Source organism: Aphelocoma coerulescens, chromosome 1 (assembly GCF_041296385.1).
Source record: "Aphelocoma coerulescens isolate FSJ_1873_10779 chromosome 1, UR_Acoe_1.0, whole genome shotgun sequence".
Taxonomy (NCBI): domain Eukaryota; kingdom Metazoa; phylum Chordata; class Aves; order Passeriformes; family Corvidae; genus Aphelocoma; species Aphelocoma coerulescens.
In genome coordinates this window covers 26,690,217-26,827,130 of record NC_091013.1, presented here as the reverse complement: position 1 = coordinate 26,827,130, position 136,914 = coordinate 26,690,217, and the positions used below count along the sequence as shown (strand labels likewise).

General features: G+C 39.2%; 4 protein-coding genes across 13 annotated transcripts; 2 read left to right on the top strand and 2 right to left on the bottom strand.

The window, feature by feature from the left end:
- The first annotated feature begins 11,635 nt into the window (after window positions 1–11,635).
- ATP4B (ATPase H+/K+ transporting subunit beta) lies at window positions 11,636–17,950 on the top strand. Of its 2 annotated transcripts, none has more exons than XM_069028927.1 (7): window positions 11,636–11,747; window positions 13,179–13,307; window positions 14,474–14,587; window positions 15,392–15,591; window positions 16,918–16,974; window positions 17,528–17,620; window positions 17,789–17,950. In XM_069028927.1, exons 1-7 carry the CDS (start codon window positions 11,636–11,638, stop codon window positions 17,948–17,950), a joined length of 867 nt encoding a protein of 288 aa, XP_068885028.1. The 2 variants fall into 2 exon arrangements, with proteins under 2 accessions (XP_068885028.1, XP_068885021.1); XM_069028920.1 differs by having other exon boundaries at window positions 16,918–16,980.
- A 9,396-nt stretch (window positions 17,951–27,346) lies between these two features.
- Window positions 27,347–68,779, bottom strand: TFDP1 (transcription factor Dp-1). Of its 5 annotated transcripts, none has more exons than XM_069004677.1 (12): window positions 68,678–68,779; window positions 67,185–67,266; window positions 53,917–53,983; window positions 43,399–43,505; window positions 40,237–40,358; window positions 38,649–38,814; window positions 38,308–38,454; window positions 33,694–33,762; window positions 32,211–32,362; window positions 31,495–31,661; window positions 30,851–30,932; window positions 27,347–28,682 (listed from the first exon to the last, which is right to left on the bottom strand). In XM_069004677.1, exons 2-12 carry the CDS (start codon window positions 67,194–67,196, stop codon window positions 28,535–28,537), a joined length of 1,239 nt encoding a protein of 412 aa, XP_068860778.1. In that variant the 5' UTR covers window positions 67,197–67,266; window positions 68,678–68,779; the 3' UTR covers window positions 27,347–28,534. The 5 variants fall into 5 exon arrangements, with proteins under 5 accessions (XP_068860778.1, XP_068860787.1, XP_068860769.1 ...); XM_069004686.1 differs by lacking the exon at window positions 68,678–68,779 and adding an exon at window positions 68,060–68,197 and having other exon boundaries at window positions 67,185–67,293; XM_069004668.1 differs by lacking the exon at window positions 68,678–68,779 and adding an exon at window positions 68,060–68,197.
- A 4,870-nt stretch (window positions 68,780–73,649) lies between these two features.
- Window positions 73,650–107,730, bottom strand: TMCO3 (transmembrane and coiled-coil domains 3). 2 transcript variants are annotated; one of them, XM_069004612.1, is made up of 13 exons: window positions 107,551–107,720; window positions 104,411–104,953; window positions 99,665–99,844; window positions 97,794–97,985; window positions 96,866–96,994; window positions 93,794–93,886; window positions 92,425–92,611; window positions 91,369–91,486; window positions 90,574–90,769; window positions 84,302–84,452; window positions 77,882–77,961; window positions 77,218–77,367; window positions 73,650–75,555 (listed from the first exon to the last, which is right to left on the bottom strand). In XM_069004612.1, the coding sequence occupies exons 2-13, from the start codon at window positions 104,855–104,857 to the stop codon at window positions 75,442–75,444; spliced, it is 2,037 nt and encodes a 678-aa protein (XP_068860713.1). In that variant the 5' UTR covers window positions 104,858–104,953; window positions 107,551–107,720; the 3' UTR covers window positions 73,650–75,441. The 2 variants fall into 2 exon arrangements, 1 of the variants encoding a protein (XP_068860713.1); XR_011148365.1 differs by lacking the exons at window positions 73,650–75,555; window positions 84,302–84,452 and having other exon boundaries at window positions 77,280–77,367; window positions 107,551–107,730.
- A 202-nt stretch (window positions 107,731–107,932) lies between these two features.
- On the top strand, window positions 107,933–133,479 carry DCUN1D2 (defective in cullin neddylation 1 domain containing 2). Of its 4 annotated transcripts, none has more exons than XM_069004628.1 (7): window positions 107,933–108,018; window positions 110,451–110,667; window positions 113,826–113,994; window positions 116,514–116,644; window positions 128,186–128,268; window positions 129,270–129,366; window positions 130,024–133,479. In XM_069004628.1, exons 1-7 carry the CDS (start codon window positions 108,016–108,018, stop codon window positions 130,101–130,103), a joined length of 780 nt encoding a protein of 259 aa, XP_068860729.1. In that variant the 5' UTR covers window positions 107,933–108,015; the 3' UTR covers window positions 130,104–133,479. The 4 variants fall into 4 exon arrangements, with proteins under 4 accessions (XP_068860729.1, XP_068860757.1, XP_068860739.1 ...); XM_069004656.1 differs by lacking the exon at window positions 107,933–108,018 and adding an exon at window positions 108,313–108,477; XM_069004638.1 differs by lacking the exon at window positions 107,933–108,018 and adding an exon at window positions 108,409–108,477 and having other exon boundaries at window positions 110,271–110,667.
- The last annotated feature ends 3,435 nt before the right edge of the window (window positions 133,480–136,914 follow it).

Below are 136,914 nucleotides of genomic sequence, written 5' to 3'. Positions count from 1 at the left end.
CTGTGCGCACAATATGCAGGTCATTTGTGGGCTGACTTGGCAGAGACCTTTTGTTCATAGGCTCCAAGGTCACCTGGGCTCAGAAAGCACCCAGACCAGTTGAAAAGAGAGTCATCACCATCACCAGGTTTAGATGGGAAATGTTTCCCTCTGTCCACTTACCCCTTGGAGTCATTTGGGTCCACATCTTATGCCCAGATACGCTGCCTCTCACCCCCAGCCCAGCCTGTGGTGGCTGCTTGAGCAGGGCTTCCAACACTGTGGCACAGAGTGGGGCTAGATGAGGCCAGAGGGGTCCCCTCTTGTTTCTTGCTGGGAGAGGGCTCTCAGGATGCAGAGCATCTCCCTGTCTTGTGGCTGTTGGATCGAGAGTCCCCACAGGGCTCAGCCACTAGAGCTGGGGAAAAATCCACATTGCAGCTGATGAGATTTCCTGCAAACCATTTGTACAAAAAACCCCAAAACGTAATTTGTATGCAAAGTATGTGTGCTGGGGAGACTGTCCCTTCATGCCAGCCTCCAAGCCTCGCTCCTGGGACCCAAATGACACGTGATCGTGTTCAGCTCATTTGGCACCCCATACATGTGCACTGGTGACACCTTATATGCCCTGCTCAGGTTGCTCCTCAAATAGCCAGATTGACATTATTTACTGATTGTATTGGTTTGGTTTGGCAACAGGAAACTCTGTTCAAGATCAGCTCTGAGCCAAAAGGGAGGGATGCTGAGAGGCTGTGCTATCAGTACTGTCCCTGAAAGACTCTGCCTCACCCTTTCCATATGGCTTCATTCTGCTGTTGGAGGATAGAGAAGCCACCCTGGTTGCCCCTACTCCTTGCAGTACAACACACGCCGAGAAACTCTACCCAGTCTTTGTACAGTGATCTCATAGCTTAGGGCTCAGAATCCATTTACAACTGAATGGGAAAACTGTGGATAAAGTTCCTAAGGACGGCATAAGCATATAAAATGTTGATACTCAGTAGTTCACACCTGGCTCCAGAGAAATTTAATTTCCCCTATCCTTAAAACATTAAAGCCCCCTAAGTAGCAGTAAAAGCAGCTTCAACGTAAAAAGGACTTTACAATTTTTAGTAAGTAAGGATCTAGTTAATAAGCAGATTTTTTTCTATTAATCATGTCCTTTCTGTGAGGTGACTAATAATTAGGGTCAAACACACCAGTACCAAAAAGCTCTGTTTCTGCTCCCTGCTCAGGTCACCTGTACAGGCACATCCTCACCTCCAGAAGCAGGTCAGATTTTGCTGGTGGGCCCTCCCACAGCAGCTATTACTCCCGTGTTGACAAAAATTACCTGACAGGTTTGTCCATCTGCTGTTCTTCACCCTGAACCTTCTCACTGATGCTGTTGGTCTGGAAGTACAGTGCCAGATAACACATGTGACAGTAGATTACAACCTGCTATCTCATCCATTCTCACTGTCTAGGAGGAAGGTATATATTCACCAAATTATTCCTTAATCCTTCAGATCAGTGGAATTGCACATGTGCACCCTTAAAACATATCACTTGAAAGGCAACTTCTAACAGCTACCACACATGCTCAGCTTTTACTCCCTATTGTGCAGGTATGAGGGTGATCAGTGCTGGTCAGGATACTGAGTGATAGTGAATATTGATCCTCTTGTCTGTCTGTCTGGAATGACATTGGTTTATAAATGTATTTGCGGAAATGTTTAGGAAGGCCCAGATACATGTACATGCATTCCTTGTGGGCATAAATAGAGAAGTGCTGTCAGCCTAAATCCATAATCCCCCTCCCATACCTCCAGCAATACAGGATCCAAACAACTAGACTTTTGGCATTTCAATGGAATGACACCACACAGGAATCAGCAGTGGGTGTGTACGTATGCACACAGCTACCCTGCTTCTGTCCAGTATGCCTGGGGCATGTGGCAGCTCTGGATGGGTGTTGGTAGCTGTAACTGGGCCCTGCGGTGCACTGTTGGGGATATAAATAGACATTCCACTAGGAACATTCTGGATACTTCCAAAAATTATTTTATATTACCTTCTAAATAAGACAAAGTTTTAGTGAGCCCACATTGCTCAGGCACTTAGACAGCAAACACTTTCCATCATAAGCCTTGCCAGCAAGCATTTTCTCACTTGCTTAGCACAAGCGCATCCTCTTTGCAGGGCTTTTGGGTGGCAGCTCATGGGGAACACTGCCACTGAGCACAGGTAATGCACTTTGCCTTGTGGTCTGGGCTCTGACTGCCCCGGAACAGTTAATAAGACTGACATGGAAATCCCCAAACCCAGAAACCAACAATAACCTGTGATGTGAAGATGGATGCTGTGTCCAGGAACAAGGCCAGTTACCCCTATCAGAAGCACCCCATTGGCAGCAGCACAAGACACAGCTGGAGACAGGCAAAGAGCAGTGGGATATGTGGTGGGAGAGAACACTGGATGAGCAAAGGATCTCTGAGCAGCTGTAAAAGCAGCAGCGAGAGGCAACGAAGTAGAAGGCGAAACAAAGGAGAGAAACAGAGCAACAGAAAGGTAAATGAGGAGAAAGCATAAGCGACCTCATCAGGGAGCAAAACTGCATTCTTTGCTATCCTCAAGGTGCATTGAAAGCTTTCCTTTCTCTTTCAAAACTCATCAGCTTCATCCAGGTCTCAGTGCCAGAGCTCTGGGTCCCTGAGGATGTGTGTGAAATCAGAAATAACCCACATTTCCCCAATTATCTGGCCACATGTGTGGAACGTGATCATTGTAATCAGGGTGCCTCTTGCTGTGAGGGGGCCCTGGGGAAGTGCCCCTGTGGCTCTGCACGCACTGCCTGAAGTACAAGGCGATGTGAGGAAATGCTGCAGCCCCCAGCGCTGCCACTACAGCTCCAGTCAGGGCTGCAGGCCAGGTTGCTCTCCCAAAGGTCAGGGGAACTCTCTCTCTACCCACTCAGCAATGGCCAGATACTGCCTCCCCCAGTCCAGCAGCAGAAACACCTTGATGGAAATAAAAGGTTAGAAAAAAGTGGCAGTTAAGTGCATTGAGGTAAACGGAGTCACTGGGACGTAAGAGGGCTTGGAAACAGTCCCAGGTGCAGTAGTTCTGGGTGACAGGAGGGGAGGAGCAAAACATGGTGGAGCTTCAGACCCCAGCCATCCTTTGCAGGAGTAGCTGACAGCCTTTGCACCTGCCCAGCTGCATCCCATGCCCAGCTTTGGGGCCCAGCAGGCAACCACAGAGACCACAATGCTACGCATCCCCAAGAGCACCCTGGCCTCAGCTCAGGTCTTGTGACCTCTTACTGAAAGTCTCCATATCATGTTACCCATCCTCAGAGCCTCCTGCTAATGATTCATATATCAATAACTGCATTGTGCAGTATTGGCATTTATAGTGACATTACTGAGTCAAGAAAAAGCAGCTGTTTACAGGGGCAAAGAAATGAAAGATCATCAGTGAGAGCTTCTGCCGTGTACCTCCCCACTTAAGAGGGTGCTGCTGTCTTGGGGCCGTGGTCAGGAATAGCCTGCTCAGCTCTGTTGTACTGGTGCACTCAATGATGATATTGTTCTCACAGCTGCAGAAGAGAGATTGGAATTGAATTTTAGGACATTAGGAAAATCTGGCCAGGAGGAAAATAAAAATACTAGATAAAATCTATTTCTGGGCATGTGTTTTTCAGGGCTGGAAAAAGTCTTTCTAGAATCATCAGGCATGGCCGTGTCCAAAATAAGTTTTTGACGATTCTCATGAATGCCTGCTGTGTCTGTGTCCCCCCAATAAACCTACCTAAGGATGCTGGCCCCTCTTTGAGAATGCTTTAGAGTGCTGGCTAAGTGGATGTCTGCTGCTGTGCATGAGGCAGGCCTGTTATTCATTAAGAGTACACAGCATTGGACTAGGAAACTTCATTAATCAAGGAGGCCAAATCGTGCTCCACAGATTTATGAGGGTAATGGGGGGCTTTGCCCTGGGACCAAAAGCAGATGGCTGGCATGGTGTGAACCCCGCTCATAAGGGCACCCTTTATCTAACAGTTGTGAAATGCAAGCTCAGCCCCCTCCCCTGAGCACAGACAATCCCTGCTTTGGGCAAAGAAAGCCATGGGTGCTGTGCAAGCGTTCCTGTGTAGGAGGCAGACCAGACCCCCGAGCTGCCCTCCTGAGGCCACCAAAAAACCTGACTTGCAGGAGATCCCAGCAGGAGATCCCAGTGCAGACTTCTCACCTTTGGGTGCTGCCGGTGCCTGCCTGGCATAGCCAGAGGTGGGAGCACAGCCCACGAGGCCCGGATGGAGAGAGACAGGCTGGAGAGGGTCAGCACAGAGCACACCTGGCTTGTGGAAAGGTGCTGTGTGACCCTGGCATGGATCACATCTCTGTGTGCCTCTGGTTGATTTACAGTTTGTATAAACTACTTAAAAAGATAAACTTAGCTCCTTTATTTAAAAGACTCCAGTGAACAATTCTGTGGTCTCTCACGTTCCTGCCCTTTGTTGGGTTTTTTTCCCCTGATAACAGCAGTTTTCTGAGGACTGTCATTATACAGATGTCTCTCACTTCACTGAATACCCTTGGCAAGAAGAGTCCTACCCAGCAGTAGTGGAGGATGAGTGGTGGGGGGAGTGGGATTTTTATTGAACTCTCTCTCATGAGTCTCAAACAGGGTTTTTGAAGTCATTGGGGTAGATTGAAGGCTGACTCAGTTGTTTTCTCTCTTCATTTGAGGGTTTCATGTTCAAGTTTGGCTTTCTGGCAATGCTGTATGTGTCCAATCAGAAGCAGGTTCATTGTTTTCTGAGGTGGTCGGTGATCTGTGCAAGAGATCCTGCCAAATTCACCAATCTTAATATTTATTTCTAGGAAATCTAGTTACACATTCACAGCAACTGTGATAAATGCAACCAGTACCTTTGTGCCAGTATTATAGCTTATGAACAGAAGACGTTCTTTATAACAGCTGGAATATATTTTGAGACCCAGGCTTGGTATTCACAAGTATCTCTACAACTTCTGCTTATAGCAATAGTAAATTCTAAATAGTGGTATTTCATAAGGGTGCCTTGGGATCACAGGCTTCATTATCCATTATGGTTGCTGATCCCAGGCGCTCAGATCAATATAAAGATGTACTGATACTGAAATTCTAATGCATAGCCATATTCTGAAATGTTCCAATCCCAGTAGGATGACAGCTAAACATAACAGTGTCATAAATGCTCCTAACCTGTTCTAGTGAAACATTCAGTTCTACAGTAATTTTTCTCAGTCTGGTCTTCCTTTGAAATGTTGACTCAGACAGCATTTGAATTAATAGTATCTCCATTAAAAGTGTTCACTTTTTTTCTCTGAAGACTCAGTTAAGTCCTGTAGCTAAGTAGCCAAAAGTAGAACACTTTCATCTTTAGCCATGTACCTTTTTAATGCCAGGTTGCTAAAGATAAGATTTTCTCAGAAGACAGTGTAGCTTATGCTGGTGGTTTAATGTCTCTACAAGAGGTACAACACAGAGATAATTTGATACTGAAACCTGCTTGTTCTCAGCCCTTGTCCTCAGATTTCTCTCACCTCCTTTTTTGTTGAGAATCAGCAAAAGATTCTCAACAAAAATCACTCTATCAGGAAAAGTCTTGTCTTTTCCCACTTACCAACATTTCCTGGAACAAGAGAAATATTTCTGCCTCTGGATGAAGACTGAATGCATTATTTTTGCTGTTTCCTGAATCATTTAGACACCATTTAAAAATGCCCTTTAGCATGACCCATTCTGGAGATGTGCAAAGTGAGATTGGCCATGGTTTCTAGAGCTGTGCAGTGATGTGCAGGTCACCACGGAGGACCCTGGGGCTGATCCCCCTGCACTCCATCCTCATGGGCAGTCCCAGAGGGATGCTGTGGTGGCTGCTCATGCCAGCACCCTGCTGCTGCTACTTGTATGGGTGCAGGACAGTACCACACAGCCCCACGGTCAGCCCTGCTGTAGTGAGGCAGTGAGAGTTGTGTCTTTGGGAAAAACCAGAATTTTGAGTCCTTTATATCATAGCACCATTCCGTATGCTTTTTGATAGCTCAGAATACTTTATTCAACCAAGTCTCTTTTTATCCAGCAACAGGAGCCACATCAATAAAAAGAACATTGGTTTGTTGTTGTAACAAAACCAGCTCCAGAGAGACAAGGACTGTAGAAGAATGTGTGCATGTTAAATTGAGCTTATTAACAGCTGAACAGCCACTATGATTGTACTGGAAGATAATTCTACATTTTCTAGCTGGCCTTGCTTCCTGATATCAGCCTGGAAAAAAAAAATATATATATATATAATTTCTGTTAAATATATATATAAATGATTGTTATTAGTATGAGAAATAAGGCCTATAGGGATTTAGCTCTTAACAAATATAGTATTAATCAGACTGACATCAGTGGAGGAATCAGCCATGCATATTTGAGGGAAATTTTCAATGAGGAAGAGGGGTATCTGTAAAAGTAGATTTTCCCAGCGGCATTTTAACACCCACAGCTTGACACGACACTTTCCACTGGTATTGATTTCTCACCTGGTTGGAGCTGACCTTTCACTGCACAGTCTGATGCAGAGTAAGGTCCAAACCAACACTGCCAAAGGCTTTGCAAACCTGCTGTGTGCAGGAAAATCCTGATGGCTCCAGCCTCCCTTACCTTAGTTGGGTTCCCTGTGGTGTTGAGCGGGGCAGGAGCTTTCAGTGCCTGCTGGGGACCAGGTTCTGAAGATGTGACAAAGAAAACAGTCATCTTCTCACCAGGGTCTGGCAAGGCTCCTCCAAGGTCAGGGAGTGTCCACTTTGGCTGACACCAGTTACATCCTCTAAACACATGTGAATTTGCAATTTAATAGGGCTGTGTTAAAAAAAAAAATCCATATGAAATTTTGAGTGGCTCATGCTGAGACATCATGTTACCAAGCTGACAAAGCAGCATTCCTCTCTTTAGGCCAGATCCCAAAGCAAACTTAAGCCAGTGGGCACATTGCCATGGATTTTAGAGGAATTGAGGTTGGTGAGGCCACATCTTGACCACCATGCAATTTTGGACACCTTATTACCCCCAAGTCACTGACAAGCTGGGAGGAGTTCAAAACAAAATGGCAGTAACATAGTTTAAGATAACTGGCTCAGGAAGTAAGACTGAGGAGTTACTAAATTATTAGTACCTTGGCTAAGCAGTATCTCAACAGTCTTTGAAGTAAGGAGGCATAAAGGAAGGAGGAGCAAAAGGTAGAGGGGAGCAATATCTCACAAGGTGACAGTGCCACAACAGCCTTGGTGAGGTCAGGCTGGGAGAAGCCCAGGTTTGAAGGCTGAGTCAGTTGAGGGATGCCTCTGGATGTCCCTGCCTCTGGCTGTCCCTGCCACCCACAATGCCCCACCATCTTCCCAGGAGTGGAAGGGGAAATGCAACATCAAGAAAAAAGTGCGGAGGCTGAAAAGTGTGTGTATGGTTTTAACAGCGTTATTCTTTCCTGTTACAGCTAGATTTGGAGTAATAATGATTAAACTCTTAAAATTTCGGCTGTGTTATCAGTAAATTCTTGGCTTTACTTGGTGAGCATCCCTTTTGTCCACAAACAAGATTTTGAGTGTAATGAGAACCAGGGTGCAGCTTTGCAGGTGGGCATTCAGCTGGGCATGTGGCCTCTTTTCTTGCAACACCACATGAAACTCCATGGCCTGTGATAGCCTGTGCAGACAGAGATACCTTCCCTTCTGTGGAAGGTGATGAGGTCAGAACTGCTGGAGGTGTTTCACGGGACATTTAATGTTTCCAAGGACTCCGTTATTTGCCATCATCTGGAAGACACCACAAGCAGTAGTAAGTTGCCCCAAACCAGCAGGCTTTGGTATTCAACCATGTCTGAAAGAAACACCATTGGGCTTTGCTAGGCTTATTTTTGAGTTCAATTTAGCAGTTTTTCATAGCAGTAATTTCCTTTGGATTCTCAGAAGGCAGAGGGGGAGTAGAGGCATCTGGCTAGGCTCATGGTGGGGTCAACAGCCCTTGGACAAAACAAGAGCAGGACAGAAAAGCGGAGACCAGCCAAGCCCTGAAGAAGGGCTGCTTTGCCTTTTCCACTGCCTGATCATGCTGTGCTATCATAAACCCAGCACAGCACTATTGCCAATACCCTCCCTTGCTCTTACTGCTTTCCCTGAAGCTGAAAACAGTGGGAACATCAGTTCAAGATGTTTTCACTGTTTTGCTTCCCTGAATTGCTCAGGCTGCAGATCAGATGTCTTTATTTCAAGCACAGAATAACTGTTCTCCCCAAACTTGAAAAAATGCTGGTATATTTCCTTTTTTCAAACTGCAAAATACAGGAGAGAGGCGAGTGAGAGGGATTGTTAGTGAAACACAATGCAGCAAAGAAAAAACAACAAAAAAATCACACCTCAAACTCTGAAACTGGAGTTTCAGAAAGCTGGATGCAAAGAGTGTTCTTTCACTGTGCTACACCATCTGAGGGATTGGGATTCTCTTACATTCTAAATTCTTTATTTCAGAAAATTTTCAGGAAAAATTTTTGTGCTCTCCATGAGAAAGGCAGAGAAAGCCTGACATGTCCAGTCACCTTCTGACTTTTTAATACAGAAGACAGACATGGTCCAAAGGCAAAGACATAAACCTCACTTCTACCATGGAAGGAAGATGAACTTCCAATGCCAGCCTAGCATACAAGCCTCAGGTACATGAGGGAGGGAGCCCATGGGATCCTTCCCCACACTGTGCTACACCAGGATGGATTCTCCTGCCAGCTGATGCAGTCCATGCTCCACACTGGGGAGTCAGTCACTAAGGCATCAAGGGATGAACACCTCCTTCAGGAGACAGGCTGAAATCATGGTGCTTGGAGAGGCAGCATCATGGAATCACCCAGAATGGTGCTGGCAATGCTCCAGTAAGGCTGCAGGCAGTGACCAGTCCCTCCTGGTATTCCCCACCACCACCACCTCCTGCACAGCCTCCGCAAGAGGGAGGAATCGGTGCCCTTATCACAAGTAAACAAAGTTAATGTTTTATTAACATTGACACCGAGTTCCCAGTCAGTGCCAGGTGAACTTAGAGCAGTTCAAGCTGGTATGGCATGGAAGGAGCCTGGGATAAAGCCAAGCCTGGTGTGCCAAGGATTGCTGGCACACAGGTCTGCTCAGGACAACATCTCCAAGGGGTAACATCTCAGCCTGGATCTAACCTTTTAGGCACAGTGCTCCAAAAGTGGCCTTCAAACTTATTACTCAAATTCCTAATTGTGCAAACCACAGAAAGAGGAAAGGGCTTCACCTCCCTGTTTGTACATATAATTCAGCTACCTCTGGTCGCAGGAGTGTGACCCTTGCAAGCACATTTTCCATTGGTTTCTTTTGGAGCATCTTGGTCTCCCTGAGCCTAGGTTTTGTCTTGCTGGTGCCTTGGTCAGCAAGAGAAAAAGTGCAATGGGTCCTGCCTAGCCCTGCCCACCACCATGCCTGGGCTGTGCAGGAGGGGATCCCAGGCCACGGCCTCATCTCCAGCTTTGTGTCACTCCAGATTCCTGAGGAACCTTCCCTCTTTCCTGCATGACCTTCCCTCTCAGCTGTCCTTCCCTTTGGTGGCCAGCCCAAGGTCAGTGGCGCAGGCATTAAAAACCAGCCAAGAAAAGCAAACATTAGTCCTCTTTGAGCAGCTCTGGGTACATTAAACTCAACAAAAGGCTCTGGGTCAAGGGATTGGCACTGCAGTGGGACCAGGGCTGGCTGCAATGGCCAAATGCCAGGGCACTGTGGCAGAGATGGGCGCTGATGGGCAGCCCTGCAGGGGCAGGTGAGGAAAGGGGGCACTGGATGAATCCTGATGGACTATAAAGCAACAGGGAGCTTAGACCAGCCCTCCTGTGGGGCCATGAAGAGTTGCCCACTGGTCAGTAACAAGTGTCCTGACAAATTACTGTAGTGTCCAGGAGTCCATAATACAGCAATTGTTCCATCCTACCTTGATAAACCACTTCAGACAGGCAGCACTCATTTCACTCATGCACAAACTTTCCAGGAGAATCACAGATTTGTCACAGCTGCACATGGAGGCTGCCCATGGCTCAGCCATGCCAAGCATCCAGCAATTCACCAGGTTCCAGGTCAGCCTGTTTGGAAGGTGGTGGAAAATCCCCAGGCTCCTAATGGGAACCTTCTACACTCAGAACACTTGCTCTTAAGAAGGTGCTGCTCTTGATGGCCCTTCTCTCTCCATGGTCTCTGCTGCTGCAGAATAGAGGAGGGACAGGGGCCAAGTCCATGAAGGTGACATGGCTTGGGAGCATATACACAGCATGCAGCACGTGACCCAGTGTCCCCTCTGGCCCCCTCATGCTGCCACTTGGATCTCACCAAAGACATAATTAATATTTTTGCATGTGTTCCCAGGTCTGGGTTTTGGAAGAGGGGAGGGCAGCTCAGCAGGGGGTTTCTGTGATATGAAACAGGGGAGACCTATTGCATGCTCAGGGACGAGGGGTAATGGTCTTAAGCTGAAGGAGAGCAGGTATAGATCAGATACTAGGAAGAAATTATTTGCTGTGAAGGTGATGAGACGATGAAACTGATTGCCCAAAGAAGCTGTGGGTGCCCCATCCCTGGAAGTGTTCAAGGCCGGGTTGGATGGAGCTCTGAGCAAGCTGGCCTAGTGGAAAGTGTCCCTGTCCATGGCAGGGTGGGGGATGGAACTAGGTAATCTTGAAGGTCCCTTCCCACCCAAACCATTCTATGATTTTGATTCTGGCTTGACTGCGTTGAGCTCTGTCCCAGTATCAGTACTGGCCCCTCAGGAACACTGCTCCATACTGGTTGCAGTTGGATGTCCACGTGCTGGGTGCTGCACTGTGGTCCCAGCTGTCATCCAGCTGCCATCCGTCGCCCCAGCCCTTTCCAAGCCAGTGCACAGTTCCCCACCTGGCTGCTGTGCCACCAGCTCTGCTGATGTCAGACTGGCTGATGTGGAATTGGAAAGCCTCCATGTTTGCTCACCAGTCCACTTGTCTCACACAGTGGTGGATGTGGTGCACCCTTAGTCAATCCCAACCCCCTTCTTGTCTTCCATCTGCTTGCTAATAGCTTCCAAAAGTAGTTGCATACTTAACATGTAATTACTTATTTTCTAACTGTCCCCCTGCAATACCCTATGTTCCAACACATGGCTACACATTGTAGTGGAAGAACTATATCTACTACTTTCAGGTTAATTGGAAAAAAAGAGAAAAAAAGAAAACCAGAGAGAAACAAGTTCTCCTTTGCTTTATCTGTTCAGATAACAGCTATCACGCAGAGTCTATCGCAAACCCTACAGGCACTTGGCAAAATGCGTAACTCTGCTGACCCACTAAGGCAGTCAAGAGAAAGGAGAAGGGCATTTGATAGGAACAAACTTTCCCTTGCCAGCATTATCAACACCCTTTATAAAGGACTGTATCTGCAGCAGGTTGATAGTGGTGAGCAGGGGCTTTCATTGGCACAGGAAGCAATCTCAGTGACCTTCAGTGGAAAAGAAGGTATAAAACCCAAAGTCTTTTTCTTGGTCAACTGCCTGGGCACCAGCTGAATTTCTTAGTTTCCAAGCAGGACACATTTTTGGGAGCTTTTTTGAGAAAATGGCAACTTTAAATGAAAAGAAGACCTGCAGTGAACGGATGGCAGATTTCCGGCGTTTTGTCTGGAATCCAGAAACAAAGCTCTTCATGGGAAGGTCCTTAATTAACTGGGGTAGGTTTTCATGTGCAAGATTCTTCTCTTCCTTCTGGCATATTTAAAAACTGGGGGGGGGGGGGGGGGGGGGAGGTGACATCCTAATCAGTGGGACACAATGTAGATAGGTTGAAGACAGCAGTTCTCATGTGCTTCTAAACCACTTTTTGGGTGGCCCTATGAGCTGGATCAAGTAGATCAAAACATTGATCCATGTAGTTGCTGCAAATGTTTGACTTCAAAGTGGTTTTGAACCAAGCACTTCAAAATGAGAAAAATTAACATGTTAACAGGTACCTTACTAATAGCTAGGGTGATGGTTACAGTGTGGTTTTCACATTGCTAATTAAAAGGGGGTTCAGGTACATGGAGAAATTTGCTTACTTGGTGAGTTTGTCCAATTCTTTGGAAATAAGTTTTGTTTTTCTGAAATTCATTTCTGAATTATTGTCTGATCAGTAGATCTTGTTTCTTATCACTGCATGCTAGCATGTATTTCGTATTAGCAGGTATTTCATACCAGCATCTATTTTATACTCGCAAGTATTCCAGCTGAGCCTCCCTTCCTGCAGCCAAACTTGTATCTACAATGATGATCTGTATCATGATCTACATTCTGGGAAGGGCAGCCTGGACCATTGTAAGGAAGATCCATACTGTTCCCACAGACTATAAGAGTAGCTGCAAGTTCCCAGGTGATTTTTTTCTGCCACGAAGCCTGTGCGTGTAGCTTATTGGCTACTCCTAAAACCAGAATTTTACAGACAATGCAACTGAAATGTGAGCCTTTCCAGTTGGTAGAGAAGAACGTGCTACAAGGCACCTATGATTAAAAGGACAGGTTTCTAATAGCAGCCCCCCAAAACAACCACTGGCTGCTTGTACAGCACCAGCCATGTGTAAGACACTTTATGCACATATAGACAGAAACACAACATTACTCTCACATTACCTCACAGCAGAATAAAGTAGCAAGATGGCACATTTTGCTGTTGGTGATTTCAGCTGTATAAGGCAGTGCAGTGATATGGGTCTAAAACCAACACACATTAAGTACTGACATCTGTCATCCAAATAACAGAAGGAGAAACTTGGGTTTGTCAAAGAAATACCTCATCATCTGTGTCGCTTAGTCTATGTGTAGTAAGTAGATAAATGGTCTTAATATGTGGAATTACCTCAAGATGCCACATAACCTTTAAAATTTAAATAATCTAAGCTCAGCACCAACTTCTTCAAAAATCCTTGTAGAACTATACAATTTTTTTCTAGAAGAATATTCCTTTGAGTGTAGAGAAAATATTCCAAAGCACCTATACAGGTAAAACTTCCCTGCGGACAAAGGGTGCAAAGGAGACGGCTGCTGCTGCTGGGATCATCCTGGCTGCAGAAAGAGCACTGCAGGGCCTTGCTCAAAACATGAAATTCTGCCCTTATTCTTTTTTACAGTGTGGATCAGCCTCTACTACCTGGCTTTCTATGTGGTCATGTCGGGGCTGTTTGCACTCTCCATTTATTCTTTAATGAGGACGATTAATCCATACGAGCCGGATTACCAAGACCAGCTGAAATCCCCAGGTACTGCCAGGGTCCTGCAGCAGCTGTGTAGGACTGGGCTGGGCTGAGAGGCATTTGGGCAGAGCCCAGGGCTGAGGGTGGACCAACGTGGAATAAATCAGGTTACTTCTGCCCAAACAATCCCTGCAAAGTTTAACCTCTGCCTGAAAACACTTTCAGGCTTTAAAATAAATCTGGCACATTTATTTACATATTGATATATATTAATATATTTATGAATATATAATATTCATAAATATATAATATGAAAAATTAATATATATCTATTCATTTATTTCATCTTGCTATTGGGATGATCAGTGCCTGCCTGTAGCAGGTCACCTTCACTCTGCATAGGCAGGGGTCAGTCCCTGGGGAAGTCCTAGGTTCTGCTCCAACCCCCCAAGCACCACAGAGGGTTTTGGGGTGCCCAACAAGATGTAGGGTGATGGGGTGAGCAGCCTGGAGTGGGTATTTCCACACTTGCCAGCACCATGGAAAGTCCCTGGGAGAGCAGGAATACCTTGCCCAGCAGGATGTGCTGTGCCAGTGGTCAAGGAAGTAAAAACAAGACAAAGATGCAGGATTAGAAACACAGATCTGTGGGACATGAAAAGAGATAGGGGAGATGATCAGAGACCATCGGTGCACACTGCTAAAACTTCACACCCCAATGGCTTGTTTTCACAATGGGAGGGGAAAAAATAGCCCTAAAAATTATTCTGTCAGATGCTTTTGTATTTTGAAGTCTCCACTCCCAGTATTCAGCAAGTTTGGTGTTTGTTGGGAAAATAATTCCTGTGACAAACTATATGTGGCTTTTTCAAAAGCTGTTTCTCATGCTGCCTATGATCTGTTTCTTTAACCTGATGTGACTGTTATTGCTAACAAGTCCTGGGAAATCCAGTGCAATTGCTGGAATGATTTTACAAGCTGTTCTTGTAACAGCATGGATATATGTGAAAAGAAAATAATTCAGCAGCAGCACAAGGCTTTAGGGTTTTGGTTGAACAACTCACAGCTGAGGTGGTTTCTGTACATTGTTAAATCCTACCCAAAAAGCCTGGGTGATCTTCTACATTCACAATGAGTCTTGATGCAGCATAATTGCTACTGTCAATTTAAATAAACAAATCTGTGCATGGCACCTCTCCTCTGCTTTGTCTTCCCTTTTCTTCCTCATGAAGGTGTAACCTTACGACCCGATGTTTATGGGGATAGAGGACTACAAATTTATTACAATGTATCCGACAACAAAACCTGGGAAGGTTTAGTGACAACTCTTCACACTTTTCTGACAGGTAAAAATAAAGTTTCTTGCATGAAAGTGAAAAAAGTTGCTGCCTTATCTCCCATACTAGGTCTGAGCACCTTAAGTCAGTGCTTCCACTTTACATTTGTCCTTCTCGAATCACAGATTTTGAGTGGAAAGTGCATCTTCAGAAAGGGATGAGCAAATCACCTCATGAATCTATAAATCAAACATATGTACACATCTATTAAAATCTAGGCTCTGCTTCAGGGCTTTTACTTTGTTTAATCCTAAACAGACTTAATAAAATAGACCAATAGAAAGTCTGAAGGAAGAGGGAGGACAAAAAGTCTTCAAAACTAGTCTCATCTAAATTAATCTAATTTATTTGTTTGTGACTAGAAACATCAAAATGCCACAATATATCTCATAAAGCTGTTGCATGGTGTCGTGAGGGAATACAGTCAAAGTAGGTTATGTGCTCCATTTGCCTGTCCATGTCTTAGCACATTTATATTACTATTGAGTCTTAATATTGTAATTCTTCATGTTTCTCATGCACATATTGAGAAAAATTATATTTGAAATTGACTTTATATGGAGCTATCAACACAAACCACCAGTATTAATTCAATTAGATCCCTTTTCTTTTGCTTTGCTTGGATATTCTAAAAAAACACAACAAAACTGAACCAAACCCCTAAACAGTTTAAACTTTCCTTGTTCTATCTAATCCCAACTTCGCTTGAAGTACAGTCTCCCAAGATAGAATCTCCAGCCTGATGTTGGGATGTATAATTTGCATATGAAAAGCTTCAGAGGGGATTCTTTCTTTCTTCCTTCACACATCTAGCATATACACCAGCTGCTCAGCATCTGAACATCAACTGCACCAATAACACATACTTCATCCAGGACACCTTTGATGGCCCGAATAAAACAAAACTATCCTGCAAATTTACCTCAGATATGCTTCAAAACTGCTCCGGCATCACAGATCCAACTTTTGGATTTCCAGAAGGAAAACCCTGTTTTATTATAAAAATGAACAGGGTAAGTACAAGTTAAAGGTGCTGAGCAGAAAAATTTAAGAGTAGCTTGAGTCTCCACTGGGGAGTTGCTGTGTCTCTGCTGCCATGGGTTCTAAACTCTGCTTTGTACTGGGAATCAAAAATCGTGCTTTTCCCTGGCAGACCTCTTGGAGTAACCAGGGAAATCCTGAGACTTTTTCATCATCTCTAGGAAAGTAACATAGGGCAGTGATCTCTGAACTGACTCTCTACAGCTTTGGGCTTAGTTTAGTTTAGTTTAGTTTAGTTTAGTTTAGTGTCTCTGTAAGGCTCTCATCCCACAGACTAGCACCAGAAGAGTTTCCTCCTGCAATACCACAGCCCTGTGCCTTCTGCTGAGGCATCAGGATGTGACAGTAACTGATGCGGTTTCAGAGAGGAGATATCTTATTTCTCCAGGTGGCAAAGAAAATCTTTAGAAGAACCTATACAACCAAAATTCAAACATGGCAGATATTTTTCTCAGGGAAAACCACCAACAGGTTTTTTTGAGAGGAATAAAGGGAATTTTCAATGATTTTTTTCAGGACACAGACAGAGGCATAAGCACTTTGTTTCTGGGTAAAATTCTGAGCCTTCTGATTCAATTTCAGTAGAAAGTGAAGAGCTCAAATTCTCCACCAGTTTCTGAAAGACAAAATCATTGCAGTTTTTGTTTGGCTTGCACCTTAGGCATTTTCAAGAATCTGTGCAAGCCCTAACTGAGAGGGGAACTGTGCCCCTCATTTGGGCAGGTGAAACAGGCTTTTTCCAAAAATGCCTTCTTCAGCAAGACTGAGTGCCAGCCCCAGCAGGGAAAAGACACGTGGATAGTGACCAGGGCACTTCACCTCCTTTCACCTTTGCTGTTACAGGATGCAACCCCACTAGCTTTATAGGATCAAACCAGCCCAAGGGTTTTTCTGCCATAACCAAGGTTTTCTAAGAAGGATAAGATCAAAAGCATGGAGATTCAGCTTTTCCTTTAGTGACACACAATTAACTGCTTTTAGAGACCCCCTGGCTGCCTGGGCATCAGCAAGGGCAAGTGGTATGGGTGGGTAAATGAGCTGGACTCGGAGGAGGTGCAGTGCTACTTGCTCTGGCCAGGCTAGAGCCCATCTGCAGTGCCCATCCCAGGTAATGCTGAGTCCTGCTTCCTAAGTATCTAGCCACAACAGTTTTTCACCTACATAAATGAGATTATCTGTTTGACAGAGTCTTACATAAGAACATATTAAGCATCTTTTGAAGCTCAGTTCTCAAATAATTGCTTGCTTTTATCTCAAAACAATTTCCAAGTTGACGAAATATGTGTTTTCTTTTTCAGATTATCAAGTTTTTCCCTGGCAATGGCACTGCACCAAGGGTGAACTGCACATATGTGGTAAGGGTATGAGGTCTGAGTCCCACACATTTCAGGCACTGCAGCTCAGAGAGCAAGAAAGTGCAGTGGGGACCAGAAAAAATACACTTGAAAATCAGAAAACTTGAAAACTCTGAAAATCAGATCCCAAATACTTTGAATATTCTCAGTCCTGTGCAAGTTCTTGCACCAGCAGACATGCTAAGGAAAAATTCTCCAAGTTTGCTTTATTTTAAATCATCTGAAAATGTGTATTTTCATGCTGCAGAGAACATTTGCTGTTTGCTTTCAGCTCCCTGTAGTGACGTCCACGCCTCAGCGCAGCTCCCTCAGGCTCTCAGCAGGTCCAACTCACTGAATTCCCTCCCAACTGCTATCAAAGGACACTTGCCGGCTTTTCTTGGCAATACTTGCAGTGGGAGATTCCCACTTTTATTTGAAAAAGAATACTGGTGCTAAACAGCCTGCTGAACTTGAGCTTGAACACACACTTAGCAGCCCTAAAACACTTGCCTCGGGCTGGCCAATGGTGTTCTCGCCAACAGAGCTTCTTCCTCTCTCCTTTTACAAACAGGGTGAGGAGTCTCGCCCGCTGGAGGTGGATTACTACCCCATGAATGGCACCTTCAACCTGCACTACTTCCCCTACTATGGAAAAAAGGCTCAGGTGGGTACTTCTGTATTTAACTTTTCTTCTTTCTCTTTATGTAAGGTGAAACATGGAGCATCTCTGCAATCCTGTGAGAACTGGAGAGGCTATTTTTAAGACTTCATTTTTAAACCGGTAGCATAAAATTAAAGTATTTTCTTCCTATTTTTTTATTTCTCCTCCTAGCCCAGTTACAGCAATCCTTTGGTAGCTGTGAAATTCCTGAACATTACAAGGAACGTAGAACTTAAAATAGTGTGCAAAATCATTGGAGCTGGAATTACCTTTGATAACGTTCATGATCCATATGAAGGAAAAGTGGAATTTAAACTGAAAATAGAAGACTGAGCAGCAACAGAGACATTTCTGAAAAATGTATGAAGAGTGAACTTAACTATTATCACATCCATCTATATTTATTTTCTCACTATGGTTCCCATATAATTTACAGTGCAAAGAGACATTTTCTACTGTAAGATGACCCATAGAGCTAAAAATCAAGATCCTACTCTCAATGTGTAAAGATTATCTCAATGTACATAGCTTAATATTTCATGGCTACAGTATGCTGCTGCCTTCATGCAAATATTTGTACAAAACAAGTTTTCCCCAAAGGGTGCAGCTGTGCCTTCAAGGAACATAAGTATAGACTCAAACCATCATTTTCAACCACTTTTCAAACCATAACAAATAATTGATGTATGATACTAAAATTTGGTTATTGAGAAATAACTAGATAGCTTGAAAAGGAAATCAATACTCTGAAATACTAGCAAGTAATTCAATTTTTAATCTCTCTTGTATAGGATGTATAAAAGTGCATTAAAATTATCTGTATCCCAATGCATTGGCTTTTTGCCCTAGTCAGCTGAGTCAATTTTTTAGCTGACAAATCGAACGACTGCAAAAGAAGCAAACTTGAAATCTGTCCTCTAGCTTACAGATTTCACTGTACCACTTACCTCTATGTATATAACCTAATAAAAATGACTGGTAAGACTGTAACACCCAGTTACATCCAGGACTGTTAATTTAACTAGAGGTTGTAATTTGCTGGGGCTTTTTTTTGTTTGGCATTTTGCTGTTGTTTTGTATTTGTTGCTTTTGTGATGGTTTTGTTTTAACCAGTAGAATAACCCTGTATTGCAATGATGAGTTTTGGGTTACTTGGAGTAATCTGGAAGATGCTGAAATAACACCAAATCTTTAAGTGAATCCAAAATTTGAGAAGTCTGACTATCACATATGATACAAAGAGACAGGATTGTTGTGTCTGTATAGTATGTTTATGTTACCTGAAGTCCAGCATGCTCCAGTGAGAGAATAAACACTGCACACAAAAATAAAAGATCTTCAAGAGCAGAAATCATTTTATACCTTCACTGTCTGGACATTTCAGAAAGCAAGAAGATGTAACAGATCACCTCCTGTATCACAGTGACATTCAGCCAGCCAGCTTGTAGACAGAATCCAGATGGAGAGGAGTACTTCCTCTTTAAAACCACAGATGATATTTGAGCCTTTCTTAGAAAAACTCTGCATTACAAAACCAGTAAGAAAATGCTTCCTCATATAAAAACTTTTTTTTCCCCTGGCCTTTCCTATTTCAATTTTTACAGTGGGGCTTTGCCTTTCTTCTAAGAAACAATGAAAATCAAATCAATTTTATATCCTTTTTGGAACACAGGTTTCCCCTTGTGCATGTTTCCAAAATAACACGGAAAACAATAAAATACTCTTGCTAATAAATAGTAACTCATGCTCAAGGTTAGTTCTATGTGGTCTATAAGCAGAATATTTAAGAATTGCCAAGAAAACCAAGAACTCTTCCCTTGGTGCTCTAACACAGGCAGACTCTCTTGACTGTATTTAGTATTTACAGCTTGCACTGAGCTGGGCAAAGCAGTGGCACAAGCTCACATTCCAGTCAGCCCTACAACCACAGCACAGGAATACGCTGAATGAACTCCCCATGGATTGTGTGCCTGCAAAGCTACAGCTTCAGAGCAACAGCCTAGAGCAGCTTCACGGGAAGACTGTGATGGGATAAATAGGGAAAGGAAAGACTGAAGCATCCCTGTGTTGACCAAACGATGACGCATTCTGACATCAAAAAAAAGACCCACCAGATCTGGTTCTCTACGTACAAAGACTGTCATCCTGAAGTTAAATGGTTCTTGAACTTTTAGCCATCTGAGATTATTCCCTTTCTTTACAGAAATCAGAAATAATAACAACAAAGAGCAAGGTTTGTGACTAGTGTAGCTGAAGTATAAAAGTGTAGTTAATATTAGCCTGGCAAGTGTATTAATCTGTGTGCAGTTAGTTATGAGCTTGCCCAAAGCCCAAATGCAAGCACACTTAAGTAGCAGAATGCCCATCATGCAAATACTTTGTAATACCAATTACTGCATGACACAGCCCAATACTACATATAAGCATGTTATCTAGTGAGCACAGCTGCACTTTGGAGACATAAAAATGACAGAAGTTACAAGATACAGACCAAAATAAGCACATGGGAAAGAAAACAGGCAGGGCATCGTGCCCAAGGCACAAGAAGCATGACTGGCAAAAGCTAAACAAGCTAAAAAGCAGCTGAACCCAGGGGAAGGAGGGCAAGAAGCAGAAAACACCTGCAATGAAAGGAAAGAAATGAAGACAGGCATTTCCTCTAAGAGCTCTCCAGCCTCATCACCTTCACCCTGCAGACTGAGAGGACCTCAGCCACCAGTGCCAGCTGTACAGCAGCAGCTGCAAGTTACTGTGTAGTCACAGTTAATTTAGTGTTAGAGACTAACAAGCATTACAGACTAACAGTTGTATACACATAGCAATAATAATTATTACTATGCAGGAGCTAACATTAGCACAAAGTGTGTCAAGGAATTAATTCAACAGCTTTGTTTTCAAATTTGAAACCAGACATATTTATCAGTCTTTTAACCACTTTCACTGCAAGAGTCCAATTCCTTGAGAGAGATACACATGCATTCAAGAACATATATAGATCTATACATATGTATATCTAGATACAATCATATACACTGATTATACATAAATTCAGCTGCAACATTAGCAGTATTTGATTAGACCAAACAATATTAATGGGGAAAAAACCCCGTCAGACTACATGGGAAACTGAAACAGCAGATTTAAGAATTAATTGCAAGCAAATGCAAATTCCTGAGTTTAGTTAGATGCAGATCAACCAGGATGGGGATGGGTGATTAGCCCATGCCTCTGGAGCAGTGAAGGGGCCAGGCAGGCAGTATCGGAGACCACACAGCAGCTCTCAGTGCCAGTCTCTCTGCCCTTTTTTTCCTACCAGCTGTGCAACAGCAAGGTTAGCCAGGAGAAAAGGCACGGGGAAGGCATAATAGGCCATGAAACTAATACATTAACACCATGAATTTTTATATCAAATAAATTTTAGTTTCCAAACTTATCTGCTAAAGGTGTTAAACAAAACTCTTGGAGCTCAGTGTGAAGAGAACAGAAACACAGCAGTTGCTTTGAGATGCCCTTTCCTCTCCACACCTCCTTCTTATGAATATTCATAGCAGTGGTAAATTATTGAAGTGTAAAGTCTTAATGTCTGTTTCTAAAAACCATGAATAAAAATTACTAGAGTGGAGAAAAACACTGAATACAAGCACCTTGATGCTTAAAGGACTTCGTGCTATGGCTATGAGACTACAGCGAGTTCAAAGCCTCCTTTGCCTTTCAGAATTGCCAAGTACTAGACATTAATAATTGAGTCTTTGCTTAATGGTCTCATATGATGTCATTGCTATTGCACTTGGGAATTCCTCCCACCATTTCACAGAGCTGTTTTTAATCTCTTACCTGTAATAAAAGTCAAACAGAGATTGATTCTGCAACAAATAAAGCTGTCTAACCATGTGCTACTTTCAGTAATTGGATGTAGAGTAACAGCTACATCAATAGTGCTTAAAGTATTTTCTGCTGTGCACCTAAGCTCCCTTCAGAAGCTTCATTTCTTTCGGGCACAAAGGCTCGAGCTCAAACAAGATTATTTTGTTTAAATCGTGAATGAAAGAACAGGTGCCCTTTCTTCAATTTAATTTGAAAGACTCTTCTCACTGGGGATGAAGACTGTTCACTTTTCTTCCCATTTTTTTCTTACCAGAGTGATAACAATGGATGCTCTGAACTTCTCATTATTTTAAGAGCAGAAATTGGGCTGAAAATTCCCCTTTTAGGATCCTGCTACACCTCTGAGAAAGAACTAAATTCCAGAGAGACACTTGGGATAATACCCTTCATTCATTAATGTGTGTATTTATGTATAGTCCTACTATTACCAGTCTGGGAATGTCACTATTTCAATAAAAATTCTAATAAAATGTTCCAGGGGTTTATTACCATCATCAAGCAGGTAACTCATTTTAATTACTCTGATTCCAAGTTCCAGTTCTTAAATCTTTTGTCACTTTCTCCCAGATATTGATGAGCCTGTTGAAATGGTATCTTTTTGTGTGACCTGACACAAATCCACTAATTTCTCCCTTCTTCCCCACTTTTTATTAAAGCCAAAATATGACTTAACTCTCATAGTAATAGATCTTGACCTTAGGAATCAAATAATTGGGGGGAGGGCTTTTTTTTCTGAATCTTTCCTGATTTTTCCAACATCCTTTTGAAATGATAATGCTAACAAGTATGTGGCTGCTCACTACTGGTCTCACTGAATGTATCTGGATGTAGCACCACATTCCAATGCATTATTAGTTTTACCTACATAATCAAATTCAGATTAGCTAGTACCTCAAAAAAACAGTGTAGGAGACATATGCAGTTATAATCTACCTTGACACCCTGGATCATTTTTAGGGTCCTACAGTTTTAGCACAGTCTTTCCCCCTGTGTGTACCTTGAATTTTTTCTTCACAAGATGTGGAGTTTAACCGTAACATTTTTGGACATGACCTGCTTGTCAAACAGTTCACATTAATCTCTCCTCTTCATTGTTTACTTATTTTCTAACCAGTATTACTTTAGAGTATTTTTAAATTTTCTTCTGGGTTATTGAATAAATTGCTAAACAGAAGTACAATCTTACTTGATGCAGCTGTTCAGTCAGTGATAATGCCACAAAAACGATTCAGCAGTAAATAGTTCATAACCCCTTAACATACAATCTGTTGGCATCATAAAATATATTTAAAATCAGAATGCAATAAAATTAAAAAGGTTTAAATATGCTGAAGCATAGCCACTGTTTCCTTAATCAGCTAAAAATTTGCAATCTCCTCCCATACTCATTTGGGAAGACCTATTCTGTACTTTGTCATTAACAATTCATCTTCCAGGCTTCTAATTTTCTTTTAGCTGTTTTTTTCAAGTTTTTCTAGTGCAAGCTTCAGGGCTGACCTCAAGCTGTCTAGACCACATTTGGACAGGACTTCCTCACATCTTTGACACTTCTTATTTTTTCACACTTCAAAAACTGGCACTCTAGCATTATTTTAGTCTGTAAGAATTATTTTAAGGTTCACTAAAAGTCAGCATCAACAGTTGCCCAACATTAATTACTGGGGTTCCCTGTTTTAAGAGTATGTGCTTAATGTTCTGCTTTATTTTTAATAAATTCTCTCAAGTTTACATGAATAAAGAACAGGAGTCTTGCCTGAAGTGTGCTACCTTGCTGTCTTTTTAACATGCTATAGTGCAGATGCTCTGACCAGGTAGGGCTGATGAAACTGCACTATTTACAGGAACGTACCATGATGTGTACACAGCAACATGATAAGAGATCAAATTTTTCAGCCTAAGTCTGGATTTCAACCTGTTCAAAACATCCAAGAATTTAACAAAAAGGTCATGGCAGAGCAAAGAAAAGCACTTGTAATGGTATTACATGGGTGATTTCTGATTAACACCAGCCTCTCTTCTTTATTCTCTTCCACATCAGAACATTCTGCCTTTAGCACGGCTAAGCTGTGCATCAATAATCATCGTGATTTTCTCCAATTGTTGTTTCACAAAGTGGCGTTCATTGAATGTGAGGACAGCAGGGACCCAACTGAGTGAGAGGCAGATGGTGCTAGGTGAGAACCATCATCATGCCAGACAGGAATTTCCAGTGTAACCAAATGCTGGAAGTCAGAAACACCCATGCATTGCTGGTTGTTGCCCTTCTTCATTCTGCTCTCAGCCATCAGCTGTATTTCTGCTTATTAGAAACCTCATCTTAAAGGAAGACAGTCTTCACTTCGACCTGCTCATTTAACCACCTTTTCCATCACAGGAGTGTGGTACCTTTTGACATCTTCTGAAGATAAGCTGAGCTTCCATTAATTTTCTGACGAGTATGACAAGCCAGATGACCCACTTGTTAGTCTGTTCCCAACACTGGCATTTTCTAACATGTTTTTCTTTTCTTTCCCTCTCTCTCATGGGATCCATACAGTAATTCAAGCTGGAAGGCACCTCACGTTGTCTCCCATCCAATCCTGCCCAAAGTATGCTCAGCTGTGAGGTCAGATTCTACATTGCTTAGGGCTTTTCTCCTGTCTGGTCTTGAAAACCCTAATGATCAAGTCAGCACAACCTCTCTGGGCAGCCTGTTCCACAGCTTGACCATCCAGTTCTTCCTCGTATTTAGCTGGAAACTTTCCCATTTCAGTTTGTGTGTGTTGTCTCTCATCCTCTCATCATACACCACTGTGGACTGGCCCCACCTTTGCAATAATCTTCCTGCAGCACTGGAAAGCTGCCATCAGGTCTCTCAAGGCTGCCTCTTCTCCAGGCTGAACAAGTCGCTCTCCCTCAGCCTCTCCTCATACAGCAAAACTGCCCCAGCCCACTGAGCATTTTGGTAACCAACCAGAATCCATGGAAGCTCAAGGACAAACCAAAGGTCAGGAAAAACCCTAGAAAAATCTTAAATCTTAAATTTAGAAAGTAGTGACACAAAAAGGCTGCTCTCAATGTGCTGGCTCATCTTTGCTTTTCCTGATAAATGAATGACAGTTAAGGCTTTAACAATAAAGTGTGTGTGATAGTAGCCTCATCTTTCTGGAAGCAGACAGGGCTCAGAAGTGGTGAGAAGCTGTTCACTCAATGTAGCTGTAAAGACAAATAGCCTACTACACTTCTCATAAGCAGACAAGAGAAAGGAAATCCCTACAGTAAATAATTATCTATCTGGGGAAAAACTGTATATGCTGTCCTTTCTACTGGTGATCATTCCAGTGGAATTACATCATGTTAGTTTTTTTTTTTAAACTTTGGCCTTTCTGTATTAAAGCAGCATCCAATTTTCAGATTTCTCACTAATACAAAGATCTTACAACCTATATATTAACTGATTAAGGAATGAGGAGATTTGTGACAGTACAACCTTTCATTAAAGATTCATCCTTTCATTCAGTTAAATAAATGGGCATCCATCAAGGGTCAGTACCCCATCAGCTACATTTATTTTTTCTTCTCTACAACAGTTGTCACCTTTCATTGAAGGAAGGTTCAAAAAAAAACAAAAACCAAAAGCAAACCAAAGAAGTTTCCAAAGTCATAACCGCTTCTCTTTGGTTAAGACAAATTCCTATGGGAAAAGCAAAACAGATTATCTGTGAAACAGGGTCAAGAAATCCTTAACTTGTTACACATGGCAAAATAGACAGTCTTGCAAAGCTCAGTAGCACTTAGAAAGCGCAAAAGATGCACACTGCTCCCATGACTTATCTGCAGGACCATTTCAGAGGCATAAATACACACTTTGCAACTCTTCCTCTTTTCCTCTTCTTCACATCATGAAAAAGTGCTGGCAGAGTAAAGGAATTAAAAGTACATCCTTTTCCTGCTACCTTTTACCCCAAACTGAGCCTTTATACCAATTCTCATTCCCTTTACCATCATTTTTCTTAAACCGAATTCTAGTTTCTATCTCCTTACAGTATCTTCTCCCACAGATTTCCTCAACAATTTCCTGTCCACAATTTCATGTTATGTTCTGTTCCTGCTTTTAATCTTCATTTTCCATCTGTACATGTGCAACCACTTTTTTCTGAGATTGGAACCATACAGTTTAAAGTTACCTTTCATTTTCCAGTTCCTTTCATGCTATATATGACATTATTAAATATGTATTTCTCTACCTTTTTTAAAAATAAGTTTCTACTACTACTATTCTTTGTAGTCTTTGACTAGTCTTCTCTTGTTTTCTCATTCTTTCCAACTTACACCTTTTTCTCTTTTTATGCTCTCTGCAAAGACCCTGCTATAATCTGTTTTCTTTTTACTGCTTCCCTCCTCCTACTTCTTCACATCTCCATTCCTCATCTCAGCCTGGCCCCTCATCATTGGTCTCTTTTGTCTTTTTTTTTCCTCCTCTTTCACCTGAACACTACAACCAAGTGACTGCCCAAAATCAAGCAACTATTTAAAAAGACTACAAACTTTCTCTCATTATTCACTGCTGCCATTATTAGAAAGCTCTCCCAAAACAAAGGTAACACAGAATCATAGAATTGTTTAGAAGAAAATCTTTAAGATCATCAACCAGAAATATAATAAAAATGTATTTCCCCCAAACCACTCCAGTGTTCTAATTACTGAACTCCATTTCACAGATTTATCAGCAACCAAAAGAAGAGAGAAAAGTAACATCTTAAAAATGTATGTTCTGTCACATTTTCACTCCCACCGTGACCTTATCTATGTGAGGACTATTGCAGAATAAGAAGCAAAAGAAAACTGTCAGATTCTTTCAGCCTCCCTTCCCTAACATCCCTCTACTCACTCTTTGTAGGTAAATCTTGGATCATACACTGGAGAACGCAAGGGAAAGCTAGAATAATCGAAGTTCCTCTGCAAACTGAACTGCCATTCAACATCAAGGACAATTTGAGTCAACTGTCTCATCCACAACAAGAACCTTGTGTTTAGCATTAGCACTGTGGAGAATGGCATCTTCAGTGAGAAGCAAAACATTCAATTAGCCTTCTCTCCCCCAGATTTTTTCCCCAGGCCCATAAAAGTAACTTGTTTGGTTCACTCATGTTACAAGGTCTGATACAGTTCAAAAACCTTCAGTGTGTATCAGCTGCTCTGTTAATCACCCATATCCCCACCTTCCCACAGAAGATCTGTCTATGCATAATCCCTTCAAGAAAAAAACCCATGTAACACACTTCACATTTACCACAGAGTTTAAGTGCATCCAGGAGCCCATACCACAGTCAGCACAGTTATTAATACTTTGCAGGGACTCCCTGGAGTTTGTGGAAGTATCACATCCTGCGACAGGAGCCTGCAGTGACTAAGCCAGTTCAGTATGCTCTTGCAGATGGGAGCAGAGGATGTGATCTAACAAAAAGGTTTAAGGAGGAAGCATATGGAAAATAGATTAAAACCTGTTTTGAAGATATAGGAATATATGACAGAAAGCTAGGACTGAGGAATGTGAGATAAAAAGTTAGGACATTAGGCACGCGATTTTAAACAGAAGCTGGATTGGAGTACTAAGATTGACCTGTCATGCTGAGAAGCAACATAAATGAACCGAGGCGGCGTGAAAGAAGAGAATATACTGGGTAAGTTATTGCCTTTTGCATCATAAGTTATCAAGAACTCTAAGGGCAAATTACTAAAACAAAGCAAAAAATCTGGGTCCTCTGTAGCACAGATGCAGTATCCCAAGACAGCTAATTCTAGGTCTTGTGCCGAGAAGTGAAATGTTCTAAAATAACCCTAGAATTAGAAAAACCACAGAGCTTGTTAAAAATGCCCATGCGCGTTTTATTAATAAAAACTAACAGTGCCAAGGTTAAACAAGTCAAACAATTATAGTCTCTTTATATTCCATAAAATATTACAGAAAAGTTTATTTGTGTTTCAATAAAAAGACTACTGTCTTAGAATAGGCAGCTGACAGTATTTGTGCAGTTAATTGTTTGTGAATAAATTTAAAAAGACTACCACCTGCCCTGAAATTCCTTTTATAAAAATGAACTATTAAAAATGATTGACAAATTTTGAGTTAAAAAACTTAAAACATTCTCTATATTTAATTTCAACTTTATAATAGATTACAGGAAGATGCTTATGAAACAAATACAAACATTTGTTTCAGTACATGTCTTTATATGATAGACTTATAAGTATGTAAACAACTATATAATAAAAAGTTTCCAAAGACTGCCTGTAAGAAATCAGGCAAATTTTACCATAAGCAATAAATCATTCCAAACCTTCAAGACATTTTATATAGCTGCACCAACTGGCAGTAAACATTTGCCAAAAACTTTGTAATTCGTATGTCCCAACATACAGTGAAAAGTATATAAACTTGATGGAATCATAATGTTAGATATAATTTAAGGGAAATAAGTTCATAACAACATTCCTGGAATTTAACATGTAAAAAAGTAGGACGTATCTTTCTTGTTTGGTTCTTTGGACACTGCATGATTAACAAAAAACACTACTACATTAGCTCACTATCCCTCAAAAAGTGGCATAATCAAAATACACTCCAAATAAATTGCCATTCAGTGTATTCATTTTCCACAGAAGGATAGTATTTTATTTCTCAATGATGTGTCTACATTTTCTTTAGCAAACTTTGAAAGAACATTTGGGGCAAAATTCTTTTTCCTTCAAGTAAAAAAGAAATCCCAAACAAAAAACAACCAACAAACCAAAAACCCCTAAAACAAGAGTAAATAAAGGCTCTGCATTAACACACTGGTATCAAAAACACACATCCACACCACATTTAAAAATATCCTACATAAAACAATCCTTGTTTGCTTATCAGAGGTGCAATTTCTAAACTCAGAACTGCTTACCAATATTCTCCTTGGGGGATGGGGCAAAGTAATTTGAGACACTTCTCCCTAGAACAATTTATTCCTGAAGCCTGCTGAATTTTAACAAAAAATAGTCTACAAGCAAAGGGCATCAGTCGTCATCATCATTTTCATTAAAATCATCGTCATCATCATCGTCATCCCCAACATAAGAAACTGGTGTTTCAACTCTGGAGCCACTGTACTGAGATCCATTGGAACTTGTAGCCAACATCCCATCTCCACCGTTGGAAAAGTCACTGAAAAATAAAAAAAAAAGGCAGTTGGCATTGCTTTATGATCTCTCCCGTATCTAGTCCTTTCCTTTAATGAATCTGCCACTGCCACTTTATAAACTGTCTTTAACGTATGTCCAAGTTGTCTCCAAAAGGCTGAAACACTCCCAAATAATTTTGAAGTGGTTGTTACTAGGTTTCTTCCTTTAGGTTTAATATAAAGATTAAACCTTTTCACAGGTACTTTATAAATGCGTTTTTCAGGTTTCTTCTAAAGTACACTTAGTGTTAAGGCTACGCAGCTAAGCTCTTTAGTATTTTTTTGTAGCCCTGAACACTTGCAAGTGAATCATGTCTTTCAGAGTCACTAATCTTGATTCAAAGACTTGGAAAATTGAGGAATTAATAGCTTTTCCTTAACTCCTTGATATGACATAGCAAACTGTCATGTGCTGTATTTTTAATTTGAAACTGTTTTCTTCTCATTGTTCAGTATTTTATTTTAATAGAGCAAGAAAATGCCTGCCTCCATTATTACTTGCTATTTTGCCAATCTATTTAATTGTTGACTTTTCAAATAGTTTGATAAACTATTAAACTTGGCCACAAATTCTTGACCAAATATTTTTTTTTAAAAAATCACAAAAATAGTACCTCCCTTGAAACACATTCATCATTAAAAAATTGCTTTCAAAAATGTTTGCTAGTAATTTTTTAAATGCTAATCCAACTAATGCACATATTCAATCATGCACACTTGTTGCTGTATGGAGCCAATTTAATGGTCTATCATCACGCAGAATGAAATTACAGGGGTACCCCCGAGAAGCTCACAGGAAAAACATATCGAGTAAGATACTTTCAAGAATTTCTGCTGTTCTGCACTTATTCAGCAGCAAGATACAGAGGTATCTGTCTAGCTATAGTCAGATGACTTATAACAGGTCTGCCATAATTATCTGCAAAAGCAGTTTCAAAAGCAAAGAAAAAAAGAACAAAAAAGAGATTATTCTCGTGTTTCTGTAAACTTGGAAAATACAAACCCAAAATCCGTTCTCCTCTCTTTTCGATAAAAATAGAACTGGATTTCATAACCTGAGTATCCCAGTAAGTAAGACAAAAAAACTGGGATGAAGGTATTGGTAGCAGCATCTTCAGTCTTCTGCAGACTTTCTTTAGAGACCGTGTTAAATAAACGTACAGCCTTTATTTGCCTTGGCAGCACAACTTGTATTGCCATGAATGTTCACGGCTATTGCCATGAATATTCATATATGTCCTATAATTAAACACAATTTGTCACTCCCCTTTTCCAAATTCCTAAGAAATGGAAATGGTAGAAGTTCTTGTGCTCTCACCAAGATAATGAACCCACTCAGCCTCTGGTTTTTTACTGGTCTCTGGCTAACAGTGGCCTATTCAAATTTCAGTCTTAAATACACATGGGGCTCTTTTTCACTACACCATGCTCATTACCACAGAAGGAAACTTAGTGAAAACAGTAGATTTTAGGTACTGTTCAGCATCTCTAAAGATATTTTGGCAGAATTCTCACTCAAGCTTCAGTTCCCTTGCACAAAACATGCAGAACTTAATTCAAGCATTTGTTAAGAACGTCAAACATTTCAAAGATCATAGAATCAATTAGGTTAGAAAAGACCTCAGAGATCACAGAATCCAACTGCTGAGTATTTGAGTCATTTTACAACCTTGTGGAGCTCACAGAAGGACATCTTTTTGATTAATACAGCAATAAGAAACTAGTGAGTAACAAAGTTAAATACTAGTTATGGTTTATCATGCTACCAGCTTCTGATTGCTGCTTGAAACCCAAAGACCAAAACCCTTTCTTAAGTTAGACACTAACGACCAAGGAGTAATCTTTCCAATATTGTATCTTTAGAGAAGTATCTGTTTTCTTGTCACGAACTCTAAACTAGAAAAAAACCCCAAACAAACAAACAAACAACACATTCAAGAGTAACACCACTCTAACCCATTTTCACTATACAGGAAAGGATTTCTTTAATGACACTGCTAAGAACCACCACAGAAGTGATGTCTGAGAATAAACTTAAAACACCTATCCATAGCACACTTAATCCAAACAGAACTTGTTTCATGAAGCATTTAATATCCAAGTTTCTTTGATGACCACAGATTTTAAAAATGAATTGAAAATTTCATCTCACCTGGCTGAAAATCTTGTGCCGTTTGATGCAGAACCTGATGAAGATGTGACATATACACTGCTGATTGATCCCTGAGCCATTTCTGTAAAACAAACAACATGCACTCCAGGAGTAATTCCAAACACAACCATCTAATTCAGTGGAAATGCTTAATCCTTTTAAAGTCCAGGAAAGGAGTCTTGCAGCCCAAACAATAAAACATATTGATGTACCATACCAAAACAGCATAATTTTAAAAAAGGCTAGTGTACAAACAAAATTTCAAAATACATTTAAAAACCACATTTATTTTGGAGCGAGCAAGACAGATGACTTCAGTATTCATCACATACTTGCACTTGCTACCTTTTGCCTTTGCAAGTGAATCAAGCATAAATACTGTCCTCTTAAAGGAATTACACACTGCCAAGATCTACTTGTGTGGCATAATGCAAAATGTTTTGCACAGAGCAGCAGTCCATTCTTTATCAGTCACTATGTCATTTGCTCCCTAGGGCACAGTAAAAAGCAGATAAATTTGAGAACTTGACAGAAATCTTTACCACAAACCACTGGAAATTAACCGATCTAAGGTATTTTAATGTTTTTTCTTAGAGTCCTATATTAAGGAGGAAAACAAACAAACTCTTTTTGGAGTAACTAACCTGTCACATATGGTTCCAGAGCTTTAGGAACCAAACTCCTTGCAATTTTTAGGTCCTCTGCTGAACAGCTTCCAGATTCTAGCCCACAAGCCATTCCCATTCGTTTTAGTACTTCTATATCATCATGAATTTCAAAAGTATTGTCAAAATTAAATAGATATTCAAACCTGGAGAGGAAAAAATGTCTCTATTAGCTTCAATAACTTTATCTACCTTTCCATTTTCAGGAACTGCAGCATTTCAAAAGCTTTACACACAGTGTTGTGTTAGTGATACATCACACTAAGCAATCAAATTTTTCAAGAATTATGTATTTGCTCATGACTTCTTACATTTAGTTTTTATTTAGCTGATGAAAAATACACCTTTTTGAACCAAAAGTGGAGAACAGCAGTCCTGAAAGCTAAATCAATTTTCAATTCTACTGGCTGGACTGCATGGTGTTAAAGCCAAAGGAAAACTCTACTTAGTTAAGTATGACATAAAATGTCAAGAGAGATGCCTAATATCTCTAGACAGCAAGTCTTAAATAAGTTATCAAATGCAAATCAATTAGTCTATTAAAAAAAAAGCTTTCTGAAATACATGTTCTCAATTTACAAAAGGCACAAGTAAATGAAGTTTATATTTAATTTTTAACAAATCTACATGAAACATTTATTTATATGAACTCAGAGCTCCATCAAAAGCCAGATGGAAAACTTTTGTTAGCTTACTTGTCATTGGAAATACTGCAGTCAATCACTGTCTTCTTGCTGGTGTTCACAATAATAAATGGCAAGTGGATGACAGAATTGGAAGGTGGAGGTCGGTTTGCCTGCTGTTCTGCTTGACGGTTTCGCTGGACGAGGTTCTTAAAGGCAATTTGCTAGAAAAAGCAACAGTGATATCAAAGTATGAATGAAGCTTTTAGGATCACATTAACAAAATCCCACAGATGAAGAATTCCAGCAATGGTTGCAGCAAGTAAATGCAGAAAAGGACAGAGAGCATTTACCGTATTTCTGCATGTTAAGATGCAAGAAGAGTCACTGATCATTAGTATTAAAAAAGACAATACAGTAAAACTTTACTGAGAAAAAAAAATGCACATTCTACTAACTACATCAGGACAGTTCCTTGGACAGATCCCTGACAGAATGGAGAGATAACAATGACTGGAAAAATAAATTTTCATATAGCATCCTATTTCCTCTCCAGTTACTCTTCCCTACTAGCTGCTGCACTTCAAAAAAGACACAAATACACCTGAATGTTAATATTGAAATGAATTATGTGCTAAAGAAGTTAATGTTTGGGATTTGAATATCTGGCATTAAGTTTCTGAATTACCTGTTTAAGATTAGTGACTTCAACAACTTACCAAAATTGTTTTTTACAATGGAATGTTCCCATTTTAAAAATCAGCAATTTGAGTAATTAAAAACCATTGAAACTCAAGTTATAAATCTTACAGTAAGCTACTGAACAAAAAAAAAAGGTATTTTTCTGGTCATGAAATCAAATGAAATAAACAAGAATTAAGACCAAAATCCAAAGCCAACACAAAGACTGATGAAAATCAGGCAGCTGTCCCACAGCTGTCTGTACTTTCTTTCTGCATCCCTGAAATTCTCATTCCTACTGTGTAGGTAACGCAGCTACCAAGGGATACATTTCAGTGGGCCAGCAGCACAGTGACTTGGGAAACAGACTATTGCTTCCCCCAGTGTAGTAGGGGAAATATGGGAAGGACTTCAGCCACCGTTTCACAGCTGTCAAGCCACTTACACACCAGTGGCAGCGAGTCTCCAGAGAGGCACAATGCAGAGCATCATGGCAGACAACCTCCACAGTCACTTAATTATACCTATGGGTGCTAACACAGAAGAAAATTTTACATACAGGAACCGAACTGGAAAATTCAGAGGGTACACTATGAAATACTGCTCCTATCAGCATAAACAGTGTTTAAACATACTTGAAACTCCAAACAAATTCATCATAACTGATGGAAAGTTGATTCCTTCCACAATAGCAATGGCCAACAGCATGGTCTCAGCTAAATAAACTACAGCATTAAATAAAAACTGCATACACCTTATCCTGAAATTCACCTCTAGTCTTCCTAGAAGATTCCCATCCCTCAGACTCAGATAAAAAAGGAGGAATACAGATATAAGTTACCTTGCCCTATAGACAAGAGTACCTTGACTGTACCTGTAGAATGAGTTCTTGTAGTTGAGACTGTTTTTGCTTTATTCTTTCAATTCTTCTCTGTTTCTCCACCTTAAGACAGAAAAAAAGGACTGGTCAGTTTGTAGGTTTTAAGTAGCATTTTATGCCAACATTTTTTCCTAAAATCATTTCAATACCAGAGAGTTGGAAGCACGAGATATCATATCAATCAATCATTAACATTCTACACATAATTTAGAGACTTAACTATCAAGACACATCAGTACTACTTATAGAAACTAAGAAAAAGCAGAGTTAGAACCCTGGCGAATAAAATACAACAGCCTGTGAAGAAGATAAAAACATCTTTGCAAACAGAAGTTATGCCTCAAGGGGTTACTGGAATTCTCTCAAAGAGGCAAAGGTAGACAAGAAAGATCTACTTGATGTAGAGCCTATTGGTATTGGAGGTGTTGGAGAAGAGCCATGAAAGGTGCTTAAAGACACAAAACTGTTATGGAGCCCAAGGCTAAGGCCTTGCAGTAATTAATATGTACTAAATAGTAACAAAAAAGGTCAGAGACAAAAAGCTAGGAAATACACAGCTTTCCCAGTGGAAGAAGCTCCCCAGCAGATTCCCACGATGACTTAACTGACAGACTGCGACTCAAACTATAGACAACCAGATGAAGGTGACAAGGTGACAGAATCTGCTGGCAATGCTGGGTTACTGGGCATAGTAAAAAGAGAGTTTGTCATAAAGCAAACTCAAAGTGTCTTGCACTTAGTGATTACATCATCTAAATTATTTCTGGTAAATATAGTGTGGTATGTGTGAGAAAACAATCTAATCCATGTATACTTTAGAATTCAAACGACATTCAGCAGGGATCTTAAACTATAGTATCTGCAAAATCCATCAGCTCGGTATACCAAGACAGCCAAAAATTTGAATTATTAGGCAAGAAACAGAGAACCAAACAGAAATTACCACTACATTACTCTATGAAGCAGAATGTTTACATCTTGATTTCTGTAGGTCTGATGGTCCTTTTTCAAGACAAGCATATGAAAGAGTAATCAGGATCATAAGTGATTCAAAACAGACTCCATGCAAGAGAATAATGAATAAATTAGGACTCCACTGAAAGGAGAATGAAATAATGGGGGAGAACATGAGAGATCCCTATAAAACAATTAATAGGATACAGAAAGTGAATAAGGAATGACTAGGTCACCATCACTTCCAATTAAAAAAATATTCAGCAAACATCAACTAAATATAGCATGTTCAAAACCAAACAGAAGGTCATTTCATAAGAACCTTCTCAGGCACCTGAGACTCACTGACACAAACGACCCAATATTAAAAGCAAACACTGAAAAAAGAGTAAAAATTTGTGGAAGAAATATTGAGGGCTATTAAAGAGAAAGATAATGTATCTGCCTCAATTATGCCTGAACCACAAAGTTACAAAAGAAAACATCACTAAATACCTTCTCTCATCACTCACAAAATAAATAGGGTTGGAAGGGACTACTGGAGGTTATCTATTCCAACTCCCTGCTCATGGAGTCTCCCCCCAGGCACATAACTCAGGATTGTGTCCAGATGGCTTTTGAGTATCTCCAGGGAAGGAGTCTCTGGAATATCTCTGGGCAATCTATTCCAGTGCTCAGTCACCCACACCGTAAACAAGTTCTTCCTCATGTTCAGGTGGAACTTCCTGTGCATCAGCTTCTGCCTGCTGCCTCTTGTCCTGTTGCCTGGCACCACACTGAGAAGTGCTTGGATCCATCCTGACACCTCCTGTCAGATACTGATAGAGAGTGATGAGGTCCCCTCTCAGCACTCCAGATGTGCCTCACCACAGCTGAGCAGAGGGGCAGGATCACCCCCCTTGACCTTCTGGCAATGCTCTTTCTGATGCACACCAGGACACCACTGGCCTTCTCAGCCATAAGAACATTGCTGGCTCATGGACAGCTTGTTGTCCACCAGGACTCCCAGGTCCTTCCCCACAGAGCTGCTTCCCAACAGGTTGCCCCCAACCTGTACAGGCGTATGGGGTTGTTCCTACCCAGATGCTGGACCCTGCATTTGCCTTTGCAGAATTTCATACATTTCTTCTCCGCCCTTCTCTCCAACCTGTCACGGTCCTTCTGAAGGGCTGCACAGCACTCTGGGGTCTCAGCCACTCCTCCCAGCTTGGTGGTGAAACTGAACTTGCTGAGGAGGCATCTGCCCCTTCATCCAAGTCATTGATGCGTAATTTAAACAATTCTCGACCCAGCACTGACCCATGGGGGACACCAGTTACAGGTCGCCAACCAGAATCTGTGCCACCAATCACAACCCTCTGACACTGTCATTCATCCAGTTCTCAATCCCCCTCACCATCCACACTCCCTCAGCTTGCCTATGAGGATATAGTGGGAGACAGCTTCAAAAGCCTTGCTGAAGCCCAGGTAGACACCATCCACTGCTCTCCCCTCCTCTACCCAGTCTGTTATCCCATCACAGAAGGCAATCAGGTTGGTTAAGCACAATTTGCCTTTGGTGACTCCACGCTGACTACTCCTGACCACTTTCTTTTCTTCCACATACTTAAAGATAGCCTCCCAGGATGGACCATTCCATCAGATTCCCAGGGATTTCGAGGCTGACTGGCTGTAGATCTCCAGGTCCTACTCTTCCTCCTTCCTAGGTAACTGCTACTTTCAGTCAAGATCCTGAATAGACAGACTGTTGGCCCTGAAAACAACATATTTTTTTTAGATCTTTAGATGTGCAACTAGAAAGGAAATTACTCAAGTTAAAAATTCATATGAATGGAATTTTGTTTGGTTTTGATGAAAAACAAACACTCCCCTACCCCCCAAATGTACACAGTTAAAAAAACAAAGATGCAAAAGGGCATGATGCTATATTAAAATTTTTTTTTTTAAAGGACAGGATCAAGTCTTACAATTCAGCATTAGGAAATAAGCCAAATAACTTCCTCCCTCCAAAAAATATAAAACTCACTGAGACATTTTTTTATCACATACAAGTAAACTCCACTGCCTTACAGACTACGTAAAGACAGAAACCTTATTAACTGCCCCACACCCTCTGTTTTTGCATTAGCAGGACATATTTTACCAAATCTAATATTCTAGTTTACGCACAAAGAACAAGTTTAAGAATATTTAAAAAAATAAATAGTAGATGAGGAAGCTCCTCAAACTCCTATGTTCCTTATAAACTATTTGGCTTGTTAGGGGTGAAGCTAAACAGTATCAGATAGAATAGCAAAATAAACTTTATTAGGCATGACAGTTTTACAAATTAATCATTAGCCTTCAGAAAGTCACTGTATTACACTTGTGGTTTAATTATTCAATGGTTAACAGAACTCTTTCCTCCTCCTGTGACGGCAAATTAACAAGCTCTCACTTTCTTTTAATTGTAAGATATCACTGTTCCCATCTTAAATGCATGAACCTTCACTGTGCATTATTACATTCTAAGTTGCTTTTTTTACTTCAGTACTAATATTATCCTACTCTTCTTTAGGACATTATCAGTCATGACATCAAATCCAGCTGGATGAGCCACACTTCCTTTTTTTTTGCTCCAACATTGCTGGCAATGCCATACTTTGGGAGACAGACAGATCCAAGGAGATCTACTTTTAAAATCCCTCCAGTTAGCTGGTTCCCTGTTCAGCACACAGCATTGTCATCTTGGAACCTCTTCACCTTCCATACTCAACCCTATTAATTATGCCCCAACTATCACTCTCTTAACTAATAATTTTCACTTGGGATGATATTCAAATAAATCTCAATTCATGATTAGACACCCTGTATTTACTTTATCTAGACAGCAATTACAGTATTAAATGAAAAATCAATTATCAGTATCAAACAAAAATTAGAATTATCCCTTTGTAGATAAGGCTCCAGAACATTATTGTTCCACTTTCCCCCTCACTTTGGCAGCTTCTACACTGATTTTTTTCTTACTCCTGCTGAAGGAAATATAGACTTATTAAGGAAAAAATACAGTCTCATTCTGTTCTGATGAAGTGAATTTACTTCAGTAAACCTTAGTAACTTTATTATTCTGCAAATATCAGGATAGTAAAAAAATTCTGTCAGAACTTACAAATCTCTTTCATATAAAGCATTTCACTTCTTCCCCAAGACATGGAATAAGAAGTCTGACATATTCACGTAAGAGAATTGTCACAAAAAGCTAAGACCTGCAGCAATGGAGATGCCTGTATGTACTGACCTACATGCAATGTCTATCATCACAGACCTATTATCTGTTTGGCATCTGGAGAAAACAAATCTTCCCGACTCCTGAGCACCACTACTGCAATGTTGGAAATACACATTAATCTTTGACTACCTTCCACTCAGAACCATTTCACATGTAAAAGCTGTATTTGACATAGAAGAATTTAACAAAGACATATTTGAACAATCTGGATGCTGAAGAGTTTTTGTTCAGTACATACAAATAGAATAAAAACAGTCTAAGAGGACCATACTATTCTATTTTGCTATCTCAGAAGACTATAGGCACATATTGTATCAGAACATATTAAAGCTGTAAACATTTACTCAAACACAAAGCCATTGTGAACTTCCAAATGCATATACCTCCAAGTTCTGACATTCCTGAGCCGAGTTAGTAGGTAGACCAATCCATTTGATTTCCTTCTTCTCCTTAGAGATAATGTTCATGGCCATAAGGACATTTAAGGCATCATAGACACGTCGTCTAATATTCTTCTGGTCGTAAGCCTGCTGTAGACATAGTGCATTAATCAAAAATATACCTGTGCCAAAAATATTTGAAAATAAACATATTACAGCAAATGGGTAAACTCGGATAATGTCTGAACTGTTTCATTTAGCAATAGGGTTAAAACAGAAAAATCTCAAAAGAAACTTCTCTTCCCCCATTCAGTTCACATGTAATTGACTTCCCATATACTTACTGATTCATTTGGTGAAATGTGATTATCAGTGGTAGTGAATTCTGCAACCAACTCGTCTGCCACCTCATTGTATGAGGTGGTTCCTTTTCTTTGTACCTTCTCACAAACCTTCATAGAGAAATGACGTAAACCCTTGCCATTCTTCTCGCCTTTTTTGTTCCGCTTCCTAGATATATGTATAATATATATTTTAAGAAGATTTGAACTTTGGAATATTTGATGTCTCTTTTTCAAATACAGGCACACTGCTGTAAAAAACCCAAGCCTTCCCTTTTCTTCTGCTTCTTATCCCTTCCCAACATTCTCTCCTACATTTTTTCCCTGACAATTTACAATATTTATAAACAATTCTAGTATCTTGATGCTGAAACACAATACAAATTTATTCTTTTGCCAACTTTGCTAGCTCCAGTAGAATCATAAAATCATAGATCCTTGGGTTGGAAGGGATCTTTAAAGGTCATCTAGTCCAACCCCCCTGCACTGAGCCAGGGTATCTTCAGCTCAGTGAGGTTGCCCAAAGCTCTATCCAACCTGGCCTGAAATGTTTCCAGTAGCAGACAATAAATTAACAACAGGGATATTCCTTGAAGAAGACAATAAAGAAAACCTTCCAAACTTCAGGACAAGGAGAGATAAGGAGATAAATACTAAAACATGAAAACTGAATCAGAGGAGAGAACTTTGTTGTCCTTTTAAAAAAATTTTATTTTTAATTTAAAGTAGCACATAGATTGAGCATTTTCTATGCAATTTGATACTGATACTGACTGAACAGATAAAGTCTGGTATTGTTTGAACTCACTAAACATTACACTATTACTATAATACAGATTTGAAGTTATACAGTATATGAAATTGCTATTAGAACTTCAAAGTTACAAGATACAAGCAGTATAACGACGTTTTCTGCTTTGCAAAGTTTTTTAAATAAAAAGTTCCTTGTAACTAGAGGAAAAACACAAGTATCAACAAAATTAGTTTCAGCAAGGGGAAGTCTCAACTCTTACATCTCATCTCACTGTATAATTCCAAAGCAGAAATCTATTTATGTGGAACAGGCCACTGATAATAAATTTAGTCTTAAAGCAACTACATTTAACAAGATGCCCTTAAAACAAGCTTGCATGAAAAAAACACACCAAAAGAATGCATTCCTTGTATTTAATACTTTTTCCCAAAAACAACTACATTCTTATTTCAAATTATACTCTGGGATACCCTTGTTCAATCATAAATAGACTGTATTTTTCTGAAAAATACACCAGCATAAGAGAAATCATAGAATGAAGTCAGCAAATTCCTGTGTCCTTTCAGGAGCTAAATTCTCTAAATGTTAGTAATGTCAGAATATCTACCAGCGTTTACAGAAAATATTCTGCATTCTTTTACAAGAAATTAAGAGGTACTCATCATTTTGTGACTACTCCCTATTTTAGTACAATAGACTTCAGTGGTGAAGTGCTCTCGATGAAAAGGTAAACAGACTTTCCCACACTGCTACCCTGAGGAGTACATACACTATCACAACATTTAAAATAAAAGTTCCAACAGTTTATTAACCCTTTCTAGCTTTCATTTTGCTCACCCAGCAGACCACGGCGAAGAATCTCCAGTCTGGTTCTGTGATGCAAAATGTGTGTTAGGTGTATGTGGGCTTCCTACCAGGATAGTATTTTGCGCTGAAGGTCTCTGAGGTGTACCGATAACCTACAGTAAAGATAAAAGAATTTGGAAAATGGTAAGAATTCCAAGATATTCAAGTGACACAATTGAAATGATGCATTATCCAAACACTAGTACTTTTCTCTACATATTTCTCTTACATGCATCTAATTTATACACACTAGCATAAAAAACTTCGGACTATGGTTAATATAGTTAGAGCACTCCCTAAGTTAAGAGCATTTCTATTTTAACCTCCTTAAATGAGGTTTTCATGCTTGCTGGATTTCTTAACACTTTTCAACACCAACTTAGACATGATCAAAACACACACACACTCCCTCCACAGAAAATGGGGGGAAAAAAGGAGGGAAAAAACCCCCTAACCCTACCAAATAATGTATAAGGATACTGCAGTAAATTACAGTTAAAATACGAACATAAGAAAAGCTGAAAATCAGTTAAACCAGAGAGAAAATGCAGAGCTGTTGCAAGAAGCCTCTCTCCTGATGTCAGCCTCTATCACTAGAGTCAAAACCACTACATTAGAGGTGAGAAAGAGTACAAGTGAACTTTCCTCATGACTGCAGTGAGTGACATCAAATTAGGCAAAACCATTCCATTGCAAACATGTTAAGAGCACACACTTGGCTACAGTCTTCCAGCCTCCAGGTGTGTGGTCCTGAAGATGTGTAAATTTGATCATAAGTAGTAATACATACACTAGCACATAAAACTGTCCCCTCCTAACCTCTGAAGCTAGCTAAACAAAACACCTACTTTTGCAGGTGATGTTTTTTATCTCTGAATTGTTTTAAATGTAACTTTCTAGAAAATACAGATTTAGGGGGAAAAAAAAGATACCATACAGGTTACTCTTTTGTAGAAAGATATACCTACTTTTTTGGAGTACATTTATCTCCCAGTGAAAACAGTCGGTTGCATCCCTGACATTAGGTAAATGAAAAAAGCATCAAACAAATCTAAACCGATAATCACCCACAAGCTTGCCATATTTTCCTGCAGTTACATTCTGTCTGAGCAGCAAAACTTAATTTTTCTTCATTGGGCTAGCTTCAATAGTTTAGCCTCAACAAGAGTAAAATACAAAAACTGAAAATGAAACATTGCATGTGTGAAAGTTACATATACGCTGCCAAAGGGAGTCCAATGACTGCTAGATGTCCGTGATTTCAGCTGCCTGGAAAGACAAACAGCTGTATTTTTTTCCCAAATATTCTCTTTATATTATGACACATCTCTGAGCAGTTAGCATACAAATTTGTTACATCCACTTCTGACAGCTAGAATATCTTAGGTACTCCTTTCCAGCAGCTTTGTACCATACTTGAAAACTTTATTTTATGAGAAGCCAAATAATCTCCTCTATTGCTTTCCATAAACAAAACTTCTGATTGTAGGAAATGGAATTGAGGGTGGGGAATGCTGGCACAGGACACATGTGAACCCACTCACTTTCTTCCCATGAAAAAAAAATACTATCAGTATTGATACCAACTGGTCCGTCTCACCAAATGTCTCCAAAGAGTGTGAAAACCACCTGTGTGCTATTCAAGTAAGTAGACTAAATGGAGAACTGAAGAACGCTGTTAGCTAGTTTCTATTCCCTAGGATGCAGTGACAGAAGACTGCAAGAGATGATTTAACACCTTGCTTGCAGAGAGTCCCACCCTCTAACTCCCTAGCTTACGAATTCCATCAGCAGCCCCATCATGGTACCACATTTAGAATTTCTATCACTCTGCAATAAGATGAAAGCCAAACCAGTATGGGGGCAGGGGGTGAGGACAAGAGGAATTACAGCTGGAGAAAAAACAAACTGACAGCAGCAAACCCTGGACCTCTACTGCACTCAGGAAAGTGTGCATTGTTATCTCCTGGTCTTGATACTTTTAAGAAAAGATTTTGCATGCCACCTGAAAGAAAATTCAATTTCAACATTTAACCTAAGTATGTACACAGTCTCACGATAATGCCCAGAAAGGACCACTGTTGTGCCAGTATGGCCTATGATCTATAAATAAAACACTCTTCTACTGCTGATTACTGATTTTAAATTAAAAGAATGCCTAACTACTCTGAGTTCATTTTTTATGGAATTTATTGATAAAACACTTCCTACTGAAAGACCAATTTCATTCATTTAAACTCACTTCCAAGTGGGTACAAGAAGTAGTTAAGTCACCACTGCTGCTGGAAATACAGCACAGTGAATGATCTGCACTACATCTGAACAGGTGAAGGGGTACAGTTTATAGATTCGGCAGCCTCAATTATAAAACTCTCCTTAGACCCAGCTTAAGAGATGGGAAAGGCAGATAGGAAACTGCTTTCCTATCAAGTAGAAACCCAAATATAAGACATTCTAGTTCAGATGTTTGTAAGTTACAGTTGCTTTCCAGAAGATTGAGACCAATTCTATTCAGATCAACAAATTTTAATTTTGATTACTGCAAGAATTAGTATAACCTATGTATTATCTATTGCATTATAAGAGTCTTTGAAACATCTAATTCCATAGATCTCACATAAAGCTCGAAATAAATATTTCAGCAAAAGAATACTTAAATTAAGCAGTAAAATATAATTCTGTTTTCAATTTTGTTCCACCTAACTCAAATCTCCATAAAAATGTGTTTATGGACTTCATTTACATTTTCCTATGCCAGAATTCAAAGCACAATCTGAAAGAGACACTGACTTTAAATGGCAAGACTAACAAAAGATAATGCCACCTGAATAGTGAGGTAACAATGTTGATTTGAGAGTCATCTTTGAATTTCTTTATGCAATACACATTTTTTAACTTAAGTCTATTAAAGTTAGAAACAAACTTAGATTATCTGCCCATGATAAGTGATACAGACTACCAAGATACATCAGATTTGCAGTATATGTAAACAATACTGCAAGCAATAAAAATAATTAGAAAACCAAACAAAAAAACCCCTCACAAACAAAAAAAACCCAAAACAAACAAACAAAAACCCCAACAACCCAAAAAAAGCACATGCCCCACAAACAAAGAAACAATTTTAAAAAAACCCCAACAAAGTCTCCTTACCACTTGTTGTGCAATGTTGACATTAGACTGTCCGAATGTTTTTGGCAGGAGCTGTTTTCCAATCGTATTTACTGTAGAAGGATGAACAGCCAATAGAGAAACAACCCCTGAAACAAATATAAGTAGAGAGCTTCAGGTCAGCGTATTGTATTATGTTAGCAAATAGTCTCAGCTATACTACCTATGCATATTAATGGCAATTAGCCCTAAAACATGTAGTCTCAATAGAAATGTAGCATTTACACATTTGAAGCAAAAAAAGAAATCAAGATTCACAGTGTGTTCTCTCAAACTTTATTCTATATAACCTTACAGATCAATGATATAATATGCTTTAATTCCTTGTATTTCAATTTTTCTCTTAAAGCACAGTAAAGGAGGCAACCAGCATTTGACAAAAAGCATAAACCTCTCTTCTTCTACCCTTATCCTTTGTGGCTATTGAAATATTTTTCAGTACCACCCAACAAACATGCCCAATGCCATAGCATATGGCATAGCCTTCTGAGACATGCTGATCTACAGGAGATAAAATTTGGCTGGGACAGGCCTTTCCAAGAGAACATTCCCAACTTTCCTCTAAGTGTCTCCTCCCAGCTGAAGGCAGGGAATTAAAGAACAAACAGCTTCAAGCATCATTACTTCAGAAAAATACATGCAACTCAGCAGACAGATCCTGCAGGAAAGGTTGTGCTCTCTCTGTTCATAACCCATATGCAATCAGCACTGGTAGGTAAAGCAAGTCTTAAGCCATGTAAAAGATAAATCAAAAATAACGACCCAGGTATCCGCCAGCAATTTGATGCTCCATGATATAGTTTAGAGGAGAGAACCCCAAACCCACAAATTCAAACCAAACAAAAACCCCCCAAGCAACAACAAAACGGGGGGGGGGGAGGGGAAAAGAAGCAACAAAGACTGACCACAATAAGAAAATAATAGACAAATCAGTCTTAAAATACTGGAGACATTTTTTTTTGCCAAATCAACTTTTAAGTGTGGTTGTCAGGTTCAGCAGTTGTTTCTCTGAGATCAGTTTTAAAGGGGCCAATGGGGTCAGAAGGGTCTGGTGCAACTCTCATTCTCTTTGTCTCACTGTCCAACATAGATGCAATAAATAAGCATTTTTACAAGGGTTGTATCAGGAGGGCCCTGACTGGTCCTTGATGCCTATCATCCCTCTTTACACATTCAGGAAGTCTACAGGAAGTTGAGGACAATTCAAATCTTGTTTAAGCCCTTGCTTTCCAGAAGGCTTGTATTTCCCAGCTGCTATTACTACACCATGTCAAAGGGACAGTTTCACATAAGAATCTCTCTCAGTGATCAATCTATTCCCAAAGAGGATGCAGCAGCATGTCCTTCTTCCATTATTAACCAGCTTCCCAGTGCTCTTTCAGAAAGTCAGCAGCTATCCAGCTTGTAACGAAAGTCTATTATGCCTTCCTGTCCCATCAAGTACACGCATCACTCTCATGACCTGAATTGCGTTTGTTCTTCCTCTCTGCAGAATACAATAAATCAATATAAACTACCCTGGCTAGCACTGCTTATGTAGCTTCTTCTCAGCTTCCTGGAAGGCTTTTTTTTTAAACTTCTCCTCATTTCTTTAAAAAAACAAGTGCAACCTGAAGACTCTATTTCCAGTATAAAACGGGAGTTGTAACTGCTTTCCAAGGTTAAGACACCTCATCTATTCGATCATCTTCCCAGAATCACAGAATATTCTGAGTTGGAAAGGACCCACAGGAATCACTTCCAACTCTTGAGTGAATGGCCTATACAGGGATCAAATCCCCAACCTTGGTATTATGAGCACCATGCTTTAACCAACCTTCCCTTACATTTGACGGTCCTTGCTGCCCATGCTTTCTAGTTCTCCTGCCCTTTCTTTTGCAGGTGACAGGCATATGTACAGTATTCATGAATGCTTTATGTTAAGGAATGCCATACGTTATTTATATCTCTATAACTAATTTTCTATTTTATTACCTGTTCCTTTCCAAGTAACTCTCAAAATTCAATGTGCTTGTTCCTCACCAAACACTGATAGCACATTTTCATTAATATAAGCTACGATGACTTCAACATCTTCCTTGGGTGCTAATAGCTCACTTGGGATACTCACTATACCAAGTTCAGTTTTCACCAGTTGTTGACCCATGGGAGGACCATCCCATTCTATCACACCTTAGTTTACCAGGCTGATGAAGGACCTTGACAATAAAATTTATTATTTTTAAGAAATCCAAGGACATCACTCCGATTAGATAATCCTTATCCACATGGTTGTTGACTTTTTCAAAGCATGACTTTAAAAAGATGTAATTGCAGACCTTCCTTCTAGAAAAGCCCCATTGAAGGCCATTATCACATCTGTCCACACTGTACTGCTTCTCTGTTACACGCTCAGCCGAGCTGCCAACAGAAGTGTAACTTACTCATCTGCAGTTATCTGAGCCCTTCAGAAATTGGTGCAGGCTATGTGGCTCTCTTTCCTTCTGGTACTGTATCAATTATACACATACTGAGTTACAAGAATAGAAGTGCCACTGCTAACTCCTTTAAGAATTCAAAGGTAGACCATTTTCTGACAAGTGTTACCCATTCATGTTATGAATTTTTTCCGAGGACAGCTTCCAACTATAACTTCAGTAGGACAATTTCATAAAGAACAATATTGCCATGAGATGCTCTACAGATGCACTTAAGAGATTTAATTATTCTAGTATGTTTAAAATTAAATTAATTCTTTATGCTATCATGTTGTTTATTAAAAAAGTTTACACAGTCAACAAAGACAACAGTGTCGTGATGATGTAAGTCAACACAAGTGCAGAGGTCAGGGCCAGTGGTTAGGAAGCAGATGCTAAGGAAAGCACCAGGCGGTCTGGGCAGACAATATGCTGTGTGTGACCAGAGGTGTTCCCCTATGCTAACAAAGACTTAACCACATCCTGGGCTGCATTTGGAAGAGTACAGCAATAACTGATTATTCTCTTTTCTTTCAGCACTCCTTACACTGTTCCTGGATGACTCTGTTCAGTTGTGGGGCCCACAGTGCAAGAGAGGCATTAGCAAACAAGAGAGAGTGCAGCTGGAATACACCAGTGTTCCTCAGGTACTGGAGTATATCCTGCACAAGGAGAAGCTCAGGGAGCTTGGTGAGTGCAGCCTCTGGAACAGACGGTTAAGGTGGAGCAAGGGGTGTTATTTGCAGAAACCTAATCACTGCCTTCAACTATTAAATGGAAATTATAGAGGTGATAGGACACAACAAAAGGAAAAGAGGGAATGGTCACAAGTTGTTGCACAGCAAATTCCAACCAGGGAAAAATGCCAAAGGCAGTGCACAGCAACAGGCTGCATAGGAGGTTCCTTGGTGATACACAGCAAAATTCAAGACTGAAGGCTCTGTGCGTCAAAGCTGACCCTGGTTTGAAGGCGAGGTTTATTAGACGGCCTCCAGCCTCCCGTTATTGTTAATTTAATTTTCTGAACAGAAATAGCTATCTTGCAACTAAAACATCAATGTGAAGGGAAGAGCACACACTATGTTTCTTTAATTTTTTTAATTACATTAACATTTCCTGTGGTGCTGTGCCAGAATTAATCCATGCAACTGAACCAACCTGGCTCTATACAGAAATGACAAGGTTCATCTTTCTGTACAGCACAAACTGATTGGCAAGGAAACATAAATGTAAGCGAAAGAATAGTAACACGAGCTTCACAGTTCAAAGCAAAGTCAACTTATAAAAGCTATCATACAATATACAAAAGAGTGTAAGTGCTCAATTATACAGAAAAAAAGATTTTTTTTAAAAGGATATTTTCAGTGTCTCTGTCCAAGTGTATTATATTTTCTCATTTGCCTCACATACAAACATTTTTCTCGTACTCATCTGTATTTTCAAAAGCTCATAATACGTGGGGGGTTTTTGTTTGTTAAGTACAAGCAGAAGTAATTGTATCAACTTAGATCTGCGAGTGACTGACAGCTCAGTTTCTCAAACAAATCTTACTACTAACTTCTTAATTACTGTTGCTCAGCAATCAGTGCCATCCCAACAATCCTGTACTTTGCAGACAACATACAGTGTATATAACAGCACGTAAAAATTAAAACCACAAGTTTGCAAACAGTTTTGCTGGCATCAACTCTGCTTTCTTTTCAAAACAAATATTGCTAGTTCTGACGTATCTTTTTTTCCCCCTGAAGACTTTGAAAACCACAGGAAAATGCCATGTAAAGCAGAAAAAAACAATGTATATAGAATGATATTACTACTACTACTACTTAAATTCTCAGTGTCCCAAATGTTTGGAACACTACTTTTAGTAACTTATAAGCAATCATTAAACCTCAAGGGAAGTAGAACTTCATTAATATGATGTTCCAGAATACCTCCAAATACAAGATGATGATTCAGGTGGAATCGAGGAGTAATGGCATAAAAAAACTTGCATATCAAAAGAAGCAGAGCTCTTTAATGAAACCTGTTATTTATCTGTCTACAACCAAGTAGACAGATAATCTGTGTTACTGGTTAACTGGACCTTTGCTTGCATATAAAAACAAACCAAAGAGTTTTACAAAAAGAAAGAATCCATTGCAGAATTTTGGCAGTTTAAAGGATTGGTGATACAGTTAATTAAGAACATTTTAAATAACTTAAGATGACACAGAAAAAAGACACAGTACATCTCAAATCAAAGAAACGAGTGCCCTCTGCAGACAATGAGGTAAATCTCCTGAAAAGCTGACTGTTCCAGTTCTTGAAACAGTAGTGACTTTGAATTTGGTGTTCAGGTTAGAGAGGATGGGCTGAGGTATTCCTCACCTCAGGAGCAGAAATCCCATTCATTCTAGATGCTGTACCATTTTCTGAAGTAATCTGCCTTGATGTTTTCTTTACTTGTGAAAAAGAAAGCAGTCAACAGAAAAACAACTCAGTTCCCTCATAATGCAGTCTCTAACACATTTAAGTTTTGTCAGACAATAGAGGTGACAATTATATCCTGGGAGCTGATTCCTCAGCTGTCACTCCTGTAACGCGGAAGTTGTTAACGTCTCTGTCGTGAACATCACTGATATTTCATGGTATTTTATTAGTTATATGCTAACTTTCGGAAAACTGAATTCTTTTTGAAGGTATCTGTGTGACAACACCAATTGTCTCCAGCTGGATGTCAAGTCAAGCAAAAGCACCTGTACTTACTGAACAAGCCACACCACCATGTTAAGACAACAAATATGCCTACACAGCAATTCGGAGCTTTTGTACAGACATCCATGTCTCCCAGTGTGTAGTACTCACTAAGTGCCTACATGAACACAGACTTCTATGTGATTCTTACCATCCTTAGATATGACTAGTAATAGTTCAGCTATTACAAGCCAGTTTTTCCAAGTCTGTGTTGAAATAAACTGGGGTTTACTTTTAGACTTTCCAAAATACCATTTCTACTTCCAGCAAGTTTTATTTCCTTAGATTGACTTTACACAATAATTGAATTTACCTCAGCTGCAGTAATACATATGCATTTTATAACCAATTTCAAACATGTATCTGTTTGCTGAAGCATAATTCATGGCTTCTGAAAATTGATCTCTAGTTCTATTCCAGAGGAACAATTCCAGTCACTGTTAAAAATCAGGGTGTATGAATTTGCAAGTAAAAGTAACAGTAACATTTCACTGCAAGTTTCTTGTCATACAAATAAAAAGAACAAAACAATCTTATAGTTAGGCAGTGTTGAAATATGAGTCTAAACACACCTTAAAATGTTACATATTTGATTTTTTCAGATCTGAAATGTAACTATATTTAGCCTATAAATTTGAAACCTTGTTTTAAACTGTAAGTGGTGAAAGGAGCTACAGTACATACCCTACAAGCATTTTCTAGTTACATACCAATAATGCCACCTACTGGCATAAGAGAAGATCCAAATTTTCTTTCTGAGTAATTTTTAACCTAAGAGCTTTAATTTCAATACAATATTAATACCACTGGTTACCTTTTCCCTTGCACCCGTCTGAAGCAAATAATTTCTTTCATCCAAATTTCTCCACAAGTGAGGGGCAGGATTAGAATTGAATAGTGTTCTATTTAATGCTTAAGTATCAACACTAATCTGAATATGGCAAGGACCAGAAGAATGTGGCAGTTTTCTCCAAAATGCAACCTCCACGAACAGCAAAATTTATTGGTTTCTAAAATTCACTGTCAAATACCAATAGAAAACACAAACTCATGCGGAAGTTTTACTAGTTCAGCCCCTATTAAAAATTCTATCTATCCTTCCAAACCTTATGTTTTTGCTAACTCTCAAAATGAATTAGCCAGTTGGAAAGCACCTTCCCAGTTACCAAGTGAAACAAACCTTTCACAGTCATACTGTTTTTTCAGGGCTATATGGAGTGTTACTCTCCAGTAATGGAAATACACAGGGGTATCAGAAAACACGGGCAAATTTAGAGGCAACCTTTTCTGGAGGTTGTACAAGCACTAGAAAAAACACGAGTTGCCATCTCATTTCTACCACATATAGGCTGATACCTCTTATTTCACACTAAAGATGGTTTTGAAGAAATAAATCTTTAGAGCATTTTCTAGAACAGTATTTTATGTGCATGACTAATTTTTTCAAAATTGTATGCATTACTCACTATAAACAAAACCTTGTGGGGTTGTTGTTTGGGTTTCTGGGGCTTGTTGTGTTTTTGTTTTGGGTTTTTTTACATACTATTTTCTCCTCTTAACACAAATAAAGTCAGTCTCTCCTTTAAAACAAAAATCCTAATCTGGAGTTCATGGTTGAGACCAGACTCTCCAAAATGAGCTACTGGAAGCATGTCCCCATTTGCTGAAGCAAAAAGGTTGTCTACATTGGTAACCTGTTTCTGACAGTGGACATTAATGAACAGTCAGGGAATGAATGTATGGATAGGACTTGCATATAGAGATTATTCTCAAACATACCCTCTCTCTCTCAGATTCCAAAACTTTAGGACTTTTTGAGCAAGAAGTTGTTCAGCATAACTGTTCAGCAAGATGGTTTTGTCTCTTCTTCATTATTCGCCTAAGAAACAACAGCAACATACCCTACCACCAAAACTCAAGTCTGAAAAGAATTTATTCATTTACCATATTTTCTGCCTGTGCAGATTAAAAATTTACAGAAATTCATTCACCGCCTATTCTGAAAGCATTGTAACAAAACTGTTCAGGCTGTGAGAATTTTTGCATCATAACCTGTTTTGGCCAGAAAAGTCAACCTTGGCTTATCTTTCATAGTTGACTCATATACCTACCACTTAGTCATATACCTTACAGACTGCTGACAAGGATGTTACGGAACCGTTTCAGTAACAATATTCTGCTCTTTCTCTTTAACCCTGTTTTTGCAAGCTTGTCCTTATGACCCAGCACACAAGTCAGTTTTTGTCCTGTACCATCCCCCTAAAACCTTTATTCCTCTGACAGCTGAACTCCTCCTCCTTTCACATCTGGCTAGCAACAAGTAGAAACTGAAGCAAGTAACAGATTTCTTTGTCAAATTTTCATTCTTAATTCACTGAGTCTTAAAGTTGTACTTTTCCAAAACTATGATGGAATGCACCCTCTGGTATTACTAGTCCAATGACCTAGAGTGCTGTAGGAGCATAAGAAGAATGAACTTCAAAAAGTAGCCAGGCTCCTGCATTCTCCCTCAAGAGCCTGCCCAATTACTGCTGTCAAGGGCAGCAGATTGGGTTAAACAAACCACTCATCCCACACAGCAGGGAGATTTGATCCCATAACCAATATCAATCATGCAATGTATTCTCAATCTCTTTCTTGTGATTGACTTGCAACTTTCAGAAAAGACTCTTTTCCTTTTAAGAAATACAACTTCAAAGGGGAAGGTGGAGAAAAAACAAAACAAAACCCCCAAACAAACAAACCCACCAAAAAAACCTTTTAATGATGACCACCAGAGAAGAACATGAAGATTTTTTCCCTAACCTTCAACTGATCCTAAAAAGTATACCATATACACTTCTGCTACCCTATGGAAAACTTACTCAATGACTGCTCTGGACTGAATCCTCTCCATTGTGAAATTAAGAGAAATTTTGCACAGATTTAAAAAAATAGCAGAGGACTGCACTTTGTTGATATAACGGCATGCAATGCAGACAGCTACTTTTAGAGACAGCATAGTACTTTTGTGTATAGCTGTCAGTGTCAATATTTAAAGACTGGACAAAAACCCCTAAAATTTATAAAAAGTGGCGAATGAAAAAAAGTACTACTGTAGTGAATAAATTCTGATACATACCTGAGCACTTTAGTGACAAAATATTTACAACTTTAAGCTCTGATTGACTACCGAGCCTGCACATAAAACACAGACAAACTAGAGACAAAACATAAACTGATCAAGCCAAGAGAAATAGTTGTTTCTTCGCAATATTAAGAATTAGTTGCTGTCTATTAACTTCAAAGAACTCCCCTAAAAGCAACAAGATACAGAAATTGACTGAGGATAGTCCAGTTTGCTGTGTTATACATTGAGAGTAGAGTTCAACTCTCAAACTGGACAAGCTGCAGGCCTATAATAAACTATTTAATAACTTGAATTTATTTACAAAATTCTGTAAGGAATAAAATGCCCTCCAATTTGACCACTTCTACTTAAAGAGCTATGTAATAATGGAAGAGTCATATCTCCAATTCTTGCTGTCTAGACTGCACTGTTTTGACTAGCTCTCCACTGACTGTAACAGGGTCCAGACACAGATGACTATGTGGGTGCAAAATGTACCCTCCTAAAGTCTCTGCCCCAAAAAACATCAGTTTTACTGCCCACAGGGTTAGCACATATGGTACAGCTGTTAAGGATCAGGTACCTACTTGCACACTTCTTTAGCTCAGGGGTGTGACTGTGCCTACACCTGCATCAGTTAATACATGTCTTTACTCAACCTTTAGTGCCCTCTCCACAAAATGAAGAACAGGACAGATTAGTTGGATACCCTCCCCATTCGTAAAGCAATGTATATTTTAGACAAGGAAGCATCCAAGACAGAGTCTAATGAGATGCCAATAAGATACTTGCTGTACCTAGTGGTGCTAACAGAAATTAAATGGGTTTCCTGAAATGGTATATAAAATACTAGAGCAGTAATACTAAACGAGTTCACCTGAACTGGACTACAGGTTCATCTGAGAGTACTAGAGTACTCCAACAATGCTTAAAGTCAATAGATTAGTCAAAAGTAAGGTTTACAGACAGTGAGTAGATGATTGTCCTAATATACATTTTGCCCTCCTTCATACAGCCTATCAAAGGACACCATCTGTCACACACAAGAATAAAGCAGACTGTTATTATTTGGAAGGAACAACAAATGAAAATGGCCATTTCGCCAAAATATCTTGTGAGATGCCTATGAACCAAACATGATGTTGCATAGAAAAATGATCTCTCTATACAGAAACGACTGACACTTCACTTGTGAGTCACACATACTGTTCTAGTCTCTTGTATTCGAGAAAGTTGATGAAAGCAATCGAACAGGCTCAAAGAATGACAATAAGGAAAACATGAAGGACAAAGAGCTCATCTGATGAGCAATCTAGGGAACAGTGGCTAGTTGACCTGTCAAACTGGTGAAGACTCTTAAGACACCCAACTGTTATTTATGAAAAGTACAGAAACATACTGGAGGAAATTATTAACCTGAGAAACCATTGTCACCAGCAGAATGCATAAACTCACAAGAATATACTTTACTGGAATTAGAGAGGAGTTTTACTGTCTCACTATGGAAACAGCCCTCCCATAAGAATTTACAAAATGCAGTCTTCAAATGTAGCATAATCAGTTTACAGAAGAGCTTACATGGCATAGTTGTCCAGAACTGCAGGTGGCTGGAACTCAAGTGTTGCTTCTGTTTTTTCCCTCAGCTATGCTAATTGTGAAAGTTCAGCTCCTAACTCCCCAAATGTTTCTCAGTTTTTGAGCTCATGTATCAAATTCAAGTTCAAATTTATATCCTGTGTTTTATTAAATTGCTTAATGACATTACATTATCATACAAGCACAGGCATTATCTGCAAGTCCAAAACAGTTCTGTTCACAATGTATTTTGAGATAAGCTTGCAGCAGAGTGATGCACTATCATAAAAACTGTCATAACCCATTTTAAACTTCTACCCTCCTGCATTTTTTTTCCATTTGCTGAAACACAGTGCCCCAAAGATGTTTCAGAACATCCTGGTCTTTATACTTAAACACAAGCTACACTAAGGAGATCACATATGGGATGACAAACCACCACTTAACTGCACCTGTAGTTTTAAGACAATTATAAACCACAGCAAACCTACAGTTTGCCTAATGATCATATAACTTAAGAAAAACTTTACCAAAACTATGCTAAGAAAGCAGTTTATAGCCAGGAATATGCATAACAACTAAAAATCAAGAAACGGAGAGTCTTACTACGAATTGTGTTCTTACCTTTTCCAGGACTTAGGTTTTGGTCTATAAACACCTTAAGCTCTCCATTGGTTTCAATTAGTCCAGCCTGTTAAAGAAAGCAACTTTTATTAAATTTACAAACACAGATAGCCTTTTATTATTAAAGATGAAAGGTATCTTACCAGAAGCCTCTACTGCTACTACTCTCATTTTGTTACAAATCTGCCACTATGTACTGTTTGGGGTACAGTACTTGTCAAATTTTAAGGTCTAGATTTTATAAACACCATATTCTTAAAAAAAAAGCAGAAAACCAGTTTACACCTACTTTGCTATTTGTGCCCTAAGCTCTTACACTGCACTGTTTTAACAGACAGCTGAACACCCTTCTAATCTGAATCACTGATACTTGCAACTATGCTTTTTTCTCTGTAGATACTATCTACCTAATACATAAGGTAAAAACATTATAGCAAAAACAGTACAGAGGGTAGAGAGTGCCTTCGGCCATTTTAATCAAGAAAAATATCATTAATAAGAAATATCTTGAGCTTTTCAATTATTATTTTTTTAAAGATCAGAATACAAACCACTTAAGAGAAAAAAGCTATAGGGTGACACACGGGTTTAGAAAGTCATCATCATCCTTCAAGAAAGCTCACAGTAGTGGTTACTTTTCAAAATACTATTAATTTTTGAATAGAGAACAGGATGCAGTGATTTCTTTGTATCTGCAGACAAAACAGTTCTGAAAAAAGAAAATTAATAAACACAGGACACACTGTTTCCATTTAGAAACAACAGCAAGAAAGCCAACATCTGTACCTAACCACAGCGTAGCCTGTGGTGCTCCAGAGGCTGTAAAGTCCTCAGGCTGTATTTTGCACATAGCAGGTATGTGCAGGCTACCAACAACCCTGAGCGAGAAACAAGTGCTTTGCTGTCAGTCAGCAGCAAAGCTTCTCCCTTAGAAGTCTACCTGAAGAGCCCAACTTGCCATCTGTCAGTAGTTTGGGAAAACAAGGAAGCCACTAGATGATGCTGTGGAGCCATTATTATCCAGGTGTATCAGACCAAGGATTTCTTATGAAAGACAGGGAACTTTAAGAAACAGGAAACTTTCTCTCCTCAGTGAACAAGGACAGAGAGGGGAGAGAAGATGATAGAGCATTGTGGACAAGCTGGAATTCTGCAAAAGACAAATTTTGCTAAGAGAGGCACAAAGAGTAGTGGCCTGTAATGGCATGGCAGCAATGAGGACCTGGTCACATAAAGAAAACGTAAGTGAGTAGACAGCAGAAGTGCTGGATAGAATGAAGAGCCTGTGGCAGTTCTGGCCTCCATTCCCCCCCCCCTAAAAAGTAACACAATAGCATAGTTTTAGGGAGGCTGCAACAACTTTTCAGTTGTTGCAGAACACTGCCTGTTGGCCTTCTTGCCCACAGTAGGGATTTCAAAGATCCACTCAGTTAAACAACAGTTTTACCACCCTATTCCCAGGCACCAGAATTCTTTATAAGCCCAACTCTTTATCACACTTAACTACCTAATTCAGAAAGGCAACAGACTACATCAGACACTTCCAAAGAAAAAGGTATACTCATCCATATGACACCAGTATTGTGTACAAAGATGTTATTAGAGTTACACTACAGCAACATGACATTCCAGAACATTGGAACCCTGTGGAAAACATGAAGAAGAATTTTTGGGTAAGTGTTACCTTATACTCCCATTCTACCTAAATTTCACAACAGAAGTGTTAAACCAGGCAGGAAGTGCAGTCTCATTGTCATCATTTCTTTAAATGCAGTTCTTAAGTTTGCATTCCACAGCAGAAAGAGGCTTATATTCAGGACACCTGTAAATTCTCTTTTACATTAGAGTAAAAAAAGATTATAAATGAGACTGGAAAAGCATTTATTTTATTGTGGTTTTGATCGGAAAATCACCAAGAAAATGGCTATTTTAATCTGTAATGTCTTTCCTTTAAGCACATGAATTTAATAATTTTGAATTATTAAATCCATTCATTGGTTTAATATGCAAGAGCAAACCTGCACCAAGTGCACGTCAGTTACAGTGATATTCCAAACCCAAATATTTAAGCTGTGATATTCAGCAAATTCAAATACTAATGCAAATCACTATTTCAGTAATTGGAAAACCAAGCAATTCAGTAATCAATTACTTATTGGTCCCTTCAACTTTCTGAGTTTGGTTTTTTTTTCAATTAGAATGTCTCCAGCATAATCTTCTCTATTCATTTGAAGTACTCAGCCAACCAACATCATAGTATCAAATGATCTCACAAATTTCAAGTTTTCTTCTGCATAATTAAAGCATATAGTGAAAAAATATGACCCAAAACAACATGCAACTCCAAAACCCATAATTTGATCTAGCATTACAAAGGCTCAGGTTAATGCTACGTGCCCTATACCATGCTTTTGTGTGACTGAAATGACACAAGTCACTGAAAAACTGGAGAACATCTGGGGAAAACACCGCATTTAATCAGTAAAAGAAAACAATTTGTGAAAAACCAGAGAATAGCAATCACCGAGTAACAAGAAAAATCTCCTCAGGGACCACAATACTAATGAACAGTATAGAAGTTACAGTTCCACCATCCTTCTACCAGTGTCCTACTAAGGGTTCACCTCTAGCAGTTAAAATGGCACATTCAACTTATTTGTAAGCATATGCCCAGAAAGACTCTAAGTAAGGTATTTGGAAAGAATACTGTGTATCCCACAGCAAAACAGCATCCCTAGCTGCTATTATTCATATTGAAAACGGATTTCTAGTGAAAATTCTGTTATTCCAGCCCCAGTATGCTCTTCACACTTCCAGATACACTTTTAATTCTAAGGTTAGCAAGACTTATCACTGGTTGAAGAGACAAGTTTTGGTGAAAGAAAACTGAAAAGCAGAACTTCCATCCCATACAGAATTCTGGTCTCTTTGCTCTGAAATGGAAACAGTAGACAAAACATCTCTCAGTCTGCATTTCAAGGACATTCTCACTATTTTTCAAGCCAGGTTATTTTGGAGGAAGCATCAGGATTACTCCTCTGGGACCTATGGAACATAGCACCCAAAAGAAAGAAAGAAAATAGAGGAAAATGTGACTATAGCTCCCATTCGGTATATTATAGCCACAGGTTCACAATGCACCCAAAAAAACCCCAAAAAAGAAAAAAAAACCCAAAATACCACCAAAACCAAAACCCACACACACACAAAAAACCCCAAAAAATAAGAAACAAAAAACACCCAGGAAAAGGTGGAAAGCCCAATGGAAAGGTAACCTTCTGTCAGGAAGGGTTTAAACATCAAGGATTTTCTATTTTCTGATGAGAAAATATACTTAGTTTTTAGGCCTTATCAAGCTACTTGTAACAACGTATTTGGATTTTAACTATTTTCCTTTGTTTTATTTTTGTTTTCCACATTTTCTTCTTATCTTCTCATGATTCTCAATCTCAGGATGCATTACCTCCTTTGGTGGTGATCTTTGGGCTGCTTGAAATAATAATGCTCTTAGTATCTGATTTGGAAAGCTTATTAAGTGTGTGCAACTTCACAATTCAGTGAAGCTTTCCTCTTTGAAGACACATGATGGCAATGTCTACTTCTCTATGGCTACATGAAGAAACCCCGATAATCCTAAACAAGCAACAGATACAGATACAGCCTTTCTCCTTGACACACTACAACAAAGCCAGCAATGATTTTAAAAAATAGCTTTTGACATCCAACACAGCATCTAAACTGTAATAACTTAATATCTTCCCACAGATCACCAGAAAGGAGGGTAAAGCCCACTGGACAAATTAGTAGATCTGGTAATTTGAACTGCAGAAGCTGTGGTGGAGCGGAGATCCCAACCATCACCAAGGTTTGGTCTCAGCTCATTGTTCAGAGCTCCTAAGGAAAAGAAATTAACTGAAGGGCTAAACATTTAAAAAATCAACTAAAGTTAGCTTTGGCCTGCTATGAGATCATCGGCAGTCCTAAGGACTGCGAAGTCTATTTTTGTTTTGTTTACAAGTGAAAACTGAAAAGCACTACAAGTGCCCTCAGCCAGAAAATCAGTAAACTGGGAAGTATCTTTTTGCTGGGACTGAAGTTAATCTAAAACAAAATTCTCTAAAGATGCAGAGAATTTCAGTTATTAAAAAAAAATCTCTAGGGACTGAGAGAGAATAATTTAGTATCTTACTAACAAGCTACTCCTTGCAGTCTCTGAAGTTATGCATTAGAAAATCAACATCCTCACAACAAAAATATAATTTCTTCCATAGCTTTCCAGCATTGCAATTCAATTTGTTAATAAAAATTGGCATCAAATTATTCACTAAACCTTTAAACTAAACAGGAAAATATGCAAGGTGAATTTGGACTAAAGGACAAAGAACCTATAAAACAAGAAGTTTATCTGACAAAAACAAGACTGAACAAGTACATGCACTATGTATTTCAGATTTAATCTGAGAGGCACGTTGTTCCACACTACTTTAACTAAATATTGGGAAGGGTGCTTTTGTGCCACAGAAATTCCTCTTCTACCTTGCTTCTAAGTAATGAACCCATTTTAAGAACAGTAACTGAAAAAGAACTAAAGAAGAGCAAAAAGGGTAGAAATACATGGAAACAGAGGTACCTGCTACAAGGTTGTTCCTCAGAACAGAAATTTTCTGTTGGAAGCCGCGTGGGACGAGGAGCCTGGATCCCCGGCGGGGGGAGCGAGAAAGAGAATCCAAACCAATATGGTTGATAAATGAACTCCGTTTATTAGCAGTCCAAAGGCACTTATATAGTATACCAGCTTGTTAGCTCCTAAGTGGCTCAAAGCTTATCAAGACACATTTCTATTTCTACATAACTCGACCTACATTGGCAAGTTTCCACAGTCTTGTTAGATCAAAAGAATTTTGTGCTCACCTCCCTTGTTTCACTCCCGGACAGCACAGCTGCAAGTTCTTTACTCCCTGTTTTTTCTCAGGCTGATTGTTTTCCTTCACACAAGGACTTTCCCATGGAAAGTGTCTCTCACACACAAGCCTAAAAACTTCCAGCCCTATTGCTTGCACAGTTCTTTTATTGATCCCAATAATTCTATTTCCCAACAATTTTCAGCTGTCAACAGCAGATTAAGCCCATAGAGCACAGAGGCACAGGACTGGGTTTGACAAGAGATACAGGTGCCAAAGATACAAGAATGGTTAAAGAATGGGAGCCAGAATGGGATGGTCTGAAAAAGAGACAATTTTGGGACTGTCTGGGAAAGACACAAAAAATGAGCTAGAAAATCAGATGGAAGAATTAGGAGTTGAGGTAGAAAAACTGTGAGTCACAGAAAAAGTACAGGCAATACAACTAATAACCTAAGAAAGCTTTAATGGAACAATGAGATCAAATCCTCTGAGAAGGGAAGAACATGGGAAGTGGGAAAACTAATACAACCTAAACTACAACTGAAAGGGGAAATAAGCTGGGACTCAGACAGAGAAGTTCAAAATAAACTAGGAAAGAAGTAGCGACAACAGAATCAGAAAATGGAGAAATTGGGAAAGGAAAGCATTTCCACCCAGAGCTTGTCAGAGACATTTGGTGGTGTTGGGCTGATGGTTGGACTTCATGATCTTGGAGGTCTTCTCTAACCACAACAATTCCACAATTCTATGACCAGGACGGTGCCTCTGCTGTCTACAGTCATTTGCAAAGTGTACCAGCAAACAACCACCCATCTTGTGCAAAACTGCACCTAACTCGATCCATGATGATCCCCAGTCATTTTAAAGGCAACCTGTCTAAATGCCCCATGCCATGCAATTTTACTATGGGCCACTTTACTGACAATGCAAGGTTCTTTTTTTTGTTTGTCTTATTTCAATATCAGGAAGCAACAGAAAATTAGTAGTTACAAAGCAGAACTGGAATAAAGCTTATAATCAGAAATAAACAACCTTATTTTAAGATTGCTTAAACAACCTTTATTCTTCTTTCACCCCTATCCATATGTAAATGTCATTTATAAGAAGATGATAATGAACTACTTCTCCTATTGGTTTCTCACCTCATGCAGGGACCAGAGCAAACATGCTCTGGGAATGAATTATGCAAATGAAAAAGATTATTTTTATGGGACATCCATTTCATTTTTTGCAAAATTTAGAAGGCAATCAAGGTATTAAGTAGGGGAATATTGTAGAAAAGGGAAAAAAGTTTTTAAATTTAAAACATTTGGATTTCATTTTGAAATTGAAGCCAGTGAGAGCTATTCCTTACTGTATAAATAACAAAAACTTTTGAAGTTGGGCTACAAGAGTCTGATCCCTCAAAATTCTCAGAAGTGTTATTTTACCGTGTTTCAGTAGCCTTTTTCTGAAACAGAGATAATCATATCACATCCTCAGTTCATGGCAGTATCTTCAAGATTAATGTGCTTCTCAAACACTAAGCAATGAGCTACACCATAGAAATGAACTTTCCAAAGAGTTTATTTGAATTTTTAGCACCTTAACTAACAAGACATAGTCAAAGCACTAAAGGTCTGAATACCACAGATAAAAAATAGCTAAATAAGGTGAGAAGCTCAGTTAAGCATTGTCGATCTTTGTGTGAATACAGGCTCTGCTGATATTGCAGGTAAGTCGGACACTGAGTAATACACAAAATAACACCCGAGATCTCCTTTATTGCAGAGTATGTCAAGACCATTAGCTTCTTGGCTGCTCTTTCTGACATGAGCAACACATCCAGAATTCAGCAAAAATTAAATTAAGAACTCACTTTGAAGACAAGTCAAATGGTGGTCCTGTCTAAGCAGTCAACAGATCAAAACCACCTCGAGTTAAAACTCATTCCATGGTGTTGCTTCTTGCAGTAATTCAATTGCTCAAGTGATACAATCCTCGTAAAACTTAAAGTTGACATGCTCAAAACTAAATGTGAAGCTGTAAGAATGAAGCAGAATTGAATACAAGACTCCTAGCAGCGAGTATGACACCAAAGCACTGGTTTTCCACTTTTACTGCATAAATTAATAGGAAAATAAAATCATAATTTGAGTCCTTCTGGACTAAATACCCATATGCAGAGGTACCAGCAGCAGCCACTTCCACAACTACCTTCTGCACGTGTTCTAGGTTTGACTGTAACAGACTTGTTTTTCTAGCCAAACCCAGACTTTAGAGCAGCTTGTTCACCAGCATCTGAACCACAGCCGAAACCAGCAAGTAGTGTTACACAGGACCCCTTCTAAAAGAGGTTCTGCTTCATTCTTACCAACCTCCTTATTACAAAGCTAGAGTGGCCCACAGCATAACTTTCAAGCAAGTCTGTGTAACCAATAATGCAATACTGGAACCCTTAGCAAATGTAATGTAACACAAGACAAGTAGCCAGAAGCATTTTTGGGGAATATGGACCACTGTCCATCTTTAAAATCAAGTTGCCTGCTACCTGAGAACCATTTCAATACAGATAACATTTAGCAAAGATTGATCCATTCTTCTTCCCACTCCTAATTAGTCATAATAAATCTCCATTAAGAGATACCCAGGCAATCAAATACAAACACCAAAACAATTGATCCCTAGCATAACTTAACTTCTAAAATCTGCATTTTTGTGGAGCCTGTTATCGCAGTGTAGTTATTCGGTAAAATACTACAATATACCTATATTAAAACACTACCGTTAACTGGCACATACAATTAATAAAGTTTAACATTAAAAGGCTACAAGAAAATGCTTTATTTATACAAATAAATTGGCAAGGTGACAGGCAACTTCTGAGTTGCTATCTCCTGACTTTATAATACAAACCAACATAAGAAAAATACAGAGCTCTGACTGCGTACTTGGAACGTATAAGAGAGCTTTAAGATCACTTTCCTTCTGCCTTCGTTGAAAAAGCATATTAGAAAAATTAGCAACATTCAAAATCCCAAACAGAGATGCCTTTCTAGATAACCTAATTTCATAATATTATTTGATCGTTAGCTTGCAAACTTCTGGACGCGTTAGAACTCACTAAAGGCAAACAGAAGCAGATCAAGCTACTGAGAAGCCACTGAACTAAAACTCCTCTTTGAGATTCCTCAAAGACTTAACTTTTCTAGTCCGCCTCACTGAAATTCCTAGTACATAACCAAAAATAAACATAAAAGGTGAAATGCATGCTGATATTTTAAGAAGAGTCTGAAAAATGTTTTGAAGACTTTTCAATACTTTCTAGGGATTCAAAGTGCATCATGTAAAAAAGGTCCATATTAAGTATTTTTCCTACTTCCATTGGGTTCTTGTTTTTAATCCATCCCAAACTTAACTATTTTAGAGTTGCTCAAGACTGATGTAGAAGTACAACTTCTGTGGTGTTCTGGCAAAAATCAGTAATACAAAAGATTTTTACTTTCCACAAAAAAAGCAGCCCTATTAACCTATCCAGTAAAGCTGTATGAAGAAACCAGTTTGCTGTGGGTTTTTTGAAATATTCTTTGAGCAAAATATGTACTAATACTGTGAAATAAATCCACTGGATTAAGCTACATACCTGAATGTATTCTGAATACTCAACTAAAAAAACCCACCAGCGTTAATTACTGCATCTGTACTTCTCTTAAACAGCAATGTTAGATCAGGTGATGAACTTTTTACAGGCACAATTTCTCACATGGTGTGTCCTCATATTTCCACACGTTCATGGAGCTTCCTTCGCAAAGTCGGATATACGTACCACATCTTACTACTCAGTATGATTCATGAAAGTACCATAAAAAACTAAAGAGATACAATAATTTTTATGCAAACTAGGGATCAAGAGAAAAATCCCTCATAAAATAATTCAAGCAAAAGATGACAGTAGAAAATAATTTTTTAAAATAAATTTTAAAACCTCATTTTAGAACAAGCAGTTCCAAAGCCAACACCACTGTCAGTAACCTATGAAACAGTAACTCAAGAACAACTCTCATGAAAAGTATTTTAGTCTGCAAGAAATTCTGAAAGCTAACAGTGGTGTGTCATTTTTAAAAAGTTTTTGAAGTTATTTTTCAACTTCAAGTTCTCTATGCACAATCTATTTTTTAAATTACTTGAAGGAGTCCATCCACTAATGCTGAACAACAGAAACAACCATAAACAACAGGCCTAGATAAAAATATTTCATTTACGTGACTCATATATTCTGATAGGTGTAATTTTGGAGATCAGAAGGAATTGTACTCATTCCTTTTGGCTAGCCCCTTTCTCTTCAATAGTCACTGTAACACCATGCATTAGGTACTATCCTCAGTAACAGACCCAGTTCCTGCAAGTGGTTGCTTCAAGAGTACAGAAATTTGGCAAAAAAGTAAACCCCATTGCTCCTGCTTCTTCTCTCCTATGCAACACTGAGTCTTGGAGAAAAGATCCACAAGCTTTGCTTTCCTTATGGCTGCTTGAGAGGCCTGAACAGTTCACCAGTGAAAGAAGCAACTGAGCAGGGAAACATGGTCACCACAAGTTGGATCTTCAGCCACGCTACAGAAGCTGATAATTTAGTAGTGGAAGGTACATTAGCCAATGCTACTAAAAAAAGTATTTGTCGTCTTAATTTACAGATAATTCTCAACATACAACTGAATATAAAAGTGGCCAGCAAGCAGTGCTCAGTCTTATGCTGAGAGCTGGAAAAAACAATTAATCTATCAAATTTTCTTTCTTGCTACAGTAATTCCTGCTACTTCATTCAATGCTGCATCCTACCTAGTTTTACACATGCCAAGGGTGGTTGGGTGACTACTTGCACACAGGGAACTGCTTTCCCCCCACACTATTACTCCCACGAATCCAATAAGCAGCACAAGCAGACTGAGGACCTCAGTTGTACATTTGGCTCCCCCAGCTCCTGCCTGGAACGTGCCACATTTGTAAGCAGTGGAAGAGCTCACAGTAGACGAAGCAAACTCAGAGCGACACTGATTAACCAGAAAGAGGAATTCCTGCTAAGATGAAGTTTCTGGAGACTGCCCATATGTAATGACCAATAAATTTCCCACAGAGTGCAAACGTAGGTGTAAAACTGTACCAAAAATTACTGACCTCAACTTGTCATCCAGACTCTGAGAAGCAATGCAATGATCCCACTCCCAAGGTACACAAGTCCTTGAGATACAGCAATTGGTGTTCTCTCCACACGTGGTTTTTCATTGTTTCTTTAAATTGCACAAAAAGTAAAGTCTTTCTAGGAACGAAGATGTCCTGAATTGCACGTGATATACCACATCTGCCTGATTCTGTTAGAATTGCTTCTCAGCTTCGCACGGTGCTCATAAACTCAAAAATGACCGTGCTTTTGCTATTACTAGATCACACTGGAAAATGAGTGCTCCTATTTTTCACCCTTTATCTTTACTGCATTTCAGATCCCCTACCCAAAACATAAATTGGTATACCCACGGATACTTTAACCTTCACAAGCTATTATTTCTTTCTACATTACTGTTTTTCAAGTTATCCAGCTATAACATTGTGATTATGCATTTAAACTCCACCTGCAGGCTCTTAATTAAGGTGCTACATATGAATGTATCTTTCCTCCCACCTCGCAGCTTTCCGACTACTGCTGCGGAAATCAAAGTATTTTGCATAAAACCCCAAAATATAAATTAAAATAAAATTTTAAAATCAATGCTTTACTGCTTATTTTCTCTAGATTGTACACTCTGAAAAACATTAGAGGCATACTTTAAAAAGTAACATTTCACAGAATTTAGACTTGGGTCAAATAGTTCATAAACATTATTTTGCTAGCTTACCTGACCAGTACTTTTGTAATTCTTTAATACTTTACAGAAATATTTCACTGGGTTTGCCAGTACTCTCCATCACACTCCCCCATTTCTTCAATTATCCAGTAACATCTCAGTCTGCATAATCTTGTAAGTATTCGACTTTTCTAGCAGGTCTTATCCAATTATAGTTTTTATGAAGAAGCATCAGAAGAACTGGAAGGGAGCAATAAAAGGAAAAGTGCTCTCCTGCAGCAGGCAGAAAGAAGCACAAAGTAGGAGTATGTTCTGTTGTGGTGCACTGTCTCCACACCTTCCCCTTCTGCAGGGCTCCCTGCTCCACTGTCACCACGGCACGCTGGCCCCAGCAGCACAGGACAGCAGTGCGATGCACATCACACCTGAACTCCCAGACTGCAGCACTCCAAACATGCCCGGCCATGGAAATGCCACCTGAAGGAAGCCCAGACTTAGGACTGCAGCAGCGTGGCCCTTCCCACAGTTTAGCCATCTCAGCTCTGCTGAGAAAAAGGGAAGGAAGGAGCAGGAGCAATCATCAACTATGCCATCTTCTTCACCACTAGATCTCACAGACAATTACAGCACTTGATAGGTGACATGGCAGAACCACAAGCCATTTATCAAAGCAATATTTTCACATCAGAATGTTTAAATTTACAGCAACACAGGTTTTCAGAGACTCAGGGCCCAGAAATTTAGTGATACTGTCCATATCATGCTTAATTCCATTATTCTGTTTGAAAAACAACTTGGACTTCAAACAAAAATATGGAAATAAATCTCTTCCCTTCTGAAAATTAAAAGAAGTGTTACACCAATTAGCATGTCTATGTTATGGCATTAAACCACAACTCATAGGGCCCATATTCAGACCTGGAAATTTAGAATTTTCCAGCATTCACTACACATTTTAGATCTCATGTAATGGTGATATAGTCTGCAGAAAGGTAAGCAGTTCATATTTCTTCCCTGAGGCAGGTTTGAAATATATGTAGATGTTTTTAAGAACAGGTTAGACAATATTCAATTAAGATTTCATACCCTTTCTAGCTACCCTGTTCCAGTGCTCAAGTATACTTAAAATTTTACCTACAATCTGACCTAGATTTTCATTTTTCCAAATTCGGTTTATTACTTCTTTAATAAGGATACTGAAAGCAATTTCTTTTCCTATCTGTAGCACCTTCTTCCAGTTCTTAAGTTTACTATGTGGTAGGTTATTCCTTCCTTTCTTCCTTAACTACTCTCTTTCCTAGAATCCAGATCTGTCAAAAATAAGGTTTGTTCTTAAATGTCTTATTCTCACTTAGATCTAGTATGACATTTATCTGTATTTTCAGGTGCTAGCAACTCTTCACTTAGTTGATCTCTTTCCCAAAAGCTAGTATTAAACAAATGTACTTTGATATCTCAATTACTTTAAACTGTTTCAATTTCATCTCCTAGTCTAACACTTCACTTTCGTTTTCTTCCCGCTTATATGGCCTATCATTCCCTGAACTCTGCTATCTGTAATGTACTTGGCCACCCTTATCTCTTCCAGGCAAGCTTTGAGTGACTACGTATGTCTGGCTGCTTCTCCAGACATTAAGATGTTTTTCAGTTGAACTACTAAAATTCCCTACAAGATTAAGTTTTTAAACCAATCACTCTTTCATGGCAGTTCTCGCTATTTGAAAGCTGCAACAGTCCACATTAGACTGCAACCTGCTGTTTAACCAGTGAGTTGTATCACTTTTCCTTAGCTTGCATGCTGTTGTTTTTTGGGGTTTTTGGTTTTTTTTTTAAAGTGAAATATATTCTAGCTTGAATATGGACGAGTATAGTGTCTTATTTTCAATAACAAAACATGAAAGTCCAATTATATTGGGTATTAAGAATGACTGGCATCTTAAAGGCAAAATAAATTGAATTTTTTTTCTAAGTACGGGAAGGGGTACAGAGCAAACGTGCTCCATGAGGCAGGTTACAGAATCAAAGCCACAAACCTTAAGCCAGCAGTAATGGAAATCTATGATGAAAGTTCCCAGAGCCTGTTTTTACAGACACTAACGAGCATCTTTTGGTAGACAGAGATAAACAACGTACACATATGGAGAATGAACCACCTTCCCTCAAATGTCTAATGCCTTCTTGAACTCAAGAAAGGCAACGTTAGTTGACAACAGTAGTCAACGACAGCCCCACCATCTGAACAACACTTGCTGGGTTTCTTCCAATCCAATCCAAACCCAAGCTGTTTCAGTGTTCAATATGAATGCACATAATGACAACGGCCCAAGTGCTGTTATTAGCATAGGGAATTCCAACATTAATCACTCTAAAAAAATGGCGGCAGATCTGAAGCTGGTTTATGCTGTCTACAGGAAAACAGCCTAGGCTTGATGCACAGTATAGATAAAGTTCCACATATTCATTAATGCCAGCTATTATAAAGCATGACCCCATTTGCTTTTGTTAACATTCTATGCTTCCACATTTTATGTGCTACAAATATACTTACATCTTTTGCCATGTTACCAAAGACTAAAAATCAGTCGTCGTGAAATCTTGATGGCTGCAGGACACAGGGACAATGCTATTTTCTAGAAAGCAAGCAAAGACAGCACCAGCTATAAAAAATGAAAGAAGGGAAAGTTTTTACAATTGAAATTACTGACTACTACCAAATACAATTTAGGTTTCTTTTTTGAAAAAAACACGTTTTTAAAAGGGAAAAGTTTCCCATCACCACCTTTTCGTCCCTTGAGCCCCACGCTCACGTGTGGGGGGCACTCCTTTCCCGACGGCGGGGGTGAGTGAGCTGTGCCCTGGCAGAGCCCTTCCCCCAGCCCGTGCCCGATCCCACGCGAGGCCGGTCCCTGTCCAGCTGCGCCCCTTCCAACACCGAGCGCTGGCCGCGGGCAGCGATCACGGCCTCCTCCTCCCCACCCCCATTTCCAGCAGCAGGCACAAGTAGGCCCCAGGGGCAGCTCCCCCCGGGGCCTTCCAGCCCCGCTTTTCTCCTCCTCCTCGCAGGCGGACGGGCCGCGGCCACACCGGGCGGCACAGACCGGCGGCCGCCCCCGCGCCTCGGGCACCCCGCGCCCGTCCGCGCCCCCCAGCCGGGGCCTCACCGCCCGGGCAGAGCCCTGAGCCCCGCGCCGCCTCCCCCCGGCAGCGAGGGGCCGCGCTAATCGCCTCGGCGGCGGGGGCGCGGGCAAGGGGGGACGCGCCCGGCGGCACCACCGGCGGCCGCGGGGGGAAGGGGCGGCGGGCGGAGTGCGGGTCCGCGCCGTCCCCATCCTCATCGTGCCCGACCCGCCGCCGGCGGCGCCCCCCGCCGCCGTCCCACGCACCCCCCCGGTGCTCCCATCCTCGGGCGCGGGCTGCCCGCACCTGAGCGGCCGAAGGCAGAGAGAACCGGCTCCATCCCCCGCCGCCGCCCCGAGACAGGGACCCGGAGCGAGGAGCGGGAGCACCCCCCGCCCGCCGCCGCCGCGCTGCTGCCGCCGCTTCTGCTGCTGCCGCTGCGGAGGCGCCCGACTGCACATGTGCGGCGGCTGCGCGGGCCTGGCGGGAGGGGGCAGGGGCGGGGGGAGGCGGCGGGACACCGACAGCGGCAGCCCGGGAACAGGGGAGGGAAGCAAGGAGGGAGGAGAGGGCACCGGCAGGGACCGCCTTCCCCCCCCGCGCGCCGGGGGAGGGGGTGCAGGGGGAAGAGGGTCTCCCCCGGCGGGCTGTCACTTCCCAGCGCGCCTCTGCCCCCGCTGGCCGCCAGCCCGCCGGGCTCCCGGCCGGCCGCCCCCGCGCGCCGCGGCCCCGCACACCTGCCCAGCGCCGCTGCCGCCGAGGGGCTGCCCGCGGGAATGGGGGGCGATGCGGGAAACGAGCGGGGACGAGCGAGCGCAGCGACCTCCCCCCTCCCACGGACCCTGGGCGCGCGACCCCGTCACTCTTCCCCTGTCTCTCTTTTTTTTTTTCCTTAATAAAATTTAAAAAAAAATTGAAACTTACACTTTTGTGCGTCCCCCTGACGCTGCGCGCTGACGTCACGGGCGCGGCGCGCCTCGCACGGGCACACGCGGAGCGGCCAAGCCAACCCGCCCGCCCGCCGCTCCAAGGCGCGGAGGGAGCCGCGGATGGAGCATGCGCGGGATTTTCGCGCCTTCTTCCGACTCCCCGCCCGCCCCGCGGTGCCGAGCGGTGCCCGCGGGCGCGGCCGCGCTGCCGGCGCGGAGCGGGACTCGGCCGTGCGGTTTCGTTGCCACAACATCCTGCTGCCGGTGCTTCCTCATCGCGTTTTGTCCGGCCGTTACTCGAGCAAAGTTTCGCTTGCAGCGATCGTTGCTAAAATTAGGGATTTTGTGGTAATCCAAGGGAAAGTTTTCCTTTGGGCGGTTGCAGCTCTCAACCTTGCGCCCAAAACTAAAGTACCTCGGGGCTGTGCAGCCTCTGCGTGCAATGACAACCGCAGGAACAGAGCACGTTAGGGAGGGTTGTGTGATGAATTACATCATTGTCCTGTAAGTTTTGGCAAGAAAAAAAAACCCAAAAACCTGCAGCGTTGCTGAGGGGCTACAAAGGCAGGGCCGTAATGGTGGAAACTGCAGGGAAGTAAGGAAAGCTCAAGAGCTGTGTTGCTCGTAGGAGTGGATGCAAGGCTGTTTGATGGGGAGGAAGCTATACACAATTCTGCACGCAAGACCAAGCCTGCATGGCACAAGGTTGCTCATAACGCAGTGAAGAGGGGAGCAGGAAGTAAAAGGCTCGTTCTTTCGCTAAAATCATGCTGCTTCCTGGGGAAGAAGACTAGTTGGGAATAGAACACACGACCAGCAGAGCCACTCCATTGCGGCAGCAGGCAAATCCAGCAGAGAGAATGCTGGAGAAGATGGATTTCACGAGTCGACAAGATTAGCATTTACTTTTACACCTTACTTTTTCTTTTTTGAGATATTGAATAGTTGTGCTTTACAATTATAATGAAACACTACGTTCATTTTCCTGATAAATAGCAATCTTTGGAGCTTTTAATTAACAATAACCCCCCACTTGCTGCTCTAGAGTTATTATCCTATTTCTTCATTCCTCTTGATTAAGCTTGATGGCAATGGACATCGAAGAAAGAAGGTGATAATAAAAAAGTGTTTCTAACTTTGTAACTTTTCAGAAAGCAGCAAAAACTTTCACACAGAAAACCCATGAAGCACCATAAGCCAGTTGCAGGAAAAAGTGCTTCCTGAAAGACATCTCCAGTTGATAATGCTGCTCTCCACCCTTCAGGTCATATATACTGTGCCTGAGGGTTCAAACTGTCTATGTATCTCACGTCCCTACCCACCCACCTCCCCCTCTTTTGTTTTACATTAATTCTTGTAGGAAAAAACCCTTGCGAGTCAACCGGACAAGCACAAACAAGAAGGAGTGTCCTAGTTTGCTAGAATTTTGATACATACTAACTGCCCAAACACGCCCACTCGTGGGTGGTGTTTTTTTTCCTTTAGCCGAGGGTTGCTCACAACTAATTTGAAGTATTTGTACCAGTGAAAAACCTTTCAACACTTCTCTAATCTCTGAGCACACCTTTTTCAGGTATTTTGGAGCTTTAGGATTTCATTTCTGTTTGTAGTGGTGCAAGGCTATTCCACTTCACAACTGTTTTCTGGGGACTGCCTCCTCCTTTTAAGGGTGCTCGAAAAGCAGAACAGATGATAACTTTAAACAGCATCACTGCGGCAGGACTGCATGACAGAAGTGAGGAAATTGTCTCAAGAGGTCATCTAGTCTATAGGCAGAAAGCTACAACAGATGCCAGAGGACATGCACATGAACTGGGAGCCATGCAATCTGAACAATGTGACCACTGTGACATGTGCAAGCTCATGAGTTAATTAAAGACCTCATGCCAGCTGACCACCTTGTCAGCATCTGGCCTCGTCGGGAGGTACCACCTCCCAATTCTCAAATGTCTACTCTATTTTAGGAAATAAAAAATACAGCTTGGTACCATAAATCTGAAAATTTTACAACTCCCTGATCTAGGTTTTGTCCCACAAGGCAGGATCAGTTATCCCTAAGTCACTCTCGTCACACCTTTGTCCAGTTTGTTGTCTCCAGCAAGCAGGAGGCTTTTCTAGTCCCACTGTCCTTAGGAGTCAGTAAGTCCAACCCAGCAGTGGTAATTACTCAACAGAGGTGGTGGGAGAACCCAAGGAGCAAATCTCCTGAGCTACTGAGGGAAGTTGGTAAAGGCATGCCTTTCCCTTCTGCATCTAGGGGCTGAGTGGGCTACACATCTCTGAGCCCTTAGGACACCTCAACTGTTCTTCCTTTTCCCTTCACTGTGTTGGCTCCCTTGTTGTCAGGTCATCAAGAGTGGATGTCTGATACTTTGCTGCTCCTTCCAAGCTATTGCATTTCCCACAAAATAGTAATGCTGTTAGTGTGGCTTGTCTCTCGTCATTCAGGGATCCCGTTTCCTCCACCTTTGGCACTGCCCACATACTGGAACACTGCCAGGACTGGTTACAGAGCAGAACTATGGATTCCTTCCCTATACAAACCCCAGGAGTGCTTTTGTGGTTAGACTGTTCCTGGGTTCGTTCCAACAGGCAAGACCACACTAGATTTCTCACCCCCTCCATCACACACCACCGTACAGCACTATTCTGTCATACAAGGCACCCCCACATCTCTCTGCCTGCAAAGCTGACGATGTCCAATCACAGAACAACTGAAGTACAAGGCATTGTGAGGATGCTTTTCCTCATATTTGAGAATTATAGGAAGTATATATTCTTACAGCTTTTAAAAGGCTATATAGCCCCATGGACTTAGTCCACCATCACCACATTCTTGAGCCATCCTAGACCTACATCAGTCAGAGTTCCAGGAAACCACCTCACAGCACCCACAAATACCTTCCTACTGACAAACTGAAGCCACCTGCTCTATATGGGATAAGCCACAAGTAGGGTGGTTGTGGGTCCATATATATTCATCTGACCCCAGGGCCAGGGAAATGGCTCACAAAAGATAAGCACAGCCCACACTACTAGCTTTTAAACTACTTTGGTTCCTTCATCTTTACAGAATGACCACTGGGATCAATTAAGGGGTAACATGCAAGAACTCAAATTTTCAGAAAGCCATGCAAAACAAGCACAGTTAAATCCACATACAAAATTAAACAACCAACCCCCCTCGGAAAAAAACGAATCTCAACCTCAAAATAGGTTAGCTGAATGAGCTGCAAGTCAAGCACAGAGCAGACCTTCCTTTTCACTCCCCTTAAGCTCAGCTTGGCCACAGGAATATCCTCTCATCACTTAATGAGGTTTCTGCTCTGTATCAGCTTCTCTGTACTCAAATGATGCTGATCATTAGTTAATGAATGAGACAGAACCGCTGTCCAACAAGCTGGAACAAGAATTTCCAGAAAAGACCTTTCGTTCTTCAAGAAACCTTCAACAAATCAGTGGATTTTCCTTTCAGGACTTCTGGAACTCTGCTTTAATTTTATCTGCTTGACACAGAAAGAGAATGTTCCACAGTACAAGCATAAGGTTTCCAAAAAGCTGCAATTATATCTAAGTGGGCTGGTTATGCAATATTCTCCCCATTTTCCATACAGGAATGAGTGATCATTCAGGAATAAGGTCTGTTGTTTCTATCCTAAGATCATATCATAAGACTACCTCATTTGGACATGGAATTATGCATGGAGCCATTATTTGCATTTCAGGAAACATTTACAGTATCTCAATATACCTCCAGATTTCTATGCGGCAATCTCAAATATCTGATTGTAAACAAACTTACCATATGTCCAATAAGGTTACTATTTTGCACTTACATCTAATATTGAACCAGGCAATCCAAGTCTATGTCAACAAAGAGGCACAGAACACTGGTACTCACATGAGGCTATTTCTCTTTCCCGAGTTCTCCTAAAGCTTAACCAAGCTGTCCTGGTTCTGGCCAGGATAGAGCTTTTTTCACAATAGCTGTGAGGGGGTGGAACCTGGAGTGGTGTGGGTATGTCTACCTCATTATTCTATACCATCTCATGTCATTGCCAGAGGCAGGAAAAAGGGGCTCCCTCTCTTACTTCCAGGAAGAAAGGCGGCCCCTTCCTGTGTGGCGGGGTGGGGAACTGTTATTGTCTGGGGGGTCTTCTTTGTACACTTTTGTTATTAACATTGTTGTTGTTACCATTTGTTTTCTTATCTCATTGCTGTTTCCAGTAAGTGGTGCTTATCTCAACCCACAATCTTTCCCTTTTGTGCTTCCAACTGGGGGGAGAGGGGAAACAACAGACAGCATAGTTTTGGTGAGAGCACTGAATTGGGGAATACCATTCCTAAACCACGACACAAGTTTATTTGGAAGATAACTGAGAGAGGTGAGGCAACCAGTAAGGTATCTAGATGCTCACTTTCCTTTTTTTTGAACATGGTACTAAAAGAGCTCTTCACCCAAATCTTCAAATATATAATCAGGAAAATATTTTCTTTCTTTTAAGAGACACAAGCCAACAGCATTTCCTAGTCTCCTTCCTAACTGGAGTTCTCTAGAGAACTACAACTACCCACAGCAGTTTATTTAGATAAAGGGTTTACTCATCACAGGTGTAATACATTGTCTAATTGCTTCAAGGGCTAACTAAGTGACATAATGGAAAACATACAGAAGTCTCTAAGATGACCTGTCATACCTTTTTTACTCCCTGAAACAGGTGGCAAACTACATGTGAAATAAGCATCTTTCAAAGCCAAAAGGAAGCAGTCATGAGAGATGTCTGTATTTCATGCAGAAACTATGAGCTAGGTTAGCAGGTAGAGTAAGATTTCTCTCCTTAAAACAGTTAAGAAACAAAATATTTCAGTGAGGCACCTGGAAAAGAGTAAAAGGTCTGAGATAACAGATTGTTAAATGGAACCATAAAACTTGAACTGCTCCTCTATTTTGAATAAAAATACTGAAATTCACCAACAAATTTTTATTTATTTGACAACAAGTTTTGAGTTTCTTTTCTGTTACGGATTCATTTTATAAAAAAAAAAATTTCATTTATAGGGCAGCTTTTTGCTCTGCATGTGTCTGTTTTGCAACAACTTTTGAGACCATTTGAGGGGAGGTGGAATTGCCACACATTCCTCCAATCTTTATGAAGCATTAGTGCCTAGAGGGAAAGCCCCAAATCCAGTGAGGAAGAACCCAAACATGATGATCTCTACCCTGTCCCACCAGCACATACACGCTCCAGACTAATCCAAACTTCATTTGGACAAGCCCAGCAGATGTCAGAGAAAACACAGAAGAAACTGAGGCTGCTATGGGGGAAAGAGGTATAGAGCACAAAAATCCATCCAAAGCTTTGTTTTGCTACTTGGAGGACAATTTTCATTTTAATTGGCATTTAAACCTTGTAACATGCATTTTTCTAACCATTTTGTGGGTATCAATGTTATTTCAGGTAACACTGCAATACTGATCTGAAGAGTTAATGGATCTTAAATAGTATTTGTTTTAGCAGATAAACCTCAAGATGATTCTTAATTGCTTTGTCACAGAGTAGACTATAGCCTATGAGTAAGCTTACTCTATGACACTTAAAGAATGGGCTTTTACAAGACCTATCTCACTACATACAACGTTTTAAAGAAAAAACACATTTAAGATCACATTCAAAACATTGTTTTCTAAAATATCATGGTACTTTAAAAAGACTAACAATTTATTCAATGTAAACGTAACTTAAAGGGTCATAGAGCAGCAAATACACATCCAGTCTGTTGTTTCTAGTTTTCTGCTAGTTAATTTACTTAAAATAATTTCAAATCTAGAATAGTGTCAACTAAGATCCAACCTCCAAAGTTACAGAAGTGCTATTTTTCACATCTAATTGAAATTACACTTCCCAGTTTTATTAAATTTCTTTTTGATTTAAAAGAAAAGAAAACACCCCTGTAAACCATTACTGTAGCAGCAGTTAGCAACAAGAACGGGTAACAACTGTCAGTCTGCAAACATAAGTTACGCCCTTTTTACTGTCAATTTTTTGTCAAATATGTAAATAAATACAAGAGCTAACACAAAATATACCACTATAAGAAAATATATTATATGCTGCAATTTGGAATAAAATATCATGCAGTACTGGCTGCATGATTTGGAATATGTAATTAACTGCTTGGAACTGATGTTAAACAGTTAAACCTTTCCTTTGTGTACAAGACCACTCTTTTATTCACCATGAGAAATTTGTTTTGTAATTAATTTTATACTGCTATATTAAAATCCGAAATGTGAAAATGACTCAAGTCATTTAGTGAAAGAAGATACCATAGGCACCATAATATATATTTTTTTTTTTTTTCCCATTTTTGAACAAAATCTGGTGATGAACCATCATTAACAGGATGAAAATTAAAAGGCACATTCAGGCAAAAAAATAATCAACATAGTTTGCATGACGCTATATTTTAAAAAAATAATTTATGCTCTGAATAACAGACTGGATCAGAAAAAAATATTCTAGCAGATTCCAATCTGTCAAAGTAAATTTTGTAAAAGGTGTGCAATTCAAATAATGCAATTACTTTCAGTATTGAATTTTGTTTTTCTTTAAGGTCAGTATAAGGCTTATAACCAAGTGCTTGTTAAGAGGACTGACTACTCAACAGGTCTTGTTTTCTGAGTGCATAGAAATACAATGAGCAATGAAGATGTTTTCCTTCCAAGAGGACATATTGTTCTATTTGTGCAAAACTTGATCAAGTACTTGAGCGTCTTTCAGGTCTTGGAACACATTTCATAATTGCAGCTCTCCACAGGGCAGGAGCAAGTAAAAGGCTTAGAGTAGTCACACTCAAAATAAGAAGATAGACCTGCAAAAGGCAAATAAAAGCCATTACTTCTCTTGGTTGCAAGGTTGTACAAAGAAGTGACCAGAAGTTTGGGGAGATTAGACTCTTCTAGACAATATTTTCAAAAGACTTCACCTGTCTTCCTAAGCAACTTTGCATATTGCTACAAAAGCAAACAAGTGCATGCTCAAATAATCTAATTACCTGTTTACCTGGTGTGAAGATACAATTGCAAAAACACCATTATGAACTTATAGAAAAACAATTGTTTATATGTATAGTTTGACCAATTTTGAAAATTGAGTATTTGTTAAAATGTCAAAGGCCAATTATCACTTTATTTAAAAAACTAAACAAAAAACCCCAAACACACAAACCAAACAGACCCCCAACCAATCAAACAAATAAAAAAAAACCCACCACCACTCTAAACTATTGTGGTTTAGTGATAGAATGGCAAAGTTCACTGCTAGTTCACTTATCAACAGAAAAAAAGCAAACAAAAATCCCTTTAAGTCATACCGTACATCTTCTGAAAAAAAAAAGATCCTAACTACATAGTCTGAATCATTAGGAAACAGTGGCAGGAAGTAGTTTTGAGGTCTTAAGAAAAAGAATGAGTTTAGGAAATTTCACAGCTATACAAACCTATACAGCAGATAATCATGTGAGAACAGAAAAAAATGAAAGCCTAAAAGCCTCCAAGCTCAGTGGGTGGGCCCCTAAACTGGTTCTGTGATCCCACAGAGATATCTTGAAACTCTATACAAACATGCAATATTTGTAACTCTTAATTATATGAAACAGTGAACATGAAAGTGAATCACCTTTACCTACAAGTAAACATTGTGTAAGTTTTTTACATGTGCTTTATTTGAAATTGGTTCCAACACTATGCAGTCCACTTGCTCATATAATGAAAACCTCGGAACACTAGGAGAGCACGTTTTGTGAGCAGAAGCACAGACGACAAAGCAGCTAGTACTAGAAAGTGAGGTCAGTTGTTGTATCTCTATAATTTACTTAATTTCGTAAATCAGACTTCATCTTCAAAAAAATAGAAAAAGTAACATTCTCACAGCTTCAGTATAAAACTAAGTTTAAGGCTTCTTTCCTGGGGGACTTTTTTCATGTCTACCAAAAACATTGGTTGTTTCTTCTTTGAAGGATTTAAAATGAACAAGCCTTACAGGTTAAAGTGATTACAAGTTTATTTGCTTTTTTAAATGTCAAGGCAATTTTCACAATATCTGCTCTCTAGTTCTTATTTACTGGTATTTCCTTCTTCAAATCCTATATTCTCTCTGTACTGTATACTCCTATACCTCTTTCAATAGCTGTATCAAGATTTTAAAAGCAAAGGCCTCTCAGTCTTTGTTGCTTGGGTGCTATCTGCAACTCACTGCTCACATAATTAAGTTGTAAGTGAGAGAAGTTAAGGTAAAGCATTTATTACTAAGCTATTTAAAATATTAAAGTACAGTATGAAACAAGTAAAAACCACCACTAAGAACCCTGTCAAGGACATAGAAGTATCCATTTGTATGGGTTGATTCTACTTTGTTACAGTTGAGAGGTGCCACAAAATTGGAGTGCTTTGGTATTTCAAATACTGGGATTTTGTATTACAGTGTAAGTTATTCAGGTGCAAAAAATGAAGTTAATAACCACAGAACAGCTTACCTCCCGAGATATGATCCCTGCTCTGCGTGCTCTACTTCCGAGAACAAAAGAGAATTCACTGACTTGGGCCAGTCCTGCTGAGACAATCCACTTGATATATTGGCTGGTCTTTGGAAGAATCAAAGAAAGGACAAGCACTGCCAAGACAAACTTTTAAAACAGGGTTTTTTGAGTTATTGTGGGCTTGCTTTGTTTGTTTGTTTAAATAAAAGAAGCGCAGTAAATAAAACAGTACTATCTCTGTAAGATACATAGCGTCAAATACAATAATTTTGGACATAACATAAAATAATGGACTGCCAAGTGTGTCTTCTGTACTAATGTCAAAACAGACAATGTACATTGCACATTAAAAAGTAGCATCTTCTTTACTATAATAAAAACACTTGATAACTGTCAAAAATCCCAAGATAGAGAAATAGATGCTTTGCCATGCGTAACTTACTTTTAACATTAAATAATTTTCTTTTTAAATACCTGAAGAATATTGTATCAACTGTATTCTAATCAGTAGGATTCCTCCAAATACAGATTTACAATAGTATTCTCTGTTATATCAGATGTTCAGCTCTTGCATAGAATTTTCTTTAGCCCATGCAGCACAAAGATTACTTAAGATTATTAAAGATTAAAAAATATTTTTTAAAAGCGTAAAAGAAAATACCTTCATTATGACGACAGACAATGTAAGGAATAGCAAGACTGTGAGTTCATATATTACAAATGTGGGAAAAACGTGAAGTCCTAGAAGGAAAGAAAACAATATTGCACAGTTTGAGGCCAATATCTTACTACGGTAATTTTCTGGGTTAATAATATATTTAATTGCAAGACTATAGTCTCAAAACCAATCAAACAAAAAGCCTTAACTTACCTACCAACCACTTGATCACTAAAGCCCTAACTACCTACTTGATCACAAAAGCATTTCCTGCAATATCCAGCCCTTTTGTCCTTTGGGGAGATTCAGCACAAGAAATATTCCCAAATGAATTAAGTTGCATATGACTGATGGACAAACACTTTTAATTTCTAAAGCTTTCAGTTCTCCACACCAGCCAACAATACAAAATCTGAATTGAAACACACATCTAATGAAAGCTATAAAAATCCCACAGGAAAATGATTCCATTGCTCTGCACAGTCACTGTAATATTTTGCTAGTCATTTAACTTTTTTGGTATGATATGGTAATGGACTATCACAGTGGAAGGAAAATGTAACTCAGTATTTGCATACTGACTACATATATTTGACTATAGCTACAACAGAAATCCAAACTGCTTCATTCTATGACCCTCACTTCCAAACACTGAAAGTCACCTGAACTTGAAAAGTCACTTAGACTGGAATCAGGTAAGTCTATAAACCCCTGGGCACAGTCTAACAATCAAGGAATTACAGAAAAACCCATTGCTTTGATGTTGGTGGGGTTTCTTTTGTTGGAATGGATTGTCTTTTTTGGGTTTTTGCAATATTTGGTCATTCTAATTTGGTAATTACATGAAGAAAGGTAACAAGAACCACAAAGACCACAGAAACATAAAATTAAATCCTGTTAATATTAAACATAAGAAAAAGAAGTATTTGTTGGAGAAGTCCTAGAGTCACCAAGGAATAATCTTACAACTAAGTCCATTTTTATCTCCTGAAGTATGAGGAACTTGTGCAGGCAAACATAACTGTGGATCTTTGGAAGCTCGTTCCTTTTTCATAAAAACTTCTAAAAGGTGAAATAAAAATAGTGGTGGTGTTCTCAACAAATTCATAATAGTCGGCATTTCTCCAATCCAGTTATTTCTGATGAAGGACAGGAATTTAGCTTTCCAAAGCATAAGGCATGTAAATCAATGCTGTAAATAACTTCTTATTTTAATGTGGGACAGGTTTCATTAATTTTCCCTCCCTATAGTGCAGAGCCAGATGAACTGTAGAGGACCAAGAGCTGTCATCGCTTCCAGACCTACAGTAACTTCACAATGTTTTGCCTGTATGCACACTCAATCGCTGATGGAAACATTCTTCAAATATACCAGGGGGTCTTTACCCAAGTACCACCCAGTCAGCACACACACACCCTGTTTTATTTCTCAATTTCCTTCCAACTACTGAAGCAGAAATGCAAAAGACTGGCAAAGTAAGAGGAGAGATGGCAGAATAAGAGATGAACACCACACCAAAAAAAAGAAATCCACATATATACACAGATGCACATGGAAGGGCAAGTAGCTTCTCTGTATTTCCACTGTATATCACGTGCACAGTGCTCCTTCACCTTTAGGCCAATCTCAGAAAATAGATGAAAAGCAATTAGAGAAATACAGCCTGTAGCAATGGCATATTTGATAAGAGGGCCAACTCTGCCACATCTAGAACTGAGGGTTTCCAGGGTAGGCTATAAATAAAGCCTAGTGCTCTCATCACTACTGGTGGCACTACGTGTTCAGTTCTGGAGCACACAGGCAGTCTGAAGTCCATTTGAACTGCTGCCCAATGTGGAGATTATTGCCATATTCCAAAGAGCTGAAGCACAAACTACAGCTGATTTCTGTACCAATCCTTTGGAGGCAAATGTCTGCAAGGTGAAAACAAGCCTAAACCTGTCACATACACTATTCTGAGCAGACAAATCAACATCCCAGAAACCAGACATTTTTTTTAAGGAAATAAATCCCATCATAAGCGATTTTTATGGTCAGTATAGACCTTTGCCCTAGTCCTAGATGAAAATCCAGGGTAAGGCCAGAAGTCATATCAGACTCCTATACAAGCACATGAAGCCTTCCTGACAACACAAACACCATCAGAAAGATTAAATTCATAGGCAGAAGGTGTATGAATATGGCCAGCTATTGCAATGGCTTTGATCAGATTTCAACTAAGTTCAGAAGTAATTTTGAAATCATTCTCTAACATGTAAGAAACACTTCAAATAACTCAAAAACATCAGCAGTGTCATCAGCACATGTCACATTGGCCAGCAGTCAATAGCTAAGATAACACTTAGGTACACTTTTACAGAGCTGACCATAAGCTACCGGACTTCAGCTCTAAGCAGTGTTCACAAAGAGCTGGAACAGAGGCCTTGAGATGCATCAATGTCAAGCCAAAAAGCACAGTTCACTCATATAAGTTGGTATATATTCTGTGGACAATTATAGGGAAGACTTTGCACATTCTTTTTATAAGTACATTTTTCTTAACAAGTAAACTCCCTCTTTTCTCAATTAGACAGATTCTACTGATCTGCTGGAGAGCTTCCTAAAAGCATGTGAAGATCCAAACATCTTGACCATATCCTGGTTAGATCCAACATCAAAAAAAGCAATCTTGGAGATCCTTGATGGCAAATGAGTGCAAAAATCAGAACTCTGTGGGTCAAACTGGAGCCAGTAGAATTAATTCTGACACCTCCTCAAGACAGGACATCACTCAGAAAAATCATGCTAGCTATGCACTGAGATGCTGTGTCTACTAAGAGTCCTAATGAACCTAAGATCATAGCCAGTAAATGCAATAAATGCTACAGCCCTGGCCAGATCATTAAGGAGCAGAGCGGAAAGCCAATTTTCTTCATATCTCTGCAAAGGGTAAAGTCCTTTTGATTTTGTTTTAAGTTCTGAGGGCATAAAACCTTCAAGTTTCATTGTGTTCCATGCAGGAAATTAAAGCAGTAGAGCTGCATAGATAAAGAGAAGGTGACCTAATGAATTCCAGTTGGGACCTTCCTCTGATTTTTCTCAGATTCAACAGAAATGTTAAGAGGCTCATTGGACAATCCTTGTGTGCATGTTTGTTCCGGACAGTGATGGTGTTGTCAGTGTCAGCATCACCCATCTTCCGTAGAAAAGGACTGAGCTGTTAAAGGGTTTTCAGCATCTTGTATTCAAGGTCCAACACAGACCACAGGAGTTACCCAGAAGGGAAGCATGGAACCTGGCAGGTGGAAACATCTGTACAGCCAACTGGGAACACACAACTTGTCAGTGGAAGTAATCTGTCACCTCACCAGTGGCAGAGAGGGTCCTGACGCCCAATTTCAAACTCCATACTCCACATGTACACTAAAAAAATTGGAGCTTTTTTAAAATAGTCTACTCAAAGATGCCTTCCATCTTTCTAAAAAGTAATCAAAACAAAATCAAATGATGTACGGGTAAAGATGTAGGTACTAGGGACCAAAACAAAAATGAGGAAGAAAGTGCCCAAATGTGGCTCTAAGGGACTGGTCAAGATGTTCTCTCAAAACTACTAGTGAGGACAGAGACTAACAGGAATTTTCTAACCTCAGCAGGTGGCATGAAGAGCGCCAGGAACCCTGAAGAACATCCAGAGGCCTAAATGAATGTACAGATTGAGTGTAACTCAAAATGCAGCTGTTAATGCCTAACTGCAAAGGTGCATTATTCCCACAAATGCACCCAAGGGCAAATTTGAAAGCAGTACCATTGCACAGGTCAAGCTTAGGGCAGGTCCACTGCTATGGATATTACATGAACAAGTACTATTCAGCTCAGCTTTTAGGCACCAGAAGGATTTCTGTAGTGAGAACAGAAAAGCAGGCTTTTAAGACAAGCAAAATAGGAATGAACTTTTCCAAATGACATACTTACAGTCACTTTTCAATTAAGATAATTTTTCCATTTGTGCCTTTATTCTAAAGGGACCAGAAATGATACCATTGCAGTGGTGTTCCTCAGGATCTCAAGCGTTTTTCTATATAACTGCTCTCTATAATATGATTGCTGCATATAGTAACAAACAAACTTTCTCGTTAGGCGGGGGGAAGAACCTTTCCCTGTGGGTCTTACATAATTTCACATAGTAAATCTCTATACATTTATAGATAGATATAATTTGCATGTGTACATATGCAAGTAGGGAGCAAGCAAGAAGTCTTTAAAAAGAAATCTAGTAAGAAGAAAAATTCAGGAATACTTTTTATTCTACTCAGGTTTTCTTTGCAACATCACATTCACTCCTTTTAAAACCTACCTCTGTGCGACCCCACAGAATTTCCTGTTAAGCACAAAATTTAAAAGTAACTGAAAGGGGGAGGGGGGGCTAATTTTATTTGGGGAGGAAGGGGATTTTGTTTGAGGGTGGGGGGGTTTTAGGGTTTTGGGTCTTCTTTCTTTGTTGATTTTGGAGGGATTTTTGTTGGGTTTCTTGTGTTTGTTTTTTTTTAACAAGCAAGCATGTCACATTTTGCCAGAGGCCTCTAACATAGCTCTTCTGATTTTTTAGATAATTTTCTTCTGAGGCAGGAATAATACCCATTTTCTCTAAAATCACACCAACTTGTTAGGAAATTTTCTTTTCTTCCCTTCTTGCAATTATAATGGCAATAACTGTTAAAAAGAATTTTTTTTATATAATTCTGTAACAGAATTACTAAAATAATTTCCTTAGAGTACAATGTAGGCAGTATAGAGTGGTGCTAGCATGCCAACTGAGGTCTTGCTATTTTCTTGTACTCTAGTGAAGTCTTATCTCTAGTCTTAATTTATGCAGCCACAAGAGCGTAGGACAGTATTTTTGTTCAGTCCCTTGTAAAATTAACTTTGGGCTTATAATCACTTGTCATGCTTTGTATCCCTGATAACACTATCCACTCCATCACCATCTTTACTGAAACACATAAACAACTTACATCTGTGAGCATTTAGCAATTACTCATCCAAGCTTGTCAGTTATATAGGCCCAAGTTTCACCACAGCCCACCACTTTCCTCCCATTATTAAAAAATAAGTTATTCAAATAAACATATCTATTACTAAGTAATCTGACTCATCACCAGAAGCTATTAGCATGGGCTGGATTAAAAAAATATTAAAATAGAATTAAGACTGGCAAGCATATCTATTTCCTTTCTGTTTTGACAGCCACCAGTTTAGCTTCTGTTATGAAACAATGAGTATCACACAGGTATATATGGAAAAACATTAAAATTATGCTGATGATGGGACTTTACTGTTATCTGAATAAATACATGGAGATAAAAAGAACAATAGAAACTTAAAATCCTACCAGAAGAAAAACCAAGGGTGGTGTTGAAAATACCCAAGCCCAAACCCTAAGACTTTCTGAGTAAACATGGGTTGAAGAAAGTTGGATTTGTGCACTGGGCCCATCCAAACCTCCTCTTAGACACTGCGATGTTCCCAGCATTGCAGGACATGCATCTCCTATACAATTCACAGGGAGAGGCAAGTACTTTCACAGGGCCTGTCTCCTCACCCACTGATGCCAAGCACTTCAGTAACACGTTCCAGTTTCCCTTAGACTAAGTGTATTGGGACACGCACAGACAGCTAGAGAACGCAGCAGTTCAAAAGGAAGTTACTGATTTACTGTAAGTATTCTGAGTTAACTCCTTCTGGATATCAAGCATAATGAGTTACTCTCTCATCTTATGCATCAATGCTGCATTTCAGTTGGCATTCAAGTAGTGTCTGAGATACATCCTCTTTCAATTATTTTTTCCCTGCATTGAGAACATACAGATCACACCCTCCCAACTAACCTTCTAAAGAAACAAGCTATAAAAAATTATGGTATTACGACATTCTTCTTCTATAGAAAACCAAGTCACAAAAATCTGAAATCTACTCTACCAATTGACTCAAAATAGTAATACAATTTTAGTATAAATTACAAATACAGCTGCTGGGAAGACAGAAGAATATTCAAAAAAACCCCAGCAAATCAACGCCCAAACCAAGGCCTTTTTGTCTTAAAATTTTTAGTTATGTGTTTTAAATAGGATAATTTCAGAATTAACATTGAAAAACTGACACTAAAACAAGACTTGGGAGTACAACATTGAAATGACTTCTGAAACTGAATGTTACATTTAAAAGTAGCAGCAAAGGCAAACCAATATTGTGGTCAGCTAACAGCGTAGTATTTTAACAAAGTACAATCTATCTCCTCCCCTCACATTATAGACAACATTTTTTTCTCCTCACCCACAGCGTAAGCAATGTTTTTATATATTATATATATTTTATATAGTATAGATAGAACATTATTTAATATTATATATAAATATAATATATTTTAAAGTTTTCTTGGAAGTTACCTATAGATGCAAAGAAAATGATGGCAAGAAAGTCACGTATTGGTTCAATACAGCACATAATCTCCTCAGTAACCATGTGACCCTGAGAAGAGATCAGAGCTCCGGCTAAGAAGCATCCCAGCTCCATTGAAACATCCAACAGCTCTGTGATCTGTTAAGGAATAACAGAGAATCTATTGCTGAGTGACTTTATACACCATTTCACAGTGAAACTATAGAACTTTACATTATACGAAACGCAGGAAATTAGTATGTCTTTATGCAAGTTCAACAACAAACAGAATTCAGTGTACATATTTCAGTGTTGTGCAGTATTGTATTTATACAGAAGACTCACAAAACTAGTTTCTCCCTTTCTGTTACCTCCTTTCCCACAAGAAGAAAATTTAATTTCTTAATCTACATTGTAATGCTTTGTGTTGCTCTTAAGGACAGCATCTGATTTCACATGTCCAAGAGAGACTATAACATCTTTGGAGTTGGGATTACATAATACCTGGAGGATGTGAAATAAAGCAGTAAGAACAGGATATTTTCCAGCTGTCAAACAAGAGGGAAAAAATGAAAATCTAAGCTTGTATTTGGGAGAAGAGTCTTAATCTAGCAGAAGTCTCCGGCATAAATTACATTTAATTACTGTAAATTTGGTTCAAATGTACCTGTGTGCTTTACTGAACAGGGATTCATTTAAGTGTGTGAAGTAAACTGCTGAAATGAAGCACAATGTCTGCTTGAAAGAATTCAGACTGCTTCATTCTTTTTTAATATTTTAATGTGGTACTAGAAGATGAGATGAAACACATGTAAAGAGACTAAACAAAACACAAAGCCAACTGCTTAAGGCAATGCCTGGAACATTAAAAAAAAAGCAAGCAGCAATTCTCATGTATGGTACGGTATAAAGTATGTTTTAAAATACTTCAAAATCATGCAGCTGCAGATGGTCATCCTGCTGAGAAAGGATAATGCTATTAATATTAATAGAACATTTAAAACTGATGATTTAATTTTCATTCTAATTTAGATTAAGCAAGAATACACTATAGTACATTTATGGACACCATTCATCATATCTTGAATGGTGCTATACTGTAAGATATGAAACAAAACCTCAGGTGATGTGAAACTAATGGAGGAGTGCAAAAGACACAATAAACAAGTCTCCACGCTATGAGTAAAATGCCATCTAAAAATAATCCCAAGACTTTTGTGTATTGAAGTATTAATGTCTGAATGCTCATTACATACCTGCCTTTGTAATAACACTCTTTAATTTATTGCAAGATACTTAAGGTAACAAATTGGTTCTGTCAACTAATATTAGTTGCTGATCATGCAAAGCAAACAAAATAATGTTATTCTCATTTTAAAACAAAAGGAATTTCAGTGCTTTTCAGAACAATTTGCAATTGTAAGAGGGAAGAAGGCAATATATACATAAAGGACTTAAAAATCACCAAGAGATGAATAAAATAAAGGAAACAGATATGAATAGGAAACATTTAAGTTCTTCTCAATCATACATTAGTTGTTTCAAAAGTTACAGCCTCTTGTGGATGATTAAGATCCAATATAGCCTATTCAAATAAAGTTGGAATTATTTTTACTACTCAGCTATAATCTTCCCACACTTAAGTGTTATCAGCTGCAACACAGCTCTACATTAAAACTTTTATAGCTAGTATTTTAAACATTCCCTTGGACAGGATTAGGTTACTATATAAGACGAGATGCAGCATATCTTGTACCAGAATTGCACAATGCTGCACTGTTGTGAGAATCAATCTTCAAGCAAGGAGCAATTTGAGTGTGAAAGAAACATGTTTGTTCAGAAAGCATCAGACGTAACTGGAGCAAACAGCATGTCTAACTGGGAATTTGGTCCCACAGCATAAAAACTGAATTACATTACTTCAGTCTATAGCAAGCCAAGTATGAGCTCAAGAGCCTGGTAAAAAAATAGGCAAATTTTGCTATTTCTTGTCTAGTCTCTGGGTACCACACCACTTCAGGTCTACAAAATCTATAGGTCACTCCACATACAGAAAAGTGTAAAGTGTATCAGAGAGCAAGAAAAAAACCCCAAATTTACATAATTTTCTTAATACTCTCTCCCCTGCTCCAGTTTGTTCTTCAGATTTACAGAACCAACTAGGTTGGAAAAGACCTTTAAGATCATCAAGTCCAACTTTTATATGTAGCTTTATATAGACATTCCTTTCACAATTCCCATCTTTGTCTCTGGCTGTCCCATAGTATTACCTACAAGTGGACACATTTCCTCAGCTAAAACTGTAGCATCAGGGTTTATTATATATAATGGAAGGGCACATGTGCACACACATACTAGAGAGGACTTGTTTTACTGGCAGGAAGGCATTCAGAGCAGAATTTCTTACATAAGCAAAGCCTGGAAAGTATTGAGCGTTTAGTATTCCCTCTCTGCTTGCATCACTTCTAATGTTCCGCCTTTACCAAACAGGGCTTTAGCAATTACTAATCCCTGGGCTTTGCACTGTCCTCTTCTCAACTCTTACATTACAGAAAGCTTTTTCAGTCAAAATTATGTGAAAAATTTTGTCAGTTTATATGTTTTTCTCAGTACAACTTAGTTTTCAGTTGTATTCAAAGATCCCATTTTACTCTAATTCAGAAAGGATTGCTTTGCTTTCACTAGAATATTGGATTTTTATGTTCAAATGTTCTACCATGTCAATAAATAAAGAAATAAACATTACTGCTATAACATGTTCTGTGCGAATCTCAACCATCTGTTCAGCAGTTGTTTTGCTTATATTCTCTAATGGTGTCTATCTTTTTGCCTCTCTTTAATCATCACAGAAGCTTAATGAATATGGTAAACCAGTAAAATTAAGTAAAATTTTGGTGGAAATAAAGGTATTAGAATTTCAGGCATTAGTAATTTAAATCTGCTCAAGAGTAAAGAGGTGAATTTTAAGCTTGCATTTCAAGAAAGTAAAGCTGTAATGGAAATGGAAACAATTTTTAGTGAACCTTGTAAAAAGCTCTATCTCAACTCTATTTTATGAAATAATTAACTAGAATATTTGAAATTAAAGTTCTTCCTTAATCTTCTTTTAATTGATAGGAAAGAGTTCATAAGCAGGTTATAAACCATTGAAAAGTACATGAAGCTAAGAATGATACTGCAATACTAGTAATGATACTCATAAGAAACCCCCTGTACATATTCATATGTAAAATACTGCAATAACATCACTGTATTTTCTTTTCAGTATATAAAGCAAACTGGCAATTTCCCTCCATTTGCTCTCACCATCCTGGGTCTACCATCAGGCAGTGAAACTAGAAGCCACTTTTCCCCGATGTGTATGTACAGTCCTATAAACATGTAAATGTAACTGCTGTCCTTCTTGTCAGATCAGGTTTTATATTTTGCCATTTCCCTAATAACATTCAGCAACTTCAGTTTCAAAACACAATAAAACTGACTACAGTTGTCCTGCAGGTATCCAATACAGCACTTCATTATCAGGACAGAGTTTAAAACAATTTTCCTTGTAATGTTTCCGTACATACAGAACATGAAAAAGCAACACTACACCAGTGAATGCTCAGGCTGACACTTCAGCTGATCCCAGTAAGTATCTCGACTTACAACTACAAGTTTGGCCATTGATCCTGAATGGTCATGTTTAAAACTATAAGTTAGATTTGTTCCTTATGTTGCAATTCAGGAGAACAGTTCACCAAGAAAAACAAACAAACCAACCACTATATGCATAACTCAAAGCTTGAAAAGGAGCTGCTGGAAGTGCAATAATGATCTACTGAACCTTTGTTACTGAAGACAAGGTACATGATTCGAAGATGCACAACTGTCTCAGTGTCATCTATAGTGTTACAGGATTGGCACTTGACACAATCCCCACCTCCCAGCCCCGATCTGCCTAACCAGTTGAAGGATAAAAGGGAGAGGAAGTTTAATTATTTCTGAGAATACTGGGAACAGAAAGGGTATCTTAAGCTCCAAGTCTTACTAAAATATCTGTTTCAGGTTTAACAAGTTGCAACGTTATCCAAGTGAGCCAAGCTCAGAAATGCTCAAAAGTCATGACCATACACAAAATCTCCTCAACTGACAGAATAATCCTTACAAGAAAATTCCTTACTCACACTGCAGTATAGGAACCTCTTCTATCTCATCTTCCCTCTTGTTTTCCCATACAGAATTCACACTTACTGACAAGGAAATGGCAATTCTTGTTTAATTAATCATCTGAGATTTTTCAAACACAGGAACGAGGTAAAATAAATTAAGTTTATATATAATGAGCATTACATGTCCTGGTGTTACACATTAATCCAAATACAGAATAAGCTTAGCTGGACACCAGAAGCACAGCCAACACCGAAGCACATAATAAGTAACCATATGCATGAGGCAGGAAGACCGTATCATTCCTACTCTCTTTTTCATGTATTGGAAAGGATGTGTCCTGCGGAGTAACTCACAATGCTAGATAGTGAGTTAAAATATTTTATTTACAAACATATCTCAAATTTTCTAAATGGAGCCACAGAGCTGTCATTGGTTAAGGACACTAAAATAGGCACTCTCTTAGTGCTCCCCTACAAATTCAAAAGCTTTTTTAGAATTACACCAGTATAGAGAAGTCTGTGTTTGCACATTAATTATACAACCTCCTTCAATATTTAGACTTGGCTTTCCAATGAGAAAGATCTTTGCAGAATCCATGACAGTTTAATTGTTTTCCTACCTGGCACCCAAAAACCTTAATCTCACCTTTCCAAAGACGTGCAACATTTTTTTCAGCTTAGATTGTGATCACCCATCCTATGTTTGTATTCCTGACATAGTACAGCATCTACACCAATTAAGATTGGTTTTCCAGAAGATTTGTTTGTTCACATGTTCAACTCAACAAGCAAATGCTTTTTTACTTTTCTTTTTTTAAATTTGTGTGTTCAAACTGTAACAAATCTATCAGTGTCAGTGAATATCAAGCACCTCAACTGGTTCACTGAAGTTACCTGTAGTATCCTTTGTACCATTCCCTTTGATAAATCATTTATCAACTTTAAAAAGAAAGAATTTTGAAAATGCTGAAGAAGTCTTCTGGTTTTGCAGTATAAATCCAGTGAACTCAAACGTATTCTCCCCTCCATGTTTGTGTACACATATGTATTGTGTAAAGTCATGTAGACAATCTCCTTGTATATTTGAAGTGCAATTTGGGTACAGTAAGCCCAATTCTATGTAGGCCATGATTTTAATTAAAGTAAAACTGCTTCTAGATACCATAATATTTTACACAACTTCTGTGTTTGCTGGTTCTAATTAAAGTTGTTTTACAAGTGTAATGTTTGCTTGTTAGACAGTAAAAAGGAGAAAGTAGTTTTGTTTCTTTTATTAGAGGACACATTTGAAATATGAATACCTGTTTAGAGCAATGGCATTTTTAACTTGTACAACAGAAGTCACTAACTGTAAAGCTATGGTCTCACTAACTACTTTTCAACCTTCTTCCTGAAGAAGGTCAGCTTTTCCTTGTTGGGCTGCAGTAACTAAGCAAATACCCCTAGAAAACAGGCACAGGAACTTTTGGGCTTAATTATTCTCAGAGGATGTAACAGTCTGCACATTCAGGATAACGGAGTGTCAAACCCACAACATTATCAAGCAACTGTCACATTCTGCTTTCCAGCAGTATAGTTTTTCAGAGGGCTGAAATGTGAGATAGAAACAAATAAGGAATATTCAGGGGAAAATGAACTACACCCAATAGGGTTAATCAAAATCTATGAACCTTAAGGCACTTCTCTCCTTTCCTAACTTCATCCCAAAATGTGTCTCCCACACAAAAAGAAAATTATTTTATAATAAAAACCATGTTGAGAATTTTCTATTGAGAAGAAAGCTGTGAGCAAATGTCACAATCAGACATCAGTATCTCAAAACCCATCCTAAATTATTTTCAAACACATGAAGTAGCCCACAATTAAAACTCAGATCATGATTCCTAAACTGGCTGTATTAAAAGCTAACAGCAGAATTTCAGCTGATTCACATTCAAATTGTATCTCTTCCTACTCATCTGTGCTATAATGCAGGAATCTGCACATTTGGGGGTTGTCTTAAAACATTTTAAAACCAAATAATTAAGAGGCACATGTGTATGCAGTAACAGTAAGTGTGCTGGCTTTTGTAATATTGATGAAGTAAACTACCACATGCATAAAAATGTTTTATCAATTTAAAAGATTACCGTTAACATAAGGAAGGTGAATGCAGTTATTCCTAGAATGAGGATTTCTTTATTCCCTTTGCTTTCTGTGTGCAACTTGCGGTAATACGGTCCTATGAGATAAGTCTTTATAACAAGACAGAGAAGAAAAACAGCAGCCAGAGAAAACAGAATTTGGCCAATCAGTATCAATATTCTCAGAATTTCCTTGAAAATGCTGGAAGAGAAGAACAAACAAAAAAGTTTCTTTCAAGTGCTCTCATACTTCCCAACCAGTTCCCCGTAAATGAAAAGATCTAATTCCATAAATGTTCTAAACTGAGTAGCTACAGGAAGGTATTTAGATACATTAGCAAACAAGACTAAGACTAAATCTGCAGATTTAGTCCAGAAACCTCTTTTACAGCCCAGAATTTACTTCCACATTGACTCAAAAAGATTTCTGTTGACTTATCTCCAAGGTAAGACATCAGGCACAATAATACTATCACTTAGTCTTTGACAAAAACATGCCCAGACAGAATAAAGTAAATGAAGAAATTCAATTTTTTTTAAAAAATAACAAACTTTCCACTACAAATTTTAATTACCACACAGGACAAAAGCAGCTATAGCAAAGAGATTATTTTCATACAACTACTTTTGTATGACTGCTACAAGTTTCTGCTTCATGACAAGTAGAACAGTAAAGGAAATCCACCAGAGTGCCTATTTTCCATGGAACTCACATTAACTGTAGCGCTCTCACATTCATATTGGTAATCTACATAGTAATTGCAAGGGATAAAGGGAAGATCCATACAATAATTTTTTTACCTGGAATATGTGCTCACTCCTGCTTGAATAAGTGTAGGCATGACAGCTATAAATAAACCAAGCTGCACATCCTGCATCACCAACATGCCAAGCAGTACGCTGCTGTAGTCAATGTCCCCTGTACACCAGCAAAGTGGTCATGGAAACAGGCATCAGAAACCATGAATGCTTGCAAATGCTCAGAAATCTAGAAAAGGCTTAATCCAATGGAAGCCCAGTATAGCACTTAATGGGCTGAAGGTCATTCAAAGAAATCTAGGGATTTTTTTTTCCCACTAGTAGGTATATTAAAATGCATCTATTAAGACATATTAAAATACAAACAAAATATTCATATGAAACTTCTGTTACACAGTAAAAACATAGACTTTGCTTAGCAGTTAAGCACTAGTTAGGCATTTAGTGAAACTTCTCTACTGAGAGTAAACAGGCTTTATTCTGAAGACACGTGTATGAGCCAGCATGTGTAAAACATACACTTTGAATTTTGGCATTAGAATGACTATTCTAGAGGGTGAGGAGTACTTTAACACAATTTGTATGAGGGAGATTTAAGTGGAAGAAAGCGGGATGTCAAAACTTTCAAAAGGAAACATTTACAAGTATTTGAGAAGCTAGAAATATGGCTCTTGAAGGTACTTATTTGAAGAGCTGTTAGCTATGAAAGACCATCTGAACTGGTCCTTCCTGAAGAAGGATGTGAATTATTTAAATTAGCCTTTCTGCCCTGATGACAGGTTGCAATGGGCTAATCTGGTAACCTCTTATAAAGTTCAAGGATTCCAGACCCTCAGTAAAGTCAGTTCTTAATGGAGAGCACTGGTTGTACTACACTGTCTTTGCCCAAAGAGGACTGGCTATGTACAAATCAAGTACACTTCCTAGCAAGAATACACACAACACTGGTCAGTGTTAAACAAGGATGACTGCTTGTAAACCAGGCTTAACAGTGTGTTTTGTTTTGCTCTTTTAACTAGCTTCTCTTATAATATTACAAAGTCAACTCATCAAATTTTATTAGATACTATAGTAGTCCATATTTAAAGTCATATTTACCTTCTTTATCTCCTCGAACACTACCTGCAAGAAATCTGGACACCAGTGGTGTGCTTGACAAAGACAAGCAAGTGGAAATGAAGACGCTCTGTGTTGGTCTAATTTGGAGCAAGTGCCCCCATAGTAAACCAAAGGCAATCATCAGAACTGTCATGTAGCAGGGTCCTTGCAAAGATATTTTCCATACCTTGGGAAGAAAACACGTTTTAATGACTTTCCGGATTGCTAAGTTACAATGTTTTTCACTGCAAGTAAGCAGTTAGAGATGTGTGATTTGGGGCTGTAGTGCTGGGCCACAGAGTAATGGACTGTCACACTGTATCACCTACAACTCCCAAGTTACCACACCAAGCACATACTCTACGCCAAAAGACTCCCTACTAGAAACCAGGTGAACTTCCCAAAGCTCACAGACAAATTAAGGGCCAAAGGTCCAGTATGGGTTGAAATACATTAAAATCATCAAATGGAAGACATTATTTGATGTGATTCTAAGATGAGGAGAAAACGGGTGTGGCAAAGGCAGTCACCAATACCAGTAACCCTCTCCAAACTAGAGCACAAGCAATTCTGAAGCAGCAATTTACCTGCTACAGTTTAGGCTTGAATTACTGATTTTTATCTGGACTTTTTATCTGGATTTTTTATCTGGACTTCAGATGGACTAGAAACAGCAGATTAAGCTGAATGGTCATAAATTGTAACATATTTCAATTAAAGCTTTTATAGCATCATGAACTCACAACCACCAGTTTAGGAACACATCACAAATTGCAGTTCTTTACATACAGTCTTCACATATTTTGTAGCCACATTTTCCACTAGAATTAAAATTCTAGCTGGTTTATAACTTTTTCTTTTTAAATTAAGACCAAAAGAAACTTGTAGTTTTTGTTGAATTCTGATGGCCACATCATTTAATATTCCAGATTGTGTTAACATACTTGCTTGATCAGTTTATTAGCCAGTAGAGGATATATTATCAGTTCAGTATGCAGGACTTAAAATTTCTGATTTCTTCATAACAGGAATGGCAAACATCACTGACACTCCATAACAGCAACTGCACATTACTGCATGTTAAAATAAGGCAGAGATGGATTGTCAAACTGTGAGAGATTTTTCTAGTAATCAAACTCTTTTACTACAATAAGGAGTAAATGTAGGTTTTTTTTGAGACACTGAATAAATAATGCATTCTATTCTTCCCAAAGTGCAGAAGCAAATGTCACATTTGTCTTTTCAAAAATGTACAAAGTTACACCACTGTGTTATAGGGAGAGTGTAAAAATCTAAAATATAACTAAAACCTGCAGTTTCAGTAATTAGGGATTAAATCCTTTAACGCAGAGATATTATACAAAAATACCTTTCTTAATCTTTCAGGAGAAAATTCCAGACCAACTAGAAAGAGAGTGAAGAATACACCAAATTCTCCTAATGTCTCCACCTGTACAATAGACTTAGGAAAAAAAAAAAGAAAAAAAATCAGTGCACAGCAGTCTACTTAGAATACAAAATTATAAATACACTACAAAACAAATTGATTCTCATTATGTTTCCACAGGTAGCTCACTTGCTGCTCATAGGACATCAGAAGTTCCCATAGCACCTTTAGGGCGCAATTATTTTTCCCATCACCTGGCTGATATTAGGTGATAATTTGGTTGGAGAGTCCTAGTCACCAACGTGCACATGCGCATTGATCTTCCTAAGTGCTGAGGAATACATCTGGTCCAGGTAGCTTGGCTGGCAAGCTGCAGATTGAGATGGAGATTGAACTCTCAGTGGGAGCCTGCAACAAGTGTCAGTGAACTGCCAGCCTTTGGGATAACCAAGGCCACGAAGGTGAATGCACACTGAGAGGCCAGAGACTTTCATCAGTGGTCAGACGGGGAAGTTCCCTTAACAGTAAGCTTACTTGCTGGTTGAAAAAAAGTAAGTTATGTTTTATACATGTCCTATTAAATTCCCAAGGCTTGCATTCCAGAAGCTACTTCTTGCTAGTTATTTTCTTGGTCTATTGGTATAACCTTTCTGCTAGACTGTGGTTGCTGTCCTGCTTGCCATCCTACAGGCTCCACACATCCATCTCTCAGACCAGCACAATTACCAGCCTTTGTGCTTCAGACAGAAGGGTCCAACAGCAAGAAAAGTGGCTGTCTTCCTAATCACTACAGAAAAATGGGGATACATCTGGTTGGAAACTGGTGTACCCTCAGGGTTCAGTTCTCAGGACAATTCTGTCATATATATGTTGGAGCAGTTGAATGCACCACTAGCAAGTTTGCTGGTGATATCAGACCAGGAGGTGCCTTTGACTCTTTCAAGGGACAAGATGCCTTGCAGAGGGATGTAGATACACTCGAGCATTAGGCAATGATTAACGGGAGGAAATTATTTAACAATTCAAAATGCTGGATTCTGATCCACCTAGGATGGGGTAATGCCAGGCACAAGTATGGATCAGGAGAGGAGTGTCTGAAGAGCAGCCCTGCAGAAAGGGATCTGGGTGTGCTGGTAGACAGCAGGCTCAGTGTGAGTCAGCAGAGAGCTCTGGCAGCCCAAAGGGCAAACCCTGCCCTGGGGTGCATCAAACAGAGCATCACCAGTCACTCAAAATTATCCCACTGTATTCAGTGCTGGTGTGGCCTCACCTGGAGCACTGGGTCCCAGCATTTGAGAAGGATGTGAAGGTCCTTGAATGCATCTAGAAGAGGACAAAGCTGGTGGAAGGGCTGGAAGGAATGTCCTGTGAGGAATAGCTAAGGACTCTGGGTTTGCCTAGCTTGGAAAAAAGCAGGATGAGGGGCAACCTCATCACTCTCCACAGCTTCCTCAGGAGGGGAAGTGAAGAGGGAGGTGCTGAGCTTTTCTCACTGGTATGCACCGACAGGATGCATGGGAACGGTTCAAAGCTGTCCCAAGAAAGGTTCAAACAGGACATTAGGAAGCATTTCTTTACTGGGAGGGTGGTCAAACCCTGGAACAGGCTTCTTAAAGAGCTGATTGATGCTCCAAGCCTGTCAGTGTTTAAGAGGCATTTGGACAACACCCTTAACAATATGCTTTACCTTTTGGTTGGCCCAGAAGTGTTCAGGTAGGGAACACTTGACTATAAACAGTGAACACTATGACTGAAATAGCCTATTCTATTTTAAAAACCTAGTATTTCTTTTCTATGTATTTACAGGGCAGAGTAAAAGAAAAGCTTCATCATCAATTACAGAAGTGGGGATGGAAGCTCTTTTCTGCCAGATTAGAATTTGCCAGCCTTTTCAGTTCCTCAGACATTCAACTTTTTTAGGAAACGCAGAAGAGATCAAACACAAGAGACCCAGTCAACATGAGTATTATCCAGATGAATAATGTTTAATCACAGCTCCACAAGAAAAAGGCAACTCACTTAAACAGTCCTAAAGAAACTTTTCTATCTGTTCTGACCACGTCATCTTCTGCAATGTAAGTCTCTGAAAATTCGTTGTTGGGTCTCTTTCTAATGCCAAGCTTACAAACTTGATTCTCAGTCTAAGTGGTGGAACTTTCCAGACATTCTCCACCCAGAAATTATGTACAATGCAGAGGTTGAGATTATTTAATCTCTTCTAATACAAGATCAACAAAATCCTAGAATTTCTACTAATCCCTACTTACTTTTGAGCCCAACAGTCATTTTCAACAGAAGCCCATGTAAGAGCAGATGTTGCAAAGACAGTTCCAAGTGGTTTCACGGATATCAATGCAATAGACACGTGCAACTTAAGCAGACATTACCGTGCAGCCCTAACGTGTTCTGTTTTGCCTGCTGGCTAAACAATCTGTTAAAACACACCACAGCACTAATCAAAATATGTCCAGCCAACCACAGCTCAAGGTTTCACAGGAGCCAGTAATCAAAGTCCACGTGATGGAGCTAAAAAGGTTCAAAAGACTTCAGGAATGTGGGCAGGGTACTGGGAAAGGAATAGGGGGACTAGGGTGGATGAAAGCACTACAGAGGTGCAAAACAACTCTCTAGAAAGCCAAGCTATGTTACTTGGGGAACTATTTGTTTTAAATGCTTCCTCCACTGCCAACACTGACTTTTTGCAAGGTTCTGTATATTTTATGTCATTTAAATAATTTAGCTGTAAATTGTGATGCTTTATGATTAAAGTCAAAAAGAAAGAAAGAAACAAACAAAAAACCTGACATAAAACTTCTACAACACACAACCTTCAGTTTTCACTTTCAACAGTTGTCATAATTTTACAGGAGAAAAAAAGATTGAAAACAAAATGATTCAAAGACATAAAATTTGAAGGCCTCCTCTTGCAAAGGTTCAGGTTTGGGGATATCTTTTTTTAAAATATATTTGAGGTTGGCAACACCATATTATTTTAAAACTACTTTTGAAGACTTCAACAAATTAAATCAGTCAAGAAGTAACTTGCATGCTTACCTTGATACTATTTAGTCCTGAGGGTCCTAAGAGTACTCCACAGATGATATATCCAAACATGGTTGGCAATCCTATTGCTGTGCACAGCCAGCCACATGGCAAAGACAACATTCCTATTGTCACAATATCCTAAATACGTAAGATTTACAAAGGCATTAGTATAAAGGACACACAAATTTGGGATGAAATTGAAGACTATTATCTTTCAAAAGATAAATAGCACTGTAAAATTAAATGTAGACTACTTCCTGTGAAAAGAAAACAAAACTTCTGTAAATTAACCTCAGTGCTGTTGCAGGTAGTAAGCACAGCAGTTTTTCAGATGAAGCAGATGAGGTACCGACCTTAAGTAACTGGGGGACTTTTAATCAACTCATAAACATTTTAAATATATTACAGAAAGTAGGCAATTTCCTGAGTGGAATGACACCTTGCATTAAAACAAGACGGTGAAACAGAACTGTTGTGGGGTTTTATAATTAAAACAAAAATCCCAATCCAGCTATTCTACATGAAGCACAAGTACAATCAAAACTCTACCACATCTATGTATTTTCCAGTCTTCCTTTTTTCATCACAAGGCACAACCAGATAAATTCTCTCTATTGACAACATGCAAGTGGCTTATTAAGCAGTAGCTTTAAAACTTTGCAGTCTAAGAGAAGGGACGGTGACCCAAAGGGGAAACAAGATAAGCTGAATAAAACCAGAGAGGATTCACGTGACATCATGATCAGTCTTGTGAAGACAATCCTAAGAGCAGGGAACACATGGCCAAATCATCATAGATAGGGGAGTCATGAATGCTGGGATAACTTCAGAGACACAAATGCTGAAACTATACTCACTCCAACCAAGTAGTACTGACATGCAGACTAGTGGGACTAAACCCAAAAGTGAATGACAAGAACGTCTCTAAAATTATTACCTTTATGAAATGATGATCAGCACGAGGAATGGTTGAATCTCTGGGTTTAGTAAGGATATACTGATTGTTCTGGGAATCAATAAGCATGCTAAGACCTAAGTCATCTTCTACTTCTCTTTTTGAAGCATTTCTTTTGGAGCTGGCTTCATCTTCTTCCACCCTTAAAACTGCTTCAAAGTTTACACCTCTAACCTTTAAGAAAAAGAAAACAAATAATCAAGGAAACAAAGAAAGGGGAGTCAGTTAAGCATATAATAAAAAGGGAAAGACTATTAGCTGTGCTTGAAGTTTCTACAGAACTTGTTGACACAGACTAAAAATAGTGCAGGTTTCTTCTCTAAAAGTCTTTCAATCTCTTAATCAAAACTTGATGTCTTTAAAAGTAACATCTTATCACCTTGAACAAAACCACTTGGAGATTACAAAGTGATATTGAGTTCACAAAAATCTGAATTAAAGACTGCATTCCAGGTCAAGAAAAGGTCATTATCCTGAAAACCTGATGGAGAGATAATAAGAACTATTTCTATCTAGTTATTTTCAGGATTTTCTTTCTCAAAACAGCAATTCTTGAACACAGGTTGTAGTGCAGATTTTTTTTTTTTCATTTTTACCTGCTACACTTCTCTATTTGGCTATATTTTAATAGAAGCTTGTGTATCTTTATCAGAATATTGATTACCGTATTAAAGCTCCTCTATTCTAAAATTCCACTGTTTTAGTTTAAAAGAATGTTCCCTGCAATGACGGAGAAATACGTAGTCCTCCAGGTTGCATTTCATGATTCCTTTTCTTTCACGGATGGAGCTACAAGCAGAAAAGCAAGGAGATGCCGGGGAGAACAAGGCCGCGCCGGCGTTCTGCCCGTTCCCAGGAGCCGCAGGAGAGCGCCCGCTCCGGCTCCCGACCAGGGCCGCTCTCCCCCGGCGGAACAGGAGAGGGCGCTGCCGCCGGCCCGGCCCGGCCGCCGCGGGCGCTGCCAGGGGCGACTCCCGCAGGGCACAACCGCTCTCAGCCGCCGCGCACGAACTGAAAAGCTGCTGTTGCTTTCTCTCGATTCGAGCACTACTACTACAAAAAAAAAACCCAAACAAACAAAACAACGCACGGCTTGGCTCTCTGCCATAGAGAAACTGGTCTTGCCTCCTCAGCAGAACTCAAGAGCTATGCTCATCTCGGGAGTCAACCTGGAAATCAACAAAAACTTCCCAAGAGCAGAAGCCAAATAAACTGTAATCCATGTTTATGCAAACAGGGCCAATCTGTTTGAGGATGGCAAAATCGGACACAGAATAAACTTGACACATTGCTGGCTCTAGAAACACACAGCCTTACCTGAAGGATAGTGTCCCACCATGCAACATAAAACAAGGATCAGTGCAGGTAGGCCAAGGCACAAAAAGCAGAGGAAGACAGATGTGAAGAAAGTAACACCACAAACACATTTCAGGTCTTTCCTTTGAACAATATATCTTTTCCCAGACCATGAAAACCAACTGCAAGGATTCTTGCTCTGCCATAACTTTCTCAAGAAAATGAAAAAGTGGAGACAACGCTTAACACGGTAACTCCATCTCCTGCCAAGTCCAACCATCACAGTCCCCACCACCACAGAGATGCCATATCTCTCATGGGCTGTATCAGTGAGATGGACTACACTTGTCTCTTGTTAAAGTGGCAGCTGCAGGGAGGACTTTCAAATCAAACCCACAGAAATCACTAGCAAAAAGGAACAATTACTCCTGTTTGCTCATTCTTTACCAATCACTAAAATCCTAACAGCTATATAAGACAAGAGAAACACACAGTGCAAACACCAACTATAAATAAATGCACTCCAATTAAAAGACTGAGTCTAAAGCATCACTTACAGATTTGTTGTCATCAAAGGCGTGCTCTTCTATTTCCTCTTCCAATCTATCAGCTGCCTTCCTGACATCTTCCAGAATTTCATCAAGCATCGACAGGCTTTTGTTTTGGTGCTGCATGTTCTTAAGGGCTTCAACCTGGTGTTTTTCTGCTGCTAAGAGTTCAACATATTCCATTTCTTCCTGTTGAATTTTACAACACACAGATAAGGTGTTGGCCAGGCCTTTGAGCAGAAAAAACATTTGACATAAATATATGCTTCTTTTGACACGAAATATTTTAGCAGTGAATTGCAAAAGCGATATAGACTGTATGAAGATATTTAAAGATTGCTTTCTGTTGTGCCAATTTTCACTGGATAAGTGGGCAAGAAAAACAACAACCAAACAAAATATCCACCAACTGCATTTTCTAATCCATTGAACAGTAGACTAGCCCCAAGGTTCTGATCCAGAAAATACGAGAAAGAATTTACTTTGAGAAACTCTAGGAAACATTTCAAAGCCAAAAAGGCTTAGAACTTCATGCTTTAGAAAGGAAGCACAATACCTTGAAAACATAGCTACAATATCTACAACAAACAAACAAGTTAGATGTGAAGCACAATGAATCTTAACTTTATAAGCCCTTTTATAAACATAGGAAGAAGTCTGTTTATGGTTTTCAAAAAATTACAGTAACTGTGGAAACATGAAAAAGAAAAAAAACGAGCTGGAAGAGAGATGAGCAGCCAATCACTCTAACCAAGCTTCCTGTTCATGTTTCCCAAAAAGCACTTTTCCTATCAGAATTAAAACATATGACTTTTCCCCCTATTTCAGTTTGGGCCTCTTATCAACTTGCACTGACAGCTTCTGAAATTACTAGGTTTTAGAAGTAAAATGAGAAAATATGCTAATATGGTTTGATATGGTGTGAAAATATTTCAGTAAGGTCCCTGATAAAGTTATGATGTTTCATTTCTCTTTGGATGTTTCAGGTTCAAGAAGAGAACTAAAAAGCTTAATTTACTGATAACTACTGGGCCTAACACTGTATCTTTTACATAGTTACCATGACAGTAACCAAACAGAATACTTTGTGTCTTGACAGAGAACAACTTGAGGCTTTTGGGGAAAAAAGACTTTCCTTTATATGCCTCCATTCTTTTAAAGATTGTTGAGAGAACAGCTATGAGTTAGGAAACATACACAAGGGCAGCACTCCTTCAGTTAGATTCAGGATGCTGAGAATACTTGGATGAAAGACACTTTTGCTGTTCTTTTAGAATATTATCAAAAAGGAAAAAAACACAGGCAAAAAAATGCAAGCAATCTATAGGTCTGACTCAATTCCCAGAAAACACACGTTTTTGTCTCCAGATGCCCTGCCCCTACCACACCCAGTTAGAAATCAGAGAACATAGGTCTCCCATAGGTTGCGTTTTATCTGCCTACCCTCCACAGTTATCTTCAATAACCTGAGCTTATAAAATGGTCCTAAACGCCTACGCTTAAATAACTGGAGTGTCTCCTCCTCCACACATTTGCAAATGGACATTTTTCCCCTTGGAACCTGCAAGAACATGCACTTAATTTAATCAATTCCTTGATGCCAAGACAAGAATATGTTCAGTACAACCAGTAACTGTAGCTGAACCCTTCTAAAATCCTGACAGTCGGAGGAATGCCTCTGACTGAGATGAAACCACAGTATTGGTGTCTGTTGGTGTTTAGAATTATCACAGTTACACCATCATGGTGAAAGTTACCCAGATCCCAAAATAACTGGAGCTGGGAAGAATGTAACTATTAATGTGTTTGGCCCAATGTCAACTATTAGTTCTTATGCAATACATAAGTAGGAGACATAGTCACTCTCATACAGCCTCAAGGAAAAACATTTCCTATCTGTTGCTCTCTGCTAGCAGACATTGCTTGAAAGATGTAAGAAACAGCCCCCGTATGAGCTGCAGATTCCCTGCTAATTCAGCAACAGCTTAGAACACAAGATGAAATTGATAATGTTTAGATTCTTTCCCCTCAAAAATGGAAGAGATTTTGGGTGCAAGGAGCCCATCTCAGTCCTTTCTGTCTGCCAAGACAAACAAGCTGAAGAGAGCTAGAGGCAAACTCCATAAAAAATAATTCCCTAATTTCAAAGAACTTTCCCTGAATAGCAAGGTAGAAAAGCTTTGAAAAAAATCAGAGTTTAGCTGCACGTTTCTTCAATTAATGGAGACAAAGGTTTTTGTAGTCTATTAAAGTGGCATCTGTTTCCACTGAGAGACTAGTGTGACAGCCGTAGACTGGGACAATCACTGGGAACGGTGTCCATAAAAAGCACAAGTTAATTCAAACAACTTGCGACATGCTAAGTGGAGGTGCATCCCAGTACAAACACTGTTCTGCAGTTCAGGCTGGGATTGGAGACACCTGATCACCAGGTACATACCAAGCAATCCCTTAAGCAAAGTAATACAGATAAGGATTGTGCACTTAACAGGAACATCTACAAACATATGAGCAAAATGAAGTAAGATTAAGTAAGACTTTGAGGCAATGCTGATTCAGAATGCAGTGTTGCTGTTGCTCTCTACTGTTTAATCAGAGATGACAAAAGCACATTCAGAAGAGGTCGCATCTTTGCACTACTTGCAAGTTATTTTTTTCCACCCATGTCTGATTAGAAGGCATCCAAGAAATCAGAAGCTAATTAAAAAGTAGGTAAGATTTTGTTGCTTTTTCCTGAACTTCCAAACCGGATCCTGGAGCAAAAGAAGGCAGAAGCCATCTTCAGTGCTTCTTTCTTACTTCCCCCTGCCCTGCACCATGAATGATTCCACTACATCTTTTCACAGCAGCAGAACCAGCAATAAATGCATCAGACATACAAATATATCCCAGCATTAATGACTTCCAAGCACTTCAGCTCAACAGAAATACAATAATGGGAAGAGTCCAGCACCCTCTACAGTTATTTGTATTTTCTGTTCACTCACTGTTTAAAAATAGATGTTCTATGAGTATACCAACAAAATAATCATTACAGTAAAATGAAACTGGGACAAAATTGGACTAATATGTGTCTTACAACATAAGAACAAGTCCAAAACAAATGTATCTCATGCAATTTTCATCTTTTGGGCATGCATTTTTCCATATCCTTTGCTTCCTTTTATACAACAATTACAAGGTAATAACCACAAATGCTCTGTTTAAATAACCATGTGCATGGCATAAGAAAGAAGGTGCAAAAGATTGCTCACTCAAGTAAATATTTTGATAATACAAAAAAAGCCTGCACACTCCACTTCTGCAAAAGTCAGGTTTTCACAGGACACACTTCTAAAACACATCATTGTACACACAGGCTTCCTTCTAGGAGAAGCACCATTCTCAAGTTCAAGGATAAATTACTTTATTATTTTACAGTAACATTACCAAGAATTAGGTAAATGGGAATGAAGGTTCTGGACTGCCTCACTGCTGCTATTTTACAAACTCCAAGAAAGAAAAAAGCTGGAAAATCAAGTAAAGCTCATGACAATTTCTATGACATTTCTATGCAGCAGAGGCTGCCACTGCCATAGAGTATCAATATACAAATCATATAAAGCAGTTTGTTGGAATACACCTAGATCCAAATTACTCTCTATTCAAATTTTTTGTAATTCAGTCTTCATTTCCACTGCACAGAACCACTCCAGTCTGCCAAGTTTGCATACTAATTTCTACTTCCCCCAGCCTATCTTGTCACAATTCACTGGACACCTTTCCTGCACATAATTTCTTTCCATCTTCACCTGTCAAGATCTGCACATCTCTTAGCACAAATGCCCTTCAGAGGCTCTAACAACTCAAATGCTAAATGCCAATTATGTTTTTGTTCCTTCTCTCAGTCCCTTGAGCAGGGACAGCCTCTTCTTTCGGAAGACAGAAAATGAAGACAATTCTTAATATATTCCTCCAGTGGTTGAAGAGTAAAGCAAGGAAAAAACCAATTTAAATACCAAATAAATTAAATTACATTTTCTCTCAATGGGAGACTTCCAGTACACAGTCTGAACGCTACCAAGTGCAGAAGATAGTGACAGATTGTGCTCAACCTAATGGGACATGGGAACTCAAATTTTCCATTAAGTACTTGTGTTCAACTGTTACTCATCTGTGTTTTTTCTTGGCAAAGTTATCTCAGCTGGCTCTTTCTTGGAAGCACTGCTTTTCAAACCTGCACTTCTTAGGTCAGGAGTGCAATATTGACTTTAAAAATCTAGTCGCCTACTGATTTGCATGTCCATTTTACCCATATCTATACAAACACGGAAGTGAGAGGCAGCAAGTCATTCTGTTTTAACCGTGGACTTTGGTTTAGTAATTCTCATTTAAAATGGAAAAACTAGTTAGTATTTCACCATGTGATGGCATTATTTCCACTCAGCTAGCCCCACCAGCTTGGCTAGTGCAACTGTGCTCTATGTGCACAGATTCACTGTTTGTATTCCTCTCCCTTTAACATAGTACTTGCCATAGGTCTTATGACTATGCTTAGCTTTGAGATAAGAAGTATTGACTGCTAATAAGTTTTAAGAATTACTTGTAAATTTACTAATGAGAACAAATACTTCATTCAAAATCCATTTTCAACACTAAACATTGCAAGTTTTATGTAGATACCTTTTTATTAAAACAGACCGAAACTGTGCCATAATAAAATTAAAATCACAAGTAGAGTACGAATACTCTAGTAACAAACATGGGGAAACCAACCTTAATTGCAGCTTCTCTCAAGGCCTCCAGTCTCTGTCTACTGCTCTCTTTCATATTTACAACATCTTTGTAATCACCCTGTAGAGCTCTCTGGAGGCCATGGATTGCCTGAAAGACTGAGTTTTCACTTTCATTTAGCTCTTTTTGGAAAATTTCGAAGGTGTGCACCTGAAAAAGTTTCTCTTCATCAGACAGTCCTGCATCCTTCTCAACTGCTCTTATGGCATTTTTTAGTTTGTTGAGAACAACGTTCTTTTGGCGAAGAAGACCAGACAGTTTTCTGCAGCTCTCCAACACCCACTGCTTCCTCTGAGTGATAACAGCTCCTTTCCCACGGTGCAGCTTTATTGCATGCTTCACTACATCTTCACGTTCTGCAGGGTTTGCTAACGGGCCACAAGGCAGTGAAACCAATGTCCACAGGGAAATCAATCCAGTCGCCTTCATTCTTCACTTTATATTGCTCTTGGGAGAAACTGGTAATCCACAGCTGCTCAAAGCTTTCTGCTACATGGTTTCTGCATCTCTAGTATGCACACCAGGCTGCAAGACAGAACCAACCAGTTATCAAACGTGGTAATGTTGGGCCATTAGATCAAACAAACGTAGAAAATAAATCCAAGACTGCCTCCTGCACAACTATCTTTAACAGAACACATATGGTCTTCTTCACTCAACATTTACGAAAACCAAGAAACAGTCCAAGGTTATTGATAGATTTTTGTTTTCCCCTTGACTGTTTCCTAGATAACACCTTGTTTTAAACAGAGACTGGTAAGCTTAGTCACTTCACATGGTACTCATCTGCACTTCTTACATGAAAGAAAAGCCTTTAAAAATATCAGGCCATGATGTCATAGGCTGCATTTCAACCTAGCACTAGAACTCATTATTCTTAGCTATCAGTAAACCTTCTGTCTCTTCTCAAACCTATCCTAAAACTTTGTATCATAATCATTTGTTATTTATAAAGTCTCAGAAGCATTAACAAACTCAACTACACACATTCAACAAAACATAATGAAAAAAAAAAGCTTAACTGAATCAGATTACATTATAAATCATAATTGTGGAAGAAAGAACAGCAAACCTTCCTGGACTTCTGGGTACTACTAGTTTGGATCAAAGACCTCCTTCTCCTTAAAGGCTGTGGGGCCTTGAGGTACTTTACTTCAAAACTTATTAAGGATCTTCAAGACTTTAAAGTAAATTATAAAAACACTAAATCAATTCATTCTTAAGTTCATTTCCCAACAACTACTTGAAGATCTATATTAAGACTGCTGTATTTAATTTTAACACCAAGCAGGATAGAAGTAAAAAACTAATTTCCTTCCCTCAGAACCTAGAGCAAAATACTGACATTATTGTAAAATAACAAAGTTACATTTTCTTTTTAAAAAATTCAAACAAACACAAAACCCCTCAAAAAAACCCACACAGCACAAAGCTACACATAACAATATATAAACTCTGTACATGGCATTCTAAAAACACACATCATACACAACATGTTAACAGATCACCAACACAGCAGGTATTTCCCTAAAAATTTATTTATAGTCTTGATCATTGGGCCAGCAGCCTTAATCAAGAACCAACACATGGACACAGTCATCTGGAAGCAGTCTGCCTAACAGAGAATCTTCTTTTCCTACAATGCAGTAGCAGTCACAATCCCAGGTATCCAAGCCAGCCATTGTCAATACATGGAATGAGCCCTGAGCAACCTGGTCTAGTGGAAGATGTCCCTGCCCATGGCAGAGGGGTTGGAGACAGAGGGTCTTTAAAGCTCCTTCCAGCCCAGGCCATTCTATGATTCGATGAGAAGGGAACATGGCAAGCACAGTCATGCACTGCCTTAATTTTACAAATGCCCTCCCATGTCTGTTTCAGAGAGAAATGAGAAAATCTGTCTTTGGGTTGGTTTATTTCTTTTTTCAATGCATGAAATGCAAGCCAAAGTATTTAGTTACTAATAGCTGACTGTGGGCTAGGGTTTAACAACAGAAAGAGCTAAAACATTTAAAATTAAGAACTGAAAGGGCAACCAAAGTAGCAAATGGAAATCACATCAGTCTAATGTCAATAAAATAACAAAGTACAAACATTTCGGAACTTTGATAAAGCTGTGGGGCTTACTATTTTTAAGAAATCAGGAAAATAACAATCCCCACCAACTGGCAAAGTTCTAGAGTGAAATTTAAGGAAGTATTTCTTCATGTATACAAACTAATACTCTTCCTGTTTAGTAGGCTTGGGGCAGAGATTTTTCTAAATATGTATTACAACCTATTTCTGCAAGAAAGAGGGAGAAGAAAAAAACCAGTGTATATCCAAGGTGAGTAGAAGACTCTACTGCTTGTCTTATGTGGTACATCAAACCACATAACAAAATTTTGAGCAGAGATTTATACCAGCAAAGTTCACTCACTGTTGCGCAGTACAAACTTAGCACTGTGGTTCAGACATGGGACAGTTTAGTTTCAGTGCTTTTTACTCAGCTAGCAAAAACTGTTTAGAGGAGTGACACCTGGGGTAGTGCTCAAAAGCTCTTAAGGGAATAAAGATCTCACATACCGAAACAAATGATGTGATGCTGAGCGAAAAAAAAAAAAAAAGGCAAAAAAACTAACACTCCTCTCCAGTCATCACCAGTAAGTATCAAATCAGAGGGAACTACTGTCGTTTGGAGCCCTTATTTAAGCAGCGTTTGCTTCCTGCTGGATTACAGCTCATCTTCCCCCTTTTTGCTTCCTGAACACGACACTGTAGCACCAGATTTCATCAAGCTGATAATACTGGACCCTGCCTCTAGACCCCTCTTGCGGGCCCTTCCACATCTGTCGGTTCGCCTCCGCTCGCCCCCTTTACCAATGCCAGCTCCGCCCCAGGAGCCGCAGAGCAGCCGGGGCCGTGCCCGCCCGGCACCTCCGCCCCGGCGCGGTCCCACCTGAGCGCGACGGCAGCTCCCGGCGCCGCTCCCTGAGAAAGGCCGGGCGGACAGCGGGGCACAAGGGAAGAACAGGAGACAAGTGAGCGCGGGGGCGACCGGCCCGGCTCCCTCTCCCTCATGGCGGCGGAAGGATGGGGGAAAAGAGGCGGCCGCCCCGCCCGGCGTTCTCGGCAGCGACGCTCACCTGAGGGACGGAGAAGGCCCGCAGCGGCGGGGCGGGAAGGGCAGGATCGCAGGCGGCGAGTACGGGTGTAAGAGGGCGGCGGCCGCTGGCGGAGGGCACCGAGGAGCCCCGTCCTTGCGGCCGCCCCTCGCCCCGCGCCCGTGCCCGAGCGCCGGGGCGGCGCCTCGGAGCGCAGCCGGGCGGGACCCACGCTCCGAGCGCCGCCTCGCGGCGGGAAACGTCACCGCGGCTTCTCGCCGCACGCCGGGAGTTGTAGTCGGAGCCGCGGCCCCGGAGCTGCCCCAGCGCCGCGGGCGCCGCCGCTCCCCCCGGCAGCGCTGCGGGCTCCGCACCGCGACCCCGCGCTCCGCCTCTGCGGCCCGTGCCCGGAGCGCTCCTCGGCGGGAGGCGGTGCGGGCGGGCCGGTGCGCGCCTGCGCGGGAGGCGACGCCGGGCGGTGAAGTTGGTGGGAGCGCCGGTGATAAAATGGTAGGTTGTGCGAGCCGGGGGGGGAGGGGAGGCGGTGAAACCGGGGAGGGGGAGCTCCGAACGACCTCCGGGCTCCCCCTGGGCTGGCGAGCTGAGCGATCCCGCACCTCCCGCCGCGCCGAGTCCCGTTGCCCTGGCCGGGGAGGGGGGCGATGGTGCCAGGCGGGGGGAGACGAGCGGCGCGGCGACACGGGGACGCGCACCCCCCGTGCGGAGTCGCTCTCCCGCCACCTCCTCCGCCGGGCCGGGAGCGGGGAAGGTCACTGGGGGCGGCGGGGGAAGGGAGGGGCCGGGCCTCGCCGCGGCTATTTCGAGCGCAGGCAGCCGGCGCAGCGCGTACCTTTCCCTTTTTTGGGATTAGGGCCGGCGGGGCAGGTCACCGGAGCTGCGAGTCCCTCGCTCCCACCGGCCCTTCCCCGCCGCGGGACGCGGCAGGTGCAGCCTGAGGCGGTGGGAAAGGTGCGGTACAAATTCCCTTGCCGGGTCGGGGTGGCGGGGTCGGCCGGGGCGGTTCTGGGAAGGAAGCGCTCTCACGGTGCCTCTGCAGCAGCTTCAGCGCTTCCCTGGGGTGTGCGGTACGGTGTCATAAGCGCTGGGAGAGGGCTCCCGAAACGTGACTGAGCTGTGCCTGGGTGCGAGGTGCGCATCCTTGTTCGGGTGCCATCGGCGAGGAGTCATGCTGGAGACGGGAGTTCAGACTCGTCCCGGCCCCCCGGGAAGCTGCGCGGGTGCCGCTGCCCGCTGCAGGGCACTGGCCGCAGATGAGCGGGAGGAACTGTGCTACGTGGCAGGGTAGTGGGCTGCAGAATCGAGTGTGTTTCTTATCGCTTCAAATAATTCAGTGTGTCATTTCGGTAGATACGAAGCTAGAAAATATCCGTAAATGCCTGACGTTAACTAGGCTTGAAAGAGGACGTGGTGTTTGCTTTGGCGTTGTTGGCACAGTGCTCTGTTTTGAAGTGATTATCGCTAAGTTTGTAGCCCAAAAGAAGTTTATGTAACTGAGGAAGATCTAGGTGCAGAGGTTCCCTTAGCTAAACCTTCGTGAAAATTTGGAGGCAGGCTGGAGCCTGCAGCCAAATTGGTTATTTACTTAGCAAAGTATGTTGTAGTTATTTTTTGCTTGTTTTCCTTCCCACTGTACGCATTTTTTGTATAAAAAGAAACCAAACGTGTTTCTTCTTATACTAAATTGAAAACTCTTGTAGGAAAGACCAAAATCCTTATCTTGTTTATGTGATGTGTTTCTTGTGTCAGGACCATCTATAGTCGAGATGTCACTGCCCATATGGGTACAGGCGATAAAAAAGTAAACTGAAAGATGGTCCCATGTTTACTGCTGACTGGATCAGGATTAAGTTCTCTTTTAAGAGACCAGTAAATTTTCCGTGTACTTGATGATTTAAGCTGTAGTGGGGAATTCAGACAAATTTCTCAGCTTAATCGTTGGCCCAGAACATGTGTTAGGTATGGTTTAACAACATTGTAAAGTACAGAATATAATAAAAAATGGAGTTTGATTTAAGCAATCTCCTTCTGCTTGCAACTTCATGTAAAGAATAATGTTGAAATATGTTACTGGCAAATTTTCTCCCTATAAAATGCCCATTCCTACCTCTCGGGTGTTCCAGAAGTTTAGGGGTATTGTATCAATATGGTTGCTGCAATTGAGAGAAACATCATATTAGTTCCTGTAGACCACTGTAACAGGCTTTTTTGTTGTTTAATGTATTAGTAGTATAAACATCTTTTTCAGAGTTTAATGAAAGTTTTAGATTACATTTATAGCAACCTTATAGTCTCACTGTAACATTCAGCAGTCTCCGATATGTCTGCTTCATCTATTTTATTTTTGTTGTATGTCTTCTGTTAGCAATGTTCTATAACATAATTATGTGAGAAATGCTTGTGCCTTTTTCAGCTGATGACTTTAAATGATTAAACTTTGTGTTGTTAATTGTTGCTAAGAAAATACTAGGAAAACTCCAGGGTACTTTTTTTCAGTGTATGAAGGACTTATACAGAATTTGAGAATCTGTGAGTTGCACCTTTTTTATTTTTTTTTTATAACCACTAGGCATATCTTTCAGAAGATAACCATATTATACTATGATGAAAATTGTGTTTACTGCTGTTACAGAACAGAAAAAACGTCAGCATATGTGAGCAATAAAGCAGAAATACAAGCTTGTTACTGACAGAATATGTGCTGCTAAAAGTGTATATATAGATGCTGTCATTTCAATTTTCAGAAGAAAATGCTGTCTATTTAACTGCAGAAGAACAAGGCTTTGTCTTCCTGTAATTCTGAAGTGAAAGTTGTCATCAACAAGAAAACTAAAACCTTTAAAAAATAGGCATTAGTAGTAGAATGCTGAAACAAACTTCTGGATTAGCTTCATTGGCTTTCCTGCTTCTTTTGCATCCCAAAGCATAAGCTTAAATCATCCCAGAAGGACAAGGTCCGCCAGTTTATGGCATTTACCCAGGCTGGTGAAAGGACTGCTATATACTGCTTAACACAGAATGAATGGAAACTAGAAGTGGCAACAGACAACTACTTCCAGAATCCAGATTTATACTACAAAGAATCCATGAAAAATTCAGTAGACAAGAAGAAATTAGAACAATTGTATAATCGATACAAAGGTAAGGTTTTGGTTGTGGGGGCATTTTTTTGATTGGTGGGCTTGGGTTTTTTGATGTTGTGGGGGTTTTTTTTGTTTTTTTTCTAAATTATGTTGTGTGAGGAGTTTCTCTGCTTTTCCCTCTACCATTTTTAAGGAGCTTTAAGAAAAGCTCACTATCTTTTGCATCTCCTTGTGTGTTTGCAGTAATAAGAATGAAAAAAGGTTTTAAATGCTCTTAATGGTCTGTACACAACTTCTGTAGAGATTTCTGTAGACTTCAAAAGTAGGAAATTAAACGTATAGTGAGGAAAAAGTGTCAGTTGGCAAATATGGTAGCAAAGTTTATTATTCAGCTTCCATGATTTGTTGCCAGTGGCTGCTATTAAATACGTGTATGATGTTCTTTCCATGGCAAAATAATACATATTGGTCTTATGCTAACTTTTGGGGAAATCAATTCTGTTCAGAGACAGTAATATTTCTATACATTAAAACAAAAATTTTTCAGATAACATTACAGCTAGGAGTGTGACAAAACAGTCTAATGAGGAAACTCAAAAACTGAAAACTACGTCCTTATTTAATTCCTTCATGCTGCCATATTACAGCAAAAGTGATGTGCCTTTTCAGAGAGGCTTGGAGGGAAAACCACAGGAAAGTGGATTAAAAGCAGAGTTGCTTCTTTTCCAGGTTTTATTTTACATCACTATTAAAAAGAACAGCAACAAAAAAGAAAATACATGCATTTAAATATAAGAATGTACATGATCCAGGTGACAGTGCTTGCTGAACTATGGCCATGTGACATGAGTGTGTGCATTGTTCACATTGGAGCAATGCAGGCTGGAGTCATTGTTAGCTCCTATTGAAATCCATACATCTCATGTTTTAAAACATGAACTTTTAGCCACTTCTCCGCTATGATTTTATGTACTTTTCTCATTGAAATACATGGCATGCTTTTTATACAATTTATCCTGTTTTTATTATATTGTTTCCACCATTTTTGTTCCTCTTTACATATCTATTCTATTTTAAGTATGGGGGTTCTTTAATACTTCATTATTTTGTGGTAGTGAATTGTGCAGGGACAAAGAGGCAGCAGTGCTATAGCATTTCTTTGTGAAAACAAAAGCCCAGAGACAAAACTCAAGAGAACCATGTTTTGGTTTATATATGCATATGTGTATGTTAACATGTGTGTATATATATATATATACATATATGCTATATATGTGTGTGTGTGTGTGTATATATATATATATATATATACATGAATGAATCTTCTGTTTGCTCCTTGAATGTCAGTCTTGGAGATTGCTGGGTCAAAAATACATATTCAGATTCATAAATGCTATTAAGAATATCTAAAATGGAAAAAGATCATCACAAACGTTATTTGTTATTTACAAATTCCTAGCAGGGGCAAACTGCACTATCTGACTTTTGTGAAAGCAAGTCTAGCCAGTTTATGTCAGTGTTTCAGTTAGCAGCACACCTTTGCAGTTCTGGCACTTAAACACTGAAGTTGTAAACATTAAAAAGTTTCATCAGATTTGACAGAAGACTATAAAAGTTTTGGTTAAGCACCTTTCCTTTATTCACATCTGGCTTAAACCTGAGTCACTGGTCCCTCAACAGTAAGGGATTCCTTTGTTCTACAAGGCCTATACAATATTGCACTGTACTTGAAATCTGAGATAAAATGTCTTTTTCTGTGCTGTTTTTTCTTAGTTTTTTTACCTGTTTATCCAGCAACTCTGTCAAAACAATTGCATTTTTTGTTACTAATTGCATGGATGATGTGAAATATGATAGGGATGAAAAGTCCTTGTTGAAATCCACCAGAATCTTTTCACTGATTTCAAGACAGTGCACATCCAGCCTTCAGTTCTTCAATTACTCCCCAAATACACAAGAAATATGTTATATGTGTCTTAGAACTAGTTGAATAGATATACTTACTTGTTATTTGGGGTCAAAGGTCCCTGAATTATACCATGGGTGTAATTCTTTGTTTAATGGGTATAAGTCTGTTTGCCAAATTAACTTCCTCTCTGGAGTTTACCATTTTTTTCACTGTAGTATTGACTGGAAAAGTAGAAGAGATCTTAGCTTAAGAATTAAAATAAAATTCAAAAATTTTATCTAGGCTTGATTTTTTTTTTTTTTTTAAATCAACTTGTTGGATTAGGACTTAAAAATACCATGGTTGAAAATTGTAGCAGTTTAGGAAGTTAGTATTAAATCTACTCAAGGGATGCTTTTCTACGCAGCCCAACTTATGGTATTGAAATGTCTTTCTCTCAAAAGCTAGGAAAGACAGTTTGTGGTTTGTAAAGTCTCAAGCTCTGAAAACTACAGGTGTGGATCTCACTTTCTTTTGTTTTCATTTGTTTTTTTTTCTTCTCCAATTATTTTAAGTTTACATGCAGGAGGTTGTTTGTTTGGGGTTTTTTTTGAGAGAGAATTTTGTTACAGAATTATTATGAGGCATCTACTGTGACGTAGGTACTTAGGAAACACGCTTCTGACATTCAGAAAGGTACTAGTGGGGAAATACTATGTTTCACTTATACTAAATTGTATTAATTAGCTTAAGACTGTTATGGTAAGGCATTGTTTGAACAATGTTTTGGTGATTTTCCTGACTTACAATTAAACCCCCAGAATGTTTAAATGTGGTCTTTAAATAGATACAGTAGATACCCATATGTCACTATCAGGAAAAAAAAAAAATCTGTGGTCTTACGTAGTAGGTGTGTTTTTGCTGGGCTTGATTTTGGGTTGTTTTTTGTTTTTAAGCTTAATACCCACTCACCAATATAACTGTGTTGTACATTTTGTTTATCACCCTTACTGTTTCTAAATGTAGGCAGCATCTCCTGAGTTAATGCAAATCTTTTCTAGAGGATTGGGAGGGAAAACAAAACTATTTTGTTGAAATTAGCAGATAAGTTCAGGAAAAGATGCAAACCAATTTCTCTGTAAGTACAGAATACTTAATATGTTTACTGATTCACTTTTAAAATTATCTAGACTTCAAGTGAAAACATTTGTGAAGGTTATCAAAAAATGAATACCTGTATTATGCAGCACATCAGAACTGTCAGATGATTATTTCTTAATATGTTTTGTAAATAATTATAATTCTCCTCTCTGTACTTTGAACTGCAGATCCACAAGATGAAAATAAAATTGGCATTGATGGGATTCAGCAGTTCTGTGATGATTTAAGCCTGGACCCAGCCAGTATCAGTGTTCTGGTTGTGGCATGGAAATTCAGGGCAGCTACTCAGTGTGAATTCAGTAAAAAGGAATTTGTTGATGGCATGACAGAGTTGGGGTGAGTATCCACTTGTGCATAGTTTATAGTGTAAGGCTTGAACTGTGTTTCTGCTCAAAACGTTTTCAGTTAAATTGTGTGAAGCTTTAAAAAGTTGTTGAGGCCAGTGCCAAGCTTAACAGGTGCAAAATGCCTGTAGTGTCTTGTCTTCCTTGAATTGGTGCTTTATTGCAAAGCCTTAATGACCACAGTAGGGGGGAAGCAAAACAATTGCTACCTGTACAGCAAGGGAGTCAGATGAATTCAAGTATCTTTTTATGTAGTTCACAGTAAACATATGCATATTTGTGTTAAGGATTTGAGTTGGGTCTCCTGCTTTTAAAAACTGAAAGTCACTGAAGGTGTGTGAAGGGAAAAAAATTTCAGTGTTGAAGCAGAAAAGAAATAGGAAAACAGAAAAGAACCTTCAATTCTTTCCCTTGCTATCAGCAAATGGACCCATCTTTCTTTTTGTCCATTTTACCACCCATACTTTTGTCTCTTTTATCCTAGATACTTCATTTGTACAAAATACCTATGAGGAATGGAAATAAAAACTAGAATCTTGGTAGTAGAAAAGATTAGTCCAACTGTGATGTAACTGATAAAAATTTCCTTCCTGGATTATGGAGCTGTTCTGGATAATAAACCTTGAACATTGCCTCTGTTTACCAATAAAGTCAAGCATTTATCATCATAAAATAATATTCTGTGTATAACTTCCTTGCAAGAGGAGCAGCATTTCTAATATTTAGAGATGTCAAAATAACTTACTTTTTAACAGATTGCATTAAATGGGTGGATAAGTACAGTTTATTACTTTTTCATGTTTTTTGTAGGTAAACAATTTCATTTGGTCTTAGAATGGCACCTTATCGATACATTTCTGTGACAGACCAACTTCTAGGAAACGTGATGGTTGTTTCTTGAGCAGAGATCTTAGCAGTCTGATGTTACTGACCTCCTCAGTTACTGATTTTTTTTTAAGCTTCCCTTTTTAGGAAATTACGATGAAATAACTTTTGATACCATCTGAACTTCACTGCTTTATTTTGTCCCCTTGGGTAGCTTTGAGTAGAATTTAGAAGAATAATTATGATTTTCTAACCACAGACAGAAATTAAGTGTTCGTGTTATTATACTAAAGGTTGCCAGCATTTTTTTTTTTTCCATAAAAGTGATTAAAGAGGTTTTGCTAAACCCCTTGTGACTTTTGGCTTGGATTTTGTTTTTGAATTTGATTGTCACATTTCTGCTGTGTTCTTTTGACTGTCTCTGACACAGTTCCATAGCAGTCTGTGATTTTTATCTCTTTCTGCTCAACACGTGCTAAACTGTTCTTGGGAGTATAATATGCTTGTGCCCGCTTGCCACAGCATTTACTGAGAATTTGGAGTGATGTTGTTACACACTTGGAGGCACAGTGTCTGTGGGTTTTAGCAATGAACACAAGTGAGCATTCAAATGGAAAGAAATTCCCTGAGGCTTAGATCCCATAGCATCTTTAGGATGCATATGGGAAGGTATATTTGTTGACTAGATCAAGTCCCAATGAAATTGAACTTCTCATTTGAAGACCACTGGAAGAATTCTTTCTTTTCTCCACCGGGTACTGCTGGAGGCCAGAAAGGTACTTACTTTTAGCTATACCATGCAAGACAGTTAAAACTGTACTTGCATTTTATGGAAGTTATGGTTACCCATCCTTTCATAGAATTTTTCTGGAATCTTTAGAATAAATACAAATATTTAACTATGGAGAACTTTCAAATACACAGTGTTAGTTGTGATAGCTGCTTCTTTTGAAACCTGTTTGCTTCACTTTGAACTTCTAGGTACAATTCAAGATATTGGTAATATCTTGTAAACTTTGAATATTCATTTGATGCCTTGTTGTGGCAGAAGTGCTTTCCCTTTTACAAACGTGTCTTATTAGCTCAGGTGTTTTCACTGAAAATGCTTCGGTGGTGTTCAGGGATGTGTTTCTGTTAGAATTTCAGTAACTTGGTTCTGTCTTAGCTTACCTGTGCCAGGCTGTTAACTAGTTTGCCAGTCTTCAGGCTATCATTCAAGGCTCATTTTCTTCCTAGGTTTTATTCTCAAGTGTTCATGTAGCATGAAGCTCTTCATTTAGGAGAGCAGGGAATAAGCAGTGTCTATCTAGATTAAAGCAAAACTCGCACACTTGTGTTACAACATCTGTCCCAGGAGAAGGAATAACAGAGTTCAGTGAGGTTTAGGTGTTCTTTAAGAACAGAATAGCATCTGTTCAGAAATTCATAAAGATACAGAAAAGAAGTTAACCATTGAATCCTGTTTGCATTGTGTACATAATGGATGCCTGTCTACAATGTTCCACTTAAAATTCTTTAGTAAAGGCACATGAGCATTTATATTTTTCAGAATGCTATCCTCAAAGACAATCTGTTTTTATCTTAAACACTGTTTTGTTTTGCTCTGAAACTAAATGATAAAAAAGGCGGGGGGAAAGTAGAAAGAAATTTTAAATATATGAAAATAACGTAATCTCTTTCGAACAGGTGTGACACCACAGAAAAACTAAAAGCTCTATTGCCAAGACTGGAACAAGAGCTAAAGGATCCAACAAAGTTCAAAGATTTTTATCAGTTTACTTTTAACTTTGCTAAAAACCCAGGACAAAAAGGTCTAGGTAAGTAGAAAAAAAGTGAGGAAATACCTGCAGTCAGTGAAGTCTTCCAAATGGTTCCAGTACTACAATATTCTCATTGGTGATTGTATAGTAAATTCATTATTGATTTCTTTCACTGACTTCTCTTTCCCGTCTTCTTTCATTTAATCTCCTCTTAATGTCCTCTTGGTACAGATAATTTAATGGGGTTTTCTGCCAGTATTGACATTCTCTCACCTCTTGTCAAAAGAAGTTTGTGCAGTTCTGCAAGACCTGTCAAATTTTATTTTTTTTAAATACTGAGCTAGTGACTTCTGTGTGTTAACAACTACTGAAACAAGGGGTCCGTATCAGCTCAGAAGAGGGAGAAAACTGACAAAAGTTACTCTTCTTCTAAGAATTTTTAGTTTTAGCTCAGTTTTTATGTAAAGTTTAGGAAAAGGGTATTATGGACTTGGTTTAAAACTAGTGAGTAAAAATAAGCATAGTTTATAAAGCATTAAACTATTACTCTTCATAATGTTTGAGATTTATCCCAATCCATGCCTTGTATTGCTGGAGTAAAACAGATACATTATTTAAATTCCTTTTTTTTTTTTTTTCCTTCAAATCAAAAATCTCTAGTTTGTGAATAGATGAAAAAAATAGTAAGGTGAAATCCACTCTTTTCAAATTTATGTCCACTTTCAGAAGATACTGTGTGGAAAGGAATTAGTGTTTTGCATATAGAATAGCACTTTCCCATCATCCCTGTCCTTTGTGCTGTGGGTGAGAGGAAGTGGTTTATTGGTTTTTTTAGGGTTTTGGGGTTTTTAATGTTTTTTAGCCACCTTAAATCTATGTCTATGTTACTTGAAAAGTTGGTAAATGTTTTTCTCAATAACTGCTGGGAGAGCAGAATATTGGTTTAGACCTCAACCAGGGGTATCTGTTCTACATTCTTTACTTTGAATAATCTCTCTTGTCTTCCCTGGTGCCCTGGTGTCTTTTTTTTTTTTTTTAAACTATGGACAACTTTTAGCTAGTTTATATTTGTCTTCATTTTTTTTTAGCAGTTTCATTTTTCATTTCGTTTGTCCCTCTCTCATGGCTCACATGCCACTTGCACTGGCACAAAACTGAAGAAGTCTTGTAGTGGCTCTGTGAGGTTGGTTGAAATTCTAGTCCCTTAGCTTGTCTTCATTAGCAAAGCTTAGTACTTTGAAATTGCAGCAAAGGTAAGTTAGTTACAGCTGAGGTTGGAATTTATGGGATACCTAAAGAAATATTACAAATAGCTTCCTGTTTTAATTGGATCAGTTCCAACATGAAACTCTTGAACTCGGGCAGTCAGTACATTTCAAAAGCTTTTCACCTAAGCCTGTATGAAGAGTGGATGAGGCCAGGCAGCCCAACCCAGATTTGGAACTGAATGCACTTTTTACTTGACATGAGGAGGAAACTTACTTGTTTTCCATGACTTCTATTTATTCAGTATTGGGGCTCCTTTCATTGGTAAGTCTGTCTTACCTGTTGTGTAAGAAAGGTGTTTTATTGCCAAAAGTACCGAAGTTCCTTCTTGGACTAAGAATTGAACTATTAACAGGAGAAAGTAAAGAGTGCAAAAACTGAAGCAAAGCTTAAACTGTAGGATGAATTGATGGGAGCTGTTGCTGGTTTCAGTTTTCAGGAATTTTAGTAATTTTGATAATATGTACAGTCTCTTAATTTCTAGTACTTAGTTCTTACATGGTAGTATTTTGGTGGCATTTTTCATCAGACTTTTTCTGGTTTTGCTAAGATGATTCTAGACAGTAAAGAAGTATAAGCAGATGCCACAGTTATTCAGTGGAGACCCCATATTTCTTGGATCACCATAGGTTGAGTAGAAAGAGACTGTTGAGCAAACATACAGACTAATGTGACATTTTTGAGTGATTGAGGCCAGTGATAGCTTACTCAAATAAAAATTAACACTGTATAGGTTTGGAGTTGGAATCTTTACAGGGAATACCATCATAGTGGAGCAAAGAGGTGAAGGAAAAAAGTAAGTTTACAGGTAGGTGTTTGTAATAACCACAGAAGGAAGCAGTAAGTTGTAAGCAAGGAAAAAAATCCAATCAGTTATTTTACTGGAGTGTCTGTATGAGCTAAGAATTCTAGTTGCTTCAGCTACATTTAATACAGGTTTAGGGAGTTGTTTGTTTGTTTGTTTTGTGGTTTTTTTTTTTTTTTTTTTACACCCTCTTCTCTGTATATATTTATGTATTTTCTCCTGGAATGAGAAACTGTCCATCTTTGCTCCCTGTCCCCAGGGATGTTTGGTATTTGTGTCTAATGACTGTGTGCCCTATTGTCAAGGAGATTTGGGAATTGGTATCAGCCATGTACAGAGTCTGCTTCTGTCTTACTCAGTTTGGAGCCATTACTTTCATAAGTCTAGATACTTAAACAGAGTGAAGAATTAGGTTTTTTACCAACTGAGCTGGTACAAATCTGTGCCTAGCTGTGTCTAGGTCATCTTACAGTGATGACCTCTCCTTCTTCCCCACATGCACATTAGATGACATCCAGTCAGTATAGGATGCTGCTTAGCTCCTGCTCAAGCTGCTTGCCTTAAAGTCTTTCTGCTGAATTGGAGATTGAGAGGTCAGTAAGTTTATGTCAAGTAAAGTATAAAAGTGAATAGTTTTAATTAATGAAGTGGAAATAATCTAGGAATTCTTTCCTATATTGCAGTTGCAGAATATTTTAATGTGATTTTTCTAGGGTCTGAAGTATTCAGTGCTTTTTCTTATTAGTCTGGGAGCTTTTATCACCAAGTCTGGTAATTGTACTCATTGTTTAGGGGACTGATCTGTAGGCTAAAAGAATGTTGTTTGATTCTTGGATATACGCATGACCTATAAATGCACCTATTACAAAACTAAGCAAGTTTGACATAGTGACAAATGAGGAATTTGTATTCTTAACAGATTGTTAGTAGAAGCCTTTTATAAAAGAAGATGTTATTAAACCCCTTCTGTTGGGTCCTTCAGGCTGAGTGCTAAGGCATCTTTTTTTAAAAGAAATAACTATTGAAAATAGAGCTTGCTAGAAATGAGGCTGTGATAGGCAGATGACTTACACAATTACTTTTCATGTTTTTTTCTTGTTTGTTATCTTAGCATATTGAAACCGCAAGAAATTAATGAAGCATCTCTAAAATGTTCAAGCAGCAATGCTTTGATTATGAATCATGTTCATTACTCCTTCAGTACATTAATACATTTCAGATTACTTTTTTTTAAAATCTGTATCAGTTTTTTTAAGAAGTGATATGCAACAGTTATTACTTATTGTCCCCTCTCCTCTGAAAAATGTGAGGAAATAGTGATTTATGGGTTCCTTTTTAATATGTGAGGTGGTCTTTAAATTTAAAAGGTAGAGAAATACTTACGTAGTGTATTCCCTTGTGCTAGACAGGATCAACATCCACCAAAACCACTCCTTGCACATGCTTTTCTAACCAAATGCTCCATGGTATGCTACAATACATACTAACTTGCCTTTTCAGTTTCAGTAAGTATCAATAAGATTTGAGGTCTGATTCCTATTGGTCCTCTGGCTGAACAAGTTTGAGAGCCATTGCCTTCACAAAATAGAATCTGAAGTTTTTGATGGCAGGTTTCATACATCTTTGTCCATGTTTGCTTAAACCTATTGTTATATTTTTTTTTCTTTCTTTAGCATGTAACATAAATCTCTGTTTCTGAATTTTCCAGTTTAATACTTTAACCAGTCAAAGTAAATATGCAGAATACATTTCCTTAAAGTAACAACTTTTTACATATTTGGCATGATGTGTGTATCTGCCTTTAGTCTCTGGACTGAGTAAAACCAACTACCCTGATAAATTTTATCTTCTAGCTGATACTGGCATTTTGTCTTCCAACTCTCTTTTCCTTTGCAATGAAATTGATCTAATTTTCTCTTTGTCTTGTAGTACCCAAACAAGCCAGATACCTTCCACGTGTCTTAAATATTTTGCTTCTTGTTTTGCATCGTTTTGAGTTTTCTTAAGTTTGATACTGTCTGCAGTTTGCAATCTGTTTTACTATTGGGTTTCTGTAGCACTGCAATGTACCCAGTTAAATCTGATCTTGTATTTCTGCAATTGATTATTTCCACTAGCAGTATGACTTTGCACTTCTCTTTAATGAAATCTTTCTTATTTACTTCCCAAGTGGTTTTCCAATTTGTCCAAATAATTTTGAATCCTAATCCTGTCTTCTATCATGTTAGACTATTTTCAGGTTTTGTTTAAGTTACAAATTTAATAGAAGTTTTCTTTGTTGTATCATCTGAGTTACTTAAGTATTGGGCAGTGTTAGATACAGGACTGACCTGCTTGGATGAGTTACTTTCTCCCATTTTGGCAGGGAATGACTGAGGTTCTTCCAGAACTTCCTTGACCTTTATGAAGTTTCAAACATGGTAGGAAGCAGTTTGAGATTGCTTCAGCATACTGAGGTGAATTTCACCATATCTGGCTTCACTTTGTGCAGCAGTGCTTGAAGACTGAATTTCTGAAAGCTTTTTCTGAAATAACTGTCAGTTTTTTTTGAATCTTTTTGCTTGGAGCATAGCTTGGAAAAAGTCTCCATCTGTCCCAGACTTTTTTTCTTTCTGGAGTTATTACCAGCAGGACAGTATCTTTGATCACACCAGCTGCCATTTATAAGTGGGAAGGCACAGAAGCCCTTCTTAAAGTTCTTTTGGTCATAGAAAAATTTTGATGATACCTGACACAGCTGTCTTCATAATTCATTGGGGATTTTGCTCTAGGAAAGTGGTCTTGGAGGGTAGGAATGTGTGTGTGGTTTTGTGTTTTATTTATTTTTGGAAAAGCCTGTCCTCCCTTGCTTTTTAATTTCTTCTTCTCCATTTCCCCTTAAAACCAATGCAAGAAATTCTGCCTTTATGTAATTAGATGGGAAGAATCCTCTCCAATAAACTAAGTTACATCTGTTCTGTCATTCCCTAAAATAGACACAGAATTCAGTACACCAATACTCATTCCTAGAAATAGGACTGCCTTTTGTAGGAGTCTCTTTCCCACAGTTCATGTGGTGACAGTAGGAAATTTTTATTTCTCTTTGTATATGCTGGACTTCTGTTGCTGTAGTCTCATCCAACTCAAATGTTGGCATTTACTTTTCCTGGCTCAGTATTATCAAGTAGAATGCTTCAGTCTGGACACGTGCTGTTTAAAGAAGTGAAAGTAATAGCAGTGCCCCAAGGTGATATCTTGTGTAAGGAGTGAGATGAAGGAGGCAGAAACTCAGTGCATAAGATCTGCCTTGATGATCTTTAATCAGAACATCATTTTCTGGTTAATGTTGCTCAGCACCCAACTGTCAAGTGTCTTTCAAATACATCTGAATAGATTTGATCATTATCAAACAAGACAATGGATGCTTATAACTTATGACTCTCTAAGTGGTGGACAAAATTCAGGAAAAAAACCTAGCAGGGTTTCAACACAGCAGTGCCATCTCAAGGGCTGCATGTTGGATCTGGCGTACATAATATTTAGATATATTAAACTTGATCTGCATTTTGTCTTTATATTTTGAAGGTGCAGTTTATGAAGTTACCTTCCTGGTTTGCCAGGACACTTTAAAAAGAATTATTATGGATGACTGTGATTCTGTCTTTAGTCTGCTTTCTCATGTTCATACTACTGGATATAGTACAGTAAATACTAAATTTTTGCATGGTGCAGATTTGGAGAGGTTTATCTTGCCTTTTACTCCCAAGGTTTAGCTTTCCTACTGCAGTCCGAATGAAATTTTGTATCTTAGCTCTTGTTGGTAAGTGTACTAAAAAACAGGATTATAGGTCTTTTGTCATGTTGTCTGCAGAGCAGTTCAGATTTCTAAGGACACTTTGAAGCTCAAAACAAGGCCTTACCTTTTTTTTTTCCTTCTTTTTTTTTTTGAACCTGATGCTTGCTGTGATTCTCTTACTGGGTCTCCCTTTGAGCCCCAAAAAGACATGCTCAGAAGTTTGTTACAGTTTGTTTCAGCCCCAGGGAGGAGCTTAAAGCATTCTTTCATGGTCTTCACCTTCCAACATGGAAACAAAAAGCCGATTTGGTCCTTCATCACTTCTTTGTGATCCCTTCGTCTGCTTGCTGGCTCAAAAGGTTGTGCTTCCTTCTCTCTGCCAGTTGCCTGGGATCAAGCAAGAGATGAAAGATGAGGAGGGCATTCAGACTTGAATCAAATATTACCTCAAGACCAGAAGAACGACTATCTTTACATCCGGTATGTGGACTTCAAGGAGGTTTCCTCTCCTATAAGCAGATGAGTATAATGTACTCTTTTTTAATTGAAGCAACATCAACTTTGGCTTTTATCATAGCAGTATCTCAAGATTCTTTGAAGAGATCTTTAGACATTAGGGAAGGATATCTTTTCTTTGTGTTTTGTTTTCTTTTTTTACTCCCTCTCTCCCCAACCTAGTTATCAAGATGTCCTCCCCTTTCAATGAAAAATTAGATTCATAGGCTGTTGGTAGGAGTGAGTGCATGGAAGAAGTTGAGGAAGGTCTATAAATGAATTTTACATTTATTTTGAAAGAGGTCTATGAATGCTGTATTTTAGGTGCTCCAGTGACCTTGGTCTGTGTGTATGGTTCTTGCTTTATTTTTGTTCACATTTTCCATGTTGAAAATGCCAGCAGTTTGAGAGAAACTTGGTATAGAAGAGGTTCTCTGATCAGTAAAAGTGTGGCATAACTGCCAGTTCTAGTAATGCCTCATTGATTCTTTTACTCATGTTTGGACCTTGTTTGGGAAATGTATGTCCAGTCAACTTTAAGTCATCTGTTGTAGTTTATCTGAATTGTACGTGGAGAGATTTGCAGAGGCAAAAGGATTTTTGAACTGGCTACAATCAGGTTCATTAGGCTGCGCTCAAACTGGTGTTCAGACAGCCTAAATCTAACTTGAATTCCAAAGCAATTCATCTGTTTTTGTGTAGTTAATGCTTAAGGTGATAAACACGAAAGGTTCTGCATGTACTCAGGCTGCTTCAGCATGGCAGATGCTGAGACAGAGCTAATGAGCACAGCCAGACCGCGCTCAATTCCTGTAGCGATTCCTGCAGTGCTCCTCTGAAATCCATGTGCTGTGCTTTACCATTCCTCCTGTCCGCCACTGGCACTTGACTGTGCGTTATCTGTCCCCTAACATAGGGCATTGGGAAGCTCTTTTCTTACGTCTTTGCTGGGATGAGTGGATCCAGCTCAGCTGGATCCTGAGTTTAGCCATGATCTGTATCTGTATCATCCCCCTTACTTGTTTTTTTCCTTTCTGTCTGTCTTCTGTGGGGGAGCTTCCAGTTGCAGCTACAGGCTATTTTGCTCTAAGCTTTTGGCAACTCAATTAAGTGGTTTTAGGTTTAAACCTCGTGGTATTTTCCTGTTATTTTGCTGATTAGGAAAGAAGAAACTAATTCTTGTGTCTGTGTTCTTAGCAATTTGGAGGCCAAAGAAGACTCTTAAAAATCATTTAGAAATGAAGAAACAAGGAATTTATTAACTCACTGACTCTTGCAAGTATTCACTTGATGCTTATTGGTCAGGCAGTGACAACAGTTTCTATTGTTCTTACCTCCGCGTCAGTTTCAACACAGTGTTGAAAAGTTATAGCAGTAATTCAGGTGAATTAGTGATAATACTCTGTCAGTTTCAAACATGACTGCATGAACAGATCTTGTTGGTAGGGCAGACTGAGAGGTAGAAAGCTCTGTTTGGCAGATGCTAAAAGTAAGTGCTGCAGTCCCAGAGGGTGGTTTTGGCACAGCAGGTCTAAATGAACTGCGTTTCGTGTTCCTCAGAAATCCTGCTTTCTGGAAAATTCCTTGCTATCTGTTGATTTCTCTTTTTATTTTCACACTTCCTTGATTTCTAGTGTGCAGTGACTTCATTGCCCTGGTCCAAAATCATAGCAAAGGCATGCGGAACTTAATTTGATTCTTACTTTTTTCACGCAGCAATCTAATAATGATTTTTTTCTTTCTTAACAAGATCAGCATTTGATCAAATCTTAAAAGCAGACACAGGCTGTATTTCTCCTTCTGCATTAATTGTGCTATTTGTTATCACTTCAAGCTTTCTGTTCAATCAGGATAGAAGAGGCTGAGGTTTTTTAAAAACAAGTTTGGAATGAGGTTTTAATATTTGAAGATAAATCATACTGCATGTAAAATACTATTTCTGGTTAGGAAAAACTGATTGTTTAAGGGTCTGCATGACACAAAACTCTCAGTAGATATTGACACTGAAAATAGTTTTGGGTTGAAAGGAAAGCTCAAACTACTGTATAATGTACAGTATATGATGTGGTATTTTTATTATGTTTTTTAATTATTTGGCAATTTTATGCTTTGGATATGAACATGGATGTTAGTAATGAAGTCTCTTTTAAACTGGTCCTTGTCTAGGTGTTTTCTGAGATCCATGCATCTTTTTCAGTTTATAAAATTTACATTATTAGTCTGTAATGTGGGTAGCATGTATTTTGGTACAAAAAGCCCAGCATATTTTATAGTTGTAGTTTGATTTCTATTGTAACAATGCCTTCATATCTATAGTGCATTGAAATAGGTATTCCTAAGACTGCCTAAGGAATTTTTGCCTTGCAAAAGCATCTTCCTGTGGGGATGCAGAACTCTGATGGCATAAGGGCTTTTCTCTTTTTTTACTGTCTATCAGTGCAGCACTAATTGTGGCGGATACAGTCTCCACAGCATTGCTGTTTATTGATGCTAATGTTGAATTTGAACCCTGTAACTAGGTCTTCCCTTTAAAGCAGAAAAATCCTCTTTTTTGTCCTCTGGTGCCAAATTTTTCAACCTGGGTAGGGAACTGTGTTCAAACAGAAGTGTAGCCATATCCCCTGAGATTGTGGCAAATTTGAAGGCCTAGTTTTCTCACGTACTTTAAGACTGCATAAACTGGCACCACTACCAAAAGTGATAGTCCCATCTAGTCCTTGTGTTCAGATAACACTTAAGTTAGTTGATGGGTTTATGGGATTGCAGTGAACCAGATGAAGAATGGATGGATTTTATTTTTTTTTTCTTTTAGCAAATTTTATCAAGAACAGAACTTTCCTCCTTGTGCCTGTTGATAAGAGCAGCTCTGATGTGGACCTGTTTCAGCCACTACAGAGCAGCATTCTCAGTGGGATATGCATTTGTTACATGCTGCAGCAAATAACTTTTGCATCTTTGTGCAGGGGAATTCATTGGCAGACACATGTACAGTGTCCCATAAGTATCAGCTTTGGATAGTATTTCACATGCATTGTGTTTAATACAATTTTGAAATAGTCAAGTTCACCTTAATATAATACTGACTTTGACAAAAACCAAGGAAGTGTTATCTCTTCATTCCCTTTTACTTCTTCTTTTGTGGCACCTTTAATCAGTTTCATTTCCCTACCTGTACTTTCTTCCTTTTTCCAAGGAATATTTCCATCAGAAGTATAAACTTTTCAACTATTAAGGTGTTATTTCTTCAAAGTGCATTTTGCTTAAAGTTGTCACTTCAATGTCGCTTTAAAAATTATAGATTTGCAAGGTTTGCTTGGAGAGGTTGAGTCTTCATAAAGAAGCCTGAGTGAATGGGATCAAAGCCAGCTACTTCACAGTGAAGTTTAGCAACTGTTAAGACTTTAGAAGTTTCTTTTTTTTAATTCTTTTTGCTTTTCATTTGGGATAACAGGTAAGAATAATTAATCTGCATATCTAAGCAGCAAGTAAATGCTATTAATTACTCTCTTCTACATATTTTTTGGTGAAAAGTGAGCATGGTGGCAAAGACAGGAAGAACTGAAGTATTAATTTTTTCTGTTTTTTCTTCTTGTCTCTGAAATCACGAGTTCTTTTACTTAGAGTTTGGATTAAAACGCAGGAGACACTAGGTTTTTCTTCTAATTGATGTTTATTATTTTCTTTAGCACAGCTGCACAGGGTGTGCTTTCAAATTAACAAGGTGGAAAATGTCCTTGAGTTCTAACTTTCAAGGCCTTTTAAAGTCCAAATTAACCAATTATGAAATACCAAGTAATATGTTTTTACTTATAATCCAATAAATATCTATTCATGACCTGCAGTGTGGGTTTTTTGACCCAATAACAGAGCACTCAGATTTGTGAAGAAGGAGAAATGAAGAAGAGCTAATCCGCACCCAAAATCCTCAATATTGTTACATATATATATTATTATATCCCAGAAACCTAAATTCTCTAAACCCAGGGTTCCAACACTGAAGGAAGTTTATTAGAGCATAATTCAAGTTCTGTACTGAAGAGCACTGATCATAGTAGGACGAACACTGGCAGCACTGTCCCTGTATAGACAGGTTGAGGCATATTGCATTTCTCTACATCTTAACTGCTGCACTTCATCCGGGCCCCAGCCCTGTCTGAAACAGGGACTCTAGGGACATGGCTGTGTTAAAATCTGGAACATCTCTTTCAGACATGAAACTTGATTTGAGGTGACAGAGCATCCTTTGGTTTGTAGTGTGATATGTACAATTTCAAAAACTGCTGTTATTTCTTGGAGTGCAGGTCAAGCTTCTGTCTTACATGCTATCACAGTACTTTCTCTTGAGCTTCGTGTTCTGTTTACACTTCCTTTACACTGAAAGCACAAGCTGAAATATTTCTGTGGTTTAAGAAAGGCTGTGCCTTGTTTTGTGGCTGCCCAGCAGTAATCATGTACTTAATGCTGTTACCTGTGGGGGCAAGCACCACAGCCATTAGGTGTTGTGAGCTGCTGAGGATGAAAACAGGCCTTTGAGGAAACATCCTTTCTACCCTTAAGCTGCGTCTAATGTCACTCCTGCCTCTCTGCCGGAATATGTGGCAGTGCTGCATCTTCTTGAACCCTGCTCTCAGATCACTGGTCAGGATACAGAATAAGGGCTGCTTTCTTAGACTTGTATTTTCAGTATTGCTTATAGGGGTTTGTCTATTGAATGATTCCAGAAGAGGATTATTGCTGTAAGGGGTTCTGTAGAATCATAATGCCACAGACAAAGGACTTCTTTTCATGCCCTCATGTCCTTAAATTCCCTTCAAGGTCAAGTGTGTCCAAAATGTCATAAATTAAGAGGAGTTGACATCTGTGGATTTAAATGTTTGTTTCAATCAATATTTGCTATGTTTGTGTATGTGTGTGTATATTTTTCTTTTTTGATTTGCAGACAAAGTTATCCGTAAGTATTTTGTTCCGTTTCTGTAGATTGAAAGTAGCTTTAATCTGTCACTGGTGGCTGGTGACAAAAATATTTTAGTTTTATTGACTTTGATGTTCAATGCAAAATTTATACTGTTACTGCTTGTCTTCTACTTTTTGGGTCAGGGAGAGTAGAAAACAATTCCTTATAGTTTTTTTTACTGATTTTAAAAGAATGTTATTCATTTGTATCATAATATACTAGATGTAGCATTAATAGTTTAACCATGAGGGCTTTATTGCTTATAATGTGCTTAATATTTGCATGTTGTTTTATCTCTTACAGATCTAGAAATGGCGATTGCATACTGGAATTTAGTCTTGTCAGGAAGGTTTAAATTTTTAGATCTTTGGAATAAATTTTTGTTGGTAAGTATGTACTTTATTCCTTACTGCCTGTCTTACTCCCCAGTAGTCTGGCTTTTGTTGGCTGTGTGCTTCCAATAAGAAAAAGATAGGTTATCTCTATACTTCCTTCAGACTTTTTCCTTTTTGAACACTGATATAAAATAGTCTCAAATCAAGCCTAATTAAATCTTCTCTTTATGACTTTCTAATTGAGAAGAATGCAAAAAGATGCAGCAAAGTGATAGAGTGTTCTGGTTGCTTAATCCAGTATCCTCCTACTTAGGAAAGTTCCTGCATGAAGGGAAGCCATGATTGTAGGTGGAACTGGTGCTGCTGATTCTCAAGACAGCTGTGATTATTGTCAACCATGTATCTTACCACGCTCTTGTAAAAGACCTGATTCGTTCATCCATGTTTCTACATTTGCATGTCTATATAATTACAAAAAACAAAGTTACATAATATATAATTTATCTTGATTTTCTTTTTATCTGTAGTTTAGGAGAAATAAGAAGTCTTTCTGCATTTTTGTCCCCCAGTGCTTAATAGGGAAGGTGTACACTTTTTGAAATATTTTTCTGAAGTTTTTTTCTAAATTTTTAGGCAGTATATTTATTTGAATCACTGAATAATGTACCAGTTTCATCAAGAGGACTTCTGAAAACATTTCATGTTTTAACTGCCTTAATACACTTTTAAGACATCCTGATTCAGATCTATAGATATAACTGAAGAAAAATCTGCAATTTATGACCTGGTATTAAAGTGTGTTACTTCAGAAGAAATATTTAACCTGAATGTTTAGCTCAGAAGAAATATTTAAATTAAAAGATTTCAACCTAAGAAAGAAGCAAGTTGGAACTCTTCCAGATGGTTGGGTTTTTCTAGGATATTGGTTTTGTCAGATAAAGAAGTTGGAGAAATGTTTTTGAAATGTGTATTTCTGTATATGTCAATATAAAATACTGCTGTGGAATTTGAAAGTAGTTTGGACTGAACAGTACTGGTTTTCCTCCATACAGGAACATCATAAAAGATCAATTCCAAAAGATACTTGGAATCTTTTGTTAGACTTTGGAAATATGATTGCAGATGATATGTCCAACTATGATGAAGAAGGTAAGCAGTACCTGAATATCTTCAAAAGTTGGTACAGCAAAATTAAAATACTGCTATAAATTAACAAGAAAACATGTTGTTACCTCATGTCCTAATTTGTTTACCCTTAAAGTTTTGGCCACAAATACAGTGTCATACTTATTGCCAAAATAGTAGTGATAAGAAGGTTAACTGTTTGCTGTAATTTGAAAACAGAAGATACAGTCACACCATGATAGAGCACACTACTTGATTGTGTTATGCTACAGACCTCTCAGTGAAACAATGTTTTGTACAAAATTTTTGCTAACTTAAATGCAGTTTACTCTCTGTTACTAATTCTGTTTTGGAATGTGTGCAGAAGTAAGTCCTAAGATACAAATGGCTATAATAAGAATGCCATGGTTTTGCTATCAACTAATGTTTATATTTGTAGTGTGCAGTTTTATGCTTTAAATACATTTTGGTTGTCTTAAGAACTATTGCTGCAAGAAGAGACTCAAATGTGGAATTTATTAGTTAGGTGCTTTTTTCAAGTATTTTATCGTGTTGTGCATGTTAAAGCTAGACTAGGCCAGAAATGTCAAGATGAGCTTCTAATCCTTTGCATTTATAGACTACACCAGTTTTTTGCAGATAATGGTAGGCTAATTTCTCAATTGTTTGACTTCTCTGTAGGAGCGTGGCCTGTTCTAATAGATGATTTTGTGGAATATGCACGACCAGTAGTCACAGGAGGAAAACATAAAACTTCCTAACCCCAGATTTGTCAATATGGACTAAATGAACTGCACTGGGTAATGAAGATTTGTTAGCTGATAACTGTGCACGTTGGTGCTGGTTTCAGTGGTCGTGATGGACATTCTGCAGACAAAACTGAAATTCTTCCTTTCTACCTAAAGAAAATGATGACTGATGTGTGGACACTTGAAGGACAAACTCAGAAGATAGTCCAGGCTGTTTGTAGGCTACTGGCTTCAATTATTCTACTGGTTGTATCATATAGGATGTAGATTTTGCATGATTTTATACTTTGGAGAAGTTTAACTAGAGGCCATTTTATTAAAGTTTTGACAGCACAGCATGCCATTCAGTTCATAATCCAAAGTGAACACCAGCAGTTACATAAATAAAACTGTATTATATTGTACTTATATTAAGAGCAGTATTTGTGGTATATAAATTAAATCCCTAAATAAAACTTATGCAGTATGTTGTATTTTTATAAAGGTTAGTTCTGTGGATCTGTCCTACTATAGAATTGTAAAAAAAAAAAACCCAAACCAACAAACGTATGCTTTTTTTGTTTTTAACTTGTTGCCAAAATTTTAAATTTGTATTTTCACATCCTGGATGTATACAGTGATTACATCCAGCCTTTTGTTTTCTCCCAATGAATTTGACTTCCTCATTATTCTTCTTGAAGTGCTTGGACATGTAACAATAGCATTGCTGAGGACAGGCTGCTGCTCTATGCGGTGATGCAACTTCAGCTTTTTTTAGTAGCCATTTTAAAGTAGACATTAAACAACCAAAGATGCTTTTATAATTCATTTTTGATTATCATAATTCAGTTAGTCTCCAATTATGTGTTTTATTTATTTTTAATCAGGAGCTGGTAGAATATGGATTTTATTTGTAGCTTGAAACATATCATAAATTCTAGCTAAATGCAACACAGTTGTAAATTCATTTCCTGGCACTTCTCATGGAAAATAGATGTGAATAAGCCCAAAGACTTAACTAGTTGGCTTCCATGTTGGAGAAATAGTTAAGGGTAAGGAGACTTTATATTAATGATTATAAGTATTCATGCCTGTGGATGTGTTGTGCATTCAATTGTATTTATTTAAGGGGAGAAAAAAGCAAATTAATGTAGTTTCAGTGATCTCAAGGCTGGTGAAATTGGACCAGTTTTCACCAAACCTGAATTTGTTCAGTCACTTGTTTCTCCCCTTTTGCCAGCCACTGATTATGAAGTGCACAGAGGTGTCAGTCTTCTGTTTCTCATCAGTGTCTTCTGATGTCTAAGCACAAAAAAGTTTTACCAGAAACTATTCAGCATGTCTTCGCACAGGGCTCTTGCAAATGCTACCTCATCAAAATGAGTTTGTCATAGCCACTGTAAAAGTTTGATAAAATGAAGAGTTGCTGAAGAGTATGTACAGCTATGATCAATATATTTTCTGTATTTAAGGCTGAATAGATTCAAGAATTTTGGATAAAATTGTGCATTAAGTTATATAAATTATATGTTTGGATAGTTGAAGTGTTGCATGACAGCATACTATTTTATTTTGTAGTTGCCAGGGTATAAAAGCTTACAATATTCTCTTAAACTCTAATATTTAGAGTTTCATACAAGCAGTCAGCTTTCATTGTGTCAACACAACCTGCAAGGACAAGTGTACATGCTGCATACAGAGACTGCCTTCATTCTTCCACTTGATAGAGTTTCAGTTGTGCATGATGTTTAAAAAGCAGGATGAGGGAAAATTTGAACAAATTAGCGAATTTTCTCTTAGTAAGAGCCTAGCAAGCAAGTTAGAAATGCCCTGTGAGTGATTTGTTACAAATATTTGTCTTTTTTTGTGAGTGCCAGCCCTGGCCGAACAGCCGCCAGATGTCAGCGTCTGAGCCCGCTGCTGCCTCGCGCTCCTGTGCAGAGAGAACCACTGAGGTTGTGCCAAGTTACTGCTTTCTCACTCAATCTGTTTAGAAGGGCATTTGTGTACATCACTCCAGGTATTCTTCAGAAGTCAACAGAGAGCTAGAACTAGTGTTATGCTCTTTTAACTGCATTTGATTTATCTATGCCTCCTCCCCAAAACAAGCCATTGCTGTATCTGTCCCGCAGGCTTTGCAGAATGTATAACATCTTACAGCCTCAAGTGCATTTACCTAGCCAGAAGTAGTGGAATGCTAGTTACACAATTGCCACTTAAAATATATAGATATAATATAACTGACCAGAAGTAGCTTAATCTATTGGTATGTGATGTAACTGAAGTTTCATAGCACTAGAGCTTGTGAAACATTTGCTCATGATGAGAGCTCCATCAAATCGTTCTGATTCTACCTTTTAAAATAAATAGAGCATAAAAAATGCATGTGGGTTGAGGGTTTTTTTTCTTGTTAATCTGAGCAAGAAGGAAGGTGCTTAGCCTAGGATTCAGTCTGTGTGTGTATGTATATATAGATATACACACACATATATATATATGTATATACATGTATGTGTATATACATATATATATATACACACACGCACATTTAAACCTCATTCTTGTGCAGATCCTTCATGGGTGACACCTTCCAGCAGACCAAGACTGGGCAAAATACTCCAAAGATAGTTGTTCCTTGTCAACCAGCTTTTGAGGTTTGCTATGCTTTTCCTTGTTCTTCCTGGTCTTCTACCCATTTTAAACCACATGTGCTTTTTATATTCCCATACATAATAGCATGGAGTAACACCTTCACACTTGAACAGTCATAAAAAATGCAAATAAACTGCTTTCACCTTACAGATTTCTTACCTATTTTAATCATTTGCTGCTGTCCACAGTTCCACTTTACAGGGTACTCTGACTTCCATTTTAAGTAAGCTGATACAGTGGTAACACCTAGGCTGCTCAATTTATAATCCTAAATGGTACAGATGTCTTCAAGTTGTTCAGTGCATACAGTATTACTTCACAGATATGCTGTATGTATTTTTAAACTTGGTGCCAAGTTGTTTGGTTTGAAACTGAGCCATAGGATTTGTACTTGCCAATTCTAAATTTAAATGTAATTTATCATGTGTGTCATGCCAAGGAGAGCAAACCTGCAAGCATCTGCTCATTCAATGCACCTGGGAGATTTGCTGCTGAGTAAGCTGTACGTGTGTGTATATTTTGTGGCAATGGAAAAAGGAATAAATGGACTGTCAAAGGATTGAAGTCAGTCATGTGAGCTGTCTGTATGGTTTTTGTCAGCTTTCTGCTTTGGAAGTCTTGGTCTGGTGGGAGTTTTTTTGTTGTTGTTTTTTGGTTCATTTATTAGGTTCTTGCGTTATTACTCTATCAGTCAGAAGAGCGTAAGGATGTAACTCAGTAATTTTTATATGGCCTTAATAAATGTCTGGTTTGGTCATCTGTGTCACAGTTAAGCTTTTAAGAAGCTTGGCATGTTTAGCTGCAGTACTGTATTCACTGCATGTGTCTGCTGGTCACCAAACTCTCTGCTATTTTTGTCATTACTTTGTGCTGGCAATGAGGTTTAATTGCCAGAAAGTGTTGTTCAGTCCTGGCTCTGAGCTCTGTAGGAGAAGCAGCATGCTCAGAAATCTGTGCAAAGACCTTCAGAGGTATGCATTCACCTATCATTAATTCTCTTCTGAAAGTTTAAGTTAAAATAAATAAGTTGTCCTCTATTTTCACCCAGCTGCCATCCTTCTCCAGTGCTTTCGCCAACCATGGGCTGCTTTGGGTGTTGCACAAGTCTTGTCTTCCTTTTCCTGTGACAGTGAAACTGCAGCTGCTGCTATTTCAACCATGGCAAGCCTTTTTTCTTTCAAGTCTCAGCACCAGTAACTTCCCTCAAGTGATGCCAGCGAGCATCTTGCTCACCAAAAGGCACAACCCTTCTGAAAGAGAAGAAGTGTAATGTTTTTACAACCATGAACTTGTTCAGCAGAACATGTTTTCTGATCTTTTCCTTATCTACAGAGTGCTGGGTAGAACTAGGTGACACACCTCTAAAATGAACTTTTTTGTTCTAAACTGTTGACAGAGGCATCTGCAGCTGCCTCTACAACCACATGCAGAAAATACTGTATTTCAGACAAGTGGGTGCAATGTTCACCTCTTAATGAGAAGGGCTGGGGAAGTTTAGGGGCATTCACATTTTGATTGAGTATTGGGATACTTCCTCTTGTTGGTGCATATACTTGGCCACTTCCCATGGGGGGTTTTTTGTGCCTCCTTTTCCAAGCAATGAACTACTCTATTGTTCAGCAAATCCTGTAGGTTTCATGTCATGACCTCAGCTTTCTGTCAAGACAGTAATGAAGAAGTCCATCCTGTGGTGTTAAAGGATTCTTTTTCCTTCAAGGCAGTGGTGTAAAGCTGTATGGACATAATTCATCTCCATTGCTAAAGAATTGAGTAAAACCAGTTTATTTTTTTCCTGCATCTCAATGAATGTGTTTTAAAGGAATGATCCTGATGCTGGAGTAAAATCCTTCACTTCAAGATTTGTAAAAATGCAGCTCTGACAGAAGTCTGGCACCCCTCTGGTATCAACACTGCTTTTCCAGGATATGGCTCTGTGTCCTTTGGATGGATGAACTTGGAATCTAGAGCATTTCTCTGCTGAGTGTCTTTGAATGGCAAAGGATCACTTACTCACTCATGGGGGAAGCATTTGGGGTGTAGTCTTCTTTTAACTTAAAAGGGCTTGTGTGGACACAGTGTCAGCCCAGCTCCATTTGCCAGTTCCTTGGTTCGGAGCAGAGCTCAGCACCTGTAGCGTGCACGGGTGTCCTGGGCCTGGAGACCATCCATGCACATCCCTCTGCTGGAGGAGCAGGAGCAGCCACGTTTGCCAAAGGCTGCTTTCATGTTCTCACCTTGGATTTCAAATGCAGTTGAGCTGAAACAACAGTGTGTTGCCACCAACACAGACAAGCCTTTTCTCTGTTCTGCCTTCCCATTCCTTTCTTTAAGGATTCTCCCTGTCTGAAAGCAGTTGTATGTACACTAGTGAAAAGACACCAAAGCTGCATTTTTATGTGATTTACCAAATAGTTTGGAGCTCTGCTCAGTTTTGGTTTTTTTTCCTGTTGTGAATAGTTACCCATCTTAACAGAGTTACTGTCTTTTGTCTCTGTTTAAGACATGTAGGTATGATATTTTACAAATAATTGTCTGCTTTGTGGGGGAGTTATCAGTGTGTCTAGCCTACCTCTGCCCAGAAGGCTCACAGTAGCTGGAAGTATCACATGAAAAGGAGACCCTGCATAATTAACAAATGAAATAAAAATGTCTTTGCTGCATGTTCTGTTTTACAGAGTTGAAAAATAGAACTTCTCTGCAGTTTTCTCTGGGTTTTTATTATGGCTTTATTCCTAATTTGGGCTGTGTTCCGAGCAGCCGAGTGCGTTGCAACAGAGTGAAGTCCACAGGAGGCAAAAGGGCAGTGCAACTGCCAGCCACATTCAGAAGAAAAAGATAAATGGAAAACTAAGAATAGCTTTGCCCCTTTTCAGGGAGGAACCTTCCATCTGATGAGGCCCTTACTACCTCACCACAGTGCCTCAGCAGGTGATTCCTCCTGTCCTTGCTTTGCAAGTTCAAATTCCCACGTGCCTCCAAACCGTGATGCTATGCAGGCATAGAAAACAGGTGTGTGCCACAGAGGGGTGGATGGACCTGTAACAGAGATGTCAGCGTCAGTGCTTCTGTCTGGTGTGTTCTGTAAGCTGCCCTGGCCTTGGTTTTCCATTTTTAGTGTTTGTTTTCAGACACGTGGAACGTGAGGTAACAGGCAGTGCAGGGGTGACTCTAAGATTACCTCTGTGTTACATAAATGCCCTGGTTGTGGGAGATGATGCTTGTTCCCCCTGCCCCATGCAGGGCAGCGGGGCTGGCATCCACCACTTGTGGCAAGCCAGCCCGGGAGCAGGCTGGCTGTGCCCCTCTGATGCTTGTCCCTGCATATCCTCTGGTCCCTGAGGCATAATTGTCCTCCTTTCTTTGGTTTTTTTGGGGGTTTTTTTGGGTTTTTCGGTGTAGAGCTTTTGCTTTCTAGCAATGATAACACACTCTCGGTGTCCTTTTCAGCTCTTCTGTTAACCAATCCCAATCTTTAAAGCAAGAGTGCACTAACAGAGGCTGCTTTCACCATTTGGGCACTTTATTTCTTCTAATGTAGAATAAGTATGGCAATGCTTCTCTGTGTCCTTTAACTCCATTAAGTACAGAGATATTTCTACACAGGTCAATAACTCAGACTGTGATTAACTTATTGCTTATTAACTTGTTGCTTTGGGTGCTAGGATGGTGCATCCTTTACACTGCTGGCCTTTTCCATCTGGATAGCAATCAGTATTGCCCTCTGAGAAAATCAAAGGAAACAAAGACCTTTCCCCTGGTATCTTTATCAAAATTATAGTCAAGTCAATCAAAGCTTTCTGTTTATCTACCTACATTTATATTTACATTTCTATTTCTATCTGTAAAGTAGTATTAGTTGTTTGTGAGTCTTCAGGATTTTATTAGACTCACAGGATGCCATTTCAATACATCTTTCAAAATAGTTTCCTTCCAGAGTCCAAGTGAGGACTGACCTCATCTTCAGGAGAAAGTCACTCTTTGCCAGGGACTAAGAGGCATGGAATTGAAGTTGGTGTTTTGCTCAGTGTTTACCCAGGGGTGCAGTGAATGAGCAGAACATTCTTGTCCTAGGTGGAACAGAACAAGAAAGCTGCTAACAAAATATCTCCATAGGGCGTAATTAGAAACGGGAGAGGTCATCTGCATTTCACTAGATTTCTTACTCCTTGATCCCTCCTTCTAGTGTGTACAG

Excerpts from the sequence above, each read along its gene's own strand:
- TFDP1 (XM_069004677.1), bottom strand. Across the intron at positions 43,506-53,916 it reads AAACCTAAGTCCTGGAAAAG|GGGTTGTTTCTCTATTGGCT; the intron begins GTAAGAACACAA and ends TATTTGTTTCAG. Across the intron at positions 32,363-33,693 it reads TACAAGAACTCATTCTACAG|CAAATTGCCTTTAAGAACCT; the intron begins GTACAGTCAAGG and ends TGCTTTTTCTAG.
- DCUN1D2 (XM_069004628.1), top strand. Across the intron at positions 110,668-113,825 it reads ATTGTATAATCGATACAAAG|ATCCACAAGATGAAAATAAA; the intron begins GTAAGGTTTTGG and ends TTTGAACTGCAG. Across the intron at positions 128,269-129,269 it reads TTTGGAATAAATTTTTGTTG|GAACATCATAAAAGATCAAT; the intron begins GTAAGTATGTAC and ends TCCTCCATACAG.
- TMCO3 (XM_069004612.1), bottom strand. The coding sequence starts at position 104,857 with ATGAAGGCGACTGGATTGATTTCCCTGTGGACATTGGTTTCACTGCCT. Across the intron at positions 96,995-97,793 it reads CTGATCATCATTTCATAAAG|GATATTGTGACAATAGGAAT; the intron begins GTAATAATTTTA and ends TTACGTATTTAG. Across the intron at positions 77,368-77,881 it reads TGTCTGTCGTCATAATGAAG|TTTGTCTTGGCAGTGCTTGT; the intron begins GTATTTTCTTTT and ends CTGTTTTAAAAG.
- ATP4B (XM_069028920.1), top strand. The coding sequence starts at position 11,636 with ATGGCAACTTTAAATGAAAAGAAGACCTGCAGTGAACGGATGGCAGAT. Across the intron at positions 13,308-14,473 it reads AGACCAGCTGAAATCCCCAG|GTGTAACCTTACGACCCGAT; the intron begins GTACTGCCAGGG and ends TTCCTCATGAAG. Across the intron at positions 15,592-16,917 it reads TTATTATAAAAATGAACAGG|ATTATCAAGTTTTTCCCTGG; the intron begins GTAAGTACAAGT and ends TTTCTTTTTCAG.